At 41.5% G+C, this 144,179-nt stretch overlaps 4 long non-coding RNA genes across 4 annotated transcripts; 2 read left to right on the top strand and 2 right to left on the bottom strand.

Annotated features, from left to right (window-relative positions):
• Nucleotides 1–4,249: 4,249 nt before the first annotated feature.
• On the top strand, nt 4,250–4,675 carry LOC105355517 (uncharacterized). Its single transcript, XR_909907.3, has 2 exons — nt 4,250–4,405; nt 4,488–4,675. It is a non-coding gene; the product is annotated as an uncharacterized LOC105355517 (long non-coding RNA).
• A 46,259-nt stretch (nt 4,676–50,934) lies between these two features.
• Nucleotides 50,935–100,522, bottom strand: LOC144981431 (uncharacterized). Its single transcript, XR_013647083.1, has 3 exons — nt 99,146–100,522; nt 54,330–54,980; nt 50,935–54,252 (listed from the first exon to the last, which is right to left on the bottom strand). It is a non-coding gene; the product is annotated as an uncharacterized LOC144981431 (long non-coding RNA).
• An 18,719-nt stretch (nt 100,523–119,241) lies between these two features.
• Nucleotides 119,242–120,585, top strand: LOC144981430 (uncharacterized). The gene is made up of 2 exons (XR_013647082.1): nt 119,242–119,786; nt 120,219–120,585. It is a non-coding gene; the product is annotated as an uncharacterized LOC144981430 (long non-coding RNA).
• Nucleotides 120,571–122,603, bottom strand: LOC144981429 (uncharacterized). Its single transcript, XR_013647081.1, has 2 exons — nt 121,912–122,603; nt 120,571–121,721 (listed from the first exon to the last, which is right to left on the bottom strand). It is a non-coding gene; the product is annotated as an uncharacterized LOC144981429 (long non-coding RNA).
• Between the last annotated feature and the right edge of the window lie 21,576 nt (nt 122,604–144,179).

Below are 144,179 nucleotides of genomic sequence, written 5' to 3'. Positions count from 1 at the left end.
TAAATAACCAGATAAGTAAATAAATAAACTTTACTAGACAGATTTAAATCAGTAAAAGTGAATAAAAAATATCAAATGAGTAAAAAGGGAACATAAAACATTTAAAATATCAAATAAGTTACTAAATTTCAACTAAAAGCCATAAAAGTCTAGAACCTTCCTTTAAAAACATAAACAGTCTCTGCAGCTCTGAGGCTTTGTGGAAAGCTGTTCCATGAAAAAACTGAATGAGACCTCACTGTATGTTTTAGTTCTGACTTTTGGAATAACCAAAAGGCGTTTATCAGAGGACCTCAGGGTCTTCAAGGGTCCATACTTTTAAATCATATCAGATAAATATGACTACCCAAGACTATAAAAACATTTATAAACCAATAAAAGAACTTTAAAAGTATGTATAGTAAGTATATAATAAATAAAAATAAGTAGCGTATAGTAAAATGAGGGTCAGATGGTATAAATTATAAACACAACAATGAGCACAATAGGAGGGACATTATGTGAATTTGCTCTCTCCCTCTCCTTTTCAAGAAATTAATTCTACTTTTTGTGACCATTTTTAATTGTTTCAGTGTGTCATGTACTGCGTGTACATGGCTCAGGTCCTCTACCAGAGGCCTGGGAGCTTGAGGGTCCTGCAGTATCTTAGCTGTTCCTAGCACTGCGCTTTTCTGGATTTAGAGGTCTGAAGTCTTTCCGGGTATCTGTTGTAGCCACTCCTCCAGTTTGGAGGTTACTGCTCCGAGTGCTCCAACTACCATAGGCACCACTGTCACCTTCACCTTTCATGCTTTCTCAAGTTCTTCCCTGAGTCTCTGGTATTTTTATAGTTTCATGGCCTGGCCTTTATGTTCCTTTTTCTTGATGTTACCACAGCTTTGCTTGTGGGCTGTTCCATGTTGCCATTTGCCAGGGATATTCCAAGGTACTTGTAACTTTCCTTAGTGTCAGTACTCTACATCCTGGTGGTGTGGATCAGAGATTTAATACGTGTCTTTTCATTGGCTGTGAAATGGCGCAAACTGGATTTGTGATAGTAAATTTGCATAATGGAAACACGTGTATTTAGAAATGAACTGTTATTTATCGAAAAAACGTTTTTGCATTTGGAGGAGGTGGTGTTGAAATGGACACATTTTGCAAAACTGCAATGGCAAAAACACTTTTTTAGAATTAAAGGGGTCAATTGACCAGCAACTCTGCACAGGTTTGCACCCATTTTCTTAATCCGCTGGGGCCATTGGGTTGCCGGAGACCGTCCCGGCTACTTTTGGGCAGAGGAGGGATACAGGTCTGGACAGGTCGCCAGCCTGTCTGGAGGGATTGTGCTGGCTATGCCGGGCGGACCCTGGGTGGCTTAATGGCATGACTGGAGTGAATGTGCTCGCTGCCCTCGCGGCGGAGATCGTTTGCTGACTATGCCGGGCAGCAGAGCTCGTTTCCTTGCTGTGCCGGCACCCTGACTGGCTAGCTGGCAGACAGAGAGCTGCTGAGGCATGGGTTGGCAGCCATCTCGGGTCTCCTAAATTTTATGAAATTTTTCCAATTTTCCTCAAAACAATAATAAAAAGATCCTTTGAGTTTTTTTATTTTTTTTTCCCCTCTCAAACTTATGTGGGTCACAGAGACACAGAAGTAACAGGGGAAAGCCGCTGCTGCAGCTGGAGTGAAGCTCACTAAACCAGGAGGGACTCTGAATGATCTCATGAACCAACACATGGAGGCGTGATTACCAATCTTTTCGTATAGCTTTTTAAAAATAAACCTGATTACTAAATATACTTTTCAGAGATCATTTTCACGTCTTCAGGGACCCTAAAGAGGGCGACCAGCTCTCTCCCCATGTTTCGGGCCCAAAACATGACTCTGCCACCTCCTTGCTGACGTTCCAGCCTTGTTGGGACATGGTTGCCAACCATCCACTACTCCTTCCATTTGGACCATCCAGTGAACAAGTCTTCATGTATGAACAAGTCTTCATGTATGAACATACTAGCTGTTTCTGCCTGTGAGCATGGAATAGGGGGAGGGGGTTGAATAGAAGGTTTACATATACCGTATTTCCACGACTACAAGGCGCACTTAAAGGTCTAAATGTTTTTCCAAACACAAGGGGGCGCCCTATGAGACGCTGCGATAAAGGCAGCGTGAGGAAGGGGGATAACAGTGTGGGCCAATTGCCACATCACTCTTAATGCAGTGATAAGACTGACACTGTTATTTAACTGGCTGCTATAGTAAGCTGCCAGTACTCCACATATACAGTGATCCCTTGCTATAACGCGGTTTACTTTTCACGGTTTTGCTACTTCACGGATTTGCATCGTGCATCGTGTTCTGGCTAAAAAGTCCCTCAGCTTCTTCTCTACCTGTGCGTCAATAATGCTGCAGTTTAAAATTTACACGTACGTAAAACAGCTTGCCAAATTAACATTACGTACGTGCAAATTCTCTTGCAATTTCGAGTTTCTCTAAAACCCATAGAAAATAGAGCAACAAAAACTGCCAATCACTATGTTCTTCTCCCAGCAAACACAGCTGCACCGTGGGCTTCAAAAGAAGGAAACACTGCAGAGCGGAGTCAGGATGCAGCAGCTCAGTCTGAAGAGCAGTGAAATACATCTGAGTCACTATTTGTCCGACTGTGCTTTATATTTTTTTCAAAATCATTTTAAACTTTCTCCCGTTTAATCCAATTACTCGGGTCGCGGGGGGCGGGGCTAATCTCCGCAATTTGAAGCCTTTTGTTCACATAGATGAATAGAATTATTATTTGACAGTACAGTACATAAGTTATTTGTTGAAAAAAACGTTTCTAAAGTACTTGTATTGGTGAAACAAATGGTCTGTTCTTTCTTTTCAATGTAAAATAGAGGATTTAATTGTATATTAATTGTAAGAAGAAAATAAAGTTTTCTACTTCACGGATTTTGCCTATCACGGGTTCTTTTTGGAACGTAACCCCCGTGAAAAACAAGGGTTTACTGTATCCCAAATCTTAAAAGTTTAATAAGACACGGGCGAGCAGAATCACAGTATATCCAAAGGGTAGAGAAAGACAACCTATTGCTTTGACCATACTCCTTAACTCATGTTTGTGGGAATCAACACTTCCCATGAGTCTTAGCCATAGGCGGGGCCAAGGCCCAGGTCCCCGAATCATTGTTTACAAAATGGCTGAAGCTCTGTTCACGTCTAAACTGCAGCTATCAGCTACGTGGATTGATGGATTTTATGACGGAAAAAGTAAAAATCAAAACTAACTCAGATTTGCTCCTGCTGCATGTTTAAACACACACTGAGTGTTTGTGTGTGTGCTTAAGCTGTCTCTTAAGCGCGTGTGTAGGAAGGAAGAAAGCAGATGCACCTGGGTGAGCAACAAAGAGGGGGGGTCAGGTGCTGAGCGCAAGTGAGTCTGCGATCGCACATTCAGTTTGTGTTACTCAGTTAGGGAGAACAGTGAAAGAAATGGTTTCCTCTAAAAGAACAGAGACTGGTTCTTTTATTATCCCACTCTGAAGGCTCTGAGGGTCTGAACGGGCGTTAACGTGCCCACGCCCTAACACCCGGTGCGCCTTTTTAATGTCAGAGACTGAAAAATCCCCCGTAACTGAGACCGCGTCCTATAACCCAATGCGCCAATGCGGTGGGCGGTCGTGGTGCAGCGGTAAGGCGGTCGACCCATGATCGTAAGATTGCAGGTTCGATTCCCGCCTTGCACGCCCATGTGTCGAAGTGTCCTTGGGCAAGGCACTGAACCCCACTTTGCCTCTGGTAGGAGGTTGGCGCCAGTGTTCGGCAGCGGAGCCGCCGCCAGTGTGTGAATGTGTGTGTGAATGTGTGTGTGCATGGGTGAATGGGACTGTGACTGTAAAGCGCTTTGGGCCTTCGTAAGAAGGTAGAAAGCGCTATATAAGTATACGCCATTTACCATTTACCATGCGCCCTATGGTGTGAAAATACGGTAATTGCAAGCCTTTGTAGGATCCTACACTTTGATGTTGGTGGGACTCCAGAGACACGAGCAGCTTAAAAAATGTGCTTGCTGCTTTGTATTGGTTTTCTAACAGCTGCTCTCCTAATCTGATGTATTTGTCTGGCAGAAACCTTCCCCACTCAGCCTTTATCTGCACAAACTTGTGTGTTCTCTGAACCAGTGCAATGATCACCCTTAAGTTTCAGTAGCCGCTTTTACATGGGCAAAAGTAATCGGAAAGAACGCCTCATCGGAAGAAAAATGAGTCATGTAAACTGTCATGTTGCCTGTCGGACTCCTCCCCCTCCCAGCTCTGCCTGCTTCTCTGCCTGATTGCCACCAGCTGACTCCACTCTCATCATCATCTGCTGCTGCTGCTTAAAAGGAGACTCCTCTCCACAGTTCATCGCCAGTTCGTTACCCCTTATGGTGACTAGCCCTGGTCCAAGTCATGCTCAGAAACTTTATGTTATGCTTCGTTCTCGCTCTAAACCTCTGCTCCTTGTCTCAGGATCTTCAACCACCCAAGAGTGAAGTCAGCGTGGATCATCCTCTCAGCTACACAGAAGCCTACAAGAAACCACAGCCTACGCCAACCGCATTAAGCCCTCCAGCCACGCCATCAGGCTCGTCCACGTCACCACCAGCCACGAACAACTACACATCTGGAGAAACAATAAAACTCTTCTTACCTCTAAACTCACCTGTCCTTGTTCTGGGTTACAGCATCTGGGTTCCACCCCCCACATTATCATGACATAAACATGCCGTTTGGAATTGTCTGCCCCGATCAGACTCGTTCGGATCTAAAAAAATTTTCCGATCAAGATAGGTGGGTTATACCGATTGTTGATCCGATCGTTGTGCATGTAAACGGTTCATTCCGATCGTGTGTCACTACTGCTCTTGTTGACGTCATGCATAGAGGGTGTTTCGCTGAGAGAAAGCTTTGGAGCTCATACGGGACCGACCAGCTTCTCTGCGGAAGCCCCGTGCAAAGCGCCGCTCTGCTCTCGCCCCGCTGCCTCTTCGCCTCTACACCCTGATGAGGGGGATGCGAGGAGCGCTTCATGCCCACTGACGTCCGGACCCTGCACCCGAGCTCTGCATTCGGGCTCGGGTGCCAGTGGACCGAGTGGGCCGTGTCTCTGAGCAGAGCAGCCGGATTTATTAATGTGTGTTTGAGGGGAGGGGAGGGTGCTTTGTTACGTGTGCGTTTTGTTGTTTTGTTTTGTGTGGGAGACTTGGACTGCGATCCGTCCCGCCGCTCTGGGTTAGCGGCTGCCGGAATAGTTCAGGAGAGCCGCGTCCGAGCAGAGCTTGGGCCGCCAGCTCACACACGGGCTTTGAGGCGTGTGCGAACTTTTCAAAGCAGAAATGTCGCTCAGTCCTTAGAAACTGTTCAAACGATCGTGTGGAATTGTGTTTCCAGTTGTGTCCCGACAAAATGAAGGCTGATGTTATTCCCACACATTTACGTGCAGACAAGATGCAGATTGCAGCATTTCATGGTCCTGGATTTTGTGTCCATGATCAAACAAGGCTAATGTTGTTAGCCCATCTTAGCCTGTCCTAAGCCTTCTTCCAGCTCCGTTCTTCCACAAAAAAAGCACTGACCATACGGAATAAAAATAAAACGATGAGCGAACAGGCGCTTCATAATATTCATAACATTAATAAAAAGCACGTTTGGAAGATCGTCTCGTATATCACTGAGCTGCTGCATAAAATGTATGTGGCAGCTGTTTGTTTACAACGGGACTCATTTCATTTTCCGGGATTTTTTAACACTACTGCACATGTCCAAATAATTTATTCCGACTGAAAGTGTGACCATGTGAACGTTTGTTTTAATCGGAAAAATATTTTCTGTGCCCATGTGCACGGTTTAATTTTAACCCGACCATTGATCCGATCAAGATATTATGCCCATGTGACCGCGGCTAGTGACTTATCCAAGGTTTTCATACCTTGTTCAAGGCATGTAAATATTTCAGGCTTTTTCAGTGGCAGAGATCATTGTTCTTTCCCATATTGCTGGAAAATGTTAGTCTGCTTATTAATGTGGAACATCTTTCTTCAGTAGATGTTCCTTTAGCTGAACTCACCTGGCAAACTCATCACAAGGGTCTAAGATTAATGTCAGTGATCCAAAGAGCCCCGAGACACATTATCATCCATGAGTTTAACTAAAAAACAAATACTTTTGTCTTTCATACTTACACCTCAATACAATCTGTATAATAATGTGGAAGGGTCCTTCTGGATCAGGATCGTTTGCCGTCTGTCTGTCTGCTCCTTTTCCCGTTACACTTGAAACATCTTTTCTGAACACCTAAACAGCACATAAAAGCTAAAGAAAAAATCATTTAAGACTTTATTATCAAACATCTGAATTGATGTTTAACTAGATGATGAAAAACTAAAGATGTAGAATCTAAAATTATAATTTTTGCTTAATTTTTTTCTCCAAGCTCTTGATGGCAGTAGTATTATATATATTTTTTCTTTTAATTGTTTCCATATGCTACGCATTCTGCACTGTTGTTAGCCCCCGGTGCATCGGTGCAGTACTCACAGGAGCGTTCAGACAGGAGTCGACTATAAACGAGAACTCATCTGCTGGAGCCAGGGAAAGCACATGGTCAAGTGGTCAACAAATGAAAACAGAAAATTGCTGCCACTTGTTGGACCTGTTCAAGTACACGCAGGCGGTAAAGGTGGTCAGGTCATGATGAATGCCCTGTGTCCCTGTTGTTGTTGTTGATATGATCAAAAAAAGATTCCTCTGGCTCCATCCCCTCCTCCCCCATTCCCCATGATAATAGACAAACAGATGGGAGCCGCTTGCGAGCACAAAAAATTGCCTGTGAGCAAAATTGTTTTAGGAATGAAAAATTTTGTTCATTATTTTTGACAAATCCAATCAGGTTTCTATGTTTGAGAATACTGTTAATATGTTTCATCAAAATGACGGGCATTTTAACTCATTTTTGTGTATAATCTTGTGGATGGTCTTGGTAAACATTCTTACAGGAAAGATAAATAGAATATTAAGTAATTACAAGTAGAATTAGAAAAACGTAGTATCAACATTTATGCAAAGATAAAGTTCAAAGTTGTTTGAAGAACACCATCATGCTTTCAAGAAGCATGTTAACAGCATAAAAGATTCTTCCTCTTTATATAAGTCTAGCAACATTTGTGCATCATTTAACACCCAATTTGATCCAACTGCTGTGAAAAGTACTTATGCACATTTAAACTGGCTGGAATAGCAATTGTAGTGCAAATATAATTGGGTATTTAAGAATGCTCCATATCTATCTGTTTCTTTGCTCACATGAACACATTCTCCTATCACACGCAGCCTTTCTAATCCTTTTTATGGTTTTTTTTTTACACTTCTGCCGTACATTATTTGTGAGAAAAGTATCACAATATAGGTAATATGTATTAAATTATGCAGATTTCAGATAATAGCTCAGGTACTAACTGATTTTTCTGTCAAAACAAACATAATTGTTAATTGTAAATTGTTTTTATGAATTTTATAAAGCAATCATCTCAAACTTTAGCTATGCGTTTCAGTAAAATCTGTTAAAATATAATTTAATTCTACCTATGAATAAAACTTTAAAAAAGCAAGACTGTAAATATCTTTTTTATCCCAGATTTGGGGAACTTTTCAAAGCATTGGCATAAGAGGTTTTCATAGTGTAAGAATGATGTCACATTAGTGTCACAAGTCACACTTCTATTAATTTGTTGTAAATTCTATTATTCAAATATTTTACATTTCAATGTAACCCAAATTGTTTCAAACAGTATGTTATCTTTTGAAATAGTTCAGAAGCCAAAACGATTGCAAAATTGTGCCGATAGCAATCAGCCCAACAAAGGTTACATTAAAAAACAGATTTGTAAAAAATGTTTGGATAGATGACAATAGACAATAAGATTGTTCCAGTTTTGGTGGTTAAAATATGATCTATTTTGTTCAGAAAATTGTAGTTCTTGTGCAAGGTTTCCGGATTGTACCCATTGGTCATCCACCTATTTTCTAAATGTGCTGTATTCCTTTCAGGGTCTTGGGGTTGCTGCAGCCTGTCCCAGCTACTGTTGGGCAAAGGCAGGGCACACACCCTGTACAGGTTGCCAGTCGCAGAGCCCACAATCACTCCCACACACACTCACACATGCACACTCAGGGACATTTAAAGCAGGGATGCCCACAAGTTTTGTTATGCAAGCTACCTATAAGACAACAAGCTCGAAAAGATCTACATATACGTTTCAAAACACAGACTTAAAGTTAAAACATGATTATATGTTTCTGTCATTTTGCCTTCAACAGCTTGTTGAACTGGATCTGTGTTCTGAGCTGTCATCTCAACGCACCACAGCGCACAGTATGCCAGGAACAAAAAACATGTACAGTCAGGACCATAAATATTTGGACAGAGACACATTCTTTCTAATTTTGTTTCTGTACATTACCACAGTGATTTTTAAATAAAAAAACTCAGATGCCATTGAAGTGCAGACTTTCAGCTTTTATTCCAAGGGTTGAACTAAAAGATTGCATAAAAATGTGAATAACTAAAGCATTTTTAAACACAATCCCTTTATTTCATGGGCTCCTAAGTAATTGGACAAATGACTTCCATGCTATTGCATGGGCAGGTGTTGGCAATTCCCCTATGTCATTATGAGTGAAGGAAGCAGATAAAAGGCCTGGAGTTGATTAGAGGACTCGTGCTTGCATTTGGAAGATTTTGCTGTGAACAGACAACATGCGGTCAAAGGAGATCTCCATGCAGGTGAAATGAGCCATCATTAAGCTGAGAAAACAGAAAAAAATCATGGCAGAAATTGCTACAGTATTAGGAGTGGCAAAATCAACAGTGTGGTACATCCTGAGAAAGAAAGAAAGCACTGGTGAACTCGGTGAACTCAGCAACGCAAAAAGACCTGGACGTCCACAGAAGACAACAGTGGTGGATGATGGCAGAATCATTTCCATGGTGAAGAGGAACCCGTTCACAACAGCCAACCAAGTGAACAACACTCTCCAGGAGCTAGATTGGACTTTGCTAAAAAGCATCTAAAAAAAACAGCACAGTTCTGGAAAAACATTCTATGGACAGATGAAACCAAAATCAACCTCTACCAGAATGATGGCAAGAGAAAAGTATGGAGAAGGCCTGGAGAAGCTCATGATCCAAAGCTCACTACATCATCAGTAAAACACGGTGGAGGCAGAGTGATGGTCTGGGCATGCATGGCTGCTAGTGGCACTGGGACACTAGTGTTTATTGATGATGTGACACAGGACAGAAGCAGCCCAATGAATTCTGAGGTGTTCAGAGACAGACTGTCTGCACAGATCCAGGTGAATGCAGCCAAACTGATTGGGCGGCGTTTCATAATACAGATGGACAACGAACCAAAGCATACAGCTAAAGCAACTCAGGAGTTTATTAAAGCAAAGAAGTGGATTATTTTTTCATGGCCAAGTTAGTAACCTGATCTTAACCCAATTGAGCAGCATTTCACTTGTTGAAGACTAAACTTCAGACAGAAAGGCCCACAAACAAACAGCTACTGAAAGCTGCTGCAGTAAAGGCCTGGCAGAGCATTCAGAAGGAGAAAACCCAGCATCTGGTGATGTCCATGAGTTCAAGACTTCAGGCTGTCATTGCCAACAAATGGTTTTCAACCAAATATTAGTAATGACCATTTTGTTTTTTAGTTAATTCATTTGTCCAATTACTTACGAGCCCATGAAATGAAGGGATTGTGTTTAAAAAATGCTTTAGTTTTTCAGATTTTTATGCAATCTTTTTGTTCAACCCATGTAATAAAAGATGAAAGTCTTCACTTCAATGGCATCTGAGTTGTTTTATTTCAAATTCACTATGGTAATGTACAGAAACAAAATTAGAAAGAATGTGTCTCTGTCCAAATAGTTATGGTCCTGACTATATATCCTGTATATATCCTACCCTATCTTGTATATATCCTACCCTATCTTTATTCTATTTTATTTAACCATTTGGCATTTGGAGCAGACAGCAAAGTAAGCATCTCATTATACAGGGAGACGCATTGTGCATACACAATAAACCCCTTTGAATCCTTGAATCCTTTGAGATGTGCGTGGATCTGGATGACACTGCTGACTGGGTCGGCATGGATCCCTCGAGTGGGAACCATGGACCTGGCAGCTGGCGCCGTGTCAGGACGACTTGGTCAGATGGGGCATCTTGGTCCAATGGAGGAGGCACGTGGACAAGTCCTGGCCTCAATTAACACTCCTGTGGCCCTGAGTGGCCCTCTACCAGGGAATCGCCTGCAGAGGCTTTCCGGTGGCAGAATGAATGTACTGGTCAATCTGTGTAGTCTCAGTGTAGTTAAACATGCATGTGCAGTGACATACAGTTTGTATCAGAGGATGTTTGATAGGCCGTTCTGCATGTCAGTCAAGTGACATTTTTCACGGTGAGTATGATAATTCGCTAACGACAATTTTCTTTTTGTAAAAGTCTTGTAAAAATCAAACTTAATTTTTCACTAGTTATATGTTTTTGATGGCATGCGATCTACCCAAAAATCCTTTGCGATCAACCGGTTGATTGGGATTGACATAATGGGCAACTCTGCTTTTCTCCGAAGTTCTCTGAGAAAACTCAGACATGCACGGAGGCAAGAGCGCTAACCACTCTGCCACCATGCAGGCATGCACCCTGTAGTTCCCTTTTATTTGTTCCTGTTGTCTTGGTTCTTGTCCTCTTTAAGGGCTATCTTACTTTCAGGTATGTCCGGTGGTTGCATCATGCACTCATTTTAAACCAATAGATGAACAGTCATTATTTTGCATTTAAACTCATGGATGTTAGTCTCTGCCTTCTTGACTGTTTGTTGGCAGTGTTACCCCGTTCTCCACCTGGAACAATGCTTTGGTCTTGCCCTTAACCGCTATTTGTGTCTAGGCTTTGAGTGTTTATTCATCAATTGTCTTAGCTTCATCTAAGCACACAAGACGTCATCGTCCCAGAGTCTAACCGCCAAAGATGACAGACTCATTTTTTGCACATCTTTTTCATAAAAAAAAATTATTCACATTCTTAAGATCCCTCCTTATTCAAAAGCTTTGAATTCATAACTTTATGGTATGAATTAAAGTGACCATGGAATTGTCTCTCTTTTTACATTACACACAGTATATTGGAATGTTGGTTAATATCTGGATGGTTCAGTTGGCTGCGTGTAGGACTGGCGGATGGGAAACCAGGATTCGATTCCCCTGCGGGCTAGATCAGCTTTATCAGTATGTGTCCTTGGGCAAGTCCCTGCCCAACTATGTAGATGCAAGGGGGCCCCAAGTCTGGATCTCCCTGTACCGGTCCCCAGCTCAGATTAATACAGCGTTGTGTCAGGAAGGGTATCCGGCGTAAGAAAAATCTCTGCCAAACCACCTGTATGAATCTGTGAAAGCTGATACGCTGTGGCAGCCCCTAAAGGGATATGCTGAAAGGTGAACATGGGCTGGCGGTTGCATTAGAAATATGGCTCTGAAAAACACAATTGCCAGTCAGAGAAACTTGAATGGTGATAAAGAAATATTTTTTTTTTAAAGTTTTAATGCTGGAAAAATGTACTGCAAATACATTTAAGAAGATCAAGGTTTTGGTCTGAGATGTGCTTGTATTGTGAATTAAGTGAACCAACCCATCTTAAGCACAATGCAAACTCGTAAACTTTAAATAAGCCTGAGACTGTCGTGATATGTATGACGTGGTAGACCCAGATGCTGGAACCCGGAAGAAAACTCAGGCGGAGTAGATAGTTAGCAGATTTAATTTTCCAGGACGGAAAGGTAATGGCGTAGTAAGAGTCCTTGGTTAGAATGATGGTAAACGGAGTAAACAATGTTGCCCATGCTTCAATGGTGTTGGAGCTGGACACGGAGTGTGGTGAAGGATTTCGTGACTGACGTGATTCTTAGCCGGAGCTGTGGAGTGGCTGGAGAGAGCGAGGCTAGAATGTGGTGTGGCTGGAGTAAGCATGGCTGGAGTCGGATGCAAGTCGGATGGTGGCTCGTAGAGAGGAGGAAATCCAGGCGGACACTCGTGGTGAAGAACCTCGGAAAGGAGCGACAAAGCAAGGTTAGTATCGAGGTAACTATTAAACATGGCTTAACTTGGTGACCAGACTAAACACCATTAGGAGCAGCGAACTGGCGATGAATGCTGGAGCTGGATCTCCTCATGAAGGCTGGTAGTAGATGAGGTGAGTGTCCACAGCTGGTTCCAATCAGTAGAGCAGAGAAGGAAGGGGGAAGAGAGATTGCCAAAGGCACCATGACAGAGACAAAGCAATCAATAAAGTGAAGTAGTGATTAGTGCAACTTCTCTCATTTTTTGAATACATGATTCACCCAGAAAATATTTTTAAATCCAAGACAGACAGAGAGGACTGCCTAAATGTCATGTTCCCAGTAAAGAATGAGCTGCAGTTGGAGAAAGGCATCATCATCACATTTAAAGAATCCCAGAACCTGCTGGTGTTAGTGCAGTCCTGATCAAAAATGCACAAGAAGAAGGCAGAACCTTGTTAAATCTACTGTAAGCACACATATACAATCACGCAAACACACACATTCACAAACACACACAAAACTAGACCTGACAAGTAAGACCTTTCCAGGAGAAATAGTAAAGAAACTTTCGTTGGTCCAAAAATGTTAAAGCCAGACACTGATAGCCCCTTGTCATTTCTCATGCACTCTCAAACCCGATAAAGCGAGACCCAAAGCAGGTCAGGATAGTCTAGGCCTTTTTAGCTTTCGAGCCTTCTTAAAGGAGATATTGATGATGGCTGGTAGAAGATTTGGCTAAATGAGCCTCAGCAATGAACTTGAACATGAGTAATGTTCTCTGAGTGAGTGAGGGTGGTTGGGCTTGCCTCAGCACAGTATAGCATGCCTTTTTTTTTATATGACAAAGAGGTTCCAAAGACACTTGCATTTGTGTGTGTGGAGTTTGGCTCTATTTGTCTCATTCGGTGGACTTTGAAATAGAAACATTTAGATCATGTTTCATTCTAAATATATACAATATTAACATACATTACAACATATATACCAAGTTCAACTACTTGACTGAATAAAACAACCTAGTTAAATAAAAATATTAAGTGTTATGGCATCAAGCTTTGTTAACTTTCTAAATCAGATACAAATATTAATGTCATATTATTTCCATATTAATATATTGTATTAAGGCTGACTTGTCGTCTTGAATATTTTGTTACCTTTTACTTTAACTTGGATTTAAGTTTTACCTATTTATTTCTTTGTTGCAGAATATTTACCTCATTTTTGATATTCTTTATAGTAAATGCCTAACATGTTTTACAAACTAATTTATGGCATTGGTATGCCACTAACCACCAGTCCATTACCCCATACCTGCCTCTCACCAAAGCTGTGTGAGTTCTCTCAGCCCTGACCTGTTTATCAGTCCTCATTCTGGACTGTGGACCTGTCCCCCTGCCTCTTACCAAGCTCAGTGGCTTAACTTCTGTGAAATCAGACGACAAGAGGAGAATCCTAACTCCCCACAGTCGTGGGGTGTGTTGTGTGTTCACTTCTTTGCATCTGTGACGTTCTTTGCCCACGAGCTGCCACTAAAAAGTAAGACACATTCATACTTCTCCCAAGTCTTGTCCACAAGTCCTGACTGTCTCTCCTCCATAGTTACCTCTACAAACACCCTGCTGTCCAGAAGAAACTACTACCTTCTACCTTTGATTCCTCATTCTGCCTTGAGCTCATATATTTTTAACTTCAGTGTCTGTGTTCATTGAGGTCCAAACACTAAGCTTTAAAATGGGTCTAGACATACGTTTAGGCCATGTGAAGTACCTTCACAGATTTGGTTTTATATAATCAGAAAATACCGTCATGTGCCCAAATTTCACAAGAAAATAAAGTGGCAAATGTGTAATAGGTGTTTGGGAGAGAATGACAAAACTGTAACAGAATGTTGGAAATGCTTATCATTAGGACCTGACATTGTAGCCTGTCAGTGATGTTAGGCCACCAGGTGTGTAGTAATGAAAGTTACAGAAACCTATTTTATTGTTCTTTATATTCTTAATTTAAATATCAAAATCATTTTTTTTGTTGAATATATTTCCTAAAATCAAATACTTACTTAATAGTTGTAAATTATTCCAAGGTTTACGGTATGCATTATATGGTCAAACACAAACTGGACCAAGACTGTGTAGGCAGTAGTAATTGGTTCACACATTCTAAGGCTCGGTTAGCTATTGTAGGTAATTATCCCAACAAAAATACATTTCCTACAAAACCTAAATATATGTAATTTTTTACAAAGATTTCTGTCACAAGAACGGGCAGATGGCTGGTTCCAAGTGTAGCTCATCTAAAAGTCCATAAAGCTTAAACAGGGTCAGGCAGGCAGGGGTCAATAGCAGTCATGAAATCATCAGAGTAGAGACGGGGTAGTCAAGATCCAGGCAAGAGTCAGGACAGGCGGCAGGAAAAAGGAGTCAGACACAGGGTCAAGAAACAGAAGATCAGGTCCAAATAAAACACTTGGGAATGTAGGCAGAGTGGCACAAACAATACTTCGCACTGAGCTTCACTCAGTGTAGTGCTTAAGTATGCTGTGGTTGATTGAATGAATGAGAGTCAGGTGTGCAGCATCCAGGAAGTGTGTGCTGGGGTTGCTGGGAGCTGGAGACACAACATCTCTTTACTGGCCCGGGAACGCCTCAGAGGCCCCCAAGAGGAACTGGAGTAAGTGACTGGGGACAAGGAAGTCTGGACATCTTTGCTTAGACTGCGGTACGCGTGAATCTGTTCCTAATGACTGAAGAAAATGGATGAATAGCATTACCAATTCAGGTAATTGTGGTGCAATAAAGAGAAACCCTCCCGTCAGAACCCCTTGTCGCAAACATACTGGCAACCAACTGCCAATCACCTGGAATGCACCAAAGTTGTTTTTTAGTAGTTTTTACACCTATTTTGGTTCAACTGGGTTTTAACTTGGTATTGCATTCCAAAATATTATTTTTCTTTATTCTGTTTAAATTGTTTCCAGAGTGAAACTGGATGTGTGTAATCTGTTTGGCATTACAAGAGCTTGCCTGTTTAGATCTTCTAAAATATATATATTAGGAGTATCAAATTAACCCATTAATTGCAATTAAATTATTAAAGACAGTTTAACACATTTTTATTTTTTGTGTGTGTTGATCACATTTTTTATCTCTAACTAATGTCATGTTCTCAAATATATAAAACAAAGGTCCAACTGCTTACTTGGATGAATGTTTTATTTGAACTCAGCTCTTACTTTGCTCACAGTGCACCTCTTGGTGTCTGTGTACTGCTCTGTACGGAGCATCGTCAATGTTCAACTTTGCAGTTCTTAACAGGACTAATGGAAACAAGGCCACAATGTCACAACTATTATGTTATATCAATTTTGTAAGAGATAAAGCCTGATGAGATGCATGTTATTATACATTAATGGGGTAAATAAAGGGCTAGTCGCATCAGACAGTGAACTGTGGAAAAAGGTATGTCATGGTAAATATTATGCTATTAATAAGAAGTTTGTGGTCAATATTTTTTGGATTGCTTAGAAAAACGTTCCTACTGTTTTATGTGTTAAATTAGAGCACTTTGGATCTGATGTTTTGTTCTGTTTTGTTTAAGATTGAACCTTGATGCTGTAAAAGTAAGGGATGAACGTCTGTTCTATTAGGGAAACTTCAGAAAGCAATTTTATTTTTTTGTAATTTGATTTTTTACTGTCCCACAATGTCATGATTTTAAATGAAAATACCTCAAAATGAGGCTTTTTACAGCAATTTTTAAAAATTGTTGTAATTAAAAATAGATTAATTCAAAAAATTAATTAGAGGTTAAAAATTAATAATTGCACGAAAAAACTATTGCATGACAGCACAACACAAAACCCCAGTACATTATTGTGGTACAGGTGGTCATTCATTGTGGGTGCCATTCAGTTTACCAAGATAATGATGATGATGCTCCTTGTGTATCCTGGTGCCCTCTGGTTGCCCAAATTAAAGGGCCCAGGTGGGTTATAGATTACAAAAAGAAGATGTAATATCTTAAAAGTTTCCTGCAGGGCAGGAAAATTTAGATCATGCAGGATGCTCTAGCAGGTGATGCTTAGCAACAAATGCATGTCCTAGATTGTCCAATAGGCCAAAAATATTAACATTTAGGTGTTTAAACAGCCTTAACAGAGAGCTTGCACGTGTCCCAGTAATAAGGTCACAATTTTTAAATTGCACGTACAAACTTTAAATGCATTCGGCTTACCTACTTGGAGAGGCTTTCTGTCTTATGTCACTGGAGGGCATCGAGAGCCTAACTGCAGGTTGCAGCAAATTGACCCTCATATGTCCCCTTTGACAAAATTCTATTGGGACCAGCTGCTATTGGGACAACAAGGGGACTTTAGTCAATGCTTCAAACGTTTATGGTTGCTGCCGCTTTGAAGAAGATATTTCTAATCAAAGACAAGAGGTTTGTATGTTGGAAAAAGGGCATAACAACTGAATTGAGAAACTTAGGTTATTGATTATCACATCTCTCCCAAGTCTGCCACAGAACCTGAAACAGGAGACCATAAAAGACCAAATCAGAACAAGAGTGACTACACCCAAAACCCGTTCAAATTCAAAAGTTTAAACCGTTCTTTCAGCCTGCATCATCGCTTTATTTAAATCAACCTTTTCTCTTTAAAAAGAAAAACCCTTTTTGACCTAAAACTCACATGACTAGTGAACCACTTCCAGGCCACTGTATCGTTTTCACTTTGCTCTCTAAAATCACTTCAGCCTCGGCGAAGAAAGAAAAACAAACATTCCCAGTTAAGTGTTGCCCTTCTGCTTTCTCTCTTCTTCCATCTTCTTTATTCTCGCACCCTCGCTTCCATTCCACCATTATTAGTGCCTCCAATACTCCAGAGGGCAAACAAACTTTTTAAAAATTCCCCATAACCTGCCAAGCGTTGCCCATTTTCCTCTCCATGCAATTAAGTGCACCAACATTTACAATAATATGATTACAGACACTTTGGCAAAGTCACGGGAGGAACTCAAGGCATATTAGGTATCAGCAAGGGGTTGATCGTAATGGTTGCGTTTCCTGGAGAGTCACATTTTCTTTTGCACACAATAGTAAGAGCTACTAAATTCTCCTCCGGCAGTAAAAACCAATGCACTGGAACCATGATAACAAACACAGGCAACCACTTTCTTTCTCATCACTCCTTTATTTTATTTATTTTTCTTTAGGGTCTGTTTTTTTCTCATCTTTTCATCAGCACTATCCTAATGCCTAACACCCACTCACACCCTCTCTCTTACACAACCCTCAATTAATTAAGTCTTTCATGACCATCTAATTAGTAACATTAGTGAGTCATAAACTTGCCACGAATCTTAAAATTATGTGCTAGCCCTTGGCAATTTGTTTGTAATTCCTTTTTCATGAGAGAACAGCCCAATAGGGTCTCATAGATCCTCTAAGAGTTCCCACTGTGTTTTACTGGGCAGAGTGACAGACTGTGTAAGAGGGGTCCTTGTTGGGCTGAGAGGGGGATCACATGGTGCCCATGCTGCCTGGCAGACATTTAGCTATTCTCAAAAGACCACTTACAGCAGCGAGACAAAAACCGCTGTCATTTCATTGCACCCCTCCCAGGTTTCACATAGTTTTAGAAAATATGGAGACACTGTAAGCATTATAAATGTATTATCTTTATTGTCTAAAACTCTCAAAACATTGAGAACAGTTAGGTTATTTTGCTGCAGATGGAAAACTTTACCATGAAGAAAATTTTACTCCCCCTCTTGTCTGACATTTCTGGCACCAGCCCTCCCCACTTTAATCCCCTTACAACTTGTAAGGACCCAACTTGAAGACCCACCCCAAACATGTTCTTGTAGCTTTTTTCTCATTATGAAGGGCATATATAAAGGAAATTAAGCATAAATCTGCATTTCTGAGTATTTCTTTATCCAAATTGTGATGAATCAGAAGCAGATAAAAAATAGCTGTTGGAAAAGATTTGTAGTTATGTGCAAACTACAATCAGTAGGCCACAAGCTCCCTGCTCCGCTCCATTCTGATGCATCCACTTCCAGACAAATAGATCCATGTACGTCTTTCTTTTCCTCATCTGAGCTGGAATTTGGATCAAGACTGTATGGCTGGATAGCTCCAATATGGCCTGCCAGTTTTGTCGCACTGGTTGGGGTTGTGAGGGGCTGTAAGCTTGTGGGAAAAAGTGTACACAAAGGGATGATGGGAAATGATTGCAGGCTTACTCTTCACCAACAGTCCCGTCCACAACTCAGAGATGAATTTCTAATGAGCTCCTGACTTTGCAAAAAACTAGAAAATGACACAGGAAGACTTTGAAAATTGATTAAAAGCTGATCAGATTGGGACCTAACAAACAGCAATGCAGGTGATGTGATTGTCTTGATTGTCTTCATTAAGGTTGTTAAAGCAAACTAAAGTGTCTAAAGTGTGAGAAAACAATGTTGGAACTTAAGTTTTGCCATTTGAGGGTGGCCTAAGAAGATGGAAGATCTGCCAAATATGTTCATACACTTGTATAATTGTAAGCAAAATTCCTGCTAGTTAAAAAAAGTGGATGGATTAGAAACTTGATTTTTACCATGGTTGAAAGACTCATTTTAAGAAAATACTACTGCAAGTAGGAAAATAAAATATTGCTCTGGATTTAGACACAGATGCTTGTGTCTCAGTTATTTTTACAAATGTTTTTTTTTTTGTGCACATTTCCCACCATCACTGTTGATGAAGGGGCTTTTCTGCTTCAAATAATAGGAAGACTTTTTTTTAGACCAATGGTCATATGAAATCTTCATTAACAACCAAACACAAAATCGAGTGTGGTTTTCTCTCTTGTTACATGTATCTGTGTGTATTGGAGTAAGGTAGTGTGAGTGTGTGTGAGAGAGCGTGAAAGAGAGAGAAAATGAGTGTTCTTCCAAGTCTTTTGTCCATAACAATCCGTAGAGAGGTTAAAGGCATTGATGCCTGAGTGATTCCAGCTCAAGCACTCTCATCAGTGCCCTTATTCTCTCCGCCGGCTGCACCCTGACCTCCCAATAACCATACCCCATTGTTTCTATTTACCATTTGCCAGAGATGGGGAGGGGGGGACTGGAGAAATAGCAAGGCAGAAAAAAAAGGAGTCAGGGCTACTATTGATTGGCTTCCACATGTATTGAAACCAGATATTGATTTTCTTTCTTTTTTTCAAATGGGAAAAAGTGTATTCTCTGACCAAAGGAGATTTCTGCTGGGATTTTGGGAAAGAGGAGTTGAAATGAGCATCCGGTGCACTGTTGTCTCCTGTGAATTGTGTATAGGGTTCTGGTAATTGAATTGAGGGGATAGGGCCCGTCTTCGATAAGTTCTCTTGTCTGAGTTTTGGGCCTGTTAGTGTGTGCTGCTGGGTTTCATTCAGAACGATATTGAGAGCCTGTGAATGTAAAATTAAAAATAAATGAATTTGAAGTCTTTTATAATAAAATCTGTGTAACTTTGACAATAGTACTTTAGTACTATATTATTATAGTATTATAATATATTATAGTATAGTATTATACTATTGTTACTAATCTAGAGTTAGTCCAAGGAATAATCTTGCAATAACATTTAGCCTAACTACATATTGATAAAATATATTTGTGATATAAATTGTTATACATGTTCATGAGGTGTTTGTACGATCAAATAATTTATTTATTTTCAATCTTTTCTTATTTTTCTTTTCATGAAAAAGAAAAAAAAGAAAACCCAAAAGGATAAAGGAAAAATATAAGACAAGTTAAAAAGGGAAAAAAACAGCATGAGATGATATATTGTTTATTTAAATTACAGATTTATAATTCACAAAGTTTTTGTTTATTTAATTTTTTCAGACAGTGTAGGTTCTTGTTTCTTTGGACAGAAAAGATCTCATCTTTAATGCTGTAAAGGCAAATCATAAGTTGCTGCATACAAGGACGAGTACAATGTTTAAGGATAACTGCACACTATCTACAAGAAAAACTTTTGTTTTCTGTCTCTGATGGTCAAACCTTACATTTCTTGTTTTCATTTCCCATCCAGCAGCACGCTGCATGTCTTGCTCTCTATACATCTAACTGAGGTTTGGGTCTTCTTTGACTGTCTCTGCCCCTTCATGAAGGCTAAATTGTCTTAGCAGTTGCTGCAACAGCCTTGACTGTCTGTTTGTCATTCAGCCTGTGTCAGCCAACTCTCCCACTCAATTTACAATTAAGAGCAAATTCAGAGCAATGAAGCCTGAAGGCAGGTGGATGTCTACACAAGGAATATGTTGCCTGGCAACTGAGAGGCAATGGAGACAGGAGGATGTACCTGAGGTTTAGGGGGTGGTGTGTGGAGCATTTTTTTCTGATGATTTTTTTTTTTAGGCGGTACGTTGGTTGCTGTTTATTAATAATGGGCATTTATAAAAAGAGGTAACTCTATGCAGTTATGAAGATGCCGACTGACATCAACCAGAAGCAGAATTTATACAGATCTCAAATGGAAGATGTATTATGATGATGGGTGGAAACTGAACTGCTTTATTGTAGTAGTACACCTTTGGGGGACTCACTTTTTCACAAATTTTTTAAGCGCAATTTTGTATCTTTTTTTTTTCCCTCTGTGCCTTGTCTCCTGAACAGCATGTGTGCAGCTTTCCTTTGATCGCAGAGGAAAGCAGTCTTAAAACATCTGTAACTCTACTCTGGGAATTTCTACTATCTATCGCTGGTTATTTTTACAAAGTAATCCCAGAGTGAGGCAACATGTGACGTGAGTAAACAGGAAGTGCTGCAAGACCGCAGTGCTACCAAATTGGTGTAGCTCAGGTAAAACTAGCTTTTCTGTTGCTTCATTATCTGCCAACTTCAAAAAAATATTGTTACCGACATTGAAATAATTGAGTCTGGAGGCTCTGAAAGATTACGAATGTTACATTGACAAATGTCGAGGTATGTGTAGTGGATGCAGGAGACCGGTAGGAAGCTGTCAAGGAGACTTGGCCATTTGACAGGATGCATAGCATATCACGTATTGGGCCACGTCTGCCTGCAAGTGTGTGCCACCAGAAAGAATTTGCTATTAAAGATTGTGTGCTGGCCAATTCTTCGACAGATAATTCTGTCATCCTATCCCACTGAATTGAGGCTAGGATCAGTGAAGATAGGACGACAGATTCTGGTGTGACTGATCATCCACCCGTGGTGTCATAAAGACATTACAGTGTATCTACCTTTCCATTCTTGAAGCCTGTGCGATATGTGATCTGAACGGCGGCCAGGGGCTGTGCTAGGTGCCTGGCTGCTGAGTCGTGGGCTGGGGGGAGCGCTTGGGATTCTGGGGCCTGGGGGCCGGCTGCCCTCGGCGGTGTTTTGCCCGTGGCTGGTTGCTTGCCGCGTGTTTGGTGAGGGGGGCTGTAGAGGGTAGTGTAGTGTGGGGGGAGGTAGGGGTGGAGCTGCGGTTGCGTCGTGATCTTCATGCTGCTTGGTTTGGGCTGGCCTGCAGTGACGAGGCTCCAGCTGGGTGGTGGGCTGCTCCTGGGTCACCTGGGCCCTGGCTTCCTCCTTGGCCCACGTCTCGTGTCCAGCGCCTGGTGGCCCCAATGCCTGCCACCCGGTACGGCAGAGTGCGTCTTTCCTGTGGCCTGGGGGTCCTGACGCTGGGCTCGCCTATGCCTCCCGGTGCCGGGGGAGTCCCTGTAGGGGGGCCTCCTCTGCACCTGGCTGGGTGGGTGGGCGGTCCCCCCCACTCAGGCTGCGTGGGATCCGTTGCTGGGGATGCTGGGGAGCATGGGAGGATTTTAAACATGGTTAAACCATCATTGGCTAATTGGGATCCAATGGTTAGTTTGAATAAAATGATGAAAAACCAGATCATATATACTAATTTATAGGTTTGATCAAGAAATATTGCAGTGTCTCTGTTGACTAAAATCTGTAGTGACCTGAATAAGCAATGTAAAGAAGATGGGGCCAAAACACAGTGTGAGGGACAAAAACTGTCTCAAACATATTTCAAGGTGTTCAACTGTAAGCAGGTAACTGTTTTTATCTACTTTTTCAACATGTGTTTTTTATATAAAAGAACAACTTCTAAACATAACTAACATACATTATTTCATACATGGTTAGACCATATTCATTGTTGTAATTTCTTGTTGTATGTGACACATCAGAAAATTCATCAAATCTAAAGAAAATAGTCACACATCTCCTCCCCCAGGCCTCAAAAGGCTTATAACATGGCTGGAAGTACACTCCAGGGATCAAAGCATGGTAGTTAGTCTTCAAAAGATTTCACCATGCTGAATGTTTACATGCTAACCAGTAACTGATACTTTCTACTGGTATTAGAACTTCTATTTGTCATGCTTTTCCTGTCTGCTGTTACTCATTCACATTTACGATGTTTTAACCCTGGAAGGCATTGAGTGAATTATATTGGTGTGTGTGTGTAATTTCTAGTGAGCAGAGGGGGGTGTGTATTAAAAGGTCCTCAATTTCACACATGCTTAATCTTAACTGAGTTTGGTGTGAAGGGATTTGGGGAGTGTGTGTTTTTAAACAGGTTGGGGGCACTGGATGGTGAGGAAATGAAGGGAGGAAAGAGAGATGTTGGATGTGCAGAGGACTTAAATTAAAGACTTGGGAACCCTAACGTGCTTGTCAAGATGTTGAGTGTCAGTGGTCAGAGAAACTGCAAAAGAGCTTTGAGACTGTAAAAAAGGCTCTGGTTGACGGCCTAGACTTAGCCTGGTTTGATCCAGTCCTGTTTTAACCTACAGTTTTAGGACGTCACCAAGTTGGAGCCAGATGACAGAGATTGGTCTGAATCGGTCTGAGTCAACGTTTCTATGGCAACTATTGTTGCCAGTTATGAGTAAGCTGGTTCAAAGTCCACACCCCTTCCATTGAAAGCAGCTCTGAAGAATCTGTCAATCAAATGTTCAAGGTAAAGACCAACAGCCACCATATTCTTGTATTGAGGCTTGCCATAAAGAAACTTGCGATAAATATTGCGAAAAAAAATTTGGATTAGCAAGATGTTAAGAAAAAGGGATTAGAGTAAGAACAGTAATTTTGACCATTCTTGCTCTAAAACCTTTTTTTTAACATGTTCTTCCTTATCCTCTTATTTTTTCATGACATTTTTTCTTTATCGCAAGTTTTTTAAGTTATAAAGTGACCAATCAGATGCCTCGGTCAAAGTATGTGGTGTTACTGGCTTCCACCTCGAACGTTTGATTGACAGATTCTACTGAGGCACTTTTGTGGAAGGGGCGTGGGCATTGAAGAAATGTACTCCTGATTGACGACAGTAGCTGTCATGGCAACATTGACTCCGAGCAATCACTGCCAACTGGCTCCAAGTGGTGGCGCCTATATTGCGAAACAACATAAACATTTCAAAGAATCTAAACCTGTAAAAAGCATGAGCCCTCGATATCTATTCATTTGTCTATTTCTTTCTATTTCTTTTGATAAAAACTAGGATTGTACTATTACTTTAGAACTTTTCTCTTTTAGCAGATGTTTATTTTTTTTGTCAGTTAGTGATCACGAAATACCATGAAAACCTTGAACAATGTCACCCTATTCACAGAAATGTTGACTATGATGGCAACTGTTGTCACACAGGCAGGTTCTTATGTGAGTGTTTGTGTGTGTGTGTCTACGTACTTGTGCGTCTGCATGTGTTCCATTTATCAAGCTGACAGTGTGTGGGAGCAAGAGAAAAGGAAGTGGGAGAGAGAAAGTGTTTATGTAGGTCTGTAAGCAGCTAAAGCAATGGAACCATGACACATTCGTTTTAGGAAACCCACTATAACTCCCTGACCACACATATGTTCACACAGCCCTGCACACAATCATACCTTCTCATGAACTACCTTTGCATTACATGCTGAAGCGGTTGAGTCCTGGGACTTGTATGGAGTTTATAGACTTGGATGGTGTTTGTGCTTATGGACTTGTATCTTTGTACTCTCTGCTAAGCAGCATTCCAGGTAGATAAATAGGCATCAAAGTGTGTGTGCTGTATCTTCACCTAAGCATTATGACTATTAGGATTAGGGACACCCATTTCACAATTATTTAGCCATCCCCTTACAAAAATGTTACATATCAAGCCAATGGATCTGGTCCATTTTCTTACTCACAGAATTTAAACTCCTACTCATATAATATTTTGATCTGTTTTTAAAGCATTCCCTGAGGCCTTTAATTATGATTATGCAATTTTTAGGCAAAATAAAAAAAAAAACTGTAGTTTTCAAGGAGATTGTTTCTTGTTTCTGCAAAACGACATTAGGTTATTCGAGATTTACGTCTACGTTGTAGGGAGGACCGTTAGTGCGGGGTAAGCCGATCCCTACTTAGCGTCATCCATCTGTTTTAACACTCTCTCACTAGCTTACAGCCCCTCACAACCCTAAAAAAACAATAATGATGCAACAAAAATGGCGATCAATGTAAGAGCTATCCAGCCATGGAATTGTAAGCTACATTTTCTTTATATATGTCCTACATGAATAAAATGCCACAAGAACATGTTAAAAGTAACAAAAACACAATTTTCATTAGAGTGGGTCATTAAGACTTTATCTTTTTAATTTAACTAGTTTTGAATATAGCACAATCTTCTGAAAAATACTATCCCAAAGGTGTTTGTACAGTAAAAACAAAAGAGTTAAAAAACATTATCACAAACTCCACATTTTTCCTGGTGGGTATAGGTTGGCGCCAATGTTTGACAGCCGAGTCACCATCAATGTATAAATATGTGTATTTATGGCTGAATGGTAGTGTGACTGTAAAGTGCTTTAAGGAACAAGCAAAAGGGCTATAGAAGAAGACTCAATTTACTTACATTGGGTGACATGCTGGGACTTGGAACGTCACCTCTCTAGGAGGAAAGGAACCTGAGCTTGTTCAGGAAGTTTAGATAGATAGATAGATAGATAGATAGATAGATAGATAGATAGATAGATAGATAGATAGATAGATAGATAGATAGATAGATAGATAGATAGATAGATAGATAGATAGATAGATAGATAGATAGATAGATAGATAGATAGATAGATAGATAGATAGATAGATAGATAGATAGATAGATAGATAGATAGACAGACAACTTTATTTATCCATTTGGGAGGTTCCCGCATGGAAATTGACATCTCCATCGCATACAGCACTGGTTGACATACATATAGGAAAAAGGAAAAAGAAGCACAGTGACTAGAAAATTAGAAAGATTAGAACAGTAGGAAACAATTTAAATATCTGAAAAACAGCATATACAAAAACAAAAAAAATAATAAAAAAAGGTCATTCAGGCCTTTCCTATTCCGTCTTCCTCCCCCCTCCTGAGTGGAGGTTAAAGAGTTTGATGGCACGGGGGACAAAGGAGTTCCTCAGTCTATTAGTCCTGCACCTTGGGAGGAGCAGCCTCTTGCTGAAGGTGCTTCTCCGGCTACTGATGGTCGTGTGCAGAGGGTGGGTGGTATTGTCCAGGATACCCGTTAGTTTTTTGAGTGTCCTTCTCTCTGCCACAGTAGCCAGAGGGTCCAGCCTTGTGCCAACCACAGAACCAGCCCGCCTGATCAGCTTCTCCAGCCCGGAGAAGTCTGTCTTTGAGGTGCTCCCCCCCCAGCACACCACAGCGTAGGTTAGTACACTGGCGACCACAGACTGATAGAAGATCCCCAGGAGCTTCTTGCAGATGTTGAATGATCTTAACCTCCTCAAGAAGTACATCCTGCTCTGGGCCTTCTTGTACAGCTGCCCCGTGTTGCTCGTCCAGTCCAGCTTGTTGTCCAGCCACAGCCCAAGATATTTATAGGTCTGCACGACCTCCACCTCCTCCACTCCTATCAGAACTGGTCTAGGGTTGGGTCTGTCCCTCCCAAAGTCGACGACCAGTTCCTTAGTCTTGGAGGTGTTGAGCTGTAAGTTGTTCTTGTGGCTCCAGACAACAAAATCATCCACCAGGCTCCTGTACTCCTCCTCATCGTCGCCACTGATACACCCCACAATGGCTGTGTCATCTGCGAACTTCTGGATGTGACACGTGTCCGAGTTGTAGCAGAAGTCCGCGGTGTACAGGGTGAAGAGGAAAGGGGAAAGTACAGTCCCCTGTGGAGCTCCGACGTTGCTGACCACAGTGTCAGATGTGATGTCCTTCAGCCTGACGTACTGTGGTCTGTCAGTGAGGTAGCTGGAAATCCAAGCAACCAGGCACGGGTCCACTCGCATACTGGAGAGTTTTTCCTGGAGTACAAGGGGCTGGATGGTGTTGAAGGCACTGGAAAAGTCCAGGAAAGTAATCCTCACAGTGCCTTTTCCCTTGTCCAGATGCGAGTGTGCTCTGTGTAGGAGGAAGAGGATGGCATCCTTTAGAGGTACCGGCTAGATATAGTTGGGTTCACCTCCACACATAACCTGGGTTCTGAAACTTAGTCTCTCGTGAGGGGTTGGACTCTCTAACATTCTGGAGTTACACATGTTTAGAGGCGGCGGGTCAGTGTGGGCTTATTAGTGAGCCCCCAGCTCAGCTGCCAAGTGTTGGACTTCACCCCTGTGGACAAGAGGGTTGTGTCACTTCGCCTTCGGTTGGGGGATAGGTGTTTAACTGTGGTTTTGGCTTATGGGCCAAACAGCCATTTGGAGTACCCAGCCTTCTTAGTGTCTTTCCCAAACAGGAAACTCGATGGTCCTCCCGGGGGACTTCAACGCCCACGTCAGAAATGGTAGTTGCACCTGGATGGCGTGATTGGTAGGAATAACCTCCCAGACCTGATTTTCTTGTTGGACTTCTGTACTTACCATAGTTTTTCCATATTAAACATATTCGAGCACAAGAGTTTCCATCAATACAATTTATGGATATTTGTTCCAATACTCACCCATGGACAGGAGCAATGGATCATGACCAAAAGAACAAGGTCTTGAAAACAAGCAGCTTAAATAAGGCTCCTCCGCAGGGTAGTTGGCTGCTCCCTTAGAGATAGGTTGAGAAGCTTGGTCATCCAGAGAGAGCTTGGAGTAAAACCGCTGCTCCTCCACATTGTGAGGAGCCAGTTGAGGTGGCTAGGGCATCTGGTCCGGATGCCTTTTGGATATATTTCCAGGAAGGTGTTCCGTGCATGTCCCACCAGGTGGAGGCCAGGAGAGAGATTGTGTCTCTCGAATCGCCTGTGAATGTTTTGGGGTTTCCCCAGAGGAGCTGGAGGATGTAGCCAGTTCTGTATGAGCGGGGGAAGTTTATAACCACATTTTGTGCTAAGGGTTACAACTGGCTGAACACATACCTTCTGGAATGTTTGAATTAAGCTCTTTGAAAGATATGAGAGAAACAAATAAGCCACTTTTTTTTCTAAAATGTTAGAAAAAGAATTATTCAGAGGCTCACAGTCTCATTCATTTTTCCACTGACAACCATAATGAAGAATTCTACTTGCCAAGCTGGGCGGGCAATGTTCAGACAGAGAGAATTTTTCATCCTGTAATGTCGGCACGGGTCATTAACTGTGCCTTGCCATGAGACCATTGGACTTGTCATTTGGGTATAGAACCTCCATACATCTCCTAAACACCATACTAGTTTTACACTGAAGCCCCACTATGCCTGCTCATCATCTGGGCGTTTCAGAACCTGGGTGGTGGTGATGCCCACTCATGCTCATTTGCAGTAGTTTGACCCACATACTGCCACCAACTGATGACCTCCCTGGGAGGTTCACACCAACTGATGACCTCCCTGCGGGTTTCACACTGGCTGACATGTTTATGAAAATTATTTGAGGATCATTAGTAAGTACGCAAACACAGTAAGGCTGTAGCACAAAGCTCAAAGACCCACACTGGATGAAGCTCATCACCCCGCCTGGAAAAATAACTGGTCTTTCACGCACCAGTCCTACACACAAACAACTGAGCCATCCAGCCGCTTCCCTACATATCAAGACATACACAATACAAATACAGAGCAGCTCCCATGCACATTCATCAGGTTTTATTTAAAGTAACCAATAAATTTGTTTTTGTCTACTATTCAGAAATAGGTAACCTGTAAAACAGTTAGCATTAGTACAATACACCAACTGCTAAGAGCACGTTATGGCAAAAATAAACAAAGAAAAGCCTTGGATGTGTAAGAATTGCTGTATATAAGTGATTAATGTGCTTTATTTCTATTCTAATATAGTTAATTACAGAGATGTCAAGGTCTTCAAGAAAGTATTTTTTGTTACGGGGAGAGGATGAGGGAGTACCCAGGCGCAGAGAGGAGAGGAGGCAGGAGGTTGCAGGGAAACAGGAGTTTTAATAACTAAACTAAGGAAACCAAAAACCACTGCAAAAGCAGGCAAACCACAACTCGAAACTCGAAACACTTAACACGCAAAACTGGGGAAGAGGAGAATATGGACCAGCACAGGAGGAAGGGAAAGACAAGACTTAAATACATACAAAGGAACAAGACACAGGTGGGAACACTCAGGACTGATGGGGAAGGTAAAACTTGAGACAACAACAAAACAGGAAATGCTACAAAATAAAACAGGAAGTAACACAAACAGGCCCGAACATAAAAAAACTAAAACATAAAGGCAAAGAACCTAAAACTGTGACATAACCCCCCCCTCAAGGAACCGCTCCGAGGTTCCAAAGTAAACCAAAGAGGACCAACTGTATGGGTCAACAGAGACCAGGGAGTCCGGGGGACGGCCGGGAGGCCACGCAGTCCGACGGGGCGGGTCCGGAGAGTCCGGAGCAAGCGGCTCGGGCTCAGGGTCCGGGGCAGGCGGCTCGCGCTCTGGGTCCGGGGCAGGCGGCTCGCGCTCTGGGTCCGGGGCAGGCGGCTCGCGCTCTGGGTCCGGGGCAGGCGGCTCGGGCTCGTCCGCGGCAGGCGGCTCGGGCTCTGGGTCGTCCGCGGCAGGCGGCTCGGGCTCTGGGTCGTCCGCGGCAGGCGGCTCGGGCTCTGGGTCGTCCGCGGCAGGCGGCTCGGGCTCTGGGTCGTCCGCGGCAGGCGGCTCGGGCTCTGGGTCGTCCGCGGCAGGCGGCTCGGGCTCTGGGTCGTCCGCGGCAGGCGGCTCGGGCTCTGGGTCGTCCGCGGCAGGCGGCTCGGGCTCTGGGTCCGCGGCAGGCGGCTCGGGCTCTGGGTCCGCGGCAGGCGGCTCGGGCCAGACGTCCGCGGCAGGCGGCTCGGGCCAGACGTCCGCGGCAGGCGGCTCGGGCCAGACGTCCGCGGCAGGCGGCTCGGGCCAGACGTCCGGTGCAGGGGGCTCGGGCCAGACGGCCGGTGCAGGGGGCTCGGGCCAGACGTCCGGTGCAGGGGAGTCGGGCTAGACGTCCGGTGCAGGAAGGGGTTGAGGCGTTTCCAGTTCCCTCTGGTCTGCCATCCCCCTCACCAGGAGCCTCCTGGGAGCAGGAACGGGTCGTGGTGTGTCCGGCACCCTCCTCGGAGCCGGAACGGGTCGTGGTGGGTCCGCCACCCTCCTCGGAGCCGGAAGGGGTCGTGGTGGGTCCGCCACCCTCCTCGGAGCTGGAACGGGTCGTGGTGGGTCCGGCACCCTCCTGGACGCAGGAAGGGGTCGTGGTGGGTCCGGCACCTTCCTGGACGCAGGAACGGTTCGTGGTGGGTCCGGCACCTTCCTGGACGCAGGACCGGGTTGGGGCTCTTCCAGGTCCACCTCCGGAACTAAAACAGGACGCCGAGAAGGGCGGTGGCGACAACGGCGGCCCCCTCTTACAGCCAGTCGACTCCCGTTGAAGTCGGAGGCGTGGAGTTGAAAACACTCCGAGGTCCACTGGGTCGCGGCCCCCTCCTCCTCCAGGAACAAGTCCTCCCAGAGCCATAGGTCCTGGTCCAGGGGGTCCAGGAAGGACCTATGCCGGAGATCGTCCTGCTCCAACCAGAAAAACAGGGGACAACTTAGAATGGGGGCGGCGGTGATGTCAACGACCCCCTCTTACGGCCAGGCGACTACCCTTGAAGTCTGTGTAGATCTGGGATGAGCCAGGGGTCCACCAGAGACAGGTCCCCTCTACTGGGTACTGGTATGGCTGGTCCATAATGTTACGGGGAGAGGATGAGGGAGTACCCAGGCGCAGAGAGGAGAGGAGGCAGGAGGTTGCAGGGAAACAGGAGTTTTAATAACTAAACTAAGGAAACCAAAAACCACTGCAAAAGCAGGCAAACCACAACTCGAAACTCGAAACACTTAACACGCAAAACTGGGGAAGAGGAGAATATGGACCAGCACATGAGGAAGGGAAAGACAAGACTTAAATACATACAAGGGAACAAGACACAGGTGGGAACACTCAGGACTGATGGGGAAGGTAAATCTTGAGACAACAACAAAACAGGAAATGCTACAAAATAAAACAGGAAGTAACACAAACAGGCCCGAACATAAAACAACTAAAACATAAAGGCAAAGAACCTAAAACTGTGACATTTTTATGAAATGATATAGTTCTACATGTCACATACTAAGTTGCTCTTGGTTGTTCATTACTCTGTTATATTTAACATTAACACTCCAATAGAGTATGTCCTTAAGACTACAGTAAATTGTTTACCCTTCATCTTACCCATTAAGGACGGCAAGAGTGCATCAGCTTAGATACATACATATGCTAAGATCACTATGCCTTTAAACAATTTGGGAAACCCCAGATGATGATGTTATCTCTTTGGAAGCTTCTGATACTATTATTGACATCTTTTGAGTTAAATGGAACACACCTGTGGATATATATTTGGGCACATTTCATCAAGATATAAGTATAAACATCATGGGAACATCCAGCCAGTATATCGTTCAGGAAGGAGACGGGTTCTGTGTCCCAGATATGAATGTACTTTGTTCCGATACGTCCAGAACAACCCAAGGACGAAGGCAAAAGATGTTGTGAAGATGCTGCCTGAAGATGGTAAGAATGTGTCAGTATCAACAATGAAACAAGTACTGTACAGACAGCTACTCTGCCAGAAAGAAGTTATTACTCCAAAAGAAACATAGAAAAGCCAGAATAAGGTTTGCTTATGCACACAAGGATAAAGCCTTTAATTTTTGGAGACATGTCCTGTGGTCTGACAAAACTAAAATGAAACTGTTTGGCCACAATGACCAACATTATGTTTGGAGGAAAAACGGGGAAGCCTGCAGGCCTCGGGACACCATCCCAACTGTAAATGGGGGTGGTAGCATCATGTTGTGGGGTTGTTTTGCTGCTGAAGGCACTGGTGCACTTCACAAAATAGATGGCATCGTGTTGAAACAACATCTGAAGACATCAGCCAAAAAGTTGATGCTTGGGCCCAAATTGATCTTCTTAATGGACAATAACCTGAAGCATACTGCCAGACTGGTTACAAAGTTGTTTACGGGGTAACAAAGTCAAGGTTTTGGAGTGGCCATAACAGAGGCCGGATCTAAATCTTATTGAACATTTAAAGTCAGAGCTGAAAAGGCGTGTACATGCAAGTCGACCTACAAACTTGGCTCAGTTACACCAGTTCTGTCAGGAAGAATGGGCCAAAATTCCTTCCAAATCTTACGAGAAGCTTGTGGAAGGTATCCAAGATGTGTGACCCAAGTAATTTAGTTTAAAGAAAACAGTAGCAAATATTAATCTATTGTATGTAAACTTTTGACTTTGATAAAAGTAATAAAAACTTGTCTAAAAAAATAGTCTCATTATTCTGACATTTAGCAAATAAATAATTCTTCATTTTAATTGACCTAAAACAGAAAATGCTTACTTTTATTTCGTGTCTGATGGTGAGACAAAAAGGCCATTAGTGTATGGTTACATTCTGAAGAGCATCCACCTGTATAAATCAATAGGTTTGACTGAGATCAGGAACAAGAAATGTAGCGACAGTGGATCAATCAATGTTACCCTATCCAATTCTTCTCAAGTGGTTGCTACACCTCTTTATCGTCTTTAGTTTTCTTTTTCTTTGTTCTCGTTTAATCTAATCTTCTCTTAGTTGCAATGATAGTGTCTGCCACTAATAGGTTTAGATAACATAGGTATAGTTCTATCTTAAATTAGTAATTATAGCAATTTAACACAACACTGCTGCTGTGGCATTGACCTAGAACAGTCATATCCCAGTAGAAGTTATGGTGGTTCTATTCCCAGCAACAACACCCAAATATCAGTGTTCTTGGGAAAGACACAGAAAATATAGTTACCTCCTATAAGTTGTATATAAGAAGGTATTGCAACTCACCCAGTTATGTTTGAATGTGTACATTTGTGTGAGAAAGTCCATATGTGACGTTGATGACACAAAGTACCTTCTTATTTTCCTCCTTGATCAATATTGCTGTAGCTTTCCAGTCATCTGAAAGAATCTCCCGAGCTCCCAAAGCCTATCCCAATGTCTCTCTAGAAGCCAAAACCAGTAGCGGTTTTAGGCACGGGCAATTGCCCGGAGTGCAAATTTCATCCTCGTGCTTGGAAGAAAAGAAAAATTGCGCCACTATCGGTTTTCTATTATTTCACAGACTTTGGAACGGCCTTAAACCAGCGAATTGGCGCCCCCGCGGCTGCACGCGCTCCTGTCTCAGAGGAGGAAAAGGGGAGGGGAAGTGAGCACAGGCTGGAGGAGTTTAGCCTCGACGACTCAACACCTGGATCATTGAGTGCCGTTGGATCACCCAGCTCATGTTAATAATAACATTCTTTACTAACTATCGTAGATATTTTTATTATGTGTCTTTTCTGTCATTTAATTGGTGTCAGTATTTGACATAAAGACAGCAGGTAATGCAGTAAAACAGCTGCGCTTTTTGAGATCATAAATAAACAATCCATTAGTTTATAGGCATTAGGTTTTTTGGAGGATTTTTACTGTTGATACTGCATAAAATTAGTAAAAAGTCCAATTTTTTTGAAGTTATCCCACTGATGAGTTCTAAGATTTAATTTTTAATGTTTTACAAGACTTAAACATTATATTCACAATAACAGGTTTTAAAAAAAATCAAATCCCTCTGATCCATTTCACAAATACACACACAGGAAATGAACGTATTGATAAAAATGATGCCAGAAGTCCAGCTCTAAAAAAATGATAAAAGAGCAAAGCAAACAGAATGATTTGATTTGTTTCTTATTATTAAAATTTCCAGTCTTTGTTTGTATTGTTCTGCAGGATGTTCATATTGGTATAATTTTAAAGAATATATTTTTATGGAGGGCAAAATATTATCGTCAAATCTGTATGTGTGAGGGGGGTTACTAGCCCGGGGTATAAGTTAGTGTTGAACCGCCACTGGCCAAAACACTTCAAGTATTGTCCTCTGCTTGGCCCTTGACCTCTTTATCTTCCTCACCACCAACATTATCCTATAAACCCCCATCCTATTCCATCTGGCTGCACTCTTCAGCCATGACTTATGCAGCAATTTTTTAAAGTATTTTCTTAAACCAATCACTTCTTTATTACCTCTGTGTCCCTCATCCACATGTTCTCTGAAGTCTGTCTCAATCACCACTCTCTCCACCCTAGAGATACCCTAGGATCACCTCATCCATCTCCTTCCTGTATTTGTCGTTCTCCTTTAGCTTACATTCTACTTGTGGTACAAACCACTTATGACATTCAACTTATAGCTTACAACTCGTCAACCTGTCTGACATTCACCACCTCCAAAATAAGCATGCACCACAAATAAAACAGCTTGCACCCTGCTTTCCATCTGTAAAGTGTACTCCCTTGTAACCCTTGTGCTATCCTAGGCACTTTAACATTGGGAGTTGGGTCATCTAGACCCACTAGACAGTGCGCTGAACCTTTTTTCTTCAATGATTTTTGATCTTCACTGGTGTCCATGGATTACATGAAATCTTTCCACCTTTATCCACCTTTGTCATGGTAGGGAGAGGGGTCCCCTCCCCCTGTTCCTGTGATGGTGCCGGATACACATCAGCAATACTCCTTTCCAGACTCAGCAGAGCGTGACATGGAACTTTTGGAGCCTGAAGGCAAGACTGCCCCCCCCCCCCTGCTTTGGAGGTAAGTCGTCTTGCTCTGAGTGGGGGCCGTCGTCGCCGCCACCCTTCTCTACTTCCCGTCTCTGTTCTGTGGTGGTCCCCAATGCATCCCAGCCCAACTCTGTTCCGGTGGTGGTCCCCGCACACTCCAGACCAAAACTTCACAATATGAAATATACATTTGGAATTTATATACCAGGGTGCCAAGAGTTAATGACTGGGGGACAAACTTTATCTACATCATAATAGCGCCACCATGGTGTATTGAATGTTGGTACTGCTGGCATTGCTAGCATAGTAACCTTCTTTAGCTATGCTAAAGGCGCTAACAATGCGTTATTTTGAGACAAATGATAATAATTAACGTAATGCTAGCACGTGAATTAACATTAGCATAGCTGGCATCATTAGCATAATTAAAATATTTACCAATGTGTTTTTTTTTAAATATAATTATAATGTTGAACTTAAAACTAGCACTTTTAGCAACATTAGCAATATCAGTATTTTTGCACAATTTACACAAGTCAGACAGATTTTGGCTGCAAGAGGCATAAAGCAACAGCTCAGCCAGTGAAGGCAGGTAATAAGATGGCGGTGTGGGGGTGGCAGGGGCAGGAGGATGTAGCAGCTGCTAAGCCAAACACTGCTTTCGGATATAATTTCTCCTTTTTTATACTTGCCTACTTGCCTGCACCCAATTTTCAGTGTTTTAACCCTTGTGCTATCTTAGATGACCCCCCCTACATTGACGTGTTCTCCCTACCATGACAAAGGTGGATAAAGGTGGAAAGATTTCATGTAATCCATGGACACCAGTGAAGATCACAAATCATTGAAGAAAACAGGTTCAGAGCACTGTCTAGTGGGTCTAGATGACCCAAATCCCAACGTTAAAGTGCCTAGGATAGCACAATGGGTTAAATAAATAAATAAATTGCCACCTGGGTTTTTATTTCTTCAGTATTATCAACATTGGTTCATAATTTGGATCACAGCCAAATGGTACAGGAATTCTATGATACTAAAACTTGACTTTGGTTTGGTTTCGTTTTAGAACTTGAAACAGACACATGGAAGCACTTTTTAGTTAGATTTTGTGTTTGAAATCGTCAGTACTTTATTTTATTAACCTTCTTACATTGGAACTTTAGTTCCAGTGTTGACATTATTTTAGCCACCGTAACCCTTCTACTTCTGACACAGTTATTGTAATTCCAGTGGAGAGGAGTAAAAGAGAAAAGCACCTTACCGCGTAAATCAGCTGATTCTGTTGCACTTTACAATTGTATTGTGTTGCATATTGGTGCAAAGCCGCTGGACAAGTCGCCTTTCAACACAATCAGCTGATCCACGTTGATCACATAAGCGGTCAAAGATTTATGGTATGTCAAAGAGCGTGTGCTATTTGGTTGTTGCCGGCGACAGCTCCGGTGTTAAAGGAAGTGAAGGGGATTTAAAAAAAAAGAAATAGCTTGGTACCTGCTAAAAAACATAGAACTTGATTTTCCTATGGTTTTACTGCATTAGATTTTGTTAATTTTATCTGTTATTTGGCAGTGCAAGTGATTTGAGCTTCACTGAACGGTGCAACGGATCATACGGATCTCTTGCAACGGAGCTTTGCAAACTGCTTTGGCTCAGACCAAGTCTCTTCCACGTCTCCAAGCTGTCTGTCTCTAGTGTAGCCTATTAAGTTAATTTCACCAAAGGAGCATTTTATTAGCTTTTCCCTTCAGCCACAAACCATCATGATAAAATTCACCTTTTAAACACACTGAAAAAAATCGCACATTAATTTGTGAGTGGCCAAAAAAAAAAATCAACCTCTACTGTCCATGCCTCCAAGGCTGGCCAGGGGATTTGCTAGTGTGCCGAATCAGAGGCAATCCCTCAGCTTTATCATCCGGAATGACAGTGTCAGGCTTTCAAATAGGAGTTCGATGGGGGAGGCTGATGCCAGATGTCAGCTATTAGATCTTTCGCTCTTTCTTTCCTCTCTCTACATGCACACATGCATATGCACGCCCTCCAACATTGACACCCTCTGTTCTCTTTGGCAAGCACAAACAGTTTGCTTTAGAATCCTGATGAGCCTTCTCTATTTATCTAATATACTGGAGTTGTCAGAAAAGCCAATTGGGCATCCAAGATGTATGCCAGCACAGTTGGCTGGAAGTTGATATAAACTGCCCCCCCACTTCTCCTTTTATAACTCCCTCCTTCCATCAGTCAACGCCAATTGTAAGTGAAAATCACACAAGCTAGATATACACAAATGTCTGTGTTTGTCTTTACACAGCCAAGCATCATTTGTAGTTGCAGTGAAGTGACTTTTTGCATCCAAACATCCCGCTTGGCAACATGCCCTTGTGCCTTCCTGGTGCTGCATCAGAGGGCCTTTCAGCAGTGCTAATGAGGATTAGCATGTTTGTGCTGTTTATATGTGTGTCACCCTAATCCTTTTAGCAATACGCTTTTTGCAAGAAGTAGGGGCAATTTATGCAAGACACATGCTTCATTGGAGTGCACACTGGTAGGGTGAACGTAAGTCCATAATTATGCATGTAAATAGTGGGGCAGTCAAAGAAAATTAGTTAATAGCCCAAAAGACACACACACAAACAAACACACACATTTGTATACCACTACTACAATTTCTGATTGGTTTGCCCACGGGATCTTTGCTCTCTCCTTCTTTACCACTTTCGGAGGTGTTTCCCACTTTGACCTTCCAGAGGGCTTCCAGTCCCTGTTGCACACATGTCCCCGTTCACTATTTCAGCCTCTTGGTTATGATGCTCAATGTATGCTTTCCCTGCCAGCATCTTCCACCCTGCAGTTATGTGCTGGACTGTTTCAAGCGCCTCTTTGCACAGCCTACACCTTGAGTCTTGTCTTGTGTTGTAGATCTGAGCCTATGTCACTCTGGTGCTCAGGGTTTGTTCCTGAGCTGCCAGGATGAGATGCTGTCCTGTAGGCCAGCCCTTTCTAGCCATTGGTAGGACTTCTTGATATCCGCATAGAAGGATAAAAAAAAACTAAGGAAAGGTTAAAAGAAGGTGAATAAAATAAAAATAAAAACGAACCTGGATCAGTTTATAACCTTTTTCTTTTTAAATGTTTTAAAAAAGTATCAGATAAAGACTTGGTATCAGCATTGGCATCATTGGTATCAACATTTTTTAACGTTCTATAAAGAAATCCTGTTAGTTCATACCCAGTTTTTCAGACATATAAGAAAATTCAATAGGACTTAAGAGTCAAAAACTTTCACATTTTATTTATTTGTATAGCACCTTTCATTCAGGTTGAAAACAAAAGACAATCACACACAGTTGGCACCCCTCCCTCACCAGATTCTTCCCTCCACCCAACCAGTTTCCAAAATATAAATAACCCTTCAAAATGAACAAAAACTTAAGAACTGCAGCTTAAAGAAACAGTCTGGCTCAGTACTGCTGTGCAAAAACAGTATAATGGGGATCCATTAATTCCAAGTAACAACCAGACCACGGGGGTCATTGCCGCAGCGCCCGCGGAACACAGAAGCTCAGGACCCACTCTAGGGGTATCAGACCACGGAGTGGTACCCCGCCCAGCCTGATGAAAACAACCACCGCAACAACAGCACCCCCTACAGGCGAAGATAGTAGTGCCCCAGAGTAATGGATCCCCAAGAGCCGTTTTAATTTCCAGCAAGGAACAACAGACAATTGTGACATTCAATCTGGGCACTAAAGGTACGTTTGGAAATCACAATCAGTCATACCATTTTGGACACAGAATTCAGCTTCTCCTTACAGCTGCATGTTTTTGGCCTTCAGTTACCAAGGAGGTTAAGACAGAGCTGAGGTTTGTTTTGAAGCTTCTGCAAGTGAGTGCAGACAAGTGTCTGTGCATGTGGGGGTTATTTCATCAAAACAGAGGATATAATGCCTAACAATTACAGTACCGACCAAAAGTTTGGACACACTTTATCATTCAAATGAATGGGAAGGTGTGTCCAAACTTTTGGTCTGTACTGTATATCAATTAAAAGACTGAAGAGAAAAAGCTATGATAATACAAGAAAAGAAAACATCAAAAACTCAAATGATTTGGTATGATAGTATGACTTAAACTAATAAAGTCAGATTTTGAATAGATAAATAGTAAACATTGAGTATGGAAGTATATTTTGAACAAATTACTTCTTCAAGCAAAATAAGACTTGGTGTCTAGAAATGTAAATGAGCCACTTATATAAGGCGGTTTAATGAAGATGGGTCACTTTGAGAGGGACGACACGGGTGTAAACAGCATATGATGACAAAAGGAGGGTTAAAGGACACCAGGCTTTTGCAGCAGCAGCTCCAACACTTTAGGACAATCTTCTACTTCATGTTAAAAAGTGTTCATCACAGTTTTGAAATCTTCTTTAAAAAAGCACTTTTTTTAACTTGGCGTTTAATACACCATAAAATTGTCTTTCTTTTATTCCACTGCATTACAAATTATTCTGTTTAATTGATTGTGTAATGTCTGTGTTTTTTTGACGAGGTAACACAGGTATGACCTTTGAATTTGTTCTGTGTACATCTTAACACATTTTTAGGAATTGCTTTTATATTCTTTTGTCTTTCTGTTTACATAACTCTACAGCATTTCGGGTCAGCATAGACTAAATTGTCTCAATACGAAAAGTTGGTATGGTATGGTACATTTCTGAGCACTGCACAAGAAGCCCATGAGTACTGTTCACATAATAAGTGCACGCTTACAGGCTCCTTGCATGCATGCCTTACAGAGTAAAGTATATTCATATATATATGTGATGATATATTACCGTGGCACACTAAAGATCATTTATTGATGAAATATTAGCTATTTTTACAGTTCATTTTCCTACCTAGAAGTATGAGGACTCGATCTCAGAGGCTCCGCCTTTTCGCTCCTTGTGGCTTCCACCGATTTCATTACCTAAACCTAGAGGCGGCTTCTGCTGCGTATCGTCCATGAAAACAAACAACATCTGAACTTTTGCAAAGATGGATGTACATATTTATCATATTTATATTATATTTGTTGTAAATGCAATTTACCGTTTCCCCCTGGCCAGGACTCCATTCATAAAGAGATTCTTAATCTCACTGGGACATTTCCTGGGTAAATGAAGGTTAAATAATAATTAAAAAAACATACAGTGCATTTAAAATAAAAGATCATTGCTAGCTGGGTGGAGTAAGGGTGTGTGTGTTAGCCTGGACGCAGTGCTGGCGGCACAGACTCTTCCTGGAAGGGGCTGTTCCTCACTTTATGACATCATAATATGAGAACGTTTTCGTAGGTTGGGAGGGTCTGGTGCTAAGAGAGCAAGTTTTTAGAGGAATACTCAGAAATGCTTGAATGGATCAAAATATGTCACTTTTGGTTGTTTTTTTTAACCTAATATTTGATGTAAAATGCCTCAGTTTTAGATGTCATGACAATGTAGCACAGTAAAAGATCAAATAACAACTAAAAACAAAGGCTTTAGAAAGATTTCCTAATAGAACAGACTTCCAACCTTTCCTTTTACATCAATGAGTGGTATTTTTTTTTCCCAATCTTGAACAATTAAGAAACAACAAAACAAAACATCAGGTCCAGAGTACTCAAATTTAACACATAAAAAAGTACGAAAATTTTTCTGAGCATTCCAAAAAATATTGACCATAAGTGATCAGGCCTCTGTGAACCCCATTAATTTATTATAACGAGCACCTAGGGCTTTATCCGGATAGTCAATAGATAATAGCTGTGGCGTTGTGGGCTGGTTTTGCGTTAGATCTCTGAACTTTGAGGCAAATTTCTGACGAACTCATGCTGCTTTGCAGAAACTATGTCCTAGAAACAACACGTGTTTTGATTTTGGCTAAAAACAGCATAATCATGTTTTAAAGACCACTGGGAACACTTTTAAAAAACCTCGAAAGATGACCCGAGTGGGCCAGAAATGCACAAGTTAAAAATACAATTAAAAAAATGGGTGTGATTTTGTAAGATCTTTATCTGTGACATGTCCAGAATGGGATCCAACCATAACATTTATGACTAAATTGAGATCTAGAGTATGTCCAAATGATCTGCACACAAGGGCTCAAAAAACACCCTTCTTTAAAATATAAATATATAAATGCCAGACATAAACACTGCAAAAGGAGTGCATTTTTGAAGTATAATAGACATATATAACATTAGTGTATTGTAACCAGCTGTGTAGTTTGCGAATAGTGTTGCCAGGCCTGGACTGCCAAGCCTTCCAGTGTCAAGCCCTGTCAATCAGTGAGTGCTGTTACTCACAGGACTTTCATCCTCCACACCAACACAGTGGTCACCTCCTCCAGTTGCTTCAAGCCCATCAAAGGCCAATTTTCCATGATGGCTACCCAGCTGGGAAAGCCAGCAGCCAAGGACATGTGGGAGGCAGGGAAGGCAGAAGAAAACGTAGATGGCCAGAGAGCCATCATTTGAGCACAGAGAGGGTCCTGGATTGTGGCCAGTAAAGGAAAAGTTTTGCTTCAACAAAAGGGCCTGGGGGACTGTGTTACTTCTACAATGTTTTCACTAATGTCATTCAAAAATTGCATCAATGACAAAATCTATTTTGAATAGTTGGTATTAAACAGAAAATATAAAGCTGTAAATAAATCACAGTAGCTTTAAAAAAAATGCAGTTTGAGCCGGACATTGATTTACATTATTTTTTAGTTTAATGTAAAATTGTAAGGAGACAGCGTCCACTCTCCAGAAGGGGTAAAAATTGGTATCACACCAGAGAGGCCACTCAAGCCATTGGACCTATTTTTCCACAGTCTCTCACTCCCTACCCTTTTTAGATTTTAAACTTCCCTTGCTACCTTTTATTTTATGCTAGTGTAAATGAGTTCCCTTACAAAATCTATAGTGTGTCTTTAAAAAGCAATAACTCTCAAGGCGGTGCAGTGACATTGACCCTTCCAGCAGTGCAGTTCCGGTTCAGCGACCAGGCCTTATGCTCATCAAACACACACAAACACATAGACAACACACACGTCATGTTCTCATATATCCACACATTTACACAGAGCGAGAGAGGGGCCCCAGGTGCTCTAAGAGGAACAGTTAAATTTCATCATTACCCTTTCTTCCACGTGCTGGGGCTTTTTATAGGGCCTTTTTACAGCCCACTCTGAAGGTGCCACTCCGGTCCCGATGGTGCACGGAAGAGAGATAGATAGATGGAGAGGGATGTGGAGAGGGTTAGATGGAAGTGGGAGGGTGGGGGTTAGAAGGGGAACAGTGGAAGAAGGCAGAGGAAGATGTGTTTTACAAAGGTAGGCGGGGAGGTGGGAAAAAAATCATGCATGGACGCTCATGCCTACTGCCAGTCCAACAAGCAAAGCTAGTAGGGCACTGGGGAATGAGAAATAACAGAAATGACAGACAGATAGTAAAAAGAAACAAAGGAAGACAGAGAGAGAAAAGGAGAGGGCCATCAGTTGTCAGCTTGACTGCTGCCTGAAATAAAAACAGTGGCGAGGTTGGTGGATAAGGCAAATGATGAATGAGCTGGGACACTCATCCATCCCACTGAAGGATTTGCAGCCAGGGAGTCGTGTACAGACATATCAGAAAGAAAGGACCGTATGTTTGTGAGTGCTTGGATGTGTCTATGCATCTGTGTGTGCTTACTTTGGAGAGATGTGTTGTGTTTTTTATGTATCTCAGGACAGTGTGACAGACCAGTGATAAGGGGATGGAACAAGGCATACATAAGATTTTTCTCCAAAATTCTGTGCAAGTACTGAATCTGGGAATGTGCTCAATGCTGGTAACACTGCTACTGAGTGCACGTCAGTCTTAACATAGGCATGTTGGACCTGCTCCAGTGGACAAAGAAAAATACCTGTAGCAGGTCACAGATGACAGTTACTGAAAGCTGTACATGCATGGTAAGGCTAATACCTAACTCGTTTTAGGTACATCTGTATCCCTCACAGATATCAGTCGTTGTCAATGATTACCTTAAAAAAAAAGTTGTTTAACTTTATAAAGCACATTACATTATGAACCCTTTGACACTTTTTTCACAAACTAAATCACTGAGGTGCACAAATCCATGGAGAGCTACTTTGCTCTTGACTACAGAGGGCAAGCCTTCAAGGACCGAGCTGCACAACAAAATAGCTGGGTCCAAATTCCCAAACAACTCGCTACTTATTGCACAATTACAGTGGTTCGACATTTTTTTAAGTGTCCAAATCTACAATTCAAAATTCCAGTACGCTAGAAATTTCCCAGAAGTCCATGAAAAACTAGTGTGAATTGATGCAGAATTAGCAAATATGCACTCACTGGCAACTTCATCCGTCACATGATAGCAACTCAATACATTCAGACATCTAGACATGATCAAGCCGATCTGCTGCACATCTTCCACAGTCCTACAACATGAGCCATCAATAGATGACACAGAATTTTACAGTTTCACACAAAGAAAAACAAAACAAAACAATGTTTCCCAAATTTTTAAACATAATGCAAGAGATTATGTTTTTCATGACATGCTCATTTTAAAATTTACCTGAGGAATAATAGCAGTGAAGGATTTTATGGCATTTAAGTGTATTTATAACTGTCTGTAACTTCATATCTGGTGATAAAAAAGTTGAGGGGCAATTAGTAAAAGGATTTGGAAGCATTTGATGACAAACAAAAGCCAAAGGTGTCTCATGACTTGCAAACTTTACTTGCACTTTATAAAATTGAAATTTTTGGGGGGTGGGGGGATGCAATGCCACTTCTTAATGAAAGCCAGCCTGTGCTATGTCCTTATCACCAATACCTTTTACCTTTGTGAAGCAAAGAAATGTTAACTTTTTGCTTGGAGGAGAAAGTGACTCACAATTCCCATGGCATGGATTAAACTGAGGGTGTAGCATGAACTCTTTTTTTTTATTCTAACGTCTCTTTAGTTACTATTTCTCCTCTTTTCATCCTACCACAAACTCCCCCTCTTCAAATATTCTTTCTGACTCTGCTTGCCCCATACTCAGTGTTGCATATGGATGTCTGCCAACATTGTCTGTGAATAAAAAATACTTAAAGTATAGGAATAGAGACAAAATGTGCTATGTATATAGAGATGTATGTTGTTTCTGAAAACTGCTCTTATTTGCATGATCAAGGGTCTTTACTGTACAGTGGGCAAAGGTCCAAAATGTGCAAGTAGGTGTTTTGCCCAGGCTTTTTCAGAGGGTCTACCACTGGGAATGTTTGGAATAAGTCAATCATGCTGATTAGGGTTGTTTAAAATATCTAGACCTTGCAGATGTGTCACAACCCTTTTGTTGCAACATTATCCTGCATTTTATGACGATGGGGAGATATTTGTATTCACACAGTCAGACATGCACACACCAACACACAGGCGACCCCCACCCAACACACACATTTTTAGCCATGGAAGCATGGCCAGATAAGCAGATTATTTGAAGGAGGCATTATTCACTATATGAATACTATAATTGCTTTCATTATTTGGGGGAATTTCAGCAACACTAAATGAAGCATTCAGTGGCATTTGTTTCCCCAAAGCGGGCTTGAGTTCAGTGCCTTGCTTCCCACACTAGTCCTATGTTTACATGACACATTTTTTGGCCCTTATCTCAAATCGCAGCGTGCTCTGCTTCAGATTTTTTGGTTTTTTTTAGGTGTTTTTATGGTCATTGGCCAGTTTGAGTGTCTATATAAAATTGCTTATGAGTGCATGCCTCCTGTTTAATTCTGAGCAGAGGGAAACAGTGGTGGGTGGGGTGAGAAGCAGGTGTGGGTCGTTGTCTGGGAAGGGGGTGGGGGTGGGGGTGCTCTAACGGTTTTTTGAAGGAGATAAATGGCTTACAGATGGCCCAATCAATACATTCAAATGAGACAAGGTCTTGCAATCAACGCTGAGCTATGCTGAGAAAGATGGGGCCTCAAACATTTCAAGTTATGACAATGCCATTAGACGAGAGAAAAAAAAAAATCTTTACAATTTCTTAAAAGAAATAATTAACAGCATTTCATTTACAGAAATTACAAAACATTTTCAAAAATGATAAAGGTCTCTGAGACTTTATCATGATTTAATAAAATAAGGTCAACAGGGCACCCATATCAATCATAAATTGTTCAGTTTGTTAGGAAAGACTGACAGAAGAATTAATTTTTCTGTAAAACGAATATGGTGTCACTAACAATTGGTCACACAGAGAGATGAGAATAAAGGAAAAATAACCAAACTTATTTCAATTATCAATAAATATTGGAGCCTTATCTACCACACAACTTCCTCCCAGTTGGAAATGCCTGTATGGAGGAATTCTTCATTTAGGCCACCTCAACAGTCTTCATTGTCTGCTCTGTACCACTAGTTCTTACCAGATAACTGAGCCTTTGACCCTTTTTTCAAGAGACACCACCCAGTCTGTAGGAAAAGCTTATATCTATGATCTGGCATGGTCAGTCATAAGCTGTAGTCATAGGTGGTGATAGAAACATACATCAACTGGTAAACTGAGAACCCTACACTCCACTTTGGTTTGAATTTGCATTACTTCAGATACTGATCTAATGTGTTGATCAGTCTCGTGCTTCATCATTCTCTCACTTGTACACAGAACACTCAGATACCCTTAATACCTGGGGAAGCAAATCCAGAAAGGGAATTCTACTTTTTTACTGACTGAGAATAATGACTCTTTTTATACTGCTGTTGCTCAGTTAAGGACTCAATCAAGCATCATCATCATTCCATCTTCTCCTTAGCTACCCATTCATGCAGACCCCCAAGGGTGTAAAAATCTCACCCTTGTGTGCTGATTCAAAAAGTGTTTTACAGTCGCTGAATCAAAAGAAATGCAATTGGATGGACTCCGGATGGTCACAGCATGTGACGTTTTGAATAATACTAGACAGTATGGATGGACATATAGTTGTCATGAAGAATAAAAAAAAGGCAAACTTTGAAATTCATATTTGACCAACTTATTGTGTTCACCTTGAGAAAATTGACGACGACGTGAACTTCCGGTTACACGTGACGTGAGTGACATCTTGTTGTCTGCAGCCAGGTCCTCTTGAAAAATCCAGCTAAAATGAGACTGCAATATTTAAACAAATATTTTATAAGGGCTTTTCATGTCACCATCATCTGACACTGCAGCATCACTTGGATGTTGCAGTGTTCTCATTTATGCAGCACCTGCTCCATCTCAAATTCTCTTCTGAGGCTACCTCTGGTGGAGGATAAGACACTGCACAAAATATGACAGCCCTGACAGAGCATGCAGTAGACAGTTGCCTGGGTAGAACGCTGAATCAAATGAAGGTTGAAGGCTGGTGGATTTTGCAAAACATTTTCTCTCTGACCTATTGTTTCCTTATGTCAGCTTCATGTAAAAGAAAAGTATCTGTGATATGAAAACAAACAAACACAGTCTTAGATGCTTTGCCCTCTCATGGTCTCAGTGTCCTTGGCCAAGAGACTGAACCTCACATTGCTCCTATGGTTACATGTTGGAGCCAGTGTAAAGCAGCCGAGCTGCCATCACTGTGTCCATGGGTGAATGGGACTGTAACTGTAAAATTTAAATGATTCTCTATTGTTTACTGTAAGATGCAAAGTGCCAAAGGAGGACTGATATCATATTACAGATAATAAGATAACACATTAATTCAGTTTTATTTATACAGCCCAATATTACAACATAGAGGTCTCATTGGGCTTCACTACTTGTACAAAACATGAAATCAGTTATAAGATACAATAGCTAATTGCTAAATTAAACAGACTAAACTAAACTGGACATCCCTGCCATTAGACCCTCCTTCTCTGTAAAGATTCCGGTGTAAAAAGAGAAGAAACCTCAGGGATGTCCACATGAAGGAGGGACCCTCTTCCAGCACGAACGGGCGACCTACCAAAACTCTTAGAAAAGAATTAGCTCATCTAACTCTACAACTACATGTTTGAATAGTGCAGTAGACAGGATTCATCCAGATGGAACTGGGGACAGCCGCGGGTGAGACGAGCCAAAGGCGAGATCAACGGCCAAGTACAGGAGCACGAGCACAGACGAGCCAACTTGTATCTGGAATCCCTTCTGCTCCCCCAGAGGGGAGTGGAAGACAGGACAACACATGAATCACACTACACCAAACAGAGGCATGGAGAACTAAATGGTAAATAAATGATCAAGAATAGAGGAGAGGAGAAGTAGATGAGAAAAGAGGAGAGAACCCCAGTCACCATACCTTTTCCAGCTCCTAACTTCTAGCAGCCTACTAGCAACAAATTGTTATTGCAATTTAATTCAAACACGTTAATAGTAAGTTGCATGCACTATGGCATATATAGCAGATGGTAATAATCATGACAATAATAGTAAATCTACATTTTGTTTATGCAATCATCTTCTCTCTGCTTTGATCCATGGAGAAATATGTCTACTGGATTGAAGGACAATTGTATTTCCCCCCCAAACATCATTACAGTAGGTGCAGTAGGGGGAGCTGGGAGCTTATTCCATAAAACAGGGGCTTGGTGGCTAAAAGTTCTACCTCCAACTGTACTTTTACTAATTCTAGGAACCACAAGCAGTCCTGCATTTTGTGAGAGAAGTGTACTATTTGGATGGTAAGGCACTATGAGGTCTTTGATATAGGATGGGGCCATACCATGTAAGGCCTTATAGGTAAGCAGGTGGATCTTGAACTTGATTCTAGAATCAACTGGGAGCCAGTGAAGTGAAGCTAACACAGGAGTGATCTGATCTCTTCTGCTAGTTCCTGCTAGCAATCTAGCTGTTGCATTCTAAACAAGCTGAAGACATTTTAAAGAACTCTTAGGACACGCTGCTAACAAAGAGTTACAGTAATCCAGTCTAGACGTGACAAATGCATGGATACGTTTTTCAGCATAATTTTTAGATAATATATTTCTGACCTTAGCTATGTTGCGCAAGTGAAAAAATACAGTTTTACACGCTTGAGATATGTGAGCATACATTGATAAATCCCGTCAAATAAAACCCCACGGTTTCTGACTGTGGAATTGGAGGCTATACTTATACAATCCAGGAAGACTATCTGAGCTGGCAAAGTATCTCTGAGGTTTTTAGGACCTAGTATAATGACCTCAGTTTTTTCTGGGTTCAGGAGGAGGTAATTAATTGTCATCCAGGTCTTGATGTGTCTGATGTATCTGTCTATGCAATTGCTTAGCGTTATGTATGCAACAACAATATGTTAGTTAGTATTCATCTGCAGCTTTAATAATGTCTGGAGTTATCTTTTACTGGGGTTGTTCCTTCGGAGTTTAGAAGCAAAAGGTAAGTAAGGTTTTACTTAACGTTTTTAGCCTGACCAAACCATTGATCTAAGCTGTATAACCACATATTGACTAACCAGTACTAGTTAATAATTATGAAATAATTATTGGAACCCTATTGTAAAGTGTAAACAGTTATCCCTTAACAAACACCCATAAATGTCTGAGAACCTCTGTTGATCAATACATAATGTGTGTGTGTGGGTTGGGGGGTGGGGGGCATTCATCTGTTCAAAACGCATTGCCAGATGAAAACCTCATCCATGTTTTGCTAGTGCTGGTAACACTCAAGATAAAGGGGAAGAGGTCAGCATGCAGATCAAATGGATATTTACAAGAAGTTGCATGCTGCGTTCATGAGAAATCTGAAATAATGCTTTGCCCTCCATTGGAATACCACATCTGAATAAAAATGCATTTTGAATGGATGAAACCTTACCTGTTACCTAAAATTAAAGTTCCTCTCTAAAAGGAAAATAGAGATTTCAACTTTAAAAAACCAAAGTTCAGACCCACAATGAATGTAATATCATGGAGAGAGAAGTATCAAGAGTTACCAGTTATTGCAATGAATTAGCCTGATGTTTTTCTTTGAGCAGGACAAAGCAAAGAATTGTTTAAAATCACAACATGCGCGATTCTAAGCCGTTGGCTAAATCAAGAGAGGAGACAGAAGGTAAAAACAAACAAAAAAAACATCAAATGAATTGAATTGCTGCAAAAGAGAAAGATTCTCATAGGAAATATAAAGAGTCTCAGAGTCATGATAACATGAAAATGAAGAAAATGATTACCTATGTGGGTCGATTTGAATGGTAGATGAAGTTGCTAAATGTGGGAAAACCTTTCCTGGTTATCAGCTAGTTAGGCTTTGTTTTAAATCTACGAAGGTCCAGTAAATCTTTCTGTTCATGTTAAATTACATTCAATTTTAATACCCTTAACTTGTTCTACAATAATAAAAATTACAGTGTTACAGCTGCAAAATAGTGTTCAGACAAAATATTACATCAAACAAACAAAAAACAAAACAGGTAGTCAGAAGCAGATGAAGGCTACATATTTTTGGGTATGTTGTCCAGTGTAGTATGTGCATTATTAACATAATATATGGAGTGTAATTATAACACACTTTGAGATACCACTCCTGCAATGTCTGTGGTTTAAAAATGAGATTAGACTGAGGGTCTATTCAGACTGGTCATATTTGGTTTGCTTAATGTGAACCAGAGTTCTTTTTCCTCAATAATCCAGAACAAATTTTCAGTCTGAATACACCCAAGCAGACCCGGTTCCGGGACCAGGAATCGCTCTTTGACCCATCTTTGGAGCTTCGGTTTCGCTCTAAGATTCCTCAGTCGAAATACAATCCGTCTTCGGAGTGGAACAACTGAACCAAAACGGCCAGCGGTGGTCATGTGGCGTAAACAGAGTGGGAATGAGCTGCGGACAAATATAAAGCAACGATTGTCATGTTATCAAAGAGGAAGAAAAAAAAAAAGAGTCCAGCTGTTTACTTGTCAGATCGTTTATTTAAACACAGCTGAAAACGCTTCTTACATGCTTTTCTGTGTCTTGTTACGGGCATGCGCCCCTGATGTCACCCTAAAAGCAGCCTTGGAGTTTCTTTAACAGAATTCTCTTTATACAATGCCACAACACCAAAGGATGAGACACAGCAACTCATTGAAATGTGGTCGGATGAATGCAGACTGGTTAAGATTTTTTTAACATGATGCACATTGTTTCTCACTGTTTTCTCGGCATTCTATGTCATAAATACGTAGCAGTGTACCTTCTTAGTCGTATTCTTGTCAGTAACCGCGCTGCAGGATGACTATACTGGATCAAAAAAGTGAGTAAAAAACGTGTCGAGCCTGCCGTTGATAACTTGTGAGTGGTAAGGTGTAAAGTTTGACTGAACTAAAAGCGCAGGACTTCCATAATTTCTGCCTCTTTTTGTTTTGCTCTGCCCACAAAATTCCTGACCAATGATGAAAGAGATCTTTAACCACATAGTTGAATAAAATGCGTGAAATGCTTTGGTTTGTGATTACTTATAGTGATGGTGATTAAGTAATGCTAATTTACCAATGTGATGCTTTTTTAAAGGAAGAAATGTTTGTGGAAAACTCCAAATATTATAGAATGATTAACAGAGTTGATCAGACATTTATTTAGGGTTCGCTAAGGGATAATTGTTCAGACTTTACAATAGGGAACTTTTTGCAAGGGTAATGTCAGATGAATGGTTGATGCTGTGTGTTGACCATATGCTACACTTAAATTCAGGGGTTGGCAACCAGGGACACGCGTGACACAGTTGGCATGTGGAGGGAAAGACAGTGGCACATGGGGGTGTGAAAACAATAAGCACATAACCTGTCGTCTGTTCATATTTTTCGGACTAGAAAAAAAATAATCGTGTTTTTAGTGACAAATATCTTCTCTAAATTAGCTATTTTTCCTCCATGGCGTCATAAGGAAAGGGTTCATTTGCGCAGCGCTGTTACTGTGACTCCACCCACCTGTATACAGGGTTCCTGCGGGGTCTTAAAAAAGTCTTAAAAGCTTTGACTTTGGATATTTGGAATAAAGACCTTGAAAAGCATTTTAAAGTCTTACATTTTGATATCTTGGTTTTAAAATTAGTGCCACTTGAAACTTTGTCCGTATGACTTTTCTGGTCTAAACTTTATTTTTTAACCACAATTATACAAGTGAAGCCTGTTATGCCCCATTACGCCGGATCCCAAATGCTGATCAAAATTAAAGGAGAAAAAAAAAGAAGACAGAGAAGAAAAAATAACCACCTAGTTGTGAACAGGGCTGAAAGTAAGTAGGTCCGGTCCAGTACTGTGCACTGAAATAAGACCTAGCGAAGGGACGCACAGGTGTTTGTTTTGTATTTGCTGTGAAGCAGGCAGCACTTTGTCTCATCATTTTAGCGTCTCTGTGGTTGAAGTGTCTTATGACTACAAAATGTGATTTACGTCCCTCTCTCCCCTCACCTTATTCGCTAATTCTGTCGCTTCCCTAAGCAAACACACTAAGCATGACCATCTTACAGCTGGGGTACGTTGGATTTGTAACATGTCTAGGGACGTTCAGTTTATTCACAGTCAAGTTTGCATATTTATGTGCAAGTTGGAGGTTGGTTAGTCTGCAACGGGACAAGAAAAGCAACAAATGATTCCTGCAGTTTTCTGAACACTATTGTGATTGATAGCTCAAGATAAAACCGAGTGCAATGGTAGAAGTAAAACATGCAGCAAAGAAAATGACTTTATGTTTGAAAAAAACAATGTTTACAAGGAGGATTGCAAGTGAGGATGAAGATGTACAAGCTAAAATTAGAGAAAAAGAAAATAAGAAAGGAAGTGCAGTGTTTCCATTTAGCAAGTCCTTTAGTACAATAATTAATTCAAACATTTTTAACTCAAAGCCCGATTTACATTTTTATTTACAGTCGAGATTTATTCTCAACTGCATTTCTCTACATTAGTGCTGTAACGATTCAATTTAACAACATTTCAATTAATTTCATAATTTGTGGTCGCTGATCCGATTTATAGTCCACATTGGTTCATTTTAAACAATTCGATTGAATCCAATTCACTGACCTCAAATAGATCCAGGAAATAGATCCAGGACATCTTTAGCCAGAACTTCAACCAGTGTGAGTCAGATAGAAATACCTGGGTAGTGAACAGTGCAGGTGAGGTTTTCCTGATTCTCTTGCAAGATAATCAAGTATAAATTAAATATATGGACAAATAAACAAGAATCAATGTAGGTTAAAATAACTTTTAAAGAGTAATTGAGTACTTTATTTATTGGAGCCCAAGTAATTAAATTACTCAACCTATACCCCACTTTAAAAAGTAATTCACTATTCATTACTTTTTTCCACTCACATACAAATCCTAAAGGGAATAAAGCTAGCACAAAGAGGATACCAAAAAAACAAAAAGAGAAAGGCTACACAAGGGCAGTCAGGTTTTTTAGCACCGCCTCATTAATTTCACCACATGAACATTACAAATATGTATATATACAGTATATATATTACATAACATAGTAGCCCAGTATACAGACAGGTTGCTCATGGACACTAGGGCAGTGGAAAGGAGTTTATCTTGAGGACAAAACTTGAACTTAACCGAAATATTTTTGCCTTTGTTTTCAACACATTGGAAATAACCTGAACATCTCTAGTTGCCGAATGTCCCTATGTCTTCATCTTTGTCCATATTTAACTCTCTTCATCTTTGACCAATCCCCAACTCTGCAATAGCGCATGTGTCAGTAACTTTTAAAAAAAACCTGTTTTGTTTCGTTTAACTAAGAGACAATGTCAGAGCGAACTAGACAATGTTTTTGATTGGTTACCTATGATTTCACTGCCCCAAAATTTGAATAATGAAGTAATGAGGGTTTCTGTAGTCTAGTAATTGTATTTTCTTACATTACTCCGTTACTGACAAGTCATTGTTCTGAAATTCAAGGATTTTTTTTCTTCTTCCTCCATAGGGTTGGGAATTAGGCAGTGAAATTGGTCTTCATTTTTCATATGCAAGGTCTTAAAATTTCTTTAAAAATCTTAAATTTATCTTGAAGAAACGTAGTAACCCTGTATATAAATACTGCCATTTATCGTCAATAAAACTTAATAGTTCCACACATTGTACATTACTTTCCACATCAGGCTTCATGAACAGACGATTAAAATAAATGCACACTTTGTACAATGCGCAGGATTTTGGGAGGGGGGTTAAGAGAAAAGGAAAATTCCATACGCACATGTTTTATAAATGTGTCGCTGACAATAACAGGTAGTTAAACAAATGTTTAAGGCAAAAAAGACAACAATAAAAGAATAAAGAAAAGAAACACACAAAAAAGGGGGGATGCCAGCTCAGTCTAGCCAGTGCTTATTAATGATGGCATTGGTGAGGGTGAGGGGATTCCCCTGAGGTGCAAACGTGGCTTCCTTGTCTGGAGATAACATCCTTGCTCAAGCTCCTCAGGAGAAGCACAAAAATTCAAGCAGACATTTTCCAGGTATTTTATCACTCCCTATCAGATCCCGTTCTCCCTTATCACATTCTACACACACTTTAACATGGATACCAGTTCTGGACACATTTCTCACAATCAAATAAATGTGCATGTGAGTGTATGAGTGAGAGAAAGAGACAAATTTCCATTTATTTCTTAAGAGGAAAAGAGAAGTAAGTAATTTCTTTGTTGATAAATGCTTTGTTCTATTTGCATTACACAATAAATTGATTTTAAAAACTATTGCAATATATTTCCAACAATAGGCCTAATGTATTGAAATCTACATAGACTAAGAAGTATTGTATAAATTGTTGTTGTTTGGCAAATATCTTATCACAAAAACAAATTTTTTAATAATAATAATAATAATAATAATAACAACAGGTAACACCAGTGGAACATCAATCTAGTAACATTTTCTGCCAATGAATGTTGTGAGTACTATGTAAACAGGCTCTGTGTGGGAAATCACCTGTTGCAATAAATCCACATTTTAGGCAGGACTCCTGGTGGCCTACCGTTGATTTTTTTGTCTTGAAGCCCGTTCTTCCATCTGTTCTTCTGTCCCCACTGATCCCTTATCTGTTTGCAAGGAAATGTTCCACATACAACTTTTCTCGCGTACCACGTTGCCGAACTACTTTTAGCGCTCAAGTGACAAAGAGAGGGTCACAGGCGCCCCAGAGGAGCTGAAGGGACCCCCAGACATTCCCGGGGCAGCCGAAAGAGTCTCTCCAGCGTGTCCTGGCACACGGTTATTTAGAAAAATAAAAGATCTTTTAAGATAAAAGATTGTCGAAACTTGGAAGAAAAAAAAAAGAACCAGGCATAACCATAATTAATTATTTCTTCTGCCGCCTGGTGCCAATTGATCCTCAGACCGGTACCGGTCTGCGGCCCGGTGGTTGGAGACCACTGTTCTAGGCTATACACCTCCCAATCCACCAGATATTGAAGTCGACCTCCCCGGTGCCGGGAATCTAGGTTCTCCCTGACGAGATAGGCCGCTTTGCCTTCCACCATCAAGGGAGGCGTACTGACGTCAGAGAGCTCAGAACATGATCCCCCATCTGGAGGTCCACTGGCGGGCTTCAGCAAAGAGACCTGTTTGATGTTTGATGATCTGGAAAGGACCCACGTAACTGAGTTTCTTGCAGGGGAGCCATAGCTGGAGGTTTCGGATGGAAAGCCAGACCCACTGACCAGGAACCAGATTGGGACCTTCCCGTCTGCGCCGGACGACCTGCTCTTGGGTCTGGTGGACGGCTTGCCGAAGCTGTACATGAGCCACCTCCCACGTCTCCTCACAGCGGCGTAACTACTCCTCCACTGCTGGTAGCTCTGTGGGTTCTCCTGATGAGGGAAAGAACGGGGTCTGAAACCCCAGCACACATTGAAAGGCTGTAAGTTCAGTGGACGCCTTCTTTATAGGTCTGGGCTTATACAGTGCAGACTAGGAATCGGCTCCAGTCCTTCTGATGTTGACTACAGGAGGAACCAAGTGATCTCCTGGTTCAGGCGCTCCACTTGTCCATTGGACTGAGGGTGGTAGCCGGAGGGGAGATTCACGTTGATGCCCATTTCCCGCCGCACTTGCGAGGTTAACTGGGTCCCACGGTCCAACACTATGTCCTCCAAGAGACTGTAATGATGGAACATGTCAGTGTTGATCTACTGTTTTTGGAAAACAATCAGTCACTGAGAGGATGGTGGTGTTACCTTAAACGAGGAAGATCAGTGATGAAGTCCACCGCGATGTCTGACCAGGGGCGCTGTGGTATGGGCAGTGGTTGTAGGAGGTCGGCCGGGAGTTGTCAAGGTGACTTACCCATTTGGCAGAATGCACATCGGGTCACGTACTGCTATAGATCGGCCTGCAGCATGTGCCACCAAAAAGAGTTTGTAGTTAGGGATTGTGTGACGGCCATCCCTGGGTGTCCGGCTGCAGGCAAGTTGTGCATAAGGCGGAGATGCCGGTTTCAATGAGACAGGGGGAAGTATATCCAATAATCAATCCTGATGATTATGTCATTGTGTCATTTGTTATAATATTTTACTGAATTTTGCTATGAGTGCATATGACAAGAAATATGCATTCCTTATTTATCTTGATATAATAATAAATAAAAAATACATTACAGTGAGGCAAATAAGTCTTTCAGCATCCAGTGATTTTGTAAGTTCTCCCTCTTAGAAATCATGGAGGTCCTAGAGTTCACGAGGCTGGACCCAGAAGCAGGACAGAACAGAGATGGTTGGTGAGAAAGAGTTTTTAATCAGTCCCAGTGGTGGTGGGGAAGTTCCGGCTTAGACGGCTGGATCCTGGACGGCAGATGAGACCAGAGGTGTGGAGGATGCTGGAGGCAATGTCTGAAGGAACAGATTAACAGTGGATTAGGATTCTTGGCATGGGCATAGGCAAATAAATGGCTTTGACGAGGTCTAGAGTTTAGCATAGGTCTATACTCTACCGCTGAGAGCAGACGGACTGACATCGGCTGGAAGGTGAGGAGTCCATAAATAGGAGGAGACTGGAAACAGGTATTCCCCGGTAGGAGTGGGAGGAGCCCATAATCCTAACAGGAGGGATCTGACACTTTCATCTTAAGTCCATGTCCACAGTGAGAGACATAATTCTAAAAAGAAATCTGTGAATCCTATTGGATGATTCATTAATTTATTCATTTTCTGAATCCGATTTTGTCCCTTTCGGATTTTCGAGGCTGCCGGAGCCTCTCTTTGCCACTTGCGGGCGAAGGCAGGGTGCACCCTGGACAGGTCGCCAGTCTGATGCAGGGCCACAATCACACACCCATGCACTCTCACATTCACACCTATGGACAATATAGAGTGATCAATTAACCAATGAAGCATGTTTTTGGACGGTGGGAGGAAGCCTTAGTCCCCGGAGAAAACCCACGCATGTATGGGGAGAACATGCCAAATAAATAAATAACACTGCGTGATTATTTTAAAAATAATTTATTTGTATGCTACTGCTACAAATAAGTATCTGAACGCCTGAGAGTATCATTGTTCATATTTGGTACAGCAGCCTAGCAGCTGAAGGTCGTGTCACACTGCTGCTGTACATTTTGCAAAACTATACAGCAAGGAAAACTGGTCATGGGGGACTATAGGTGGAAAAAAGTGAGAAAGGTTTTGGTTCTCAAATAGAAATTTTCACAGATGTATGATGTACATATAGAGCACTTAGCAGAAATCATATTGTGTCAGCAACATGCTCAGCACCCACTGCAGGCAATCGCAGAGTTTGCTTTAACTAAACTATCAGTTTTCCCTGGTTCGCACCAATTCAAGATCAGCGCAGGGCGCCAGCTGGGGTGGGACCCCCGAGGAGATAGGGGACCCCCCGGCAGAAGCCACAGCTGGAGTGATTGGAGAGAAGGGCCAGGCGTGCGTCCATTGTTGCAGTCGTGCCCACCGTACCCAACCGGCTTCTGTGCTGTGTTGGACACCGCCCCATGAGAGACAAGACCGATGCTGGGGGTTCAGCCGATTTATAGACCTCACACAATCCGCCAATCTTGCATGAAATATGCTTGATTATTGCACTGTTTGCATGCAATTAATTAGTTATTTGTACGTCAATTACGTAATTGGAAGGGGATGTGTGTGCTGTATACATTAAAACAAAAGATTTACATTGGTTATATGTGCGCGAAAAGTCCATAAGACATCCATGGACAAGCCATAAATTTGTTTGTGCATATTGGAAAAATCATGCACAATTGCGTATGATGCACGGAATAATTACGAATAAACTATGCAAAATATGCATGAACTGCGTAATTCTCAACCAACCAAAAATGTTTAAAAGCTCAAAACCAAATTCATGTTAAGACCCGTCGGCTGAGCCCCTCAACGGACATCTGCACACATCGACGAATGACAAATGCAAGAAATTTGTGGATGTGCACAGATTTACATAGATCACACGTGTATCATAAAAAACAGAAATTTCATCCATGGACAATACTTAGATTGCACATAGCGGCACTGTAACACGGCCTTGACCCAGAAACGGTGCAGACCAGAGGAATATGACTGTTTAATTACAGTATCCCGAGTGGCCAGGCGGGTGCTGACCATGATGCTGTTGCGATTTCTGCTCAATGCTTTGAGTGTCAACTTAAATACATTTGATTAACCACAGGTTCAAATGTTCTTTGCGTGGTTTACTCGTACTTGGTTTTAGCATGGTTCATTCATGATAACTCCCCTTCACCCAACAGTAGCTATGTTGACTCCAGAGGTTCTGTTACCCTTAAAGGGATTAAGCTGGTTCTGAAGATGGTTGGAATTCATTATTATGTCAGGTTTGCTTTCTGCTTGACATGAAGTTTAGAAATTTACTAATCTCTTCTTATTTTGTAACATTTGGTGTCATTTTGCCATCTCTGACCTTATCATGATGTGCAGCAGAGTGGCTGACAGTGGAAAACACTGTCTCTAGTTTTAACCATGTTCAGGGAAAACACTGAATATGAATGTAGAAATACTTTAAATAAAAGGGAAGAGTGAACAGAATAATTTAAAGAACAAAAAATATTTCATATATCAAGGGTCTCTATTTCCATTATCTCTGCTCACATATACAAAGAAAAACCATATACACCCTGACTTCAAACATAGCCTGAGAGAGGGTTAAAAATTACAGTAGTTCAAGAGGGAAATCAGTGTCCATTTGTCTTCGGGATAATAAGAGAGCGGCTGCATTAGAGACAAATAGCACCCACTTCTATTTCCTTTATCACTGTCAGGCCAATTAATAGGCCAAGGATCTCGAGTCACCAGAGATAAGCAACACATACACAAGCACAAAGGGGCTTTCCAACAGCTGACCTTGTCTGTTCCCTCCAGCACAAAAAGACCCCAGAGATGGATACCTCTTTAGAGGACTGTGGCTGCTAGGAATGACATCACAGCTGTCATCTCTCAGACTCACTTTCACGCAAATTTACAAAAATACACTACAAGGACTATTTAACTGTGAGGGCATGGGTCATACAAAAATTGCTTTTTGGGTGTTAAAGTTTTTTCCAACTGGAATCCATCTTTTAACAAGTCGCAGACCCACAGGGAAGCAACTGCTCTCTGAATCGAGTAATCAAGATCAAACTCCCGATTTCATGGCACAGAATTTTCAGTATGTAAATCTTGATATCTCCCACTCACCTGAAGAATATGCGAGGCTCTTGGTGGGAGGGAAATCCTTCATTGATCATGAATGTGTTCCTGTTATTATGACCTATTGGTCCTCAAAGAGGGAAAAACCTAAAACCACACTGAATTATTTTGCCATGACAGCAATTGGCTTTTGCCTCAGCAGTAAATGCTTTCTATTAGTTTAAAGTATCCCATCTACTTTCTTTGGCCTCAAAAGTGACTTACATGCTCACAATAACATCATATGACTGCTCTTACAGGTGGATATGGCCACAGCGATGGGCAACTCCAGGCCTTGAGGGTCGTATTGGAAAGCGTCATTGTCATTCAGATGCAGCTCCCGCAGCTGGAGTGAAGCTCACTGTACTGGGAGAGTTTCTGAATGATCTCGGTAGCCCACACATGGAGACGCGATTACCGATGCTTTTGTGGAGTTTTTAAAATAAATAAATCTGGTCTTTAAACATCCTCCACGTCTTCCAGGCATTTTGAATTAGATAGACAGACAGGTACTGCTCCATCAGGCTAAATTCATCTGGGAGCAGCTCTGTCAGCCTGTGGTTTGTGACTACTCTCCAGCTTGCTGATGGTGGATGAGGGACACCAGTGTGGGAGGGCTTGGTTGCACACAGAGCAGGGAGGTGGTTTTTATTTTTATATAGGAAATCAGTGCGGTCGGAGTGTTGGACGGTCAGAGTGGTGGTTCCTGACGCTTGGGTGCGGTCTAACAAGGTAGAGGCAGGAGGAGAGCCTGAAGTCAGGGCCAATCAATGACGCTTGGAGACGGCAGAGCACAACCCACAGCCATAGCGGGTCCTTATTGGACCCCGAACCAGTAAAACACTCACTTGGAGGCAGATCCGTGGAGGAAGGGAGAGGCAGCGTATCCCCAGGATGATGAACTTGTACACTACAGTTGGAGACGCAGAGGGGTGAATGGGTTTCACCCCTCCCAAAGTTAAGTGTGCCAGCTATATCCCAAGATTATTATCAGCAGCCTGTAGCTCAGTCACCAGTTGTTTTATAGAAATTGACTGTTATCCTTTTTGCACGACCATGTGTTTTCTTTTAAATTTATTTGTGGGTTTGTTTGTTTTATTGCATGTATACTGGTGGTTTGGAGTGCAGGACTGCGTGCTTATGTGAGGCACTTTTGGCTGGGACAAGCAGCAAAGTGGACTTGGACTATGGCCGCTTCATGGACAGTCATGATCCATTCACCTTTCTCGTTTTTACCTTTGATGTTTTGTTTTTAAATGTTTGGTTTTATGTCATCATTGTTTTTTTGTTGTTTTTATTAAAACATTTCGAAGGTGAAGGCTTCTGCTGTATCTGGGGTGACTGGTAAACTCCCCAGCGGATCCCTACATTTTTGTAGTTCTGGGGCCTCATCCTCATTGCTCTGACAGCTCCTCTTACGGGTATCTGGAAGGTCAAGTTTAAAAAAACATTTTTGGACAGGGGACGAGCAAAAGAGAGGTGCCCAACACAAATATGATGCGCAAATCGCGTTTGCTGTGAATGCAGCTTAAGAGTGTAGTGGATGTGACTTGACCTGCATCAAGAATGAGTTGGAGAATCCAGTAATTTACTTCAGAATCAAGTTATAAATACAACGGGAAAAAGGTAGGTTGTGTGTTTTTTCTCTGTGACCGGATACCAGCCATCTCACGGACCAGTACCAGCCCACACCCCGGTGTTTTTCAAGGAAGAAGAGGTATTCATCACTGTTGAAATGATGGACATTAAGCTTTTTGAGTTCGGCTTTATGTAATCCAATATATACGACATTTGCAGGAGATACATTTTTTAATCCTTCACCACAACCTTTTATATATATATATATGTCATTAGTACGTACAATTATGAGCTTGATATTCAATTAATGAAGATTAACTTGGTACCCGCCAAAGTGAACAGAAGTTTCCTCTGTTTTACAAGGGAAAGGTATGGTTCTGTGCAGGGTAGGAATTATGCCAAGATGAGTTGAGCCTAATGCATGGTAATTATTTGACAGGAAATACTTACACAACGATTAGCATATTTCCAAGACGAGTCACGTAGAGTGGAGAGAAAGAGAAAAAAAAGAGCAGAAAAGAGGATTGAAGGGGAGGACGAGAGCCCCCTGATAAAGATTTCGCTTTCTCCCTTCCTCTGACAAGGCGTTGTGGCAGACTTTGCACAGGCAAACCGTTTTTACATACGTTCCTTTTTTGATAAGCATCTATTCGGGCCGTGGCAATGCCAAAGTCTGATGCACCTGGAATAGCACACGAGTGCACGTACTGCCAAACACAAAGTTTTACTAATTTAGTGTTTTAAGAAAGTGAATAAATGAAAGCAGATCATAGAGCTGATTTATAAAATGAAAACAGAGAAAACAAATGCTAGATAATGTTCCTCTTTGCACAACACGTGTGAACATTTACTACAACACTTGATACAGACAAGGCAATCCATTCCAGTGTGTTTGTGAGGTGGTGTAGTACATACATCTTACTGTCTGCCTCTGTGTCCTATCGGCTTTGTGCTGCCAATAATTTCCCTGAGAAGAGTATATCTAACAAATGCACATTGGCCACGAGCATAGATTCTCCTTATGCACACAACCTCGTAGATGAGGGCTTTCCTGAACTTACACAGCATTTATGTTTTAATGTTTACAATGTTTATTTCATACTTAAGCTCTGTTTCATTTATAGAATACAACAAAACCTTGTGTGACATTTGGGATTTAAGGTTTCAAAGAAGCAGTTATTTTGTTTGTTTCAATTTTCTCCTAAGATCATCTTTTTTCTTTTCATTTTGCTTTTTCAAACACTAATATTTGTTGTAGTCTTTAAGGTTGAAAAGCAAAAAGGTTTGTAGTCCACAATGATCTTTAAAAACATTTATGATCCAACTCTTTATTTATTGTGTTCTTCCCAACTCAACCCATCTGTGGGATAACCCTGGTTTTCTCTGGGGATTCAAGTTTCTCCCAACCTCCTTAAACATACTTCATAGGTTAATTGGGTACTCTAAATTGTCTCATAGGTGTTAATGTGAGTGTGCATGGGTGTGTGATTGTGGCTATGCGACAGACTGGCTACCTGTCCAGGATCTCCCCAGCCTTTGCCCACAAGTGGCCGGCGCAGGATGCGGGCGCCCCGTGACCCCGAAACGGAACTGACAGATCAGAAGATGAAAAAAATTAGATTTATTTTCCATCTTTATGGATACAACTTGGGCACAGGCAATGTAAAAATGATTTTCTAATATTACTTAACAAAACACTAGGGAATACTAACAAGACATATTCTGTTGAAATCAAAGTAAAATTAAAGCCGCAAGCGGCGTTGTATAGCCACAGACAGAACCCGCCTTCCACGCCCAACTCTACGCACCACCGCCGCCCTCACCACCCTCCTTTGATTAAAGCTAGTCAAAGCTGCATTTGCTAACTATGCTAGCTATGCTAATGTGGCTAAAAGTGCTAGCATAGCAATCAGCATCATCAACTGACTCAGAAAAACACATTCCTCCATTGGTGAGAGCTATATGTCATAAGTTGATAAAAAACCCACTTTTTTCAAAATAGCGGCTTTTTTGTTGATTTGATCTCCATAGCAACCATTGTATGTTTTGTTTTCCTCGGGAGGACAAACAGATTGATGTCAGTTTCGGACGAATCGGCAAAAGTAAACTTTTTGTTGTCCTTAGTAACAGTGGTTTCATGCTAACCACGCCCACATTCCTTATATGTCCATGTCCAGTGTTTTTCATTATTTTCAGTTCCTGACTTGGATGCATGCATTCAATTTTCACTGAATTGCATTGAAAGGCATGGGAGTTATAACAGTGCACCACTTTGCTAGCTCGCCATGCGCACGCCGTTCAAAATCTACAACTTCTAATTCAAACATTTTTTCCACAGTAGCTTACCATTGATGCCCAAAAAGTTTCGAGACGATAGATGAAAATTGCAACGACAAGTTTACGTTTGAATCCGGTGATAAAGGTAATTTTTAAAGAAAATCCAAGATGGCGGCCTTTTCCCGAGGTCAAAGGTCGAGGAAACCCCAGAAGTGATTGTAGACTTAAACTAGAGACACGCGAGTCAAATTTCATGAAAATCGCTCAAAAAAAGTTCCTTTTTCGATATTGTGTAAAAACGCAAAAATCTCAAAATGGCAGATTTTGGCACAAAATGGTCGCCAGACCATAGGTCGTGTCACCTACACGTAATGATTTTAAAAGTTTGTTTGGGTATACCGGAAAAAGTTTTCTGGGTTTTGTTAGCCGATTCTTAAAAAAAAATCCGGATTCTTTTTTTTCTTGCCGAGTCGTCACATTTTTTTGCGACGGTTTTTTGCTTACCACGCCCACATTCCTTTATTGATCTTGTCGTGCGTGACATCGTTTTGTTCAGCGTGGGCCAGGGAATCGCATATTTCCTCTTCACGAAATTCCCATAAAAAATGTGCAAGCTAGTTAACATGGCAACGGTTGTGAATCCGCCACGCGCACGCCGTTCAAAATCTACAACTTCTAATTCCAACATTTTGTCTACATCACCTTGCTATGGATGCGTGAGAAGTTACGAGACAATGGCAAAAAATCCCTAGGACGAGTTTTTGTTCGTATGTGGCGCTAAAGGGGCTTTTTATTTTAAATGCAGGATGGCGGCCTTTTCCCAAGGTCAAAGGTCAACGACACTTCTGTACTGTTTGTAGACTGGATCTGGCAGCAAGTGTGTGCAATTGCGTGAAAATCGCTCAAACAAAAGTGTCGTTTTGCCATATCGTGGGAAAACTCAAAAATCGCCAATTCTCAGAGTTCGCCACAAAATGTCCGCCAGGCCGTAGGTCGTGTGGCCGTCCCATAATGATTTCAAAACTTCTTTGGGATGTGTTTCTTTGGGGTGTGTTTGGGTTTCGCAACTGTATTTTGAAGTACGCGCTTTTCGGCCCATTCATTTTTTTGACCGGATCGCTGGCCGTGATGTCATCGTCTTCGGGGGGGTGACGTTGACTTTGTGGAAAATTCATTCGCAATTTATTCCAGGTGTGTGCACGTTTTGGTGACTTTTCCAGCATGCGGCGGGGGTCACATTTTCGCTGAAAGGCAGCGAAGTCGTTGTTCCAACTGCGAAAACAATATGGTCCTTGCAGTCAGTGACTGCTGCTGCGGGCCATAATGATTAAAACACTGTCATTAGGAATGACTAATCAATTTGATAATAACAAAATCAAAAAGATTGATACATTTGTCAAAAATAAAAATTATTTATTGAGAACAGTTATTCAACTGTGTTTTCATAGTGCCTGAGACGTTACAGTTTCCACAAATATCGCGCCTCTTTCATGTAAGTAGTTCTGACTGCAAATGTCCCTGTATCTGAGTGAGAGTTAGCATGCGTTCCATTTGTTTGTTAAGGATAATGATGTTTCCATTTGTGCAAAAGGGCTTTGAACAGGATGAATTCTTTGATGCATTATAACATTTGGATGAAACAGTGTTCGCCTGTCATTTTAAATAATTTTGTAGTGTGTCATTATCAGATGAGGACATCAAAAAGAGATCTGTTGTGTGTTTTCTGTCTTGCTTGCACTTCCCAAACAGAATTGAGGCTCACATTGCCCCATCTCCCCCTGCCAGTCCTTTTAATCACGGCTCCTTTTGTCCTGATTGAATATTTATTGGCTTATTTATTCTTAATCACAGACAGCCGCTATCAAATTCAAGCCTCTATCTTAGACACACATGCTCACATAATGCTGCTAAATGCACAGCTGAACCCCGATTGCGAGATGCCCACAGCAATCCCTCAGTGGGCTACTCGGTGACACTCTCATGAATGACTTAGTCAATTGGTTAATCAGCTTGTCAGTCAGTTCATAAATCTGTTGGTTTGTATTTAGATTTTGGTTTTCCGCTGGGCCCGTATAAGAGGATACGGGCTAAAAAAAATCCAATAAATGGGCAAACCTGAATGGGGAAGGTAGGATATTTGAAGACTGAAGACCCTTCAGTGATCCAACTATTTAAGAACATTTGTTCTTTGAGCACCCTGTGAAAGACTAGTCTTAGCAAACATGTACAACACACAGGGGTAAGTGAGGGTGAGGCAGATGAGGTGTAGGCACACCCTACAGTTTATTCATTTTTTTTATCCTTTTTTTTTTTTTTAACTTGTCCTGTCCAACAGCTGGGCAGGCAGATGAGAGCTGAGGGCTTCTTGTGTTGGACATATTTTACTTTAACAATAGGGGTTATTAATCTTCATACAAACCAGAGGTATGTCTAAATAAACCCCTTTTGTAATTGAGGCCAAACTTTATTAATTTCAACCATGTTTGAAAATCTTTGGTGTTGGACCGGACGGAAAAGAAAAGAGGGGAAGAAGAGGGAGGGATGTTAGAGAGAGAGTGGGGTAGGAGGGTGATAATAGGAGGGGAGGGGGGATAAGACCATGAAGCAGCATAAAGCAACAAGTTTACTGGTTGTTTATCATAGGCTCCGTGCACGAAAGTAAGGAGTTCTACTTCCGCCGCCTTGAGTGTGAGGCCGACCATTTCCGGCTTGCGACTTCTATAGCAGCGACACGGCAGATTTTGATTGCGAAAGATGTTATATTTCACCCGTTTTCTACAAGGTCTCCCGAAAATCGACGTGAACGACATCTACAGGCTTGTCGACCAGTGCGTGGTTACATGGGCAAAATATCGTGTCTAAAATATATAGTGTCGAAAATACCGAAAGGAAATGCGTCCCGTTAGACAAACCTGTGCTGTCACATATTTATGCAGCAGCTCGGTAATATAAGAGGCGATCTTCCAAACGTGCTTTTATTAAATTTTATGAATATTATGAAGTGCCTGTTCGCTCATCATTTTATATTTAATCATTGTGGTCAGTGCTTTTTTTGTGGAAGAAGAACAGAACTGAAGAACAACCCAGTGTTAGGATAGGCTAACAACACGGGCTAACAACATTAGCCTTTTGATGGAGACAAAATCCAGGACAAACCATGTGGGAACCGCTGCAATCTGCATCCTGGCTGCACGTAAATGATCAGCCTTTATTTGTCTGGGCACAATTAGAAACACAATTCCATGTGTCGTGATTTTTTTGAACAGTTTCTAAGGACTGAGCGGCATTTCTGCTCTGAAAAGCTCACACACACTGTGTGCTCTGCTCTGTCCTCGCGAGTCCGGCAGCCGCTAACCCAGAGCGGCGGTTCGGCTCGCAGTCCGAATTCTCCCACATAACAAAACGCACACCTAACAAAGCACCCTCCCCTCAAACACATTAATAAATCCGGCTGCTCTGCTCAGAGAGGTTCACTCGGTCCACTGGCACCGGAGCCCGAACGCAGAGCTCGGATGCCGGGTCCAGACCTCAGTCAGTGGACACGCATCCCCCCCGCATGTCCTTCGTGAGGGGTGAAAGAGAGGGGAGACCCAGCGGGGCGAGAGCGGAGCGGCGCTTTACGCGAGGCGTCCGCAGAGCCGCTGGTCGGTCCCGTATGAGCTCACTAGCTTTCTCTCAGCGAAACACCGTCTATGCGTGACGTAACCCAGAGCAGCAGTGACACACGATCGGAATGACCGTTTACATGAACAACGATCGGTATATCCAGCTATCTCGATCGGAAAGAAATTTTGATCCGAACGAGTCTGACCGGGGCAAAGTATTCTGATCGGCGTGTTTACATGACGCATTTTCTTTCCGATTGCTGCAAATACGAAACACGACTCGTCTTGCTTGGGGTGAAGTCCTCCCGCCGTGTTCACCATCCATTCGGCTCTCGCCGACACATATACTGGAAAGCTATGAAAGCTTATATTAGTACTGTTGTACTTTGACAAATTCGAACACGGGTACACAACAATGTTGTGATGTCTTTTTCACGCGTTGAAACAACAAACGCCTTTCTTTTACCCGAAATCCGCTCCTATTTACTCAAAACTAGCAACTCAACAAAACTCCACACAACAATAACACGACCAACAGGAAGTTGTCGGCCTCACACTCGAAACACGGAAGTTCTATCGTGCACGTAGGCTATTACGGTAAGGTTCAAATATAGTACAAAAAGGGCGGGGCCTGTCCACACACACACTCAAATGTTATCAACACACCTGTTAGCTGCAAAAATGTCCACATGTCGACATGTACAGAAAACAGATAGTGTTCACATGCATACTTATGCCTTAAAACCAACTAGTGTGAAATATTTCAGTCATTCAATCATACAAACTGTTAGTGCAAAGGTGAGCTAACACCTGTGCTCAGGTGAGTGTTTATGTTCTTCTAAAATGGATGGTGGAACGTGAAAAGAAGGAGGGAGAGTGCCCAGCCATCCCCACCCCAAGACCCCCGCCACAGCAGCAGCGGCAGCCGGAATCCCCCCAACGCCACACGGGAACAGGCAGGGAACAACCGCCCCCCGGGCGACCAAGACCGCCACCCAGGCCAGGGCCAGCAGGACCGCCGCGAGGCCCCCAGAGCCAGAGAGAAGGGAAGCACGGAGGGAAAGAGAGCGCCGCCCTAGCCCAACCAGGAGAGCAGCCCCCCCGCCGCGCCGGGAGAGCCCAACGCAGGGCCCCACCCGAGAAGGACGCCCACAGCCCCAGACGAGCACCCCATCACCACCCAGGAGTTCCGGGCATCCCCCCGCCCCAACCCCAGGTACGAGCCAGGACCCCCCAAGGGAGACCCGCTCCGCACTCCTGGCAGCCACCCACCCGGTCCACGGTTGGTCCAGGGAGGAGTAAGGCAGGGGCCCGCCGCCCCCACCCAGGAGGGGGGAACCCCGGGGAAAAAAAGGAGGCCCACAAGGGGTGTTGTAAATATGGCCCGACCAGGCTCGGCCACTGTTGGAGATTTGGCAGGGCCCAGCGCTCAGGGGCAAGGACCAGGACCCACCCCCCAGGGACACGAACACCCCCGGCTCAGGTGTAATGTGAACCCCCCCACCGGGCGGAGAGAGCACCGCCGGGCCCAGGGAACCGGCACCCAGGAGACACGGCCGCCGTTGCCAAGGGGCCCGCCCCCCCCACCAGGGAAGGGGTAGGGGACAGATGGTCCTAGGTCCCACCTTCCTTGCAAAATGTGTGTGCGTGTATGTGTGTTTGAGAGGGTGTGTGTGTGCATATGTTGGAATGTATATATTTTGAGGGGGGAGGGGTGTGTACTAAGGGGGGTGCAGTTAAAATTGGCGGGTAGGGCACTAAGGGGACATCTCCTGATTACTCCCAGTGATGTCCCCTCACCCTCCCCACCAAGGGGCCCTAAATGTTAAGGTGCGGTTAAAATTGGCGGGTAGGGTGCTAGGAGGACATCTGCTGCTTGCTGGCAGTGATGTCCAAGCACCCCCCCTACCAAGGACCCTACATGTCTAAGGTGCAAATAAAACCGAAAGAGGGGGGGCCCACTCCATATGGCAACCATAGGAGGGGGGCCACTGCCAAGTACCCCCCCCCCCCAGGCGCATCGCAGGCTAAACCCCCCACCCCCTCACCCTAATATGAGGTTATATGAGGAAGGGGGTAAGTTGGGGACAGCTGGTAGACTGTCCCCCGGTGGTCAAACAGCTGTCCCCCAGCCCCCCCCCCCCAGCAAAGGGGCCAGGCCCACCCAGCCCAGGGGCCCCGCCCCCAGAGGCGCCGACACCCCAGGCCCGGCACCACCTACCCCACACAGAGAGAGAGGAGCCAGAAAGCGTGCCCCCCCCGGCCGGGGCAACCGTCGATTGCCTCAGCGGAGACCCCGACCCGTTCCAAGAAGTTGTTTATTCCATGTTTGTCTTGAAGTTCCTGGGGAGTTATGAATCTTTAATCAATAATTACGTGCTCTAGTCGTTTTATGCCCCCTGCTTGCCAAGCTGGGAAGTGGATCATGTTTTTGTTTATAAGGATGTCTGGGTTGTTCCAGATGGGTGTCATTTTGCATGGTTGAATTGATGATTTTGATATTTTGAGAAATTCCCACCAGGCTTTTAAAGTGGCATTTATATTTATATATATATTTACAATCCTGTTTTTTAACTGTTTGGCTAATAAATGGAAGATCTGACAGGTTAATCTTTCCACATAACGCCTGTTCCAAGTCTAACCATGAGTTGGTTTCTGGATTATTTTTTAACCATTTTAAGATGTATTGTGCTCTATTTGCAAGAAAGTAATTGTGGAAGTTAGGTAATTCTAATCCTCCACAGCTTTTTGCATTTTTTTTTTATCCTTTTGAACCCTGCCCACCATGCATGTTGGTGCTTTTTAACGACCATGCACCCGTTACAAGCAGCCAGACTGTTAGCAATTAGGACCTGGGAGTGTAGGTTGTGTGGACATCCCACAGGCATCCTATGGGCACTTGTGCATCTTCTGCACACCATGCAGCGTTCACACATGGTCAGCAAGGGGCCAGTATGTGCACCTTACCAACAACTAGAGTGCCGTGTCAGGGCAAGTTATGTGCACATAACTTCTGACATCATCCTTACAAATACTTCACAACGCACTTAACAAATTTACATGACGTCCCCTGAGGTGGTCAGAGTAGCGTCCAGGGAACTGTGAGACGTGCCTGCAGTCCTCTTAAAATGCAGGTCGTCCCTGCCTAGAATCCTCCATGGACCCGGTCAACCCAAAACTTCTGCAGCACCCGCACTCTTCACCCATGCTTGCATGTCACTAAGGCTCAAGTTTAGATTTTTTTAATGTTGTAAATGATTTCTTCTTTTTTTTTTAAAGTAAACTTTTAGCAAATGCTGATATTAGACTTAAAGGAACTCTAAACATAAACACCCTATCACTTTAGACCTATGCAAAATTATGTTTAATTGTAGAAAACAAAAAGGCTGTTGTATTCATTGTGGAATTACAATTTTGTTTGAAGTTGAGATAAGTGCTGCATTCGCATGTGGACAGAGTTGCTAATTCCTGTTAGAACTTCAAAGAAAAGCCAGATTTACCAAAAAAAAGTTAATGCAAAGATGTCATTTTACATATCAAAAGTTGACTGCACACAATGGAAACCTCAAAGCTATGTCAACTTGCAATACTTAGACTTAATATTCTAAATAACAATTTACAAAAGGCAAATGTAAAATTTTACATTTCCAGAAAAACTCCAATTCATGTTTAAACCTCTGATGCTCTGAGTAGGATAACACAAACTATAAGCACACAAAGGAATGAAAGAACTACATATATGTATGTATTATACATACATATATATACATAAACAGGAACAGGTGTGCAGAATATGAACTGGAAACCCCAAGGTCAAAATGGGAAACACCTCCGAAGGTGGTAGAGAATGAGAGGGCAAAGATCCTGTGGGACTTCCAGATCCAGACTGATAGGATGGTAATGGCGAACCAACCAGACATTGTAGTGGTGGATAAAGAACAGAGGACAGCTGTTGTGGTGGATGTGGCAGTGCCAAGCGATGGGAACATCAGTAAGAAGGAACATGAAAAACTGGAGAAATACCAGCGACTCAGAGAAGAACTGGAGAAAGCCTGGAAAGTGAAGGTGACAGTGGTGTCTTTGGTAATTGGAGCACTCGGGGCAGTAACCCCCAAGCTGGAGGAGAGGCTACAACAGATACCTGGAAAGACCTCAGACCTCTCAGTCCAGAAAAGCGCAATGCTAGGAACAGCTAAGATACTGCAGGTCCCTCAAGCTCCCAGGCCTCTGACAGAGGACCCGAGCTTGGAGGAGAAACCACCCGCGGAGGGTGAGAGGGGTGTTTTTTTAAAATATGTTTATTTGGGGATCTCCAAGAATTAATATGCACCAGTTGCACAGGTGAGCCTGAAACCAAAAGAAAAGGGTTGGTGTCTAGCTTTAAACAAAAGACAATTCAGCTTCTTCTCAGCAACAAAGATGGGGATCCCACTAGAGAGGGAACACACTGAAGATGTCATGGAAGGAGGAGGAATCCAGTCAGCGGACGCAAACAAATCCAACATTCGTAATCCAAAGGCTAAAACTCAGAGACAGAAAAGGCAGATCGAAGCATCAATGGGACAGACTAAATCCTAACCGGGGACAGAAAACCAGACGAGCAAAAACTGTGAGAATTGTGAAATGCTGGCCTGTGAGCTAAGGCACGACAGACTGGCAAAAAATGTGAGGAACTGTCAGTCCTAAATACTGCGGCTCACAGGTGGGATGAATGACAGTGATTAGACACAGCATGTGGAGACTGGGAGAATGGAGGGCATGCCAAGCAAAGCTCACCACAGACTAATGCAGCAATGCAGGTGTTAATAAAAAAGTCTCTTGATAGGGAAATAAGCTTCATTAAATAGGGAAAAATACAGACAAATCTTCCTTACCATATGTTTCACATACAGTGGTGGACAAAATTGTCGGTACCCCTCAGTTGAAGAAAGAAAGTCCACAATGCTCACTGAAATGACTTGAAATGTTCAAAAGTAATAATAAATAAAAATTTATTGAAAATAAAATAATCAAAATCAGCCATTACTTTTGAGCTGTTGATTAAAATAATTATTTTTTAAAAAATTAATGAAATAGGGCTGGACAAAAATGATGGTATCTCCATAAAAGACTGAGAACTAATTACCCAGGGGTTCATGATGAACTCAGGTATGTCCTTTAATTGACATCACAGCTGTTTTCAAACCCATGATCAATCAGTCTGCCTATTTAAAGGGAGACAAATAGTCACGTTGCTGTTGAAAAGGTGTGTACCACACTGAACATGGACAACAGAAAGCAAAGGAGAGAATTGTCCCAGGACATTAGAAACAAAATTATAGACAAACATGGTAAAGGTAAAGGCTGTAAAACCATCTCTAAGCAGCTTGAAGTTCCAGGTGACGACAGTGGCACATATTATTCAGAAGTTTAAGACCCACGGGACAGTAGCTAACCCTCCTGGATGTGGCCGGAAGAGGAAAATTGATGACAAATTGAGGAGACGGATAGTTGGAACTGTATCCAAAGAGCCCAGATCAACCTCCAAAGACTTTAAAGGTGAACTCCTAGATCAAGGTCCATCAGTGTCATATCGCACCATTCGCCGTTGTTTGAGCCAGAGTGGACTTCATGGGAGATGACCAAGAAGGACACCTTTTGAAAGGAAATCATATAAAAGTGAGACTGGAATTTGCAAAAATGCATGTTGAGAAGCCACAAAGCTTCTGGGAAAATGTCCTTTGGACAGATGAGACAAAACTGGAGCTTTTTGCTAAGGCACATCAGCTCTATGTTCATAGACTTAAAAATAAAGCATCCAACCAAAAGAACACTGTCCCTACTGTGAAACATGGAGGAGGCTCAGTTCTGTTTTGGAGCTGCTTTGCTGCATCTGCCACAGGGTGTCTTGAAGTTGTACAAGGTAAAATGAAATCTCCAGATAATCAAGGCATTCTGGATAGAAATGTGCTGCCTAGTGTCAGAAAGCTTTGTCTCAGTCGCAGGTCATGGGTCTTCCAACAAGACAACGATCCAAAACACACAGCCAAAAACTCCCAAGAATGGCTAAGAGAAAAGCATTGGACTATTCTGAAGTGGCCTTCTATGAGCCCAGATCTGAATCCCATTGAACATCAGTGGAAGGAGCTGAAACATGCCATTTGGAGGAGTCACCCGTCAAACCTGAGACAACTGGAGCAGTTTGCTCATGAGGAGTGGGCCAAAAAACCTGTGGACAGGTGCAGAAGGCTCATTGACAAATACAGAAACCCTTTAATTGCAGTGGTTGCCTCAAAAGGTTGTGCAACAAAATATTAAGTTATGGGTACCATCATTTTTTTCCAGCCCTATTTCATTATTTTTTTTTATATAAGTCTATTAATCAACAACTCAAAAGTAATGGCTGATTTTTATTATTTAATTTTCAATAATTTTTAATGTATTGTTACTTTTGAACATTTCAAGTCATTTCAGTGAGCATTGTGGACTTTATTTCTTTAACTGAGGGGTACCAACAATTTTGTCCACCGCTGTAAGTTAGAAAACACATTACATTTTGCATACAGAAAAATTGATTATGATTATAAACCAACCTCCACACTTTGCTTTGTGTTGAACCTCCAACTTTCTCCAATAGTAAATTGATTTCAAAGCACTTATAAAATGAATGACCATATAACTTGAAATATCACTGCTAACATAAATGCATTTTTCAGCCACGGTTGTGTAGCAACGGCTAACTCATGCCTTAAAAGCCACTGGCACATTTATTACAGAGTCACTATCTAGATCTGAGCAGCAGTTGAACTATGTACCCTCATTTACTACTAACAGTTTTTAGATATATTTCTATTGGATAATAATAAAGAAGGAATTAATAAACATTAGGTAAGAACTTTAGTGGCTTACCCAGACTACGGAGAGGATCAATGATGCTCTTTTGGATAGTTGTCAAGTCGGAAGTCTTCCCCATATTGAACCAAAGTGAGACAATTTAATTACCTCTGGGGAACCTGTGCAGGTACTTTGAGTTCAGTAGATGATTAGATGGTCAAATGACTTGAAAACATTAAGGCCCTACAACCGTTGGACAGACTTCTCCACTGTAATCCAGTTTTTTGAATTCCCTTTTTGAGGTTTTTATGAGCTTGAACACCAATTTTTGTTATTGGTGCAAAAGGATGCAATACTTTGTATTGCAAACAAGGGTACGCAAACTTTTAAACAGGGTCATTTGAGATTTTTCTGTTGTCATTAGGAATCAAACCAGAATTCTTTTACAGTAAATGGCTTCGCCCAGCCACCAACTATGAGTGGGGAAAAAACGTTTTTGTATTATCATTCATATTCTTTGAAAAGTGACCAAGAATTCATCATTTCTTCCAGGATATGTAAACTTATGAGCACAACTGTGTCTTTCTCATTCATACATTTACACGTTAGAGGGACTAAACATAAGGCTAGAAGAAGCAGAGGTGCAGAAAGTTTAAAACTAAGGTCAACAGTCTAGAAAAATGGAGAATGTGGGAAAGAGTTGAAGAGGTGTTTGCCAGCAGATTGGAGCGGATGAAAGGTTGTGATGCGTGACAAAAGTGTCAGCAAAAATTAACAGAAAGGTGTAGAAGACTGTGGTGAGAGCAGCCAGGTTGCTGGTTTAGAAACAGTAGTACTGAGAGAGAGGCTGGAGGCAGAGCTAGAGGGGACAGAGCTGAAAATGTTAAGGAGAACAAAAAATAGGAACACGAATGAATACATCACAGGGGCAACTAATGTTAGATGTTCTGGAGATAAATACAGGGAAGCCAGATTGAGATGATTTAGACACATTGAGAGGAGGGACAGTTATTATGTTGGATAAAAGGATGGAGAGATTGGAGCTATGAAGAGGTGAAACAGAGGAAAACCTAATATCTGGATCGTTGATGTAGTCAAGGAAGACCTGAGGGTGGTTGGTGTGAGCAAGGAGGATGCATTTGATACCATCAGATGAAAACACATGATTTGATGTAGCAAGCCTTAAGGGCTGCAGCCAAAAGGAAAAGAAGAAAATTGTGATACCAAGAGTGTATTGTTCTAGTTTTTAAGAAGTCCGTGTTCCTTAATTAAGATTTCAAAACTAATCCAAATTGACACCAGCTACATTCCTCATTGTGACTCAAATATGTTTAAGTATAAGGAAAGACTTGCAGTAACACCTTCAACTCTAAGATCTTTCTCCACAGGCTGAGCAGGCAAGTTTTTGCACAAGTCATTGGATGCCTGATAAAAATAGGTAGCACTTAACAGCACTTGTTACGCAAGGTAAAGAGGGAGACAACAAAAGCCAGAAAAATGATTTCTGTGAACATTCACACTGTTCAAAGCTAGCCATGGTGGTCCATTGTTGAGGTGAAAATAAATACATATTTTTTAACCCTAACCAAAGTAAATGTTGATGTAGGTTTGTAATTCTATTTCAATATACCATTAGTTTGTGCCCATAGATATCCAGTCTTAATTGCAAATAATTTAGATACCCTTTTTTTAGTCCACTTTGTCATTACATGCTCATATTACTGTTGTAAGAGGAATTCATTTTTCTTAGCTAGCAATATAATGTGTTGTGGCAACTGTATCAGGCTGAAAGTATCTTTGTTGCTGGTGGTCCAATCTTTATACCTCCAATCACCACTTGTTGAGGTGCTGATTGCCCTATTTTTTCAGGGAAAGGGTAATTGATAGAACACCAGTTTCCTGCTCAGGAGGGTAGTGCAGCTGATTGATGGTGCAGCTGAGGCATCTAGAACCCAACAAGATGGTGTAACAAACACATTTACTGTGATTTCATCAACCTTGTGGAAAATTAATGCATTTGGATTTTCAGATGAGATCAATTTGATTAAAAAAGATCAAAATAAAGATGACCAACGTTGGCTGAAAGAAGAAAATATGTAAAGCTCTTGGTTTAGTTGAAAGTTTGTATTAATTTTCTGTGTAAAAGCTTCCCTTTACTTCAACAGATTTTTACAACCACAACATTGAACACATATTGACACTAATAAACACACCACAGTTTAGCACAATGCACAGTTAGACCGTTTGGACTCATTAGTTGGCCTTCACACCTCAGTTGACACGAGTCTGACCTCTATTTTGTCTGTGTGTGCATGTGTGGGCAAGTGTGTCTGGACAGTTGGTAATATTGGGGAGAGTTGTCACTTCACTCACATTTTCGTGCCAACAGCAGAGGAGGGGTAGAGCTGTGGCTGAAGTGGTAGGGGGCAGTCTGGCCTGGTTTAAGGGCAAAGGGAAAAAGCTGTTTGATACCACATGGACATGTTGGACAGTCCCAGCATGGTTGTCAGTGAGTTTGTGTGAGGTCGGTTGGGGGCAGGTCTGGGTCTTACCTCCTGGGATCACCTGATCGATTGTTTTCACATTGAGGATAAATGATTTGCAAATGATACACAAACAATTGAGTGTCCCATTAAGCTCCTTAAAAGGCAAAGAATCTGCAAAGTATAATTAATCACTCGTGTTATGACTTTTTATATATTTTTTAGAAAACTGCATACATGTACTAAAAATTCTACTTGTTCTAGATATTTCTATCGTATGCTTGTTTAGTTGTTTATTTGGCTTCCACAAAGTGGTTGCTATTTCTGGGGTCCATAATAAGCATAAAATACACAGATTTTACAAGTTTCATAAAAACCTAAAATGATTTTACAAAATTCACAAACAAATTCATCATATTTATATTAAAAGCTACACGTTAAAATAAGTTAAAAACAAATTCATTTTTGTACCTATTATACAAACAACACATACATTTCATAACACATACATTTAATGACAACAAATCATAAAAATCATTAGAGTTATTGTAAATAGTCCATGTATCTTAGTTTTAAAATCTTTTTGAAATATTTGTTATTGGTAAGCTTTGTCTTCCCAGAAAGTTGATTCCTTGCAACAGAAGATCTAAACAGCATTTTTCTTCTCATATGATTAGCTCTTGAAAAAGGAACAATCAAATCATCAGAGTTTACCTAAAGAGTTTGATACATGATTACAATACCCACTGTATAACACTGCCAAAAAATGTAGGCTTTTTTTTTTTTTAAAGATGGCGTTATTCATTAAGCATAGAAGACTGAGTTGTAATTTTTTTACCCTCAACCAACCAAAAGTGGTGTCCACTTCATTCACATTGGTCCAAAAAAGAACAGCCAAGATATGGTAATTGAATTAAGTTGATTCTGTAGGGTCGTATTGAGATCTGGGACAGTAGCAGATGCACAGAATACACTTGCGTCATCAGCATATAACGCCACTTCTGCATTTCTCACCTCCTGGGACAGATCATTTTCAAACAATGAAAATAAAAGTGGACCCAAACAACTACTTTGTGGAATACCATATGATATATACTTTGTTTCAGACAAGCAACCATTGAAAAGGACTTTCTGTGTTTTGCCATTAAGTTGATTAATTTTATCAATGAAAGAGACGACTGCAATAATCCATAAAATTTGAGCTTTGCCAACAGAATATCATGGTCGATTACATCAAATGCAGCTGTAAAATCTAAATGTACGACCCCTAACAGGTTTTTTTTTTTATCATCCATTTGTGTTAACCACTGGTCTACCATATGTACTAATGGAGTATTGGTGGAAAGGCCTGGTCTGTAAGCATGCTGTGCACTAGTAAACAGATCATTTAAGATAGAATAATGTAGCATTTGATTAATTATTAACATTTCAAATATTTTACTCAAAACATCATTCTCATTAACAGTCTCGAACACCAAAGAACAAGTTTTAGTTTCCATAATCAATTGAATATTTTGACAAGGAGAATTTATATCCTTTGTTGTCATAGAAGATCTCAGCTTTTCCACTTTGTTAAAGAAAAAGTCATTCTGAATGATTGGCAATATCAAATAGTTTACTGACAATGATACTCAACTTCATAATCAACTTACATATTCAAATTCCTAGACTTTGTAACACTTTCCACAACCGTTTACTGTCATTCATAGGACCACAGACTTTTTTGGTGGCTTAGATACTTTTAACAATTTGTTTTTAGTTTATTAATTTATTTTTATTTGGTCCTTGATATTTATGAAAGCCTATTTTGTTCAATTAAAAACAAACAAACAAAAATGAAAAAAACTGTGATCTTTGTCTACTTTTTTTCCGTGATTTTCTTTTGATTATTTTTAAGAACTACAAAAGGTAGAACTACAAACTAACTAACCTGATCTGCTCATAAAAACAATTCAATTCAATTAAAAGTTGAAAAGCCACACGTGTCCGTGTCATAAACATGATCTGTTTTGTGTATCTGCTTAGAGTACAGGTAAATGTTTATTTATTGTCTGTGGTGATGCAGAAAACGAGTTACAGCCGAAGCTTGCCTTGATGTGAAGATGCGTGCAGCAAGGACCTTCAATAAAGTACACAAAAACACCCCAGACAAACAACAGCAGCTCATCAAGAGCTCACCCTAAAGAATCTCAAAATCATCACAAGTACTCAGTACAGTATTGTTATTACAAACTCCACAGAAATCACAAATACCGTCTTTCTCTTAGAGTGAACTAGCATGTTTGAGTAATGCTAGTGTCCTTATCTCCTTGCTTAAGGACAACTGTTGTAGTCCTAAAAAAAAATAAAAAAAAAATTTGTGCAGATTCTAAAAAAACAATGTTATAGCCAATTCTGAAAAGAATTATAGCGGAAAAAAAACGTATCAAAATGATTATTATTATTGTTTTTTAACAGAATAAATGATATTGAAAAGTTAGAAAAACAGACTGCAAGCCACGCAACTAACCACATCCACAATGTGAGTGTCCATTAGGTTCTCCAGGGACTTGCTGCTTTGTGCCCAATGTTGTTGTCAGGTTTGACTCATAAACAAAACCTATTTAGCTCAAAAGAACTACAGCCAATGTTTTTTTCTATAATTTTGGATTTTCAACTTTTAATTGAAGCTTATCTTGTAGTTTTCATGAGTATATGAGGTTAGTTAGTTTGTAGTTCTAGCTTTTGTAGTTCTTAAAAATAATAACAAACATTTAGCAGTAGGTCCCTTGAACATGCGCGTGGAGCGTCACGTTTAGAAACACACTTTTGGACAGGCCTCAGGCAGCCAATTCGCCACTCTTCCAAAAAGAGGCGCCTGATGCATTTTTGACGTGCAAATCGCCTTTGGTGTCCACGCAGCATCAGAAACAGGTGGTAAAGAACCCAATATGCAGAAGACCAGGGGGGTATTCCAGAAAGCAGGTTATGCTAGCTCCCACGATAAGTTTGAGGCTAAGGAAGTTGATAACCTCAGCTTTCGGTTCCAGAAATGGAGGTATGTTTCAGGGTAGGTCAAGTTACCATGGCAACTCATGCTCTGAACATAACCTGGTCCGGAGCAGGTTTAGTTGAAGATTAGTTTGTTTACAGAGAGGTGAAGCAGCATGGCGTGTCCATTTGAAGATGAGTTAGTGGATGAAGAAGCTCAGATAATACTTTTTCCACCATGAGAGGGTGATAAGACCACATATGGATGTTGGAAAGATAAACTTTTTTACTTTGATCTAACTTAATTATTTGCTTCAGTTAAGATAAATCATTTTTTTTAGGTCACCTTAAAAATAACACATAGTTTTCAGACAATTATTTTCCTTTCGTTCAAATTAATTCAATTAAATAGGTGTAACTTTGATGCTGCTGTTAGATCGGCACCGCAAGGGATTCTGGGATATCATTCCCTTTGCCTGTCTGGACGGATTTGGGTTTAAGTGTGGGATTTTTACAAAATGTGTTTAGTTGTATAGCTGTTTTACTGTGTTTCACCGTGTTTGGCCGAGCTATTTTGTCCTACTATGCTTAAGTCTCTGCACCATGAGTGAGAGTAAAGTAGAGGATGATGAGTTTATATAGCACCTCTACCACCCAAACCTGTTATGACAGTGATGGAATATTCTGTGATGAATTTTTGCACTCCGTGCATTTTTTTCCGTTCTTTTTATTGTTATAAAAATGAGCATATCTGCCGGCTCAAACTTTCTGTTCTTTTTATTGTTATAAAAATGAGCATATCTGCCGGCTCAAACTTAGACATATGAAAGTTCAAGAAAAATAAGTAATTAAGATGGAAAAAAGATTAATGAAGTAATGTGACATTTAGTTAGATAAATACGTAAATTTGAGTTGTATAAACAATTATTGAGTTTGAATAAATTTAACTAAATTATCTTTCAGCCGTGTTACTTTTTTGATGGACTTATAATTTCTATCCACCGTCATTAAAATCTCAGACTCCGTCTCACTTCCGTCTCAAGTGTCACACTTTCTTTTTTTTTTTTCTCCACGCGTTTCCATGGTGACTCCAGAAATCGGCGATCTATTGAGAATGTCTTTATGTACCGTGCGTTAACCCAGGGTTACCAAGTCGAGCGTAATTACGCCAACTCATATCCGGTCTTTTGGAACCGACATACCCAGAGTAAGCAAGTTCAGGCGGATTTCAGCCAGAGTTCAGGCTTAAAGTCAGGCTAGTTTAAACATGCTTCCTGGAATACCCCCCAGGCTTGGTGACTGAAACATAACATTTAATAAACTTAAATATGAGAAAAACCCAAAGAGCATCACTAGAATGAAAAAAGCAGATGACCTGACAAGAAAGAACTGAAAACCAGACACATAAATACACTGAGGGGGATTAACAGAAATGAAAACAGCTGAGGATGATTGACACAAACCTGGAGTGACTGACAGGAAGCAACACAAAACATTATTGTTATTAACATTTATTGTGTAAATGCTTTAAAGCATTCACACTGTAGTGTTCCTGTTTTTCTTTATTCTTCTTTAATTCTTCCTCTGAACGCGCGAGCAGGCTGCGGCCCTTTTCCCGTGCGCCGCAGTTGCTCTCCCGCTCGCTCGCTTCAGTTCCTCGGGCGGTTTAACCCGTGCTGGTTTGCGGCACCTTCCGTCCGTGAAACCAAGGTTCAAATCCGGGCTGCTCCCTGTTCCTTTCTGTGTGCCGGTCCCAAGCCCGGATAAATTGAGAGGGTTGCGTCAGGAAGGGCATCCAGCGTAAAACATTGCCAAGTTAACCATGCGACTCGTCCTCGGAAGTGAGGATGATTCGCTGTGGCAACCCCTGATGGGAATAAGCCAAAAGAGAAAGAAGAATTCTTCTTCTGAACGTTTTTGGAAATTTAAAAACGTCTTCATTCTTTCAGCGACATCAGCAATTGGTATCAAAACATTTAGCTTGTTCAGGTCATTCCTGCTGGTACTTTCGGTATTCACGTATCTTACAGTTTTTTTTTCATATTTTGCAATTTCTGTAATTTTCAGCCCCATAAGAAATGAATTGAAATTTATTCAAATCCTTTTTAAAACTTTGTGCTCTATAAACCATACTTTTAACTAGAGACATTATTCAAACTTATAAAAATTTAAGGAAAGATTGAGCAATTTGAATTTGTAGCTTTTTAAAATACAGTACCGTAGAGTTTTTGTAAATAGACTTTAAGTTTTATGCAAATTTCAGAAAATTTGGGGATTTTTAATGGTGGTCATTAAGCGGAATATTCGTGACCCAGAGTGGATGATTTCATACCTCAGAGTGAAGGGAGACAAGTTTTGAAGATGGCTTTTTTTTTCCAGACAACTGCCATAAATCAAATACTGTTTGCCACAAAGTCACGAGTTTTTCCGCGAAACGTAGGAGAATCTGTTTAAAATCAATCCCTCAAACCTATGGGACAAATACCTTTGTCCTCAGACCAAAGGTATTTAAGTCTGAGACAAACTCCACTCTAGTTTTTATTCTTGGTGACTGTTTCTCACAACAATTTCTGTTTTAAACTTGTGATTTTGAGAACAGACTTGAACCTCCAGACATGAAACTTGCACACACTGTGGCCCAAAGGCTTGTAATTATCAATGTCTTTTGCTTTTATTCTGAGGAAAATTGTACAAAGATCTTCTTTTGTACAAGGTAAGTGCAAACCTATGTTTTTCAAGGAAGAGGGTGCCATGCAGCGAAAGTGTCCCTCTGCCTGCACTTTGGAGCTGTTTCCATCCTGTTTCCATTCCATTCTCACATACATACACACTCTGTAGGCTTCCAGAGGTCATGTGATTTTTTTCAATGATCAAAAATCTCTGTCATAAATCCATTACAAATCCACTCCATTACATATCTAAACTTAATTCAATTTGTATGAGTTTATTTAACTAAATAAGCAATAAGGATTTACATTAAGAGTTTGCTAACTTTTTGGGCTAATTTGACATATTTTAGGCCGAATCCAAATTCCTTTTCTTACACTTCCTGCTTCTCCCTACCCCCCCAAATGTAGGGGCATTTGGAGCTATAGTGGTGTCTAAACTTGATTTTTTATGGGGAAACCGTAGAAACTTTGGGCTGGGTATCCCTCTGCCGGGAGGGTGATAGACACATTTCTTCACATGGGTGTGCTCTGAAGCACAGATTTTACATTTAAATGTACGTAAATTACTTATTTGTTTTTGCATGACTTTTTAAAGTTATAAAACAGATGTTGCTGTGTATTTTCCCAGGGCTCACAACCACGCGCTAACGTAGCTCACTGGTGACTTCATGACAGTAAAGTGTTGTCCGAATTTGGAGACACAACGGTTGTGTCTGAATTAACACGGTTTTAATTTCACTTTTTCTAGCACTGACATGTGCTGTCTTGGCATTTAATCTAAATGCAAGACTTATAACCATTAAAGCAATAGGATGCTTTTTTTTATGTACCTTTGAACAATTATGGGCATTTTATTGTACTGTTGCTTAAACAATTCTCAGAATAACAGTTTAGCTATACAGTCAAAAAGTAAAATCTATATAAAAATATGCATGTGGGAAGATTAAATTATAGATATTATATTTTAAAGAAATTTTGCATTACATGAAACAATAAAGCATCTTTTTTTTTATTTATGTTATGAGTAGAAAACAAGAAAGATCAAACTCTAAACCAAAAAAATACCACATTCATTCTTTAGCTGCTTATGGTTAATACACAGCTTTGTTCTTCTTTCTAATGTGTTAACAATAATGAAATATAATGTTTTTTCCAGAATATAAATAAAGGATATGTTTGTGTTTGATTTCACTTCTCAGTATTAATTTCTTTGTTTGTGGGTGTGTGCGTGTGTCTGCATGTGTAAATGAGCTGGAGTGAGAGAGAGCATCAGGCATGAATCCCCTTCTGGCTATCCTCTAAGGAGCTGATGATACTAAAGACACTAGATCGCGCCCCGGCTGTGACCCACCCACCCACACATACACACACAGATCCCCCCATACCCCCCAACCATTCTGTTCTCTTTACAACTTTACAAAATAGGCTTTTAATTTAGCTGGGCAGCCAGGGCGTGTGGGGCCCGCCAGCATCAATCATCATGAGGAGGCTGAGGAGCCCAGGCAGTCCCTTGGGTCTTCCCACTGATGGGTATGTCCCTGTGCACAGATCCACACACAGCCATGTACCCACTCTCTCTCACACACAAAACATGCAGAGGCTAACACTCGTATTACTTCTGTTTGCGAGACTAAGACATTTCATTTTTTTCCAATTATTACACAAGCACATGCTTATTGATATAGATGCACACACAAATAAATACACAAGCACACATGAATCCACATTAAAAACCACTGTAACAATCAGGCTGTAGATGATGAGTCTAGACTGAACACAGATGTAGAAGCCAAAAATAAGGCAAAACTCTGTAGAATAGAAATAATAACAATAATAATAATTATTATTATTATAAGTAAAATGTTGGCATATTTCAATAAGGAAGATCAACCTCATTTAAAGGCATGCAGGTTTTTTACCTCAACCAATAAATAGCCCATCTCTCTTTCATCAAAAAGCTTTCACTTTGAATCAATAACCCGCCTTTCTTTTCAGCCAATCACAATTCTATTTTCGCCTATAAATTCATAAATGTTTGTCTCTCTGCATTTGAGACGGTTCAATGGCAGCGTTACTAAAACTTATTGTCATGTTTCCCTCTTTTTTACCTCTCTGATTGTAGGTTCCGAGGTGCAATCATAGATTCCTCCCCGACTCCTTTAATCAGGCTCCAGTGCTCTTGCTGTCTAGGTTGTCTAAGTTTATGTTGCAATTGCTGGAGGCCTCCCTTCTGGTAGGTTTGCTCCTCGATCCAGCATGGAAATCCGAAGGGAAGGACATAAGTGATAAGCAAACCGGTTTTGAGACCTCCCAGGAACCAACCCATCATAGCACATGACCTGATGGTACCCTGTCTTCTCACTCGGACTCTGCCCTTATTTGTTGCTTCTTTACTACTTTATCTGGATTTCGTGTTGATGTTCTGGTGGCTTTTGGTTTTTATTTTCATATATGTGTCCCATTTCAGGCTCACAACTGGAATTTGCTCGCTCGGCTGCCAGATGCAACGAGGGTATTACTGGTTGTATGATAAGGATTATTTTACACAATAGCACTGAGTGTTTCCGCCCAAAAGTGCTTTGGTAATAGGTGAAAAGTTTTGATTTGTCTGTTCATTGTTTGAATCAACAGATTTGTCCTGGAAAGCTATTTTCTCAATTGAACATTGGTTGATGCTGTTTCCTGTATGTTTTGGGGAGTTTTACCTAAGAGATGGGTATTATAACAGTTTGTCTGGTCGGTTTAAATGCATCTGCCAATCTTCTGGCTTTTTCAAGTTATATCCCTTATTGTGGCTTATCACCTTGTTTCCAAACTGATTCTGTAAACTTATCCCAGGTCTCAGCAAAGCTGATGTTCATATTATAAAGTTCACTCTGCTTCACCTGACACCATGTGGTTTGTTCGATGGATGGCTTTATGTCACTCATAACCTTCTTCTTTCAGGATGTTGTGTTCTCGTAGCTCATTAATCTTCCCCTTTTCAAAATATGCCTTACATGACCTCTGCTACTAGTACAGATCTGGCTGGATCCAAATGCAGCAGGTTTGTTAGCTCAGCTAAAAGTCCACAAAGCTAAATCAGGGTCAGGCAGGCAGAAGTCGATAACAGGTATAAGATCATCCGAGGAGAGACAGGGTAGTCAGAGTCCAGACGAGAGTCAGGGCAGGCGGTAGGCAAATGGCGTCAGAAACGGGGTCAGGAGACAGAAGATCAGGTCCAACTACAACACTCAATAATGAAGGCAGAGTGGCACAAACAATACTTCGCACTGATCTTGACTCAGTGGGAACAAGGAGATCTTCCTCAGAGAGCTTATCTCTAATTCCTCAGATGCTTTGGACAACATCTGTTAAAAAAGCCAGCGGCAGTCGGAAAATGAGTATATAAAACTGTGTAAAGAAAGTATTGTTTACATACTTTCCCGCTAGCTTATAGCCCCTCACACCCCCCAACTTAACATTACTGGTGCAACACAAATGGTGAGCAATATCTGAGCTATCCAGGTGTAAAAGTTTGAGGAAAACAAAGACGTACATGGATCTAATCCTCTACAAGTGGATGCATCAGAATGGCAGCAGGGAGCTTTTAGCCCTGCAGATGGTGTTTTCTTCACAAATCTGATCTTTTTCAAACAGCATTTTTCTGGTCTGGTCATGATTCACAACAATTTGAATAAAGAAATACTTAACTTTCTTCATATAAGTTCTCCATCATCAGAAAATTGCCACAAGCACAAGTTAAAAACACCAAAAAACAGTTTTCATTGGAGATGTTCTTTAAAGATACAACTCCAGAAATTCAAAATATGACAAAAAGTATTATTTGAGATTAAATGTATTAGCCTATGGAGGTCTGGATGTGGAATCATACCCTAAATTAAAGTGGGAAAACACACTACAATCTGATCCAATTTTGATGAAATATCTTTGAAATAAGTCAAAATGAGGCTCAGAAATGGGTGCCCATGTGCTTCTGATTAGGTGGTGGATGGTCTTCTGGGGGATATCGTCCCACACCTGGACCAAAGCCCCCGCCAACTCCTGGACAGTCTGTAGTGCAGATCTGCCCGATTGGATTCAGGTCTGGGGAATGGTATCTTTAATTTAAATGTGTCTTTCACCTCTTGGCCACCACACAGAAGAATCACAACACAAAATAACATGCTACAATTTGTCATAACGCTAAAAAAACTCAACTCACAATATGAAAAAATAACTCACAACACAACACTTTAACTCACAGCAGAACACAATAACTCACAACAAAACACAATAACTAACAACACTTAAACTCAAAACGAAAGTATATCTGTAGAGGAAGTGCTTTTATTCTGAAATTTCTACTGGGCTTAAAACATCCAGTGATCACGTCTCCACTCAGGGTTCATAAGATTCTCCCGCAGCTTCTCTCCCGCTCCGTTTAAGAGCCATCTGTGTGTTTCTGTGTCTCTGTAACCCATTTTGAAGTCTCACTGTCCCGCATTAATCCGAGAGGGGAAAATAAAAGCAAAAATAAAAAGTAGGGGGACCTTTTTATTATTATTATTGACGTTAAGAAAATAAAAAAAACATCAGTTTGTTAAAGTTTGAAAGATATTCACAGATTTGGACCTCCGGCTTCAATAACTCTTCTGATAAACGTTCAAAAGTGAAAGCAAGTATCTCAATTATTTTGTATTAACACAGAGAGTAAACTACAAATGTATTTCTACAGAAAAAAGATCCGTATTCGCATTGGACGGTTCAGGCTTTTCCACGGCGTGGATTAAAAAGTGATAATGCACACTTCAAGGCCATTAACCTGCTTATACCATGGTCACTTACAAAAGAAAAAAATATTAACCAGTTTTTAGTCCTTAATCCTTGTTTTTTTGCGATTTGGATTGCTTTTTTCACAAAAAGCTGACAATTTGTTACGTGGTGCGGCGCCGCACCACCGCTGCAGTCCAGATTCGGCAATATATATATATATATATGCTGATTATATATATGCTTTATTCAAACATGATTGTTTGAATAAAGCATCAGTTCAGAGAGAAAGTTCACCTCTTACCGCTTGTTTTTTTTCCAGATAATGAAGCTAAAGGTTGTTTTAAGAAGCTGGCGCAGTGATACAGAAGATTTAAGATAGATGACCGGAACTTCATTTTGGAGCGTGCGGTCATCACAGTGTGTAATCACTTTTTAATGCACACCCAGCAGCCAATCAGAATCGAGTATTCACCCGGACCACGGTACAACGACAGATTGAAAAAGGTAACCAAAGAGTCTAGCATCTGAAGAAATGAAGGTTGACTTCATGATCAAAGTATATCAGTGTTCTTTTAAATCAGATTGCACTATCTGTTGCATTCTGAGCTTAAGTTGACTTTATAGGAAATGACCAAGAAGGATACCATGGTTGGAAGTAAATCACTAAGCTTATTACATACTAATAAGCTTCAGGAAGAATCTCTTTGGACAGAGAAGTAAATTCTTGAACTTTTTTGGTAAGACACAAGTGCTTTATGCTTACACAAAAAAGAAGCATGCCGAGGAAGGAAAATTGTCCTTATTGTAAAACATGTTCTGAGGAAATCTCAAGACTACTTTATTAAGAGTTTCTGGGCTCAAATCCGCTAAGTCGTGAAAGCTTTTATGTTAAATTACAGCAGAATTCCAACATTTCTACCAAAGTCTTCAAATGTAAGCGATTTGTTTTTTTTTAATCAAACTTTTAAAATAACTAGTTGGTTCTTCTTAGTGAACTTATCTGATATCGTTTTATTCAGTAATCGGTTCTGGCAATCAGTGAGCATTGGAAAAACAACCAAGACTTGAGTTGGTTTGTTGAGTAGTCATGTTCCTTTAAAGTCACATCTCTAACATTGTTTAAAATTACTATTAACTGCCCAACTACTCAGTATTGTTTCATTTTACTATTTGTAAAAGTAAAATTAATTATTTTGGTTATGTGGTAGGACTTCCTTGTGGTGCAGTGTAGATGCAGATTTTTTTTTCAGAGATGAGTTGTAACTAATATAGATGCGGTAACGGTGTCTGGGATCTGCACATCGTGGACGTAGTGCACATCTCTCTGTCCTGCTGCCTTCCTCATCACGTGCAATCAGATAAAATGAACTGAGAGGTGTGATAAGAAAGAGGCTCCCTGGGGTGTTATGTTGCTCCCTCCTTTCCCCTCCTCCCCCTTAACCTCCCACCCCAAACACACCAGTCATCATTTCACCAATACACCCCACTCAAACACCCATCCCCCTCTGAACATCCCCCCGCCTCTATCTCTGCCGCCAGTGGCGATTGGGGTTTTAGTATGTATAGACTTGAGCTATCTGCTCCATTGCACCTTGACTCCCCACCAACATTCAGACACGCTACCCCACAACATCCACCGTCAAAAGTCACAGCATTTACTATGGCCTAACAGACACAGCTCCAACTCACACACACACACGCACACACATAAACACAAAAGTTTAACTATAGTGGTAAGGTTTTTTTCTCATTGAAAAACAAGTCAGAAAATTTAAATATATAAGAACAGAAATATGCAAGTGAATACTCAAATTGATTAATTTAAAAAATGTTTTTCAAAATTTTTCTTTTATATATCCCTGTTCCCTTCTCCACCTCTGTGCCGGTTCCAAGCCCGGTTTGAGAAGGTTGCGTCAGGAAGGGCATCCGGCGTAAAACATTGCCAAGTTTACCATGCGACTTGTTCGCTGTGGCGACCCCTGATGGGAAAAGCCGAAAGAGACACACACATTCTTGCGTACAATGTCTTTATATTTCCCAGCCCAAACTGGAGGGTATGTTTTGGCCTTGAGCTTCAGGATGGGTTGGGGCTCAAAATAACAGTGGCCTGTTACTGTTACAATGTGATCTTTCTTCAGTCATATCTGCAAAGATCATTCAGATTGGAGAGTCTAATCATTGTCACACATAAACAACATGGGGCAAAACATCCCAAAAAATGTTTTCTAGAATGACAGTGAGTTGGATTCTATCTTGCAACTATGGGCTGAAAACTAGAAAGGCTGGGTGAAAGGGGCTGTTGATTGTTTAGATTGAAATGTGAACGCAGACAGAACTGTGAAAAAGGCCAACGCCATTCATGTTTATCTTTCTTAAAGGCTCAAAAGAACAGAGGCTTCCCAAAACCAAAGAGAACATATATAAAAAATGTAAGATGTAATATTGGCTTTGCCTTTGACGTTATTTACTGATGATGGTGCTGAATCAGAGACCAATCACTCTCTCAAAGAAAAAAGGGAAGAGTCATCCTTGTGATTATGTTCACATACATTTAGTTTACTTTAACGGCAAAATCAATGTTATATTTAACTTTCCTAGTTTTTGTCAGTAAACAATCCATTTTAATTTTTGACTGGCTCATTGTAGCTTTGGAAAAAAAAAGTATAAAATGATACCTTGTTTCTTAACTAATAAAAAACATTTAAAGATGGCCAATGATAGTTTGTGTGTTGTGTTGATAGAAAAGGTCAAACATATTTTGTCTCACAAAGGTACATTAGAATTGTCAAGTAAAATGTGTGTCTGTTAGGGGAAGAGGGTAGAAGTTGTAGGGCTGAACAGTAAAGTGACTGGTGATAAGACGAGGCAGGCTGCTTGCTGTCGAGCCATTAAAGGTAACCCTCTATCTGATGGAGGCCAGACTGCACATTGCCTATCCTTCCTCTTAACATGGAGTATTGTGTGTGTGTTTGTGTGTTTCCTGCTGAGGTATTTGTCTGTCTGCATCTGGAAAACTATACATCTGTTTTTGAGTGTTTTACTGTCTGTGTTTCTCTAAGCACCTAAGCCTAGACTCTAAAAGTGCTACTATAGCTGTACTTGCTGAGAATTGTCTTGTTTTTGGTGAATGATAGTGTCTACATTTATACTTGAGTGGCAGACGTGTCATTTTGGGAGTGGCTGGTCAAGTGGCTCTTCTCGTGCGATGTGCTTACTGTGCATGTTTGTGATTGAATCTCAGTGTTGCAGATAGGACTAGGTGTTACAATCCCTAACGTTACCACTTTCAATTTCAGGAGCTCTTGAGGTTCTTGAACTTCCGTTTATTGCTAGCGAGACACATCATCAGTTGTGCACCCCAACATCTTAGGGTGTTTCGGCCATTTATCACAATACACTCTCCGCTGAGGTAGGCCCACCACAGGTTGATCAAGCCTGGGTGTGTGTCTCACTGCTAGTTGGTCATTTTTGTCCATGTGATGTCACTTCTCCTCAGCCTCAGCCAATGGCTCACCCTCTCAGCGGTGTTGGTCAGTTCTTTTAAAGCCTGTCTGTGTGCCCGCCCTCTGACTCCAACTTCCCTTAAGAGGTTAGTAGTCGTGGTCCTGGCGACAAAGCCCCTGCATCCCACCTCCACTGGGCGCACCCTGATGTTCCAGCCTCTATCCTCTGCCTCAGCAGCTAAGTTGGAATAACGAAGTTTCTAACGCTCATAAGCTTTGTCAAGGGAGTCCTCCCAGGGGACTGTCAGCTCTATGATGTAGGCAAGTCGGCACGAATTAGACCAGAGGACAAGGTCTGGACGCAGCGTGGTTGCCGCAATCTCTGAGAGGAAGATAAGCCTCTGGTTAAGGTCGACACGCATTTGCCAGTCCCTGGCTGCATTCAGAGGGGTCAGCTCAGGGAGGGAGGGATTACTCCTTGGTTTCTCTCCTTCTCGGACAAATGGTGGTGGGTGTCGGCGCACATCCAGGTTGCTGCTGGGTTGGGCGTTGATAAAAACCCTCCTGCACTCAAGTGTATTGACAAGACATTTCAGGACCTGGTTGTGTCTCCATGTATATCTGCCTTGCGTGAGGCTGGTCCCACAGCCCACTAGGATGTGCTTTAGCGTTGCAGTTGCAGAGCAAAGGGGGCAAGATGGATCTTTCCCAAGCCAAAGCTGCAGGTTTGTGGGGGAGGGCAGCACATCGTAGGTAGCTCGTAAAAGGAAGCTTAGCCTATTGGATTCCATGCTCCAAAGTTCGCTCCATGTGAGTTTCCTCCTTTCTACTCTCTCCCACCTTACCCATCGGCCCTGTTTTGCTTGAGCGACAGCCGTGGATCGTCTGCCCGCTTCTTCCAGTTGACGTACCTCCTCCACCACCATTGTTCGACGTTCTGCTGCAGATGCCTTTTGCCAGAGAGGTTTTACCACCCCCAACCCAAAGCCTCCTCTGCCTTGTTGGACGTGGCCCACTATGTCGCGATGGTGCAGAGCAGACTTTGCCTGTAGCACTGCTACAGCAGGGGTCCACTTCTTCCCTGTTGCTAGGACTGGAGCTGCACTTCTCACCATCGGGTCTCGGGAGTCGGAGAGTGACATGTCAAGCCTCCCCTTGGCAAATTTTAATTCTTCCACTAGGCTAGAGACTGGTAGTGACAGGACTCCATCATTGTAGAGTCCAACACTGCTGAGGCAGTTGGGAACTCCAAGCCACTTCCTCAAGTAAGAGTTCACAAGCCTTTCCAGACGGTGGACATGGCTAATTGAGACCTCATACATAGTTAAGGGCCACATAAGTCTGGGTAGTAGCCCAAACTCGTAGCACCAGAGCTTCAGTTTTCCTGGGAGTGACGTGTTGTCAATTTTCTTCAGGCAGCTGGCTGTGTTCTGCCGGAGTTGCTCGACTTGCTTGTTGTCCTTCAGATCTGCATTATACCATCGCCCCAGGCTCTTGATGGGTTTCTCTAGAATTGTTGGAATTGGTTGCTCATTGATGTAGAACTGCTCCCCTACTAACTGGCCTTTAATGATGGAGATGGTACGCGACTTGGTTGGCTTGAATTCCATCCTCGCCCACTGAATGTTCTCTTGCAGTTTCTGAAGCAGTCGCTTAGTGCATGGTTTTGTTGTTGTGATGATGGTCATATCATCCATGTAAGCTCTTATTGGTGGGAGACGCAGGCAACTACTGGTCTTCTCACCTCCCACTACCCATCGGGAAGCCCGTATAACCAGTTCCATTGCCATTACGAATGCCAGAGGGGAGATTGTACACCCTGCCATAATACCAATCTCCAGGTGCTGCCAAGCCGTAGTGGAGTTCTCATGGGTGACGCAGAACTGGAGATCATGAAAGTAGGTCCTGACTAACTTTGTGATTTGGAGTGGTACATTGAAATAGTTAAAAGCTGTCCACAGGATGTTGTGTGGAACTGAGCCAAATGCATTAGCTAAGTCTAAGAAAACCACATGTAGATCTCTCCTTTCCTTTTTGGCAGTTTGTATCTGGTGCCAGATGATGTTGGCGTGCTACAGGCATCCTGAAAATCCTTGAATTCCGGCCTTCTGTACAGATGTGTCAACAAAGTTGTTTCTCTGTAGAAATGTCGAGAGCCTTTGGGCCAGGACACTGAAGAAATTCGGAATACCATTAGGCCCAGGTGCTGAAGCTGCTCTCGCCTTCCGTACCGTCTTCTCCACCTCACTCAGTGTAGGGGGCCTTGTGTCCATTTGATGTTTAGGTGCATGGAGTGGTGGTATATCTTTTGGGATGATGACTGGTTCGTGCTTCTGAGGATCAGAGTGGGTCTTCTTCATGTGATTTTCTAGCTCTTTTATGGGTGTTATGAATCTGCCACTCTTTTCTTGCTCAAAGAGGCCTTTCACAAAGCTGTAAGGATTGCTGTAAAAGAGGGATCTTGTCTTTTCTTTCCTTTTCCGTTGTCGCCTGAGATATTCTGACCTTCGCGGTTTTGTCAATTGCTTCTTTATGTCATCCTGCAAATTTTCTAGTCCCACTCTTTCCACCTCTGTGGCATTTTTCCACTGCTTTCTAAGCTGCCGTCTTTCTTTCACCAACCTTTCAATTTCCCGTTGCCTTCTAGAACAACAGCATCTGTACCAAATAATTTAGGGGGGCAAAACTTTTTTGCATGTCCATGACCATATTTTTTAGGTAATATTGCAATATACTGTTTGTTGATAGTTTTGTGAATGTTAATACCTGTACAGTGATCATTTTTGCAAAGCAGAAAAAAGAGCGACAACAACTGCCTATCACTATGTTCTTCTCCCGAACAAACACAGCTGCACCGCGGGCATCAGAAGAAGAAAACACTGCAGAGCGGAGTCAGGATGCAGCGGCTCAGTCTGTAGAGCAGTGAAATACACCTGAGTCACTATTTGTCCCACTGTACTTTGTATTTTTTTCATAATCATTTTAAATTTTCTCCCGTTTAATCCAATACTGGGGTCGCGGTGGGCGGGGCTAATCTCCGGGATTTGAAGCCTTCTGTTCACATTCATTAAAATTATTATTTGACAGTACAGTACAGAGTTATTTTTTGAAAAAAAGGTTTCTAAAGTACTTTTATTTGTGAAACAAATGCTTGAGCCTGTAAATTGGTTTGTTCTTTCTTTTCAATGTATAATAGAGTATTTAATTGTATAACTAGAAGGAGCTGCATTTCCAGAAGAAAATGCAGGGTTGAATGCTGTATTGCTGAATGAAAGCTGAATTTCCTAAAGAAATGGCTGAACAGAGCTGAAAGAGCTCAAAATTTTAAAAGTAGAAAGGTCAAAGTGGGCAAAAAACTGTAAAAGAAGTTAAGCGATAGGATGTCCTATGTATTTTAATGAAGCAAAAGTCCTGGAATGTCTTTAAAAGTTCAAAGATTTGGGAAAAAAATAATAGCAGGAATAAGCTGAAAAAGTTGAACATTGTAACAGTAGAATGGCTAAAATAGGTCAAAATTTGTAGAAGGAGTTAAGCATTAAAGCTGAAATTGTTGAAAAAATGGTTGAACTGTTGAAAATTTGAAGATGTTGCTAAAATGGATAAAGTGCTAGCATTGGAATCAGCATCATCAACTGACTCAAAGAAACACATTGTTTGAGAGTGTCATATTGGTAAAAGCTACATGTTCTAAGTTGATAGAAAATCCACTTTTTTCAAAATGGCGGCTTTTCTATTGATTTTATCTCCATAGCAACTATTTTATGTTTGGGTCGCCTGGGGATGACGAACCAATCGACGTCAGTTTCAGACAAATCGGAAAAATTAAACTTTTGGACGTCCTTAGCAACAAAGTTTGTTTGCTAACCACGCCCACATTCCTTATAAGTACAGATCCAGTGAATTTCAATATGTTCAGTTCCAGCCATGGATGAAGTTTAATCAATAAGCAATATTTGCTTCAGATTTGGTCAAAAAATGGCCACCAAACAGTAGGTTGTGTCGACATCCCATAATGATTTCTAAACCTATTTTATAGTCCAAAGCCTTGTGATCAATTTAACGTTTGAACGGTGTCTCTAGCTAAAGACATGTTGAAGTTACAATGGTTGAAAGAACCAAAGGTTTTCAAGGATTCTCAATGTATTTAAATGGAGCGAAAATCTTGGAAAATCCTGGAATATCTTAAAAGGTTCAAGGATTTAAAGGACCAAAAGTAATAGCTGAAAGGAATAAGCTGAAGGAGTTGAACATTGAAATAGTAGAATGGTTGAAATAGGTTTGAAGGAGTTTAAAATTGCCTCACATTTTGGCACAAAATGGCCTTCAAACCGTAGGTAGTGTTGCCATCCCATAATAATTTCAAAACCTATGTTGAAGTCCAAAGCCTTGTGAACATTTAAATGTTTGAACGGTGTCTCTAGCCAAAAGCATGTTGAAGTTACAATGGTTAAAAGAAACAAAGGTTTTCAAGGATTATCCTTGTATTTAAATGAAGCAAAAATCTTGGAAAATCCTGGAAAATCTTGGAATATCTTGAAAAGTTCAAAGATTTGAAAGACCAAAAGTCGTAGCTGAAAGGAATAAGCTGAAAGGGTTGAACATTGTAATAGTAGAATGGTTAAAATAGGTGAAAGTTTGAAGAAGTTTAAAATTGCCTCACATTTTGGCACAAAATGGCCACCAAACTGTGGGTGGTGTGGCCATCCCATAATAATTTTGAGCCTTATATTAAAGTCCAAAGCCTTGTGAACATTTCAATGTTTGAATAGTGTCTGTAGCCAAAAGAATGTTAAAGTTACAATTGTTTAAAGAAGCAAAGGTGTGGCCAATGGAGCAAAAATTTTGGAAAATCTGGGAATATCCGGGAATATCTGGAAAAGTTCAAGAATTTGAAGGACAAAATGTCATAGCTGGTATAAGATGAAAGAGCTGAACATTTTAATAGTTGAATGGTTAAAATAGGTGAAAAATTGTAGAAGTAGTTTAACTGTGAACTTCTGCACGAAAAATTCTCCATGTATTTCAATGGAGAAAAAATCCTGGAAAATCCTGGAATATCTTAAAAAGTTCAAGGATTTGAAAAACCAAAAGTCATAGCAGTAATAAGCTGAAAGAGCTGAACAGTTTAATAGTTGAATGGTTAAAATAGGTTGAAAATTGTAGAAGGAGTTAAGTGCCGAAAAACAGCGGAAGATAGCATAAGAGGAAAACAAAGGGTTGAATGCTTTACAGCATTCAACCAATAATAGTTTAAAAAAATAAAGGTTTCTACTTCACGGATTTTGCCTATCACGGGGTCTTTTTGGAACGTAACCCCCGCTGAAAACAAGGGTTTACTGTAACTAATTTAAATGTTCTTGTAATGTGGAATGTAGGCCTATTTCCCAAAGAGCTGCTATGTTTCAAGTCAACTTTATTTATAAAGCGCTTTTAAAAAAAAAGTGTTTGTCAGAATGCATTTATTTTACAAATGACAGCAGTTAAGTAAACAAAGAGTTGACCAATCATGAAATAGTTGACATCAATTGCATGTTGCCCTTAAAGGTAAGCATGTGATTGCCTATTGTTTGCAGAATATGAGATTGTTGCATAGAGGATACATTTAAAGCAATTCTGGGCTTAGAGAATTTGGTTATTCATGTTAACTTAAGAAACTGAACATGTAATAGATTTCAAAGCAAAGAAGAACTCACTTATTCTCCATTAAAAGTAAAATGAACACATCTTAGCAGTTTACTAGAGCAGTGTTTTTCAACCTTTTTTGAGCCACGGCACACTTTAACCTTGACAAAAATCCCGCGGCACACCAGCATCCAAAAAAATAGATAAATAAAAAAAAAGAAAAAGCTCAGTCTGTATTGATCTACAGCCGCTCTGCAATCTCACATGCATTTTTGTGATAATTGTTACAGAAAACGCTGGAAGCTGCAGCTGTTTTTTCTAAAAGATGTATTAAAAGTTAAGTCAAAAGATTCAAAAACTGTTTGATGTGTGTTCGTTGTTTTAAGACGTTGAGAGGAGAGACTCATTGTGCAATAAGACAGTCACTTTACTGCATCATGGGAGATGTAGTGCCCGTAATCCGCCGACCGCAGAAAGAACAGCGTCTTTGAGCTTCATGGTTTTGTTCACTTGTTCCAGTCTGATACCAGATTTTGTGGAAAGCTACACCGCTAAAGACGAGCTTTAGCTGGTATTTTTGTTAGAACAGAGAGACTTTTTTGCGCTAAATCGAAACAAGGAAGTGAAGACTTTAACCACTTCTGATTAGTCAGACTGATGACATGTGATTAAGCCTTCAAGAATGATTGGTGGAGACAGTTAAAGGGGCGGGACTTTTCCTTACACAGTTGTAGCTGCAGCTAAATCGCGGTATCCCGTTATTCTTATCAAAATGTCTTTAATAGAATCATATAAACACAAAGAAAAACTAATTTTATGATATTTCATATTCTTAACTTCTCAGTGTTTTATCAGGGCCTGTTTGGATGAACAAAGACTGATTTCCTGGAGATGGTAATTGCTTTTAGATCAGTTAATGAGGGCAATTTCTCACGGCACACTTGAACATCTCCCACGGCACACTAGTGTGCCGCGGCACACTGGTTGAAAAACACTGTACTAGAGAGAGCATGCTCAGCACTTCAGGGCCAATGACACTTGATGACAGGACATTAAAATATTTCACATGAAGTACTTTGCCTTTTGTTAAATTGGTGATTGCATGAATAGTAACACTTTTTGACAAACTTACTCTTTTTCCCTTGAGAAATGTAGAGAATAATGTTGCATTCTTTTCAAGTGAAATACTGTGTGTACTTTAAAATAACGATGTTATGCTAACGTGCAAACAGAGGCATTTACTTTGTAAATTTAGAGATTTCAAATTTAGTACTTCTCAGTATTATATGCAGCTGAAAATATTTTACCAAACTTTTTTTTTGTGTCAGGCAGAATTTGAGTGCCAATTCTCTCACCAACCCATGTTATCGTTTGATACTATAATTACATCACTTTTTATCTTTGAGTTAACACTGTAGAAGCATTACCTAAAAATGAACTAGAAAGATTAACAGACTCTGAGGAAGAGAAAGGATTCTTTTGAGAAAACAGCAACATTGATTTGACTTAGTACAACTCCAAACAGTAGCTGCGTGGACATGTGCAAGATGTCTTTAATCGAATCGCTTTGGCACAAAAGAACCATTTTTTAAATAATAATTTTACTGAGCTTTTTTCAAACCCAGAAGTAAGATAGTTCGATCTCTGAGGCCCCGCCTTTCACTCCTTGTGGATGCCGCCCATTTTATGACATCAACCTATGAGTCGGCCTCGGCAGCGTGTCTGCGTCTTCGCCCACGTAAACAACATCCGATCAGCGGATCATACATTGCTGAGGCATTAAAAGACAAAGACTTTTATGATGTTGAGTTAGTTGGGTTAAAGTTTAGTAATTGATCGACATGCTTATTTTTTAGTGTCAGTCAAGTCTAGGGTTGTTAATCATTTGCAGTAAAAGGAACAAAAAATTGGCATTTAAATTTCAACTTTACTATTTTGTTTAGAAGAAAAACAAATGACAGTAAAAAGAAGCATCTCTTGTGAAGCTAAGTTGAAACTTAAAAATCTCCCTAAAATATCTGAAAAACACATGACTTATCTTTGCTTTCAGTTTAATCAGAAACCAAAGGTGCACTAGAACTCCGTTTCAATCCCTCCATCTGCAACAGTTTGAAACATGCTCATAGAAAGAGGGTCATATCAATATGTTCAAGTTATAACACCGTTTGGGGGGGTTGTCGTTGTTTATGTAGCAAGTCTTGAACATTATCCTACCCCTCCACACATGAAACTATGACACAGCCCTTCAGTACAAATTTAACCTAATATGCAAATTTTCCGTGTTATGCAATTTCTCAACAAAGGAGAAAATTGACTCACTATTACTGCAATGCAGTTTTCTCCCAGTGCTTAGGTGATCTGTAGCTTCTCATATTCTATAACCATAGTGTGCTACCCTGTAGAAACCGGGGTTTTTGTACTTTCTCTCAACCACCCATATTCTTCTACCATCAAGAATTGCTTTTCTATCAGTATAGTCAGCATCATTGTTTCACAGTGGGAGATACCACAAGCTAGAGGAGCTGCTAATGTTTTCATGTTGATATGGTTGTTCTGATCACAGTGAGAAATGCTTCTAGTGTTTCTTGTTCTGGGAAGACGATACAACACTATTGTGGCGAAAGACTGCTGCATTTTACAACTATTTATTGCTGAAAAGCCAAAATATATTAAAATTGATTCCTGATCAACATAGACATAGAACTATGTCTGTTCCATGTCAGCTGCTAGGCGCCAGCCAAGTGTATCCTCTTGCCCAGGACTCCCTTGGAAAAGAGGTTTTTAATCTCAATGGGACTTTCCTGTTTAAATTAAGGTTAAAAAATAAAAATGCAACATAAAAGTTATACATCAGGTGGTACATGCATGAAAAGTTTTAGACAACAGTTATGGAAAGCCACAAATATGCATAAGTATCTCGCATGAATCACGCACGATTGCGTATGATGCCCGTAATAATTGGGTATGAACTACATAAAATACGCGTGAACTGTGTAATTTTCAACCGATCTGTAACAGCTCAAAACCGATTTTACGTAAAGACACGTCAGCCGATTCCCTCCACAGACATCTGCGCACGTCGACAAATGACAAACGCAAGAAACATGAATTACGTACATCAGGCGTGTATCACGGAAGACTGAAATATCATACATGAACAATGCGCAGATGGTACGTAGGGGCAGTGGGACACAGAATTCACTTAGAATTGGTGTGGATCAGGGGGAATCCAACTGTTTAATTAAAATAAATTATTGTGAGGGCATGCAGCGGGTGCTGACAATGGTGCTGAAGCAATGTGATTAAACGTAGTGGCAGTGTGATTCGAAAATGACCATATCTAAGGCCATTTCCAAATTCTTCACTTACACATATGGCTTCTTTCTACCCTTCCAATTGTAGAGGCATTTGAAGTGGTGTGATAAAAGGCTATTTTTAATGGAGTAGTAGGGACTAACTTAGAGCTAGTTATCCCTCTGCCAGTAGGGTGATCTGCACCACACATGTAGGGGGAGGAGAAATGTATTTCTTCATGTATTTCATGAAGAGACAACAAAGGGATGTGCTAAGTATTTTATATATCAATATGACATCAAAAATATGAGTGTTTGTTTGACTTTGCATGACTTTGTAGAGTTATAAAACCGATGTTATGAATTTTCAGAGTGCCAGCAGCTACATCCAAATGGTGAAATACTAAACAATTTGTAAATATTTATTAAAATGTCTTTCTATTCTTTTAAAAGTGACTTAGGCTTATGTGATGGTAATCACACCACTTGTAAGAAATCAACAAGGGCCTTTTTGCAATCGTTTCTGACTTTGTCATTCTGATATTTGAATTTGTATTGAAATAAAAAAATTAAAAACATGTGTTTTCCTTATAGGTACGCTACAACAACCCAGGAGACTAAGTTAGTTCAGGAGTGAAATGGAACAGCATTTAGTAGTAGCTATGTCACAGATCAGGCAGACGGCTGGTTCCAATTGAAGCAGGTTTGTTAGCTCAGCTAAAAGTCCACAAAGTTAAATTAGGGTCAGGCAGGCAGGGGTCAAAAACGGGCATGAGATCCTCAAAGGAGAGACAGAGGTACCCAGGACCCAGACGAGATTCAGGGCAGGCGGAAGGCAAACAGAGTCAAAAACAAAACAGGGTCAGGAAACAGAAGATCAGCTCCACATATAACACTCAGTAATCCAGGCAGAGTGGCACAAACAGTGCTTCCCACAGAGTGAGGCTCAGTAAGTGTACTTAAGTGTACTCTGAGTGATTTGCAAATGAAAGTCAGGTGTGTGGCATGCAGAAACTGTGCGCTGGGCTGGGGATGCTGGGAGATGAAGTGCGCTCAGAACTCCGGAGACGGTTCCCACTGGTGACCAGAGGGGGAGACAGAGTTCTGACTTCTGACAAGCTGTATGCTTTTACTTCTTACTAAGAGTTGATTCAGTCATATAAACAATACTGTGTTCATGAAAAACTACAGAAAACTGAGTTTAAAACGCCTTTTAGTTACATCTGTATGGAGAGTGAACAGTGCTTTTTCAAACGATTTTTTTTTTATGTTTGTGTGAGTGCAACTGTAGTTTATGAACAAATATAGAGTCACAGAATGCTTGATACATTTCAAAAAAGTCGAGCATTAAATGCTTTTTTTTCATCTGCTACTAAGTCACCACGATTTAAATAAAGAAATTCAGATAGCACAATGGCCAGGACAATGATAGAGAAGAGGAGTGGCACAGCTGCATCTGAGCCAATAAGTCTCAATTTGACCCCATAAGGACTCAATAATAACAAAAGGTTGATACAAATGTCAAGATCTCAAATACTGGACAGGAAAATTGGACAAGTGGATTTTTAGTGATCCCTTAATAATGATTTACTCAAACATGAAAAAGCTTTTATCTCTGCTAAAATGGAAAGTAATGTCTTCTGTTAATTCTGTTATTTTGTGGGGGGGAAAAAAGTTTTATAAAGGTGGAGGAGAGGTAAGCCAGCTACAGTTCAGCAAAGAGCTTCAGTTTCCCTCTTTATTCATTTATCTGCGCTAAAAGTAAAATGCACAGTTTAGCAAACAAAAACCTCCATCTAAAAATCAACATGTACTTTGTATTATTTCTAAGTCTTACCTGTGTGATGCAGTTGAATATCCAGAGGGCTGAACAGTGGCCTTAGTCCCAATGCACCGAAATGACAATAACACAGAGGAAGCTCTTGGAGGAGCCCAAAGGTGTGCTGCATTGTCTTTTCTCTGTGACAGTTCTGAAAGAAGAACACGCTACTCACTGCGGTGAGCCTGATTGTAGTGGCATTATCGACCAGCTCCCTGGTGTAATTCCCAGATACAGAATGGGAAAGGCAAACACTAGTAGAAGCACTCTGAATCTTTATCTCCGCCAAGCAGCCGACGGCAGGGCTCAGAGTTCTCCTTTCCCTCAAGCTACAATGCTGAACACTGGCAGGGACAGCAGCTGTTTTCTTCATGGCTCCCATCAAAATACTTGCTTTCGATTTAATCTGATTATTTTTTCTGATTATTTAAGTCACTATACAAAAATAGCTCTCAATTTAAAAAACAAAACATCTGTAGAAAAAAAAAGAGTTTACAATAACATAAAGGGTTTTTTGTCATTCTATTACTTTTTGTTTGTTTCCCTTTTGGGCATGTTTTTTTTTTTTTTCTTTTCTGTTGTCGTCTTCCATTTTTCTGGTCTGACAAACAAATGTTGTATAATTTATCAATTGTGGCATAACATCCTGGGTGGACCAAAGCACTTAGTAGATTATTTTCCCTCATGTGTTTTTTTCATTGTTGATACAAAATTAAAAAAAGTAAAACTATAAAGAGCACACCAATAATGATTTCTTACATGAGCAATAAACAGGTTGGAAAATGTATCTATCAATATTATGTGCAGTATTAAGGAGACAGGAAAAACACAAACACTATTGAAAATACAAACAACAGAAATAACTTTACATTAGCATATGGCTAGTTACTTGATAGAGATTGAGATGAGATAAGAGAGGAGATTGAGCATCTTCAACCTACGAGGTCTGTGCTGCATCCTGGGCGTCACCTTAGGACCAAGTCTCTAACGTTGAAGTTCCGACTCGAGCAACACGATGCCTTAACAACTTGGCCTGTGCTGGTTCGGCCACGTGTGCCGCATGGAGGATGGGAGAATCCCAAAGGACATCCTCTACAGAGAACTGTCAGCTGAGACGAGAACAACAGGGCGTCCGATCCTGCGATTTAAAGATATCGTGAAGAGAGACATGAAAGCCCTCAACATAAACAGGCAGTCCTGGGAAGACCCCACAGCCGACCGGTCAAAGTGGAAGGGCACTCTGACTGAACAGCTCCAGTCAAGTGAAAAGAACATGATGCGTGCATCAGAAGGCAAGCAAGCTCACAGAAAGGTTTGAAACTAAGACGGCCAGCGAACAACCTACAGATGCGGTTTTTGCAGTAAAGAATGCCTCTCCCGGATTGGCCTCTACAACACCCAGTGACACTGTCTCAGACAAGCAGACAAGAGTTAGGATACGTCATCCTTGGTCAACGCTGACCAAAGGAAGCCTACTGTTAGTAGATGGATAGACGGACAGATAGATTTGCTTTTATTGTCACTGTGCAGTCACCAACTCAGTGCAAAACATATAAAAGAAAATATAAACATGTCTGTAATGTGCAAAATAAGATGTTCAAATATAAGCTTGATTTCTATGTGCATGGAGTATAAGACAGCAGGGAGGTAACAACTGTTGACATTGACAAGGATAGATATTTACATAAACAGATGTATGTGCCAATACATATTTTTTATCAGAACACCCTGAAGTTTAGCATAGTTATTGCCTTTTGGAAAGAAGCTACCGTATTTCTGAATCTGTTTGTTTTGGTTCTGATCACTCTGTAGCGCCTCTGTAGCAGTCCTTGATGATGTTTTCTGTTCAGCTGAGGCAGCGTGAGGAATAGATGTCAGTTGGAGGGGGAGATGGCGTCCAGTGATCTTCTGAGCTGTCTCTACAACTCTCTGCAGCCTCTCCCTGTCAGCGATGGTGCAGCTGCCAAACCAAACTGCGATGCAGTATGTCAGCAGGCTTTCGAGGGATGAGTGGTGGAAGCTCGACAGCCAGTTGGTGTTGAGATTGTTCTTCCTGAGGACCCCAGGACATGTAGATGCTGCTGAGCCTTTTTGAATATTGCTGTGGTGTTGGATGTCCAAGAGATGTCGGCAGAGATGAGGTGTGAACCCTCTCCACATGCTCGCCATTGATGTGGGGGGAGGCGGTCAGTGCAATGCTTCCTGAATTGATTAATGTTTGCCCTGGTCTTCTTGGTGATTAGGATGAGATTGTTCTCTGAAGACCAGGTTGTCAGCTTCAGGACCTCCTCCTTTAGGCTAACAAAACTGCTTAGAGATGAGTCCAACCACTGTGGTATCATTAGCGAACTTGATGATGCAGTTATTGTGATGGCCTGAACTGCAGTCATGGGTTTAGAGGCAGTAAAGCAGGGGTCTTAGCACACAGTCCCGAGAAAAGCCGATGCTCAGTGTGTGGGTGAAGGACAGGTGAGGGCCAAGTCTGACAGTGATCGGTTTGAGAGAAAATCTATCATTCAGTTACATGTGAGGGGAGGGGGTGGGGGGCAAAACTGACCAGTTTTTCACATAGTCTGTCCCGGATTATTGCATTGAAACCAGAAGTGTAATCCACAAAGAGCTTCTGGACGTAGCTCTGCTGCTGATCCAGGTGGTTCAGTGTGGAGTGGAAAGCTACAGCAATATTGTCCTCTGTGGATCTGTTCTCATGGCATGCAAACTGGTGAGGTTCCAAGTCTGTTGGAAGATGATCCTTGATGTGCTGAAGAACCACCGGTCACTCAGTCATTAGTCATTGAGGCTGGTGGGAGGAGACTTCTTTGGCTCTGGGATTATTGTTGCTGATTCAGACAGGATGGGATTACTTCTTGGGCCAGGGAGCTGTTGAAGGTCCTGTTAAAGGTGGGGGTCAGCTGGTGGGCACACGCAGCTAGCAAAGCAGCAGTTACGCTCCAGCATTTGCCGCTGCTGTGGACACATCACCACCCTTGAAGGTCTTGAGTACCAAGCCATACTTCTAATGAATTATTGCCAGACTAGTGGGACTCTACGCACCCTGTAGTCTGCTTGGCTTTTTTGATTCCCCTCTTTAGGTCAGCACTGGCAGCACTATAGCACCCCATCAGCTGACCTTAAGGCAGCGTCTCGAGCTCTGAGGAGAGTGCAGACCTGGCTGGTCATCCAGGGTTTCCGGTTTGGAAAAACCCGAATGGTTTTGTTTACAGTCACAGTCCCGATTCAGAGTTGAATATAGTCCAACCCTGTTCCTGTCAGGGTCTTGAGCTCCTTTTGGTGGAATAAGCTTTAGTCTGTCTGTAAAACACAGTCCTTTAGCTTGAATAGGGCATCATTAGGCCAGGTTATGACGGTCTTTGCAGTGGGCTTGGCCTGGCGTCTGAGGGGGTTGTAGGTCAGGAAGAGCCGAAAGGAAAGATGTTCTGACCGTATGAGGTTGAGGGAGGGGCGTGGCTCTGTATGCGTGCTTGATATTATTGTAGATGTGATCATGAATGTTCTCTCTCTTGCAGAAAACTTCCCATGTTGGTAGAGATTTGGAAAAACAATCTTTAACTCATAAGAACCAAGACCCATTTTTTCTTAAAAATAAAATAAAATGGTACCACAGACCAAGTGGACCACTGAATCAATTTTTGATATTTTTCTGTTCACTGATATGGCCATGGATATTTATGGGTTAAGTTGGCTTTATTAACTTCTCCTGCAACAATATGAATGCCGTTGGGATGGGCCTGCTGTTGTTTATTTAAGGTGTTCAGCAGGAGAGAGAGTGCTGTGTTTAGGCTGGAGTTTGGTGGGATGTACACAGCCATGACGATCACAACAGTCAACTCTCTCGGTAGAAAGAAAGGCTGACTAACAGACATGAACTCAACATCTGGAGACCAATACTAGTCAATGATCGGCCCATCGTTACACCAGTTGTCATGCACATGAATACAGATCCCCCCCTCCTCTGCTCTAACCGGGGTCCTGGGTTCTGTCCCTGCAAACCAGAGTGCGGCCCGCATCCCGCACGCTAGTGTCAGGTGTGTCTAGGTGAAGATAGGTTTCTGTGATTATCAGCGCACTGTTATCACTAACAGCAATTTCCAGTGAGCGATAATTCATAATCGTTCATTTTGTGCACCAAGGATCTGGCATTTGAGAGGTACAGGCTCGGTAGAGGCAGCTTGTGTGGTTGTATTCTTAGGCTTTATTGGACGAGGGACCTGCAGCCCCACTTCTGCTTCTTCTCTCTCCTCCATCTGAGTTGCCTACCAGTCTGGACAACAAGCCCGGCGGCTTTCCTCCGTAGCTGTGTGCCGCAGTCTTATTTTAGACTTTCAAAGTCACTTCTGGATCAGTGATCAACCTAAACACAACGTCCACACCTACATTCAACAGATTGACAATCTGGTAATAATTGCACAAGACAAGACAGATGTTGCACACTTAGTGAACGCCAGTCCTTGTTTACAAGATAGTTGCTGCAAAACTGCAACACCTTCTGATGATGTTATAAGAGGTGTCTACGCCGTACCCATTTAAGCACTACAATGGGCAGCACATCAAAGCTTATGGCAAAGTCACCATGGTAAAGCTGTCTTATTAGCTTGAGGTAAAAAGAGAGAGCTTTAAGGGGCAGCTGGAAAAAATCTACTGCAGGAGCACTTTGTGGTGATATATTTGTTTGAATCTACGTAAAATTCAAGAAAGTCATCATTTCATTACATTCTTGATGTGGCAAATCAATTTATAACCATGAAAGTGGCAGTTGTGATGATAATGTAATCCTGTTTCCTCTGTCTTTGTCATGATGAGGCATGAAAACAGAGTGACCCAAACGCTGAAACCCGGAAGGAGACTCAGACTAAGAGGTAAGTTTAGGAGGTTTAATTTGGCGGAACGTGAGTGGTGGCGTTTTTCCCAGGGTGAGGAGCGACGGCTGGCTGGAGGAGTCTTGCAGAGCGGGTCCAGGAGCGAAGTACGAGAGACCAGAGGATCGCGACCAGGTGAGTACCAGAGCAGGATTTTCCTGAGGCAGAGAGAGAGGAATAATTAGTGACATGGAGCATGATAACATACAGGAGCGTGACTAGGCCAGACTAAGCACCGTTGGAGGAACAACGATCTGGCGTCGGCTGAAGATCCATGAGCTCCTTAAGAAGGCAGCAGTAATGAAGGGGTAAGTGGAAACAGCTGGTCTTGATCCAAGGCAGAATCAGCGGGGGAGGGAGAGTGACTGTCAGGCCACCATGACAGTACCCCCCCCTCAACGACCGCCACCTGGCGGTCCAAGACGGCGATCAGGGTTGTCACGGTAAAAGTCGTCGATCAGGGTATGGTCCAGAATCAGGGCACGGGAGATCCAAGAACGTTCCTCTGGACCATACCCCTCCCAATCCACCAGGAACTGCACACCACGACCACGGCGCCGGACATCCAGGATCTTGCTGACCGTGAACGCGGGGGCGCCGTCGATGGTACGGGCGGGTGGCGGGGAAGTGGACGGCGGGCACAGCGAGCTCTCGGTGACTGGCTTGACCTGGGAGACGTGGAATGTAGGATGAATCTTGAGGGCGGCCGGGAGGCGGAGCCTGACACAAGTGGGATTGATGACCCGTTCTATGGTGTAGGGTCCGATGAACTTGGGGGCCAACTTGCGCGACGAGGCCTGAATGGGAATATCACGGGCAGACAACCAAACCTTCTGGCCAGGCTGGTAATTGGGACTCACCCCCCTGTGGCGGTTGGCTATCTGGCAGTTGCTCTCCTTAGTGCGAAGGAGAGCAGCGCTGGCCTGCAGCCAGATGTCACGACACCGTTGGAGGTGGAGCTGGACGGAGGGAACTGCCAGATCCAATTCCTGGGAAGGAAACAAAGGGGGTGAGTAACCCAAGGAGGCCTCAAAGGGAGATATGCCAGTAGCTGTGGAGGGATGGCTGTTGTGGGCATATTCCACCCACACCAGGAACTTAGACCAATCCTCTTGATTCTGGGCTGCCAGACACCTGAGAGCCGCCTCCAGTTCTTGGTTCGCCCATTCTGCCTGGCCGTTGGACTGGGGGTGGTAACCTGACGTAAGGCTGGCGGTGGCACCTAGAGCGGAACAGAAAGCCTTCCAAACCTGTGACGTGAATTGAGGACCCCTGTCTGACACAATGTCACAGGGGATTCCATGATGGCGGAAGACATGGTTGACGAGGACGTCAGCTGTTTCCGAGGCAGAAGGGAGCTGAGGCAGAGGAATAAACTGAGCAGATTTAGAAAAACGATCTATAACTGTCAGGATAACTGTATGGCCTTGTGAAGGTGGGAGTCCGGTGACAAAGTCAACCGCAATGTGGGACCATGGACGGCTGGGCGTGGGTAGTGGCAATAGTTGTCCAGAGGGTGGTCTATTGGACGTTTTAGAGCGAGCACAAGTGGTACAGGCCGCAATATACTCCCTGACATCGCGCTCCATGGTGGGCCAAAAAAAACGTCGTTTGAGTAGTCTGGTGGTACGATAGACCCCTCCATGGCAGGCGATGCGGGAAGTGTGTCCCCACGTGAGCACTTCAGATCTTAACGAATCCGGGACAAACAGGGTGCCAGGGGGACAGGTGACGCCTTCAGGAGTGTTGCCTTGAGCTTGCAGAACCTTGCTTTCGACTTCCCAGGTGAGGTTGCCGATAAAACATGAAGGGGGAAGGATTGGAGAGTCAGAGTTAGAGTCCGAGGTGTTGTATTTTCGAGATAGAGCATCCGGTTTGATGTTTCGACTGCCGGGACGATAAGTGATGGTGAACTGGAAGCGGTCGAAAAACAAACACCAGCGGGCCTGCCGGGAATTGAGACGTTTAGCGCTACGGAGATAGGCAAGGTTCTTATGGTCGGTTAATACGAGAAAAGGTTGTTCCGCTCCCTCCAGCCAGTGACGCCATTCTTCTAGAGCTAGCTTGATGGCCAAGAGCTCGCGGTTCCCAACATCGTAGTTTCTTTCTGCTGGACTTAACTTCCGGGAAAAATAGGCGCATGGTTTGAGTTTTCCTGTTTTTTCTTCGCGCTGTGACAAAACTGCTCCCACACCGGAGTCAGAGGCGTCTACTTCCACTATAAACTGCTTAGTTATGTCAGGTTGAATGAGAATGGGAGCAGATACAAAGAGTGACTTGAGTTTTTTAAATGCAGCATCAGCTTCCGGGTTCCAGGAGTAGACTCTGTTGATGGAGGTGAGTTGGGTGAGTGGGGCAGCAATGCTGCTGTAATTACGGATAAACCGGCGGTAGAAGTTGGCGAATCCTAAGAATTGCTGAAGCTTCTTCCGGGTTGGGGGAACTTCCCACTGGGTTACTGCCTCAATTTTAGCTGGATCAGGGCGGATATTGCCAGCCTCTATGATGTAGCCCAGAAATGGGATGGAGGTAACATGAAATTCACATTTCTCGGCTTTGACATAGAGCTGGTTTTCGAGGAGTCTCTCGAGGACAAGGCGGACATGATGCTCATGCTGTGGGGGATCAGTGGAGTAGACTAAAATGTCGTCTAAGTAAACAAAAACGAATCGATTGAGGAAATCTCTCAAGACGTCGTTTACTAAACGTTGAAATATAGCAGGGGCATTGGTTAGACCAAACGGCATCACTAGGTATTCATAATGCCCTAGTGGGGTGTTAAACGCAGTTTTCCACTCATCCCCTTCACGCATACGCACTAAGTGATAGGCGTTGCGGAGGTCGAGTTTAGAGAAGATTTTAGCCTGTTGAACCGAGTCAAAAACGGAATCGAGTAGTGGAAGAGAATATTTGTCTTTGACAGTAATTTGGTTGAGCTCACGGAAATCAATGCATGGTCTAAAAGACTTATCTTTCTTCTCCACGAAGAAAAACCCGGCGCCTACTGGAGAAGAGGAAGGACGGATATGACCCAAAGAGAGGGCTTCTTGTATGTAATTTTCCATGGCGCTCTTTTCGGGTCCAGAGAGATTATAGAGCTTCCCCTTGGGAAGTGGGGCTCCATTTAACAGTTCAATGGAGCAGTCGTATGGGCGATGAGGTGGCAGGGCACTAGCTTTAGATTTAGAAAAAACAGAGCGAAGATCATGGTAACAGGCAGGCACATTAGTGAGGTCAATATCTTTAACGAGAGCAGGATCAGGCAACTTGGTAGCAGGCATAGCGGAGTGTAAACAGTTAGCCATGCAATACGTGCTCCAGTTAACGACGCGAGGCGCGCTCCAGTCAATGAGAGGATTATGAGCTTGGAGCCAAGAAAAACCAAGGATTATAGGTGTTTGAGGACACTGGGTGATAATAAACTGGTGGTATTCACGGTGATTACCGGAGGTCAAAATGAGAACGGGATTGGTGCGCTTTGTTATGCGCGTGAGTTGTTTTCCTCCCAAACCAGCAGCATTAATAGGGGTGGAAAGAGAAACCACCGGCAGCGAGAGATCCTGAACGAGGCGTTGGTCGATTAAACTATGTTCAGCTCCGGAATCTACAAGGGCTTGGAGCTCAATAACTTGGTTTTGATTACTTATTTTGACCGGAACAAACAGAAACTTAGCACATGGGGTGAGTTCAGAACTTTCCTCCTGTGGTCTGACTTCTAACGGCGGTTTTCGAGAGTTAAAACGAGATTCGCATTTCGAGACTTGATGGCCCGGCTGGCCACAGTAAAAGCATAGACCTTCCTCCCGTCGTCTCTGTCTTTCAACAGAAGGAAGCTTAGCATGACCGATTTGCATGGGTTTGTTATGTTGGTTGGAAGATGTTTTATGGTTGGGAAGTGGGTCCAACATAACAGGGGTAACGGGATTAGCCGGGGGCGACGGAGGCTTACGCTGTCGTTCGATGTGGCGTTCACGTAAACGGGCGTCGGATCTCAGGGCAGCAGTGACCAGGTCTTCAAAGGTGTCAGCTTCAGGCTGAGAACATAGGTGGTCCTTTATCCGATCATTCAAAGACTGATAGAAGATGCCTTTAAGAGCGGGATCCGGCCAACCAGCTTCGACTGCTAAGATGCGGAAGTCGACTAGATGATCACTTACCGGGCGGTTACCTTGTTTGAGACTCAGTAACCGCCGGGTGGCTTCTTCCTGCTTTCTGGGCTGGTCGAACACCAATCTGAATTCTCCTATGAAGCGATCGTATGGAAGCTGTGTGATAGGATGGGCGGCCAGAAACGCCTGAGCCCACTGGAGAGCCCTGCTGCGGAGAGAATTTACAATCAAAGATATGCGACTGTGATCGGATTGATAATACCTGGGGGCCTGTTGGAAAATTAATTGGCATTGAAGCAGGAACCCTCCGCAGGTTTCAACGTCACCGAAAAAAGGTTCCGGCTGGAGACGGACATTTTCCGGGATCTCGGCGGAAGAGGAAGTGAGGTAGTTGCCGGAAACAGGAACATGAGCATTGTTAGCGGGATTAGCATATTGGCTGGGATTAGCACTGAGTATTTGCGTGATGCTATCTAGGCGACGGAAAAGATCCCACTGTGCCGAGGACATGAGAGTGATGGCCTCCGCTTGCTGTTTAAGTAGATCTCCTTGTAAGGACACGGCGTGGTGGAGCCCCTCCGGGTCAACTGGGTCAGGAGTATGGCCAGATCGTTCTGTCATGATGAGGCATGAAAACAGAGTGACCCAAACGCTGAAACCCGGAAGGAGACTCAGACTAAGAGGTAAGTTTAGGAGGTTTAATTTGGCGGAACGTGAGTGGTGGCGTTTTTCCCAGGGTGAGGAGCGATGGCTGGCTGGAGGAGTCTTGCAGAGCGGGTCCAGGAGCGAAGTACGAGAGACCAGAGGATCGCGACCAGGTGAGTACCAGAGCAGGATTTTCCTGAGGCAGAGCGAGAGGAATAATTAGTGACATGGAGCATGATAACATACAGGAGCGTGACTAGGCCAGACTAAGCACCGTTGGAGGAACAACGATCTGGCGTCGGCTGAAGATCCATGAGCTCCTTAAGAAGGCAGCAGTAATGAAGGGGTAAGTGGAAACAGCTGGTCTTGATCCAAGGCAGAATCAGCGGGGGAGGGAGAGTGACTGTCAGGCCACCATGACAGTCTTTCTACATTCTTTTAATACTAAACATTTTGTTCTTTGTCTTTTCCTCTAGAACAACAAACAAAACAAGGAAACCAACAAAAGGAATATAATAAAAGTAATTTAAAGACCTACTGGAGTGTGACCTACTAGAGTGGTCTAATAAGTTTTACTTTCGACAGTGAGGTAGGTATTGTCCTAGCTATGCCAATGATAGCAGATATATATTGTAGATAATGAGATGCACATCATGAGAGAGAGGAGAAAGAGAGAGAGAGACATGTGTGTGTGTGTGTGTGTGGGGGGGGCGGGGGGGTAAGTGCGTGTGTAGCTATCAGTGTCAATGGATGTGTGAATTCCGGATGGTTATGGCTTTGGGGAAAAAACTGTTCTTAAGGCGGTTTGTCCTTGTTTTGATGCACCTGTAGCGCCTGCCTGAGGGCAACAGGTCAAACATTCCAGAGCCAGGGTGGGAACTGTCTTTTATGATCTTCCCAGCTCTGCCAAGAGACCATGAAAGTGGCAGTTGTGATGATAATGTAATCCTGTTTCCTCTGTCTTTTTACATTCTTTTAATACTAAAAATTTTGTTCTTTCTTTGTCTTTTCCTCTAGAACAACAAACAAAACAAGGAAACCAACAAAAGGAAAATAATTAAAGTCATTTAAAGACCTACTCCAGTGAAAATATCTTTTTAAATGTGGCCCGACCAGATTCGCCCACTGTTGGAAATTTGGAAGGGCCCAGCGCTCGAGGGCAAGGACCAGAACCCGCACCACAGGGACACGGACACCCCCAGCCTCAGAGGTAATGTGATCTCTGGCACATGGGAGAAATGTATGTGAATGAATGAGTATATCTGTATGTGAGTGAGAATGCATGTCTGTGAGTGATTAAAAATAAAGTATGTATTGTACAGTCCCTCATATAAAACAGGTAACGATTGCGATATTTTGGAAGCGTATTACATTCCATGAAAAAAATAAAAAACGATCTTCGTTTGTGATGATTTTCAGATTAAAGGTGAGTTACTAAGAAACTGCAATTGTTTCTCTGAGGTGTTTTCATGTACTTTATTGACGGCCCCTGCCTGCCTCTGCTGTTTCTCATCACGGCTGTAACTCGTTTTCTGTTTTACCACAGACAAAAATAAACAGTTCATGCTGGTCAATAAAACTACATCCAACGTCTTCCTTTGTAATGTTTGTAAATAAAGTTAGTAGGAAGATCAGACTGACGATATCATGAAGAGCGCAAACAAATGGATCATGTCTATGACATGGACACTTTGTGACTTTTCAACTTTTAATTGCAGATCATCTTCAGTTTTCATGAGTCATCAGTTTTTTTCCGGTTCCGGGTTATACAGCAGGACGCGTGGCGTGCCTCTCTGCGAATACAACTATCTTCAAATTACTTAAAAAGTTGATTTTTCTCCAAAAAAGAGAGCTGACCATGCCCCCGAAGAAACCCCAGGAATATGAAGAGCTCAAAAAGTCTCTTGACATTATTCAAGAAACGCTGAAAAGTTTTATGGATCAAGTGTCGGCTAAGCTAACACCACTCTGGGAGATGATGGAAGAGTTCCGAAGATTTCGGGCTCAAAACGAGCAGCGAGAAAACCGGGTCGAGATTCTGGAGAAAAGACTGGACGATGTTGAACAGCAAGTAAGGATGAATAATGTCATTCTCACTGGAGTACCAATCAAGCCTCGAGCGAAGCTGAATGCAGCAGGAGCTAGCACTGCTAATGCTAGCGCTAGCGTAGCTAGCAGTTCTAATACGGAGTTCGGTGCAGCGTCGCTGGAACAGCAAATACTTTCATTTCTCACATCTAAAGGGATTTCCCTGGATCTCAATACCATCGAGACCTGCCACCTGCTCCCCAGGAGAAAGGAGACGGATAAACCAGCGATCCTCATCAGGTTTGTGAATCACAAACACAAGCTAGCTTTGATGAACCAAAGGAAACACCTGAAAGGTTCGGCTGTTTATCTGAACGACCATCTGACCAGAAGGAATGCTGAAATCTCAAAACATGCACGGCTTCTCAGGAAGCGTAAGCAGATTGAGAACACTTGGGTTAAAGGCTGCAGGATTTACGTCAAACCGCTCGGTCCAGAGGACCGGTCCAAGGTTCTGGTCGTGAACACCATGAAGGACTTTGAGAAGTGCTTGATTACGGTTGTCTGAAACAACGTGGAGTAATAAATCAAAGAGCCAAATAATTTCAAGAAATATGACACCTGGAATCATCACTTTCTCCGTATGCCTGACGTAACCTGAATAGCAGCAGAGTTCTGACCTGCAGACAACTTGACCTCAACTTTCACCGCAGCTGATATCAGCTGAAGAAGGATATGTACCTGAATCTAATGTCTGCAGACATAACATGGAAGAAAACTATTAACTGTTTAAACCAAGAAAATCGGCTGTTATCAGTAAAAGAAGAAACGCCAACCTTGGACAATTCGACAGTTTATGGACCCTTTTTATTTTTCCCCCACAGCATTACTTTATTATATAAAAAAAAAAGAAGAAAAAAAAGAAAAATACAAAAAAAAAAAAAAAAATACAAAAAGAGTAAAACAAATGATTAATCACCTTTGAAAATTGTTAAATTGATTGACTTTTGATGATAGTACTTCACTAGCTCCCTAAATTGATTAATTGATTCAAAAATCTTTGCTAATGTAGCATAACTTTGCACATGTTTTTAACTTTTGATACTTGATGAAATTTTTGCTATGAAAATTCCTGAAACAGTGTTGTGTCTATTTTACTGATATAGTATTATGTTTTAACATAATTTGCATATATTTCAGATGCTGCATTTGCCATGTTGATTTCTAAAATAGTTATTTTTGACGTAGTACTTAAGTAATTCATCTTTGTCATGTGCTTTATTGATACCTTATGATTATTAATTCTGTCTGATAAAACCTAGGAACCGGATATTGATAAATCATGTAATAAAATGGTTATAGTATAACGGGGTGGGATTATATAAGTTCGCTTCCTTCCACTCCCTTTCAAGCAATATTTATTAATTATGTCTAATTATCCTAAGTTTGATTAGTTACCGTATGAATGTATAACTGATGATTATATTGTTTTTGTGTATTATTTCTATTTGATTGCTTGAAATAAACCATTTCAAATCAAATCAAAAATGAGCAGATAAGCTCAGTTAGTTTGTAGCTCTTTGCTTTTGTATTTCAATGATTCTTGAGAGTCACATAAAAAAAACTTTTTTGTGGATAGAAATCGTTAATTTAAAAATGATTGACTTACTCATTATGTCAGATCTAAAGGAATTGTAAATACCAGTGTTATGTTTTAGCCTAGATAACTAATTTTGTTATGATATATTTACTCAAATGTATGACTAGTGATCAGGCGCCCATTGTTAATTCTCTTGCCTCGGCATTAGGTCACTACAGTCACCATCATTGAAGAACATTAAGTCTTTAACATTTATATTGAATTAAAAATGAGGGGGAAAAATGTATAAAACAATAAATATCATAAAAATCAAAACATTTTTTGAACAGTGAAAAGAACAGATTCAGATTTTCTGAAGGTCTTTTGTCCCGACTGCAAGAATCAGAGTTCTGAGTTCTTAATAGCATAGAATGCCTTTATTGTCACTATACACATGTACAATTTGCATCACACGCGCATACAGTGAAATGAGAGCCGATTACTGTTCAGTGCAGACATGCATAAGAAAAGGAATTTCACAAAAAATGTACAATTCACAAAAGTAAAAAAATGTACAATCAACAAAAGTTAGCCAAATAAGTTTTACTCTCCACAGTGAGGTAGGTATTGTCCTAGCTATGCCAATGATAGCAGAGATGTATTGTACATAATGAGATGCACATCATGAGAGAGAGGAGAAAGAGAGAGAGAAACATGGGTGTGTGTGTGTGTGTGTGTGTGTGTGTGTGTGTGTGGGTAAGTGCGTGTTTAGCTGTCAGTGTCAGTGGATGTGTGAATTCAGGATGGTTATAGCTTTGGGGAAAAAAACTGTTCTTAAGGCGGTTTGTCCTTGATCTGATGCACCTGTAGCACCTTCCCAAGGGCAACAGGTCAAACATTCCAGAGCCAGGGTGGGAACTGTCTTTTATGATCTTCCTAGCTCTGCTAAGAGAACGGGAGGAGTAGATGTCCAACAGGAAGGGGAGAGGGGAGCCGATGATCCTCTGAACTGCTTTGACTAACCTCTGCAGTCTCTCCCTGTCCGCCATGGTGCAGCTGCCATACCATGTTTTAATACAGGACGTCAGAGGGCTTTCAATGGGCGTACGGTAGAAGGTTGTCAGCAGGCTGGGGTCCAGAATGTGCTTTCTGAGGACCCGCAGAAAGTGGAGTCTCTGCTGGGACTTCTTGATGGAATGTTTTCTGTAATGTTGTTGGAAAATACAACTCCCAGAAACCAGAAGGTGTGGACCCGCTCCACACGCTCTCCGTTAATGTAGAGGGGAGCTGGGTCGGTGCTGTGCCTCCTGTAGTCCACGATGATTTCCTTTGTTTTCTTGGTGTTCAGAGCAAAGTTGTTGTCTGACACCAAGCTGCCAGATTCAGGACCTCCTCCCTGTAGGCTGCCTCGTCTCCCTTTGAAATGAGTCAGACGACTGTGGTATCTTCGGCAAACATAACGATGAGGTTGCTGTCGTGCTGCGGACTGCAGTCGTGGATGTAGAGGCAGTACAGGAGTGGGCTCAGCACACAGCCCTGTGGGGAGCCAGTGCTTAGTGTGCTAGGAGCGCCCTCCGGACGTCGTCCTCAGTCACAGTGAGCGGCGTGATTGGAGAAGTGGAGCTGGATGGGATTGGGGGTGAGACTGGGGCTTGTGCGGCAGAGTTCTGTTGTTTTGGAGCTTCAAAGCGTGCAAAGAAGTTGTTCAGCTCCTCTGCTAGCACTGCACTCAGATGGTGTGGAGTTTCTTGACAGCCCCTGTAGTTGGTCATGTCATGTATGCCCTTCCACATCTCCCGCGTGTTGTTTACTGGACAGATGGGACTCGATGGTCCTCCTGTGGTCCATCTTAGCTTTTTTGACCCCCTTTCTGAGGTCAGCTCGGGCAGCTCTGTACAGAGCTCTGTCGCCTGACCGGAAGGCCGCGTCACTGGCCTTGAGGAGTTTGTGGACTTGGGTGGTCATCCAGGGTTTCTGGTTAGGGAAAACCAGGATGCTTTTGTCTACAGTCACATTTCCAATACAGAACTTGATGTAATCCAGCACCGTGCTCGTATGTGTTTCCAGCTCCTGGTGTTGAAACATATTCCAGTCCGTCTGCTCAAAGCAGTCTTGTAATCTGCTAAGTGCATCATCAGGCCAGGTCGTTATGGTTTTTGTGGTGGGCCTGCCACTGCGTCTGAGGGTGGTGTAGGCTGGGGGTAACAGGGGGGAGAGGTGGTCTGACTGCCCGAAGAGGGGGAGTTGTATTGCTCTGTATGCATGTTTGATGTTGGTATAAACATGATCCAGAGTGTTTTCACCCCTCGTGGCACACTTGACATGCTGGTAAAAAATCAGCAGGAGAGAGAGAGCCTTGTTTGTGTTTGCGTCGGGTGGAATGTATACCGCTGTAACAATTACAATGGTGAACTCTCTCGGTAGAAAGAAAGGCCAGGATCGTATGGACATGTACTCGAGATCAGGAGAGCAGTAATTGTCTATAATTGTCCCATTGTTACACCAGTTCCCTTGTATGTAGATACAGAGCCCCCCTCCTCTGCTCTTACCGGAGTCTTTTGTTCTGTCCCAGCTTAGAAGAGATGCAGCCTTCTAGCTGCATGCTAACGTCGGGTAACCCGGGTGTAGCCATGTCTCGGTGATGATCATTACGCAGCAGTCGCGCACATAACGGTTATAAGCGAGTTGTAGTTGTGAGTAATCTTATTTGTGTGCCAAGGATCTGGCGTTGGCGACATACAGGCTCGGAAGAGGTGGCTTGTGCGGTTGATTCTTCAGCTGTAGCATAACTCCAGACCGGCGGCCCTGTTTCTGCTTCCTCTCCTTCCACCGTCTGCGCTGCTTCCAATTCCTGACAACAAGCCACGGAGAGCCCGCTGGTCTGGCTATCTCTTCTGGGATGTCAGGCGTGTGGTGAATGTCACTCGAGACAGATGTCTGATGTTGCTTTCCTATATCTATGAGGTCCGAACGTGTGTAAAGGAGGTTTGCAGAAACGATAGCCCTCAGAAAAGCAGAAAAACACATACAAAAACAAAAAAAAAATAGAACTGAACAGGGGAGCCTCTGCGTCTCTGAGCGCCGCCATGTTAACCATGTGCGGTTAACATTTTTGAACGAATACTTAAGAATATTGGAACGAAAATCATGAAAAAAATTTGAACAAAGATTGCGCTTTTTTTGTTTTTTAATTGAATGCAAAATGATTCAATACGTTACTGCAGTTTCCTCCATACCAACAGAAACGGCAGGTTGAAGGCAGACAAAGTTGGATGTATCAATATGTGCCTTGGTTTGATTTAGCGGCATTGACTACAATAGCCTGATTGAAATGTGTTTGTTTTTGGTTTTGGAAATTCTGTAAAAGTTATGAAAAACTATTACAAAAAAATAAAAAAGTCTACGAACCCTGAAGGGTGGGTTAGGGTGAAAATTTTAACAATGATTCACCGCAGCAGACACTTAACCCTTGTGGTATCTTAGATGACCCCACCCTTACATTGACGTGTTCTCCCTACCATGACAAAGGTGGATAAAGGTGGAAAGATTTCATGTAATCCATGGACACCAGTGAAGATCACAAATCATTGAAGAAAAAAGGTTCAGAGCACTGTCTAGTGGGTCTAGATGACCCAACTCCCAATGTTAAAGTGCCTAGGATAGCACAAGGGTTACAGTAAAATGGTGATATTTTACAAGAATAAATTATGTATTTATTGTGTTTTTTAAAGGGAAATTGTCAGCAGGACCAAACTTATTGTGTAGGTTAATTACCTTAAATCCTATAATTGATTTTTAAAAACATGAAACACCTTATGGCTACTTTTGGAAAGCATAGAAAATATAATCAAAAGGAAACATGAACATTAGGTTCATACACAATACAGAGAGGCAAATGGAAAACCACCAGATTCCAGTTGGCTCGTCCGTGCTCCTGCACTTGGCTGTGGACCTCTCCTCTGGCTCGACTCGCACCCCCAGCCGTCCCACAACTCCATCTGGATGAAGCCCATCTGCTAGACTATTTAAACATGTAGTTGTTGAGTTACATAAGATAGTTCTTCTCTAAGAGTTCTGGTATATCACCTGTCCGTCCTGGGGGAGGATCCCTGCTTCATGTGGACATCCCTGAAGTTTCATCTTTTTTTCCGGAATCCATTTTTTTAGGAATTTAGGTCTCCATAGTTACTTTAGGACTGCTCTTACTCTGGCTTGTAACCTAGGATCTGTCTGGCATGGTGGACCCTGGGTTTGGGGCAGCACACAGCATTGTCCCAGGATCACTCAAGTCCTCAAAACTCTACCCCATTAAGGTGATAGTTCATGGAAAGGAAAGTACAATCAGGGACTAAGTCAGGGTTCAGGAACCTATGGTTCGGGAGCCAGGTGTGGCTCATTTGCAGGTGGCTGGAGCCAATCCCAGGTGTAGTCCAGGACAACACCAAATTCTATTGGATAATTCAGGAAGTAAGTAAATCAGGAAGTTACTTCCCTACTTTTTATCAAGTAAGGGTTAATGGCCGACGAAGTATGCATTATCAATTTTTAATGCACGCTGTGGAAGACTGAACTGTCCGACGCGAAGCTTCTGCGAAGCTTCCGCGAAGTTTGTTAAAAAGTGATGATGCATACTTCGAAGGCCATTAACCCGCTTATACCATGGTCACTTACAAAAGAAAGAAATAGTAACCCATTTTTAGTCCTTAATTCTTGTTTTTGTTTCCCAATTTGGATCGCTTTTCTCACATCACTCGCCTCACCACCACTGCAGTCAAGATTCGGCGATATAAAGCGATATATATATGCTTGTCTTTCTGATGGGTTGAATAAAGCATTAGTTCAGAGAAAAAGTTCACCTCTTAGCGCTTGTTTTTGTCCAAATGACAAAGCAAAAGGTTGTTTTAAAGAAGCCGGCGCAGTGATACAAAACATTTAAGCTAGGTGACCGGAACTTCTTTTTTCACCATGCAGTTATCCCTGTCAAGATCAGAACACGAGACGGACCCAGATGCTGAAACCCGGAAGGAGGAGACAAATAAGTGGTTGGTAAGTAAGAAGATTTATTTTACTGATCCAGGCAAGACTGTGGGTTAACGTGGCTGTAGATCTTAGCTGAGAAACTTGGCGCGGAGTGCGGCTGGCGCTCGAGGTGAGGAGCGTGGCTGTGGTTCTAGGGAGAGGCGAGGCTGGAGTTCTTGATGAGTGGCGTGGCTGGAGCTCTTGAGGAGCACAGAGGCTGTGGCTCTTGAAGGTGGAAGGCGTCAGCGTGAGAGGAATGCTGCTGCTGCTCGAGGTGGAATTAGACTCAGGTGACTCTCGTGGCATGAGGTAAACCTGAGGCACAGAAGACAAGACAATATTAGCGAGGTACGAGACAAGGGGAGCCAGACGTAGATCTCAGTGAGACTAGGCACCATCAGGGTTAACGAACTGGTGAAGAATGCTGGAGCTGGGTGTCCTTATGAAGCAGGTGTCTAGATGAGGTGAGCAGTCACAGCTGTGAGTCAAGAGCAGCAGAGCTGGAGGGGGAGGAGTCTGACAGGCCACCATGACAATCCCGTGGTAAATCACTTTTTAATGTACACCCAGCAACCAATCAAAATCGCGCATTCACCCGGATCATGGTATAATAGTTGGATAGCTTACAGAGGATTTTAGGTGCTTCTGTATGAACATGAAAAGAGACCCAATCCTAAATTTTCAATGCATCCTGTGTCAGGAGGTGCTATGTGCTCAGACGTGTATCAAGCAGCATGGTGATGTCACTGGTCAGTCACGTGGTCAATTTTTTTTTGTTCAAAATTTAAAAGATCACCAGTGTAAAACACTGCTGAATGAAGTTGGGAATGATTATCTTGGTCTGCTTCTGCACAGCAATAAAGGGAAGATGCTGTGATACTTGTCTGAAAAAAATCCATACTTCTCTTGAAATGAAAAACATTGACCATCCTGAGTTAGCGAACACAGGTCCTTTGGTACACAAAAAAACTGGAACAGTTTAGAAGTGCCTGTAAAGTAAGTGACACTGCTCAACATCTCGATCTTCACCAGCTAGCAGGCTTCACATCTAACGTCCTGCGGCGCTTCAGAAAATTTCCTGAGAGCATAAGTGAGCAGTGCACAGGGTCAATCTGACTTACATCACCGGTGTCTTCATCACAGATTTTGAGCCACTAGCTTTTGACCTGAAGGTCAAGTGGGGAGAAAAAAACCTTCAACCTGTAGACTAGCTGATTGTTAAAACTTGGAAGGCACTTCCTGTCACATACCACACACTGCAGCATGAGTATTGCTGGATTGATAATGATTAGTTTTACATGTGCATGTGAGCAGTCTTTCTCACATCTAAAAGGTACGGTGGCCCTGAAGTGCAAACCATTCAACAAATCACTCGATACAAAAACATTTTTAAGTTCACAGCAACTATTTAAAAAGCAGTATTACATTTAAGAAAAACAAAACAAAATTTCAGAAACCAAAACATAAAAAAGAAAAAAGATAAAAAAAGAAAAAAAACATTTCAGAAAACAAAATTCATTTTCAGAAAAAAAAAGAAATTATAAAAAAATGAAAACATTTCAGAAAACAAAATTAATTTCCAGAAAACAAAATGAAATACAAAAATATGAAAACATTTCAGAAAAAAATGAAATATTAAAAAATGAAAAACATTTCGGAAAAAAAATTAAATATTAAAAAATGAAAAACATTTCAGAACACAGGATGAATTTCCAGAAAAAAAAACGAAATCTTCAAAAATGAAAAACATTTCTAAACCGGAAGAGGCAGGTACTATGGGACAACGCTGATTGGATGATGATGTTTGTCAATCATTTGAACTAAAAATCGTCCAAACAACAATGTACCATAATAATCCATGTATTTCCCATTTATATATTAAATCAAAAATGCAGCAAACAGATAATGAAGGTTTAAATTATTTTTTGAATATTTCGTATGAAGCAGAACGGTCACCCGGAAGTAGTTTGTGTGGCTGACGTCCGTTCTGCAGGTAAACAATGAAAGGGACGATAAAACGTTAACTTAAACGTTAATCTTTGAATATTTAGCGGATGTGATGACAGAGCGCACGCAGAAATAACACCAACCAGGTTTACAAATGTTTCGAAATTTCTGTGGGAGGATTCTCTCTGAAGCAGCAGCTGCGAAGAAACGGGTGTTAAAGACGGCGCACATCAGGAAATGCAGTCCCGCCATCCACAGATAAGATATGGAGGCACATTTGTTTGATCTAATAAATGTAGCGTTAAACGTGATTTCTAGGTGGGTGTTTACAGACAGATCCAAGATCCTTCAGTCATACGTTAATGACAGGTTACCTCATCAGCTGGAGAGGGGGGGTCACGTGGGCAGGATTCTCAGACAGGTGTACCAGCAGCATAAATCAGCAAAGCTGTCAGGTAAACTGCAGCAGTTTGTGTCTCAGAATAACATTTATGAATGCTTCTTATTCACACTATTAAGATCTGTGACTTTAGAGTGTGTCAGTGCACAGAAACATGACAGTAAATGACTGGATGTGCACATCATCAGACACGTACAGGTGTGTAACTAACAGTGGCAAAGTCTGTAGAGTAAAAAAAATCTTTAAAAAAACATTTTAGTCTTTCAGGCAGAGGAGGAATACCAAATTGTTTTAGAATGTATTTTTTATAAGACTGAAATAATGTATTTTATTCTGAGTTTGGTGTTTTGACCCCTCCCTAATGAATTTCTGGTTTAACCCATTTTCTCCTCATTTTGATGAACTCAACTTTTTCCTGAATGAAAGATGAACGGCAGCCGATGTTTTTCTGTCAGGGATTTTTAATTTATTAATTTATTTCTGTCAGGGATTTCAATGGAGCTGGAGTCCAGTGCAGAGGAAGCTGCAAGCATGTACGAGCAGGAACTGGCGTCCCTTACCTGTGCATCTTCCTCTGGATGTGATGCTGAGCAGCAATGTGGACAAAACGTCCCTGACATGACTCTTTTTGATATAGTTGTTAAGCACAAACAGACTTTCCCCAGATGCATTTTTTCCTCTAATAAATGTGACTGACAGGTACGCTGAGTAAATGCTGATTGTAAGCGCAACATTTGATTGACTGCATGAAGAAGCCCATAAAGGAAAATCCACAACTGTTTCTTTGTTTCTGTTACTGAATAACGTATTCATGTTAAGTTTTCAATAAATATACTGCATTGCTATGAAACAAATTTGTTTATTTTCATATCCATTATTACAATCCTCATGTCAGCATTCAGTTTTTTCATTGACAAAGAAACATTTCTAAACAACAGCTTTGAAAATCAAACATCATCTTTGTTAATAAAGCTTTAAAACCTAAAATGGTAAACATGGAAAAACTCCTAAATGAAGCAAGCCTAATAGGAACATTTTAAACTGGAGTTTTGCTTAAAGGAACATTAAGTTGTTTGGAGTTGTACAAGTGTTTGATGCGATTCCTCATAGATGTGATTTCCGGATCATCAGCCCGACGCTAAAGCCAGGAATTGTGCTTTGTTTTTCACTCCCCACTGCATCATTTACAACTAATCAGGCTTATGCAGCAGATTAAAGACTTTTTTTAAAGGACCTGCAATTTAAAAAAAATAAATTAGATATTAAGGTTAAATAATATTTATTGATTACATTGCACATAAATCATGGTGACTTGCCTGTACACTGCACAATGATATGAATAACTTTACCGTATTTTCCGGACTATAAGTCGCACCGGAGTATAAGTCGCACCAGCCCAAAAATGCATTATAAAGTAGAAAAAAACACAGATAAGTCGCACTGGACTATAAGTCGCATTTTAACTTTCACAACCTTATATGACACAATCATAGCAGACTGTTTATCTAATAATTTCACAGTAATTCTTTCTCAAACTTATTTATTTATTCTTTTCATGAAGCATCATTGTCCAACTAATACTCTGTTTTCATCCTGTATTTGTAGAAACAGTTTTCACTTTTATTGCATTTCTGAATCTATGAAATCATCGGAAAATAGAATATTATGTTGTTAGCCTTCAAGATCTTACTGTAAAAAAAAGGGTTTGCTGATTCTCTGAGTCACTTAACATACTCTTAACACGTAACATACCTCATACATCAAATTGACCCAGGAACATCATCTCTGTTCCTCACAAATGAACATAACAGGAGGGTTAACAATGTATTTATTTCAATTTATTTATAAGTCGCACCCCTTGCCAAACTATGAAAAAAAGGGCGACTTATAGTCCGGAAAATACGGTAGTCTTTTTGAATTCCCATGTAGAGCTGCCATCTGTTCTTCTGCAGCACAAACCTTTCTGGAACTTCGCTTTGAGAAACTTCACCTGCAGAAATATCACATGTTAATTCAATTAAGTATTTTATAAACTTTTAAAGTTCATTTTTAAGTGTCAGAATATGTATATTCATGGTTCAAAAATAAACAATGCACTTTAATATTATTTCCCATTTTAGCTTGTTTACTGATTTAAGTCTTAAAGTCGATTTTTAGTAACACTGATGCCATGTAATTACTGTATAAATCCCAGAATCAGGCTGGCTCTGAGCTTTTTCTGATGTTGTCACCGAAAACGGGAACGGCTCTCATGTGAAGACGGTTCGTCTCCATCGGGTTCCTTTTGCGCATGCGCAAGATAAAAAGAAATTATCTTTTCAAAGCAGCACTTTAATTATCATGCTAAAATTAACATCCATAGGGACATGTGACTGACAAAAGAAAAGATCACAGACTTGATTCTTACCTGAATATGATTGACAGCGTGAACCTCGCAGCCGTAGACATTAGCGCACAGCGTTCAAAGTAAAAGTGCTCACAAACTACTTCCGGGTGATCGTGTGTCAGGCGAAATGTTAAAAAAATAATTTAAAAGTTCATTAACAGTTTGCTGCAATTTTTATTTGATATATAAATGGGAAATACGTGGATTATTATAGTACATTGTTGTTTGGACGATAAAATCCGGCATCGCTTCATTTAAAATACTTTTTAGTTCAAATGATTGAGAAACATCATCATCCAATCAGCGTTGTCCCATAGTACCTGCCTCTTCCGGTTTGGAAATGTTTTTCATTTTTGAAGATTTCGTTTTGTTTTCTGGAAATTCATTCTGTGTTCTGAAATGTTTTTCATTTTTTAATATTTCATTTTTTTCTGAAATGTTTTCATTTTTTAATATTTCTTTTTTTTTCCTGAAAATTAATTTTGTTTTCTGAAATGTTTTTTTTTTCCTTTTTTTTTTAAGTTTTGGTTTCTGAAATTTTGTTTTGTTTTTCTAAAATGTAATGCTGCTTTTTAACTTTTTTTATTTTTTTTTAATTGTTCTCGTGATCTTAAAAATGTTTTTGTATCGAGTGATTTCTTGAATGCTTTGCACTTCAGGGCCACCGTAAAAAGGACATCAATTCTACGTTAACGCCAAACTCTCTATGGATGTCAAATTTGCATTGGATTCGCTGCAAATTCGCTGTATATCTCATTTACAATGCATAAAAGGCACATATAATAAGTAGAGATCAGGTCTATTTGTCTTAAAGAGCTCTACATAAGCATCTGTAGTCTCATCTGAGTTCATGAGATCATTCAGAGAACCCGGTGAGCCTGCGTCCTCCATGAAGCTTAACCTCACCACATATCAACCAGACAAAGCCGTTGGCAAAAAACCATGAGGCACTAGAAGTGGCATTAATGGTAAGAATTAGGTTAGCAACAGCATAACACCGTTATAACAAAGAACTCAGTCTTATTGTATTTTCAAAGTGTTGGTCCCACATAAAATGCACACATTTACTTGTACTTAGTTTTAAACATGCTATCACAGAATGACACTTTAAAACATGTGGCGTTCATGACTCTCTTCCAGAGCCATGTAGCCTGCTTTGTAATTAGTTAAATGGTAGCTCCTGGTTCATCCAATCTAAAGGATTTCTTTGCCAAATAGACAAATGTTCATTCGCTAGAGGAGTCATTTTTTGGTGTGAAAAATGTAGGTGAACTCTGTGGAAAAATGTTATATTTTGCTTTTTTTTTTTAACTTACATGCATTTGTGTCACTTTTTTATCTTTTGTTTTCCTTTCATTTATTTCATGTCTCACTCCATCTGTTGACTCTCACCACTGCTTTCTTGTGTTTTTTGCTTTCCATGCCAGGTATCTTGAGAAAATAAAAGAAGAGGGAAAAAATGAGATCTAAACAGAAAAAGCTTCAAATCCTGCAGTCTCTTCCAGCACTCTTGTTTACCTAGCTATAATGCTGTTCTCAGATTTGTTCAGCTCCCAAGATCTCTCTCTGTGTGCATGTAGCCCTCCCCTGCACCACTCCACCTTTCCTTTATCGCTCAACAAAGACAGCAGATGATGTATTTTCATCTGCAAAACCTTCAGCAACATTAGTCTCCAGCCCACCCTATGATTGTTCCAGTTAACGGTATGCTGCAGCATCTCCTGCTGCTTAACCTGGAGACTAAAATGAGAGTCTGCCAAATAATAACATTCATGAAGAAATAGAAAGAGGGAGAGATGTGTCTGTCAATGCAGCATCAACGCAGCCACTAACTCCAGATTACGTACTGCTATGAGCTGTGACAGATTTTAAGAACCCACTCTTTACCTTAAAGACTAGTGCTGGGTTTTAGGCAAAGGTGATGGTAAAGAACAAATGACACAAAAAAGAATTATTCATTTTAAAGGAGCTTCATAGAAAGTTGCAAATGTCACTCCAGTTCTTCACTAATCCTCCATCTGTGCTGGCTGAACAATAAAGGTATACAATTTTGAAAAAGTTGCATATTAAGAACAAGTCAATACTTGGATGGAAATGAAGGAGTGCATGATATGTGCCAAAATACCTCCACCAGCATTTCAGATCATTTTAGAAAACATTTATCATGTTTTCTTAAATTTTCAGTATCAAGAATTACCTGATATAGGGCTCTTGTTTTAGTGTGAAAACCCGTAGTTTAACTGCTTTCGATAAATGAGATGAGTCATCATCGTTGATTTTTATTCACCATTCGCAGAGTGAAAACAACTAAGTAAAAATAACCCAGAAAATCAACAAATAAACAACCTCCATGAAATATGCCAGAATCCAGCAACACAAAAACGTTGTCATTACCTTCAACATGAATGATGATCCTTTCGCAAATAGCATGAGATAAGGAACATTTCTCACATGTGGCTCCTTTTGACTTTCTAGTTACAAGATGTTATGAAATGATGTGACATCACTAATTCTGACTACCTTTAATGACATGGACAACATACAAAAATGTATTAGAGAAGATTAAGCATGAAACAAACTCCCTGGCTGACCTTATTAAGGTCACTAACGTATGGCTTAGTTAGATATTTATAAATGAATTATTAAATGTAATACATTTTTTGGGGAATTATTACTATTTTTTGCCAAATTATTATTTACAAATTATTCCTATGCAAGGCCTTTATATGTTTTGGGCTAACTGTTATGTCTGTGTTTTATCATTATTAGCATAATTATGCCACAACAGAAAACATGAATCTCTATGTAATTTAATTCTCTGTCAAACCGACAGTGTAACTATGATTGTTTGGTGCACATTTTGGAGGATTTTTTGTTGAATTTATTGACCTCAGACCAATTTCTTGTGATACAGTATTCAAATTTGCCAAAATGCAAAAATTCATTCATCTTCTAATCTGTTTGGTCCCTTTCGGGGTGATGGGGCTGCCGGAGCCTATCCCAGCAAAGGCAGGGGACACCCTGGACAAGTCGCCAGTCCTTCCCAGGACTATAAATCACACACCCATGCACTCTCACATTCACACCTATGGACAATTTACAGCAGGGGTGGGCAATTATTTTAACTGGAGGGCCACCTTGGGTGTGTGTGTGTGGAGTGAGAATGATACAACATGAAATGTAAATGAAAACATTTGGATCGAAAATTATATTCTAAAACAGAATATTTTTTGATTTTAGTTTAAAACTTTTATTCTAATTTTAGATTTATTTTTTATTGTGAAGCCCTTTGGTAGCTTCAAGGAGTTGCAAAGTGCTATATGAATAAAGTTTCAATCATTCATGATCCTTTTATTGAAATAATAAATAACAATAAATAACATTATTTATGAAATAAAACAAACAACACCCTATGGTTTTCAAAGGCAAACATTCAGGAAAAATATACTGATACACTTTTAAAAAAGAAAAGAAAAACATATAATCGATCCTCTCCCGTGATAATCAGGGCTGCAGCTCATCAGTTCGAGCAGCTGTGCTGTTTCCTGTGCGTCTGTTTCTCAACCAGTAATTATGAAAAGCAAATTTTTTTATGTTTTCTGCTGCAGCTACGCAGATATCTGCGTTACCTTTTCACCACTACAGAGTTCCCTGTTTATTACAGGAGTTACGTTCAAAAAATAACCGTGATTCCACGGTAGTCTGATTACAGACGTTTATGGCAGTTAAACTCCTCACTGCACAGTTTCTACACTTTTCTCACACAGACATGAAAATTTTCACACTTTTCTCTTGTTTAAATTCTCAAACTTTCATAGAAATCAGGTCCAGGATCTTAGAATGAAAACAAAGATCTGATCGATCACAGATTTCTGATCTGAAGAGCTCCGCATTTCTGTACAGGAGACACATGGAGGAGATTGATTGACAAGGTCTCCATCCAATCAGGACACAGAACAGGGTGCGCTGTTTAAAAATACAACATGATCGCTCTAAAAGAATGAGCTAAACCGGTAAAGATGAACTGCAATGTAGAAAGGAAGACCGTCTTCTGTTCTGTTTCACAGAGATTTTTAGAGGGTTTCAGATTGGAGCACAGACTGCAGAAGGGGGGAATAAAATGTCAGGTCTTGATCGTGTGGCCAGATTAAAAAAAAATAAAAAACATGGGTCTCTGATATTGTTCAGTGGACCAAACATGGAGGCGGGCTGTAGTTTGCCCACCCCTGATTTAGAGTAACCAATTAACCTATGAAGCATATTTTTGAACGGTGGGAGGAAGCCACTCCACACAGAAAAGTCCCCCATTGGTGTTCGGTTTCAGGTCCCCCTGCCGGGACCTTAACCTTCTTGCTGTGAGGCAAGAGCGCTTAGCACTGTACTACTTAGGTAAGCAAAAAAGCCACACAAAGTTTTATGGATTATAGAAGCATTTTGGCTACTGTAGTCAGCAGCCTTGCAGCATCATACGTACTGTGCTCAACTCAATGAACTAAAAAGTGAGTGTGTTTTTTTGTGTGTTATGTGTCCAGCCAAACAATGTTGAGTCATTATGAATGAGAGTATGGAGCTGTACAGAACTGATTCTATATCATCCAGTTTTCTTTTGTTTTTTCATTAAAGCAGCCTACTTAAGGATGATTTTTTAACCAAACTGTGATCACACTTGTACAACAGTTTAGCAATTCTATAAATGTCTTATGAACTCCACATCCTTTTTGGGGCATTTGGCAAGTTAGAATAAGCAAGACAGTGTTCAAGGAGTATGCTGGAGTCTCACGGATGCTTGAATGACTTCTATTTTTCACTTCCTCTCTTGTTCACATTTTTCTCATTTCCTGGCAATTTTCCTTACTCAAAATTTCTCTCCACACTCAGCATGGTTGACGGTTTCTTAGACCAAAACAAGATGCACTCTACACTGAATTTCAATTAATGCACCTCCGAGATTTGATAGAAAGGGTCTGTAAAACAAATTAGTTTGGCAGCAGGTTCTAAAAATAGAACTGATGGTGTCTATGTGAGCTGGAAAACCAGGAGCAAAGAGGTGTTGGATGAGTTCTTGATTTAACTAGAATACTAATTTTCTTTTTATGCTTGCTTATAGTATGTTAACCACTGAATGCAATCTGAGTTCATAGACTACAGTTTAAATCACTCATAGGGATTCTCTGTGTATGGTAAGCAACACAAGCGAATCTGGACAGCCGTCTGTGTGTACTCACTGTTTGCTTTGGACTCAGTGCCGTCTAATTTACACGTGCTAATTGCAGCTAATTGGTTCTAATTAGATGAACAGGAAACCCTCTGGGAGCACTCATACCTTTAATTTGAAGTAAATATCATTAATTAACATATGCTAATTTCAAGCCAATTAACATTTATTAAGAGATGCCAACAACAGGGGGAGAAGAGCTACCTTCTATCAAAAATTTAATAATGACTCAGCGAGAGGGAAGGGAAGAAATATTACATTGGAGGTCAGGAAGTGTTGGCCCAAGTTCTGGCATGACCAGCAACCTTGGCGTTAGGTCCAAATACCCTGCATGATGTCTCACTATGACCATGACAACAGTAAGCCTCCTCAGACTGCTCACTGTACTTGCAGGTTTCTCCATGTATCATAAGCACAGCATCCGCCATCTGCCAGACCCAGTGTGCTTGTCACAACCGCTGTGGTTTCCACTACACCAAACTCAGCATATTTTGCCACCAAAACAATTAGCGTGCCACATTTCCGTTGTGCACAATCTTTCACGTACCTGCCATGTTTACAATGATACTATTCAATTTCCACATACTGCCTCAACGGTCGGGTTGCCAGCCTGCACTGTAGCCCAGACCTGCCACACTTACCACACCTATTGTGTGTGCTCTGTGGCACGCCTGCACAGGAACTATCCCCGGTGACTCTGTAGCCCAAAGGCATGTGTCTGCCAGGAGATTTAACGGCAGAGATTAGAGGGCTTACTGCTGAGACAGGGAGCCGAGCGAAAAAGGGACGGAGGGAGGCGAACAGAAAGAGTGAAAGACGGAGAAGGACAGACGGGCAGACATGGTGATCCTGACAAACAGACAGAAATGAACATTTGTGTTGGTCAGTGAGGACTCCTATGAAAAAAAAGGCATAGAATACTGCTCAAATAAAAACTCATTCAAACAAATATGTACTGCTGAGCAACTTCACTTTTTTCAAATTTTACGTGTTTTAGCTAGGATTAAAAAAAAACACCATAATGTTGTTAAAACTCTGTCATAAGATAATCAATAATCATTAAGCACTTGATTTTGTTAGTTGAATCTGTCTGATCAGAACCGGATTAAAAACCTTTGCAAAACTACAAAATGAATTTACTCAGTAGTGGTGGGATGATATAAGCTTGCTTCTTTCCACTCCTTTTCAAGCAGTGAATCAAGCTCAGCATCTAGTTAATGATCACTATAGTTAATTAAGCAAATGTGACTTTAGTGTGTTTTTGTTTGTATGTTTTTTATCTATGCATAAAATCATTTCTGTAACGAGTTTGATAAATCTGTGTGATTTTTTATTGTATTGACTACAATTAATGCTTGAAATAAAAATTACTAAAATAAAATCTAACTGAAATGATTTGACCATGAGGAAATATTTGGTTACACTTTCCACGACTTCAAGCTTAACTCAACTAACCTTGTGTTGTTGAGCAGGTAATGCCTTAATCACAACTGCCCTTACCATGTTATGGCTGCAGTTCTACCTCCATGCTGCAAGCCACAGGTGTTAGAGGACACTCGTACAGCGTCAAAGTTCTGAGCCTTTCCAAAAAATTAGAATATCAAGTAAAAGTGTGTTCATCTCCCTAATGCGTCTGAATGTGATGTTTTTTTAAGCTGTTCCTCCACCTCATTCCCATCTTTCTGGAGGTCTGCAGGTCCTTCAATCTTGTCCTTTTGACAATACGCTGAAGCCCACAGTCGTCTCTTTTTTTGGGGCATCCTCTCCTGTCACACTTTGTCCTTCCGTTGGACTTTCCATTGATCTGCTTGGACACAGCGCTCTGTGAACAGACAGGCTTCTTTGCTAGGAACGTTTGTGGCTTATCCAGAGGTCAATGATGGTCTTTTGGATAGTTGTAAAGTCTGAAGTCTTTCACATAACGAACCAAACTGAAGCAATGACATCTGGGGAACCTGTCCAGGTACTTTGAGTTCAGTAGATGATTAGCTGGAGAAACTCAGTTTAAAACCTTCATGCCCTACAGAATTTGGGCAGATGTTTTTACACTCTTTTAATTTTAGGAAATCCTGTTTTCGAGGGTTTTATGGGCTGGAACTACAATTTGTGTCTAATTAAAAAAAATTAAAGGGTTTTTTTAAAGGGTTTGTAGGTTCGATGAAGGCGTGTTGTACGTGTTTTCCTTTTTTATTTTGCACCAACCCAAATCCTGCAGACTCCGCAAAGGGCTCATAGGTGCTGTTCGTGTGATGTGCCCCTTGCAGGCAGACTGACAATCAGACCAAAAAGTCTTTGTCAGCAATGGAAAAAAGCTGTGTCAGAGAAAAGTTGGACTAATGCAGGGAACGTCAATGAATTCGTACTGAAGAGGAGAACTTGAGAACAAAAGAAAGAATGGAGAGAACAAATGAGGAGTATGTGATTGATTGCAGATGAAACCAGCATAGAGACAAAGAATAACCAAAAAGCTCAGATAATTAGGAGGGGGGACAGACTCATAACAGAAATTTAAATTCACAGAATATACTAAGTGGATTAAGCATAGAAAGCTACTTACCAATCAAAAAAAGTGACGTTTATCATTTTAAAACTAGATGATGACTGAAAAGAAGCTCAATGGAGTGGAAGTGTGGTTTTGCTGTATCTTTATCTTTTTAGGTATGGTGAAAGCCTGGCATCAAGGATATTCATTAAAACATCTGATACACATTCCCACCCTGCCACCATGCTCAAATGCAAATAAAGCTAACATTGGCAACATGTTTTTTATTGTGTGCACATGATTATGTAAGTGCACGTGCTACAGTACGACCAACAAAGTGGCTAGCAAATGTAAAAGGTATATGTTGAACATCAATGTATGTCGTTGGGTGTGGGGTATTTACTGACAGATGTAGGGAGGCATAAACATGATACAGGATCTTTGGCAGTTAGAACTCTAAATGACTTCAAATGCTATATTGTTTAAAAGAGATCAGCTGTTATAGAAATACAATTTTCAGTAGCTGCGTTTACATGGGCAAAAGTAATCGGAAAGAACGCCTGATCGGAAGAAAAATGCGTCATGTAAACACGCCGTTCGGAATAGTCTGCCCCGATCAGACCCGTTCGGATCAAAATTTCTTTCCGATCAAGATAGGTGGGTTATACCGATTGTTTATCCGATCGTTGTTCATGTAAACGGTTCATTCCGATCGTGTGTCACTACTGCTCTGGTTTACGTCATGCATAGATGGTGTTTCGCTGAGAGAAAGCTTTGGAGCGCATACGGGACCGACCAGCTGCTCTGCGGACGCCCCGTGAAAAGCGCTGCTCCGCTCTCGCCCCGTGGCTCTTCGCCTCTCCCCTCTCTTACATCCTCACGAGGGGGATGCGGGGGAGGAGCGCTTCCTGCACACTGACGTCCGGACCCTGCACCCGAGCTCTGCGTTCGGGCTTGGGTGCCAGTGGACCGAGTGGGCCGTGTCTCTGAGCAGAGCAGTCGGATTTATTAATGTGTGTTTGAGGGGAGGGAGGAGGATGCTTTGTTACGTGTGCGTTTTGTTGTTTTGTTATGTGAGAGAATTCAGACTGGGAGCCGTCCCGCCGCTCTGGGTTAGCGGCTGCCGGACTCAGGAGAACCGTGTGTGTCCGAGCACAGCTCGGACTTCCAGCTCACACAGCGGCTTTGGGGCGGTGTGCAAACTTTTCAAAGCAGAAATGCCTCTTAGTGCTAAGAAAACGTTCAAACAATCACGTGGATTTGTGTTTCCAGTCATGTCCTGACAAAATAAAGGCTGATGTTAGTCCCACACATTTACCTGCAGCCAAGATGCAGATTGCAGCATTTCCCGCATGGATTTTGTGTTCATCAAACAAGGCTAATGTTGTTGTTAGCCCGTGTTAGCCTTCTCTTAACCCCGGCTTCTTACAGCTCCGTTATTCCACAAAAAAGCACTGACCACACGGATTAAAAAATAAAATGATGAGCGAACAGTCGCTTCATAATATTCATAACATTAATAAAAAGCACGTTTGGAAGATCGTCTCGTATTACGGAGCTGCTGCATAAATATATGTGGCAGATGTTTGTTTACAACGGGACTCATTTCCTTTTCTGGGATTTTTAAACACTACTGCACATGCCCAAATGATTTATTCCGACGGAAAAAGGTTTTCTGATCCCATGTGCACGGTTGGATTTTAATCCGACCATTGATCTGATCAAGATATTTTGCCCATGTAACCGCGGCTACTGTCTGTGATAACAAGAACATGAAGCTGTTTATAGCAATAAAAAAGTCAAAGCTTCCCTCTCCAAATAACCCATTGTTTTTCAACCTTTTTTGAGCCATGGCACACTTTATCCTTGACAAAAATCCCACGGCACACCGGCATCCAAAAACTGAAAAAAGGAGAAACTGTATCGTCTGTATTGATGTACAGTCCCTCCAAAACGTTTTTTCTAAAAGATGTAATAAAAGTTAAGTTACTTTTCAGTAATAATTTTCAACTAAATTATTTGACATTTTACCCAGGTAGTTATTTTACCCTTCAGTTTATTAACATGCAATTTTATGTAACCACACAAAAAACAATGATATTATTTCTAAATTTTGATTTATTTTTTTCCATTTTTTTTTCAATGTTGGTGCAAAGGCAACTGTAATGTTTGAACAATATGATCACAATATGTTGACTGTCCCCCAACTCCGTCTGGATGAAGCTCGTCTGCTGGACTTTAAATATGTAGTTGTAGATTTAGATAAATTATTTCTTCTCTAAGAGTTCTGGTAAATCGCCTGTCCGTCCTGGGGGAGGATCCCTCCTTCATGTGGGCACCCCTGAGGTTTCTTCGTTTTTTCCGGAATCCGTTTTTTTTAGGAGTTTTTGCTTACCGCGAAGGGGGGTCTAAGGGCAGGGATGCCAGTTCAGCTTACCGTAATTTCCGGACTATAAGCCGCTACTTTTTTCCTGCGCTTACAGCCCTGCGGCTTATTCAGTGAGGCGGCAAATTTATGGATTTTTTTGGCGGCCGCCTTGTACGTATTTTCGGACACAGTGAATGGTTTGAATTCTCTAACACCACAAGTCATTTGTTTTTCAACACACCTCTAAGCAGCCAAACAGCATGGACTTGACTTCAGGTCTTAGACACTTCAGTCATGGTTCAACAAAACGAAGCACGCATGCCTGGCCGCATCCCAGAATCCTTTGGTGCCATTAGACCCAACATGCACGTGATCGCCGCTACAATATGATGAAGCTTTCAAGTTAAAAGAAATCGTTAAACGCAGCGTAAAAAAATCCACCATCACCAACGGGTTTGGAAAAGCCGGTCAGCTGCGTGACGGAGAGAACAGCGCATGTGGGAATAATATCAGCCTTTATTTTGTCGGGACACGACTGGAAACACAAATTGACGTGATCGTTTTCACGGTTATTAAGGACTGAGCGGAGTTTTGCATTGAAACGCTCACGGCCTCCGTGTGAGCTGGAGACTGCGTGTCGTGTGAGCTGCGGGGCCGATGGCAGTCTGACGGCTCCCACACGTAACAACGCATCCGCCCCTCATACACAAAACGTACAGTATTAAGTCCGATTGCTCTGCACAGACACGATTTGCTCCGTCCACCGGCGCAATGGGGACGAAGCGCTCCTCCTTGAAGCCGCCATGGCCAGAGCTGTCGGAGTAGATAGGAAGGGCAGACAAGGAGCGCGCGGGAGCGCGGAGGCGTCGAGCCATTCTGCAGGCTGCAGCCAGGGCTTACTCGAGGCGTCCGCGGAGCAACAGTGTTTGTTGTGGAAGGAAACTTCTGACCCACGCGCCGCGAGGAGGCGCGCGTATCGCGCTGAGGCGCGCGCTTTTCAGTCGCCGCTGCTTTATTTTACTAGCGTGTTTTTAACCAGCCCTGTTACTCCCATAACGCTGCCGCGACACAAGCGGAAGGAGAGCTTTACCCGTTCACCCCTCCATCCACTGCTGCTACTTGCTCATTCTTAAACACGTACAACAGTGTGGCGAGCCGGGCGTTGGCCCCGCCTTTAGCCCCTAAGACTCATGGGAAATGGGGGATCGCGGACGTAAATTTCCTCATCATAACTGAGGGATGTAATGTTGATTATATGGTTACTGTTTGTAATTTTATGTATGATACCTAGATTGTCAATAAGTAAAAAAATAAAAAATAAAAAAAAAACATAACCGAGGAACTTGTGAACAGAATAGAGGTGCATACTGTTTGGCAGATGCAGATTTACTCAAATACATGAGCCTGAGGCAAAACTGACTCCACCCACTGTGTGCTAATAAATCACACTTGCTCTGTGAGTCAGGACGTGATCCGTCAGGATGACAATGTTGCTTAATTCATGCGGCTTGTACTCCGACGCGGCTTGTGTATGTATAAAATTAGTTAAACACGTGAAAATAAGTGGGTGTGGCTTGTAATCGGGTGCGCTTTGTAGTCCGGAATTTACGGTAGTCAGTTTGTCAGTTCAATTTAGCATTTTCCTATTAAATTCTATGTATTCATGATCCTTTTGAGTTCATGTTTCACTTTTTCAATTACCGATACGAAGCCCATTGAGACGACTGTTGTTGTGAATTTGGGCCAGTGGCGGTTTTTGATATGGGCGATGTGGGCGGTCGCCCAGGGCGGCACTTCATGGGGGGCGGCATTTGCCGTACCAGAGGCGTTACACATAATGTGCTACTTACTATATTCAAAGAGGAAGCTTGGAGCTTTTAATTTGAAATTGCTTCAGCAGCCGACACTGAATTCTTTTCAGTTTGACACATCAGACTGTTAAGAATGTCTTCCTCCTATTTGCTCTTCACACTTGTGGTGCAAAAAAAAAAAATAAAAATAATAAAAAAAGAATACCTCAGAGTGAAACAACGTAAAACAGGCACATGAAAAGGAATTAGGCAGAATAAACATCCGTGCTCAACCCAATTTCGAAAAAAGCAGGCATTGGAGATTATTTCCCAGAATTCTTTGCTCCGACACAGCAGACCCGATGCGCACGTGACCACCGCCCTCTGCTGCAAGACGCTTGCGGCCACACCTCTTTGCGGTAGTCTTTGGAAGATAAGTCAAAAAACTCGAGAGGGGGGCGCAACTCGCCGGTGGCTGGCTGAATCACACTAACAGGTGATTGGGAGTCTTTTTCTATCTGACAATCAACTCTGGGCCGCAGCTGCGCCTCCCGTCATAGAGACGGAGCCGCGTGTGTCAGAGGGAAGGGGAGGGGTTGGTGGGGGCAGACCATTTTTTATGGATTGAGTTTTTTTGGAGGATTTCTACTGTTGGTGTTGCACAAATTTAGGGAAATGCCAAATATTTTTGGAGTAATCCCACTGATGAGTTCTAAGATTTAGTCTTTAATGTTTTATAAGACCTAAACAGATTAATCACAATAAGTTTTATTTTTTAGATCTAATCCCTCTGATATGTTTCACAAAGAGACACACAGGACGTCACACATTAAGAAAAAATTGCTAAAAATAAAGCAGGAGTCCAGCTCTAAAAAAATGCTCTAAAAAATGATGAAAGAGCAAAAAAAATGGAATTATTTGATATACAATTTCTTATTAATATTTCCAGGCTTTCTTTGTTTTTTGTCCTGCAGCATGTTCATATTTGTATAATTTTGACAGAATATATTTATATGGAGAACAAAATATTACAAGTTATTTAAGGTTTAACTTGTGTTCCTGTTTTTATTCATATTTATGTTCAAAAAGTTCAGTTTAAAAGGTTTAAAAGTTTAGCTTTAGTGTGTTCAGTAAACATTTATCTTCTTCGGCCCAAAACCTTAAGCGTGTTTTTAACTTAGGCCCCTGTGTGACTGAGTTTGACCCCCCTGTAATACGAGTCTAGAAAATTCATGCATTTTTTGTGTAAAATGGCTAAATAGAAGATAGGGAACACAGCAGGATGTTGTCAAATTTTGTATGTGGGGGGGGCGCTGGTGGGGTTACTTGCCCAGGGAGTAAGTTAGTGTACTACTGCCACTGATTTGGGCTATACAAATAAAATTGAACTGAATGTGTTTGATAAATTTTAACCAAAAAGACTAACATTATATTTATGTTTTCTGAAGCTACACAAAAAGTGAACATGTTGAAGTTTTATTAGTTTTTCTTTTGTCTTAATCAAAGATGAAGTCTCTAAAAAACTTGAACAAAAATGTTTTATTTCATTTAGATGATTACATTGTTTCAATTTAGTTTAATTGTGTCTGTTGGCCACTTCACCTTGATCCTGTTTCTTAAATATTGTTATTACTTTTTAAATTTAACATATAAAATAATCCAGACGTTATTAGAAAGAGGGCTTGGACCAAACTCTGGGATGTTTGGCTGTTAATAAACACAAACCTTGAAGGAGAACTAAACTGTTGACCTCAGATTTCATCAAGAAGATTGAAAAACTGTTTGATGTGTTTGTTGTGGTTTCAAGACGTTTAACAGAGAAGACTTATAGTAGCGCAGAGACGCTGTCACTTTAACCCAATGCATCATGGGAGATGTCATGCAAAAACTGCTGCACATCGCTTCTCTGAGCTTCATTGTTTTGTTCACTTGTTCCACGGTCTGACACCGGATTCTGTGGAAAGCCACACCGCTAAAGACGAGCTTTCGCTGGTGTTTTTGTTAGAACTGAGAGATTTTAAGAGCAGAATCGTAACAAGGAAGTGAAGACTTTAACCACTTCTGATTGGTCAGATTGATGAGGTACGATTAAGCCTCCAAGAATGATTGGTGGAGACAGTTAAAGGGGCAGGACTTCTCTGAAAACTGAGAGCTGAAGCTGTGGCTAAATCGCGGTACCGTCATTCTGATCAAAATGTCTGTAATGGAATCAAATAAACACAAAGAAAAAGTATTTTATGATCTTTCATATTCCTAACTACTCAGTGTTTTATCAGGGTCTGTTTGGATGAACGAAGAGCTGATATCCTGGAGATGGAAAATGTTTTTAGATCAATGAATGGGTACTTTCTCACGGCACACCTGACCATCTCCCACGGCACACTACTGTGCCGCGGCACATTGGTTGAAAAACACTGAAATAAAGTAATTAAAATGATCTGAGCAGCACTTAAGTTTAGGTGATACAGTTTCTGAATTTGTTCAAAATTTTTCCTTCTCACAGTTTCTATCTAAAATCCATGTCTGAACATGACATCAAGGTTAATCATGTTTACTTTTAACAGGCCATACGTCATTTGAAGTCAACTCATGCCATTATCTTTACTCTTTTTCAGTTCATTCAAAATACAAAAAAAGCAACAATGACTAAACTTTTTTTTCCCTTTGATGTTCTTATTCCAACAAAGAGGAAAAACACTTCAGTGCTTTATTACAAATGCCAACTGAAATGCACACGCATATTTGTACTCAACTATTACAGACTCTATAAATACTGAGATAATGTGTCCATGCTGCTTATCCATGTTTGCTTGCTTGTCCTGAATTTTAAAATTTTGGCAGATAAAGGCCGAATCTGAATTCCTCCGCTACCCCTCTGTCACCTCCGTATTGCTTCCATTGTAGGGGCATTTGGAGCTGTAGTGATGTCCGAACTTGTTTTTTTTTTAAGGAGGAGCAGTAAGGACTTCGGGCCGACGAGCTGCGTCCCGCTGTGGCGCGGAGGAAAATTGTAATGTTCGAATCTTTTGAGACACAATTTTTCCATAACTCTCTGCTTGGAGGACTGAATGTAGGGGCAGGGAGAAGCGGGGGGTGGGGGGTGAATTTGGATTTGGCGGTGGTGTTGCACTGTCAGACTTGAGTGTATTACACAACCAATGCTGAAATCACACAAACATAAATCAGCTTTGAACACTGTGTACTTCATCCCGTTACTGAAAACTGGAAGAACATTGACCCTGCCCTAGACCCCACTCCCACACCCCCACACCCAGGTTTTGTCAGAGCCTAAGCAATTGGACAACAACGATGAAGCAAATTTCTCACTTTGAACTGCCTGCATGAAAAGACTCTTAAGACAAAAGCTACCAGGGAAAGACAGAGAGACAGCAACCCCTTTGTCAGGTTTCATGAATATTTAGCAGGACTTGTTAGAAATGATGAATGGGGGTTTGCTGTTGACAAGTATAAAATTTGTTCAAACAGAATTTTCTTGATGTGTCTGTGTATGTTTTTTTTTTTTGTATGTGTGTTTTCGGGTTATAATCAGTTTTAAAAACTGATGAATACTCCAAACATCCTTTTCACCTGTCAGTTTGTGTGCAATGGTCAGACGTGCATCATGGCAAGAATTGTGTTTTGGGCACTATGGACTCATATCTGTAAAACCTCTATATTCAGACTCCTAAATGTGTCATTGTATTGTATAAAATGATTAGCAGGTCATACAAGCAGGTCTCTTCACCATCAATGTTCACCTGCATAATTGTGTGTGTGACTGACTAGGAGGGGTCATCAGGAGGGGGCCCCCAGCATTTTGTCACGGCACACTTGACAAAGCAAAGACAACTCACTTTTCTGGTCCTCTGCCACATTGTGTATGCAAGAAAAAGTCGGGGCTCTGGCTGCAAGGGACCGATAACACCTCTTCTCCATCTCCCTCCTGAGTGTTTGGGTGAAGGCGGAGGGGTGGGAAGGGTGGCCCTTTGCTCCAGACACACCAAACCATTTGAATGCAAAGCCTCAGCTGCCACAAATCCACGCGTCTTGCTCCCCCATCCCCCATCTCCTCCACCACTGTCTAGTATTTTGTTGGATTTTGCTGCTATTTTTCAATAGTGGAGTAAAGACCTCCAAGGATCTGCTGTCAAGTTCCCAGGAGAACAACCCGAGCAAAGCATTGCACAGGACAAAGTTATAGTTTTTACAGAGGGAAGTCAGTTTGCCGCCAGATGCACAGGAGAGTCTGAAAGTAAAAAAAAAACAAAAGTTAATGATTTCCCCTGCTCCTGAACACTGATCTGCAGCTTACTCCAGGGATCTCCGGAAACACTGAAGATCCGAGGATTCCACCTGCGTGGCGGCACGCTGGGCAGGAAGATGTTACTTGATGAGAAGGGGAATTCTCGAGGCTGTAGAGGTGGGGGTGGGGATCTCCCTTCCTGGCGACACGCTGGACTGCTTGTATTGACTGCATAAAGGAACTGGACTGAGCAAGTGTGATGTCACACACAGAATATGGCCTGCTTCAGGTTTCTCTATTGAAGTCTATGGTTTCGGCTTCTTGGAGCCAGCGGGTACTTCCTGTTTGGAACACGAGGGGAGAGGAGTCAGTAAGTCCAGTTCTCATTTACATTCAGCGGCTTTTCCGGAATGTGTGACGTGCCGTGGACTCCAAACAAACCTCCATCTCCAAGGTAAGATTGAGAAAAACAGAAATCAGGCCCCAGATATTTATGGAATATCTGGGGGAATCTCGATGTGCTGAGAGTTTGGAATGTCGTATCCCTCCAAGCCCCTACATTTGATATAAAACTATGCTATAATCATATCAGTTCATCTATCCACATATCTACCTTCCCCTGTGATTTCTCCTGCCAGTTTTATGTTGGATGGAAGGTAACAAAAAGTGTTCAAGCGTTAATGCTTACCTCTTTCTTGATCTTTATTTAACTAGAAAACAAACGATACAAAAGATACAGAATCTCTTTTTTCAAGTGTTTGCTGTTCAAAACACGTATACGAATTCATAGTCATTTTACAAGGCTACAATACATTCTAGTTTGAATAACAAAGTAAACTTTAATTTAAGAGTATTTTATTTTACAAATTTTGCTGAAATTGTGTAATAAAAGCCATAAGTGTTAAATCTCTCTGGTTCTTTTACTACTTTGCCAAGTTTAGTTGTACTTCCTGTTTTGTAGAACCACCGTGTCATGGTTTGGGTTTCTTTGTGTTGGTTTTTGCTTTCCATCTTGTTTTTGTCATGTTAGAGTTCTGTTTCCTGTTTTATTTTGAAAGGTTTCCTTTTTGTCATGCTTTTGAGTTTTACTTCCTTGGTCCCAATCTGCCCTGATCATGTTCACCTGTGTCTTGTCAGTACTGTCTGTATATAAGTCTTGTCTCTGCCTTCCTCTTGTGCTGGTCCATTAATGTCTCTCATGTCTTGTCTATGTCTTTAACGTCCCTGACTCCCTTCATGCCATGTTTTCATGCTATGCCACAGTAAGTTTAGTTTTAGTTTTCTTACCCTGCTCTGCAGCGCCTTTTGTTAATTAAATCCCTTGCCTTGGAACCGTGTGCCTCCCCTCTCTGCATTTTGGGTCCTTCCTGCTCACCAGTCCCCCCCACCTGACACACCGGAAGCATCTAAAATGGTTCTATTTCCTGTCTTAGGGTATGCCATATTTGCTTCTATTCAAAACAGGGAATGAAGCGCTCTAGCTGCCAAACATTCTGGCTGTTTCGACAAAAACATTTTCCCCATGACGAAAAGGTATCTGGGGTTCAGTGGAGGAAATCGGGAGGAAAATGGGCAGTTCATTGGTCGAAAGAGTTGCAAAACAAAGAAATGCCTGCTGTCTTTCCCTTTTTCTCTTTCTCCAATTAAGAGGGGAGCAGCATCTGGTTCGGGTCTTAGAGAGACAGGAAAAGTTAACCTACTTGCATGCGTGTGTCACAGTCCCAGTCCCAAAAACACCCAAGCCATTGTTGCACCCCATACCTCTCTGCCACAACCACCATGAGCTAAAGTGGGGCAGCTTACCCCCCACATAAATCCCTATTGACTGCCTCCTGCTTTGTCTGCCAATTCCCAGCATTGGATTTGTCTCACTCAATGATGCGCTCCACTCCACTTCTCCCACAATAATCCATACCAATATTACTATTCAATACGCTAATTATTGCCCAAACACCATATGTGCCACACCCCTATCTTTCCTTCCACAATTATGCTGACTGTGTTCCAAATGAAAAACAGATGAGTCTTGTGCCGTTGTCAAAAGGCCAATACCAAAGGGTTGTGGAGGTAATTCAATCCAGTAGGTGCTGACAAATCAAGGACTGGCTGGAGAGCAAGTGCGAACCAAAATGTGGAATGCTGAGGTGGGAAAGGCAGCATGTAGATGTCATGCTCATTAAACCCATGCCTGGTTTGAGGGTCATTTAAAACCTTTATCCAACAGAAATATTTTCAGACAGATTATGTAGCACATTTAAATGTGCTCACGTTACCAGATAAAATCTACTTTCATAAGTCATGTTGTCAATTTTAAGACATGAAAACTCAAAATTTTGTTTCCCTAGCCAGAGAGAAAGATTAGAAGACTGATGTTTTTCTCATGGGCTGGGTGGCACAGTGGTTAGCTCTTTCGGCACACACTGTGCTTTCGGCACACTGTGTGCTTTCGGCAAACAGCATGGTTCAAATCCCTGCTGGGACCTTTATGTGTTTATTTGCATGTTCTTCCTGTGCATATGCTGGTTTTTCTCCGGGCACTCACGCTTCCTCCCACAGTCCAGAAACATACTTCATAGGTGACCTGATGACTTTAAATTGTCCACACGTGTTACTAAGACTGTGCCTGATTGTGATGCCCAGCTACAGACTGGCAACTTGTCTGCCGCCGCAAAGATGGTCAGAATTCCCTCTCCCCAGCCACCTCCTCCAGCTCCTCTGGAGAGACCCCGAGATGTTCCCATGCCAGTCGAGAGACATAGTTTCTGCCATTCGGATTTATTTATGTATACAGTTACAGTGACCCAATTACAGCTGTTATCCCACACCAGTATTTCTAAAAACTGCAGTTAAGGTATTTAGGTAAGTTATGATATTTAGGTTAAAGAAAAAACTGCTTTATTAAATAAATAAAAATATTTTGCAAACATTTTCATTTATCAGGGAAATAAATGCTGTGGTAGTTTCATCTACCCAATGAAACTTCACACAGCACCCAGAAAGAAATGAAGCACTGTGGATGTTTTCCGGGCACATTTTCACCAGGATGAGACCCCAGGGAAGACCAAGGATACCCCAGAAGGACTATTTATATCTTAAGCTGACATGGGAGCACCTTGGGGCTGCCGTGTCTAGGGTCACATGCCTGGGGGGGGGGGGGGGGGGGGGGGGGGGGGGGTTCTGTGGGGGATAAGGTGTTGATATTTCTGCCTAGACTGCTGCCCCTGTGATTTTGAATTAGGGGATTGAGATGGATGGATGGATGAATGAATGGATGGATGGATGGATGGATGAAGTATTAGGAAACTGTGATAAACAATTACACATTCTGAATTATACAAGGTTAATTACAGATGTCATCATGACTCTTGTTCAATGCCAACAGCTCTTCCTAACCTCAAAAGATCCACCTTCTTGTTCATGCTGTACAAAACGTCAATTGACTTGCCATGTTTTAACGTGTTTACAAGGATCAGTTTCATCTAGGCTCAACTGCAAACAAAAAACTAGAAAAATGCTAAGGTTTCGGGCTAGAAAACTCTAGAAACAGCCCACTGATGACCTACTAGTAACTGCTCGGTTGTCTTCACTGCCTCCGCAGTATTACTGGGAAGCTCCCAGAAGTAAGTATGAAGCCATGTGACTGTGAACTGGGCATCACTCATCAATTAGCAGCTCTTTAAATGCAATCAAAACATTTTATGTCTGGAAGCCTTTCACTGCCATCACATTTTTTGACCAGATTGTTGTGGATCTATTCATGCAACTCTGGTGCCTGGACAAGCCTAGGGTGACAAATGTTTTAGAACCAATTTACTCAACGGTGTTTTGAAATACTGTGGGTGAAACCATGTGGTTTCATTCACCCTGTCAATCCATTATTTCTAGCTAAACCCAAATGTCTGTTTTGGAAAAAAGACAACATCCAAACGGAGACCAGAAGCTGAACATAAACTGAAAAAAAATTGTAAAAATCAGGCAAATATTGAGTGGTATTAGAATTTTGTCAATGTAGCTAAAACAAAGTATCTCTCATAAGTTATGACATTCATAAATCTTAATCCTCGTCTGCTTTTTTTAAACCGACATGCTGCACGAACGAGTTGTGCAAGTACATGCAAGCAGGTTGCCCGTAGGACGCCATAGGATGCCTGTATGACGTTAGTAGGATGCCCGCACAAACTACGATCTGCTTGTCTCTAATTTCTGACATCCAGGCTGTGTGGATGGGACGCCCAAGAACCGCACACCTTTCATTTGGACAGTACAAATGGGCTCCCTGCACTGTGCAATCCAACGTGCTTGCATTTCACCCACCTCCCCCTTACTTACCTTTACCTGTTGCAGTTGTAAAAGCTTTTGTGACAAACACAAAATTAAGTGTATTCAGACCCATTCATTCATTCATTTATTTAATTGTTCCATTCATGAAAATTGTTGTTGATTGTGAAATATATTTACATGTTTGTTGTACATTACTGAACAGTACATCAGCAGGGTTTATTTTTGTAACACCTGCCCTTCCTCTGGGATATTTTGGGTAGCCATGATGTTTCTGTTTGCTGTTGGACAGTGAAAGATACTGAAAGCTCAGCTTTGAAATGCCACCTGTAAACCACATTATGTTTAGGGTGCCTTCATTCGCTTATATTTATCTTCTAGAGTGAGTTCTGAGACTCTTCTGTTACATGTATTGTAACATGTAACATCTAACAAGTATTAAAATACATGAGTCATATATGATGCTGTGTTTTTGAACCTTCACAATTAAATAGTCGTCCATGGTGGTGTTAACGTTATCACGTGAGCACGTCACCATAAATATGAAATTAAGCCTTATACCATTTTATTTTGAAAGTACGATGGAAGTTTTTATTTTGAAACCTGGACATGTTTCAGGTTCCCTAGCTTTTTGCTGCAAAAATGACATGTCGACGGACTGGAAATAAAATTCCTCTGTTAAAAGTGACAGGCATGGAACGCAAACATGACGGAGGCAATGTAAACATTCTGAAAGAAAAAAAGAAAGAAAATTCCTTTTTTGTGTGTGTTAACACAACAGAGACGCTTTGCAAATGGACCAGTGAAAATTGGCCTTCAGTCACAAGTTAAGTAGCCTCATAGGTGGATGTGGGCTGTCTGTGGGTGAAGAATGGGGAAACCTATATGCAGGGCACACATGTGGCATGCATCAATTTTTTAGGATTGTACAACCCAGGCTCAGGGAGCCCATTGGTGCTGTTCATACGTTTGCTCCTTGTGGGCTCTTTGGGTGCAGTCTGACTCTTAGAAATGAGGAAATTAGACAATCAGGTCGTAGTTTGTGTGGGCATCCTACTGCGTATCACTTGAACAGCCTGTCCATGCAACATACTCACGGGGTCAGCAAAGAGCCAGTACTTGCACTTCGCTAATGACTAGACTGCAGCGTAAGGGCATGCACTGTACGACAATATTACCTCTACATAATAAATGCATCCATCTATTTGCCTTACAAATACTTTTCAATACACATAATGAGAATCATATGTTCCATTTTCATGACGAATACTCCTGCGCTCTGCTAAGATGTGGCCTCTTCATTGGAAAAAATCAGTAAATTAGTACATTCATTTTACAGGTTTGACTTTTTAGTTTTAGTTTTTTATCGTCAAGTTAAATATTTGTTTCCAGGCAAACATTGTTCTGCAAAGTTTTCACTTCCCCACAATGCGGCTAAAATGTACTTGTTTTTTTCCTGCAAATAAAATTCAAATTTTGTTTTTTTTATTTTATTGTTTGTTTCTAAACTATTCAGTAAAAGCACCAACAGATGGAAATTCTCTTTTCAAAGGCTCTCTTTCTGCACTTTCATTTTGTTTTCCCTTGCATCCTAATGTAAACCACTCCATCTTTTTATGCAACTTTTAAATGGATTTCATCTTTTTCTTTCCCCACTATAATCATTCCAAAAAAGCCTCCAACTTG

This window comes from Oryzias latipes, chromosome 13 (genome assembly GCF_053564925.1).
Source record: "Oryzias latipes strain Hd-rR chromosome 13, Olatipes_Hd-rR_3.1".
Classification (NCBI taxonomy): Eukaryota; Metazoa; Chordata; class Actinopteri; order Beloniformes; family Adrianichthyidae; genus Oryzias; species Oryzias latipes.
The sequence above is the reverse complement of the archived record's forward strand: the minus strand, read 5'-3'. Positions and strand labels throughout refer to the sequence as shown.